A 131,697-nucleotide genomic window follows, 5' to 3' on the forward strand; every position below is an offset into this window, starting at 1 on the left:
TTTAACATTGTAGCAAAAATTTAATTGGGATTATGGTCTTACGGGCGAAGTACAAGAAAAATTTGAGGAGATATGTGGGGTACGTTTATTGGATTATGTTTATGGATGGAAAAAGAAATGGCTTAACGGGAAAGAAAAGCCAAAATGGATGCGAGAAAACGTTTGGCAAGGGCTTATTGCATATTGGTTACAAGAGCAAAATAAGTCCCGTAGTGAAACTAATTATCAAAATCGCAAGAGTGAACGCGGAGGCTATGGCATGGCTAAACATACTTGTGGATCAATGCCAAATGTCCGGAAAAAGGAAAAAATGGTAAATAAAAATTTAAATTTTTTACATTTCAATTTGCATTATAATAAATTTATTGTAAATTTTTAACTAATAAATATTTTAAATGCAAGCGTAATCCCGAAACCGGTGAGTATCCCGATATGGTGACATTCATGGAGGAGACTCACAAACGGAAATCGGACGGGACATTTGTTGATAAAAAAGCTGAGGCAATAGCTCGTCGATGTCGGGAGATGGAGAAAGAGAAACTCACACAATTGAGTCAACAATCAGACACGCCCGATGATTATCAACTCACCCAAGCAGAAAAAAACGATATTTTCCGATCGGTAAGTAATAGTAATTAAAATATTATAATTTAGATAATATGTTTTATTTCCTAACAACATTTTCATTATAATAGCAAGTTGAAGTTAAAAAAGGACATAGATTTGGATACGGTTCCATTCCGTATGACGAAGACATGGGCGGAAGTTCGTCGTATTCACATGCACACGTGAATTGTCAAGCAAACGCAGCCGAAATCATCGAGTTGAAGACTCAATTAAAAGATTGTAAGTTTTGGATGGATACGATGGCCCGTCTTCATCCCGACATCGTTCCGCCTTCTCGCCAAGATCAACCCGGAAATCAAAATGAAACAAATAACGTTGACACTCTATTTGATAATATATAATATTTGCGTTTGTAATAATTTTTAGTTGTTTAAGAACTTATTAATGTTTAATTATGTTTTTTATATTATGTGGTGAATTTTATTTTTTTTAATTATGTTTTTATATAATATTTGTGTTTGTTTTATTGAATTATTACAATTAAATTAAATTAATATTATTTAATTTAATTAATTATATTAATTAACAATAAAATATAAATATATTTTTTTTTAATAAAATATAATATTTCGTCGGAAATTCATCGGAAAATAATAAAAAAATACGATTTGTCGGAAATTCGTCGGAAACTATTAAATATATTATTATATTATATTTTGTCGGAAATTCGTCGGAAACATCCATTCGTCGGAAATTCGTCGGAAACTATTAAATATATTATTATATTATATTTTGTCGGAAATTCGTCGGAAACATCCATTCGTCGGAAATTCGTCGGAACGTTCCGACGAACTTCCGACGATTTGTGGTCGGAAAATCGTCGGAATCGTACTCGATCTTGCGGCGTCGTTTGTCGGAATCTCCTCGGAATGGCGTCGGAATATGCCGTCGGGATATCGTCGGCAATTTTCCGTCGCTATTCCGACGGACATTTCCGACACCTTTCCGACACCTTTCCGACGGGCTTTCGACGAATATTTCCGACGATTTTCCGATAAATTTTCCGACAAATCATCTCGACAGAAATTTCCGACGAATTTCCGACGAATATTGTTTTCCGACCAGAGAATTCCGACAAACTTGGTGTAGTCGGAAATTCGTCGGAAACATCCATTTCCGACGAATTTCCGACTATTTGGTTTGTCGGAATTTGCTATGTTTTCTTGTAGTGTTAGACGCCAAACCAATGTAACAAAAAAGAAAAGAAAAAAGAGGTGAGAGCCTGAGAGGTGTAGTATATATTGTATCATTTACGTCCCAGTTCAGATTAACAGGAAGTGATAGAAAAATATCACTTTAAAGTGTACCACCAATGTGTGATAAATAATGCGATTATGAGATTTGAAGATAGGTATAAAGAAAAAGTATAAACGACAATATGATACGTCGTTTCTTGCGGCCCTTTAATCATACAAAACAAAACAATGGCATAAGCGACGCATGAGTCACAAGCAATGAACAATAGTGGCCATCATCTAAATAAATAAAAAAGTTGACAAGAACATATTGTTGTTGTGATTTGCACCGCAAGTTTCAACTATTTTTGGTACCACCCTCACTTTTTTTTTAGTGCTTTTAAGTCAAAAACAACTTTTATAATTATACAATTTCGATCTAGACGTATCATATGATTTCAAATCCATTCTACCTTTTATTTGGTAGATGAAAATATTGTCTTGACTCGGTGTAAAGTTCTTTCTCATGAAACTTTTATCCTTCTAGAATTTGATACATCAATATATATATAAATGCAAAGAGTCATTTTCATTTTATTTATATTTTGTAATTATATAAGTAGTCAAAGTCTATAAATGTTTCTACAACTAAGGGAAACAATTGTAGACCATTAATACGCGTTTGACAAAAATAAAATCAAACTCCTAATTTCTAGCTACAATTCAATTAGAAGGATCTTTTCTGCATAACTTTCTGTCTCTGCTCTTTTACTAAAATTCGGAAATGATGCTTGATTTTTGCTCCCACACATAGATAAAAACAAATTTTAACGCTCGTAATTAACAGCAAAACACCAAAAGCAATGATAAAATTTCGATAAGAATCATGATAAAATGTATGCATGTTGAAGATGATGGTGATGGTGCTGGGTAAAGTGTAACTATCGCGTGCCAGAAATAGTGGCCTAGGCCCACTCCTCCACAGACCCAACCTTCTAAGCCATTCTTATTATTATTATTTGATTTCTCTTGGTTTCTTGTTTTATATATTTTTCACTTATCGGTAAAAAGTAAGGTAGAAATAAATAAAAGAAAAGGCTGCCATATCTTACAGCCTTTCAGCTTTATCATGTGAGTTCTTTTTCTTCCTTACCATAGCAATATAAACATTAAACGGGCTAGGAAACTAGTAAATATCTAATACGCTTTGTTATAATAAATTGTGAATAAAATTAATTAAGGTTTTAAAATTTAAATCACATATGGACGGTTTTGAGACAGACTCTTGTGTCATATGCAAGTTGACCATTTAAAAAAAAATAATCAGTTTAAACATTAGTATTATTTTCAGGATTGAAAATTAGGCAAGAAAACAAAACAAGCATTAAATTTTTATTCAAATAAATAACTATTTTGACCATGCTGTCACTTACTGTACACAATGGTCACGATACTGATAGAAAAAAAAGTAAAAAGACAAAAAAACCGTGTCTAGTAAACTAGGACTCATACTTCTCATGATTTTCTATTTTTGGTTAAAATTTGTACAACATAAATAAAAATGGAAACTAACTTTCGGTGTGTTGTGTAATTTACTTTTGTTTTCGATGGCTTATGTCTTGCTCCAAGTATATAAAAGGTGTATAAATACAAGCAATCATGTATCAAGGACTATAGGTTAAGTGAAAAAAATAATACAAATAATAAAATCGTTTTTGACTTTTCCAAAAGAAACTTCTCTTCTTGTCTTCTTTAAATATTCAAATTCGTCGTCCTCTCTTTCGTTATGTGTTTATATTAAATTTTGTACCTCTCTGTCTCTTCGTTGGAAACTCGGAAGCTTCGAAAATGGCAAGGACTTGTACGGAAGATGATGAAGAAACCCTTTTGATCTCTCATCGCAATCAAGACGACGAAGAAGACGATGACATAGAAGAAGAAGCTTTGTCTCTGTGTGATTTACCGAACGAGAACGGCGAATTACGATCGATTGTCAAAGAAGAAGATGAAGAATTCGATTCCGGGTTCGAATTTGGAATCGGGTCATCGTTTCGAGCCGGGTCGGATTCATGTGAACCAGCTCCGGAGATGAGTACAGCCGACGAATTATTCTTCAAAGGCCGAATTCTGCCGTTACGTCACTCCGTCAGTTTAGACGCCGGACTTAACGAGCCGACCCGGTTAATTACAAGATCCGAATCGGTTGAATACAGAAGAACCGGAGTTAGATCGGACCGGAAAATCAAAAACAATTTCATCGATTATAGTCAACCAAGTCCACAACCACAGATTCGAAGATCATCGAGCATGACGGCTCGTGTTAATTCAATCAGAAACCCTAAATCATCTTCGATTTGGGATTTTCTCAGGTTAGGACTCGTCCGTACGCCGGAGATAGAGCTCCGAACCACCGCCGGAAACGCGAGATTGTCAGTGAGTCGAAACAGTAGCTGTAGTAGTACAAGCACGAGTTCGAATTCGAAGAAAACAGGATCTGGAGAATCGAGATCGAGGAATCGGAGGAGAAGCTTTTTGTTTTCGGATTGTAAATGTTCGGTGTCGACGGAGACGATGATGGTACCTGTGAAGATCAAAGTTGAGACGGAGGAGAAACAGAGGGTGATGGAGAAGAAGACGGCGAAGAAAGAGGAGAAAACGGCGATGGCGAGGAAGAGGACGTTTGAGTGGTTAAAAGAGTTGTCACAGGTAGGTTTTGTTGTCGATCATGGAAGACGAAGCTTGGTCTGATTTTTGTTTTTTTCAAGAAATATTTTAAAATGTATTTTTTTGGGTGTGTTTAATTAATCATTTCGTACGTTATTTTCTTTTTGTATGTTAGTGGTAATTGTCAATTATATACTTAGTTTTTTTTCCAAATGATAAATGTTTTTGGTTTTCATTACATTCTATAAGACTATGATTAACCATTTCGAGCTAATGTATAATTTGCTAATCTTTGACTTGAGTTTGATTTTAGAATGTAATTTTGGATTTCGAATTTTTGGGTTGTTCCTTTTTTTCTTCTTTTCTGTTTTAAATGAATAATCAACGAATATTAATCTTAAGATGATTAGATTTTAGTACGATTTGTAACGGTACATATTCATGTAGACATGAGCGAGGCATACACGTATGATGTTATGAAAGCGAAACATCATCATAATAAAAAACGAGAATGATGTGAAAGTGAAATATCATATAGTTATACTCACTTTTTTTTTTTTCATCGTTGTTTTGTTATCCATGATAGATTCTTCTTATGAAGGGAGTGGTGCTTGGCATGATTAAAGCAATGATGTTTTTTTTTCTCTTTTTTCTTTCTAGGACGTGAATTTCTCACCATCATTTCGTATAATATAATGTTTTGTTCTTCTCACTTTATATATCATAGGTTGAATATTAAATCCGCAACCCAAAGTCCATTTAATCACTTATGAGCGAACTTAGGCGGGCTAAGCAATCACCCAAAAAAATGTTTACGTAATCTTATGTTAAAACAATATGTTATACATCACATAGACAATTCATACTTTATTGAACGTTTTACATAAAGTTAAAGATTACAGACCAACTAAAGATATGATGCGTACGCGCGTTTAGTTTTCGACATTTTTAAAAATTACTAATTTTTAAAAAATAAGAGTAAAATTAACATGATTTTATTTGAAAATTATTAATAAATCTTTAAAGTTTAAGTGTTAAATATGTTTTAAATTTTAGTGAAAATCATTATTATTTTTTAAAAATGAGTTTAAGCGTTAAATCTATATTACGTGAAAACATGCCGAACTTCGAATACCAAACCTTACGGACTAACTAAGTACATGATGCTTAGGCGCGATTAGTTTTCGACATTTTAAAATTTAACACTTAAACTAATTTTTAAAAAGTAATAGTGAAATTTACGTTATTTTAGTTAAAAATTATTAATTATTTTCTTAAAGTTTAAGTGTTACATTTGTTTTAAATTATAGTGAAAATCATTATTTTTTTAAAAAATGAGTTTAAGTGTTAAATCTATATTACGTGAAAACATGCCAAACTTTGAATACCAAAGCTTACGGACCAACTAAGGACATAATGTCAAGGCGCGGTTAGTTTTCGACATTTTTAAAATTTAACACTTAAACTAATTTTTAAAAGGGAAATTGTTAAAAATGCCCCTTTTGGTGTGCCCCTTTTCAAAAATGCCCCTTTTAGATGTCCATTTTCAAAAATGCTCCTTTTTAAATCTGAAATTTTTATAAAGTTTTATTAGGTTTATAAGGTACTTATGGATTGTAACTACTACTTGAAGACTCGATCCAAGTATTTATAAGGTTTTATAAGGTGTTTTTAAAGGTTTTACAAGTTATTTTAAAGATTTTTAAGATTTTTCAAAGGTTTTACAAGATATTTTAAAGGTTTTTAAAGGTATTTAAAATGCATTTATAAGGTATTTATAAAGTATTTATAAGATTTTAGATACATAAAAATGTAGTTTGTATATGTTTTAATAATGTTACATACATATTTGGGTAAATCTTATATTTTTAAGAGCATTTTTTATAAAGTTATAAAGAAGGGGCATTTTTGAAAAGGGGCATTGAAAAAGGGGCATTTTTGCAAAAGCCCCTTTTTAAAAAGTAATAGTGAAATTTACGTGGTTTTAGTTAAAAATTATTAATTATTTTCTTAAAGTTTAAAAGTTACATTTGTTTTAAATTTTAGTGAAAATCATTATTTTTTTTAAATGATTTTAAGTGTTAAACCTATAGTACGTGAAAACATGCCGAACTTCAAACACCAAAGCTTACAGACAAACAATTGACAAGATGCCTGGGCGCGGTTAGTTTTCGACGTTTTTAAAATTGAACACTTACACTAATTTTTAAAAATTAATAGTGAAATTAACATAGTTTTAGTTAAAATTTATTAATTATTTTCTTAAAGTTTAAGTGTTAAATTTGTTTTAAATTTTAATGAAAATCATGAAAATCTTTATTATTTTTTAAAAATGAGTTTAAGTGTTAAATCAATATTACGTGAAAACATGCCGAATTTCGAACACAAAAGCTTACGGACCAACTAAGGACAGGATGCCTAGGCGCGGTTAGTTTTTGACGTTTTTAAAATTTACCACTTAAACTAATTTTTAAAATGTAATAGTGAAATTAACAATGTTTTAGTTAAAAATTATTAGTTATTTTCTTAAAGTTTAAGTGTTAAATTTGTTATTAACTATTTTCTTAAAGTTTAAGTGTTAAATTTGTTTTAAATTTTAGTGAAAATCATTATTATTTTTTAAAAATGAGTTTAAGTGTTAAATCTATATTACGTGAAAACATTGCCGAACTTCGAACACCAAAGCTTACGAACCAACTAAGGACAGGATTCGTAGGCGCGGTTACTTTCCGACGTTTTTAAAATTTAACACTTAATCTAATTTCTAAAATTAACATTGTTTTAGTTAAAAATTATTAATTATTTTCTAAAAGTTTAAGTGTTAAATTTGTTATTAATTATTTTCTTAAAGTTTAATTGTTAAGTTTGTTTTAAATTTTTGTGAGTTAAAAATTATTAATTATTTTCTAAAAGTTTAAGTGTTAAATTTGTTATTAATGTTTTTCATAAAGTTTAATTATTAAGTTTGTTTTAAATTTTAGTAAAAATCATTATTATTTTTGAAAAATGAGTTTAAGTGTTAAATATATATTACGTGAAAATATTGCCGAACTTCGAACACCAAAGCTTATGGACCAACTAAAAGTTTTAGTTAAAAATTATTAAATATTTTCTTAATGTTTATGTGTTAAATTTGTTATTAATTATTTTCTTAAAGTTTAAGTGTGAAATTTGTTTTAAATTTTAGTGAAAATAATAATTATTTTTTAGATAAATTGTTAAAAATGCCTTTTTTCAATACCCCTTTTCAAAAATGCCCCTTTTGAGAGTCCATTTTTAAGTTTGCCCTCTTTTAATTTTTAATGACCATTTTACCCTTATTTGAAACAAAATTAGGTCCACAAAATACAAAATATTTTTTGGCGGGAAAAGTGATCCTGCAATTTTCCCGCCAAAACACTTGTAAAAACCTTTAAAATACCTTGTAAAATTTTCCCGTAAAAATTTTTCCCGCCAAAAAATTTTTTTGCGGGAAAAGTGATTCCGCAATTTTTTTGCCGAAATTTTTTTGGCGGGAAAAATTTACAAGGTATTTTAAAGGTTTTACGGAGTATTTACAAGTGTTTTGTAAGGTTTTACAATGTATTTTAAAAGGGTTTTACAAGGTACTTATAAGGTTTTATAAGGTATTTATAACTTGTAAAACCTTATAAAAAACTGTGTAAAACCCTTATAACATGTAAAATAGCCCGCAAAATATTGTAAAATCTAATAATATCTTATAAATACTTTATAAATACGTTGTAAAACCTTTTAAAATACATTGTAAAACCTTATAAATACCCTGTAAAAATCCTTTAAAATACCTTGTAAATTTTTACCGCCAAAAATTTAACACCAAAAAATTTGCGGAATCACTTTTCCCGCAAAAAATTTTTTTGGCGGGAAAATTTTTTGTTGGGAAAAAATTTTACGGGAAAATTTTACAAGGTATTTTAAAGGTTTTACAAATTTTTACAAGTGTTTTGGCGGGAAAAATTGGGGGATCACTTTTCCCGCCAAAAAATATTTTGTATTTCGTGGACCTAATTTTGTTATATTTCCTTATATATTTATGATATCTTTTATTAAAAGAAGGGTAATTTAGTCATTTTGTACATAAAAGGAGTATTTTTAAAATGGACATCCAAAGGGGGCATTTTTGAAAAGGGGTATTGAAAAAGGGGCATTTTTGTGAGTCTTATTAGTTATTTTCTTAAAGTTTAATTGTTAAGTTTGTTTTAAATTTTAGTGAAAATCATTATTGTTTTTTAGAAATGAGTTTAAGTGTTAAATATATATAACGTGAAAACATTGGAGAACTTCGAACACCAAAGCTTTACGGACAAACTAAAAGTTTTAGTTAAAAATTATTAATTATTTTCTTAAAAGTTTAAGTGTTAAATTTGATATTAATTATTTTCTTAAAGTTTAGGTTTTAAATTTGTTTTAATTTTTAGTGAAAATCATTATTATTTTTTAAAAATGAGTTAAATGTTAATTATATATTATGTGAAAGCAATGGCGAACTTCGAACACCAAAGCTTACGGACAAACTAAAAGTTTTAGTTAAAAATTATTAATTATTTTCTTTAAAGTTTAGGTATTAAATATGTTATTAATTATTTTCTTTAAGTATAGGTGTTAAATTTGTTTTAAATTTTAGTGAAAATCATTATTATTTTTTAAAATGAGTTTAAGTGTTAAATCTATATTACGTGAAAACATTGACGAATTTCGAACACCAAAGCTTACGGACCAACTAAAAGTTTTAGTTAAAAATTATTAATTATTTTCTTAAAGTTTAAGTTTTAAATTTGTTATTAATTAGTTTCTTAAAGTTTAAGAGTTAAATTTGTTTTAAATTTTGGTGAAAATCATTATTAATTTTTTAAAATGAGTTTAAGTATTAGATCTATATTGCGTGAAAATATTCCTAAACTTCGAACACCAAAGCTTACGGACCAACTAAGGATAGGATGCCTAGGCACGGTTAGTTTTCGACGTTTTAAAATTTTATTTCTTAAACTAATTTTTAAAATTAACATTGTTTTAGTTAAAAATTATTAATTATTTTTTAAAATTTTAAGTGTTAATTTGTTATTAATTATTTTCTTAAAGTTTAATTGTTAAGTTTGTTTTAAATTTTAATGAAAATCATTATTATATTTCAGAAATGAGTTTAAGTGTTAAATATATATTACGTGAAAACATTGGCGAACTTCGAACACCAAAACTTACGGACAAACTAAAAGTTTTAGTTAAAAATTATTAATTATTTTCTTAAAGTTTAAGTGTTAAATTTGTTATTAATTATTTTCTTAAAGTTTAGGTGTTTTGTTTTAAATTATAGTGAAAATTATTATTATTTTTTAAAAATGAGTTTAAGTGTTAAATATATATTACTTGAAAACATTGGCGAAATTCGAACACCAAAGCTTACGGACAAACTAAAAGTTTTAGTTAAAAATTATTAATTATTTTCTTAAAGTTTAAATGTTAAATTTGCTATTAATTATTTTCTTAAAGTTTAGGTGTTAAATTTGTTTTAAATTTTAGTGAAAATCATTATTATTTTTTAAAAATGAGTTTAAGTGTTAAATATATATTACGTGAAAACATTGGCGAACTTCGAACACCAAAGCTTACAAACAAACTAAAAGTTTTAGTTAAAAATTATTAATTATTTTCTTAAAGTTTAACTGTTAAATTGGTTATTAATTATTTTCTTAAAGTTTAAGTGTTAAATTTGTTATAAATTTTAGTGAAAATCATTATTATTTTTTAAAAATGAGTTTAAGTGTTAAATATATATTACGTGAAAACATTGGCGAACTTCGAACACCAAAGCTTACAGACAAACTAAAAGTTTTAGTAAAAAATTATTAATTATTTTCTTAAAGTTTAAGTGTTAAATTTGTTATTAACTATTTTCTTAAAGTTTAAGTGTTAAATTTGTTTTAAATTTTAGTGAAAATCGTTATTATTTTTTAAAAATGAGTTTAAGTGTTAAATATATATATATTATATGAAAACATTGGCGAACTTTGAACACCAAAGCTTACGGACAAACTAAAAGTTTTAGTTAAAAATTATTAATTATTTTCTTAAAGTTTAACTGTTAAATTGGTTATTAATTATTTTCTTAAAGTTTAAGTGTTAAATTTGTTATAAATTTTAGTGAAAATCATTATTAATTTTTTAAAATGAGTTTAAGTATTAGATCTATATTGCGTGAAAATATTCCTAAACTTCGAACACCAAAGCTTACGGACCAACTAAGGATAGGATGCCTAGGCACGGTTAGTTTTCGACGTTTTAAAATTTTATTTCTTAAACTAATTTTTAAAATTAACATTGTTTTAGTTAAAAATTATTAATTATTTTTTAAAATTTTAAGTGTTAATTTGTTATTAATTATTTTCTTAAAGTTTAATTGTTAAGTTTGTTTTAAATTTTAATGAAAATCATTATTATATTTCAGAAATGAGTTTAAGTGTTAAATATATATTACGTGAAAACATTGGCGAACTTCGAACACCAAAACTTACGGACAAACTAAAAGTTTTAGTTAAAAATTATTAATTATTTTCTTAAAGTTTAAGTGTTAAATTTGTTATTAATTATTTTCTTAAAGTTTAGGTGTTTTGTTTTAAATTATAGTGAAAATTATTATTATTTTTTAAAAATGAGTTTAAGTGTTAAATATATATTACTTGAAAACATTGGCGAAATTCGAACACCAAAGCTTACGGACAAACTAAAAGTTTTAGTTAAAAATTATTAATTATTTTCTTAAAGTTTAAATGTTAAATTTGCTATTAATTATTTTCTTAAAGTTTAGGTGTTAAATTTGTTTTAAATTTTAGTGAAAATCATTATTATTTTTTAAAAATGAGTTTAAGTGTTAAATATATATTACGTGAAAACATTGGCGAACTTCGAACACCAAAGCTTACAAACAAACTAAAAGTTTTAGTTAAAAATTATTAATTATTTTCTTAAAGTTTAACTGTTAAATTGGTTATTAATTATTTTCTTAAAGTTTAAGTGTTAAATTTGTTATAAATTTTAGTGAAAATCATTATTATTTTTTAAAAATGAGTTTAAGTGTTAAATATATATCACGTGAAAACATTGGCGAACTTCGCACACCAAAGCTTACGGACAAAAATTATTTATTATTTTCTTAAAGTTTAAGTGTTAAATTTGTTATTAATTATTTTCTTAAAGTTTAGGTGTTAAATTTGTTTTAAATTTTAGTGAAAATTATTATTATTTTTTAAAAATGAGTTTAAGTGTTAAATATATATTACGTGTAAACATTGGCGAACTTCGAACACCAAAGCTTACGGACAAACTAAAAGTTTTAGTTAAAAATTATTTATTATTTTCTTAAAGTTTAAGTGTTAAATTTTTTATTAATTATTTTCTTAAAGTTTAGGTGTTAAATTTGTTTTAAATTTTAGTGAAAATCATTATTATTTTTTAAAAATGAGTTTAAGTTTTAAATCTATATTACGTGAAAACATTGCCGAACTTCGAACACCAAAGCTTACGGACCAACTATGGACAGGATGCCTAGGCGCGGTTAGTTTTCGACGTTTTTAAAATTTAACACTTAAACTATTTTTTAAAAAATTAACATTTTTTAGTTAAAATTTATTAATTATTTTCTTAAAATTGTTATATTTGTTTTAAATTTTAGTGAAAATTATTATTATTTTATATTTGATATTTAGTATTTAATCAGAAGTGAAAATTAGAAAATCTTATTTTAAAAAAATCAAAATTATTATGATATATGATTTTTTTTTTTTAAAAAAGAAAGAAAAAATACCTGGAAGTTGTGTAATCATGAGGAGTCGTGGTTGTTCTGAAACTGGCTGACCTATCATCAATTCCCAAGATAAACGACGACGACTATTACGAACCTCTTCTTCGCCATCCTCTTTTATTCCTCGTAGTCTCATGTGAAAGCAAATGTCACTGAAAATTTTAACAATTCCTCCAAATTTTAGTATCACCTTCCTAAGAACATAAGCAATTAGGGAAAAAAAACTCACGTCATTGATTCGACCGTAACAGCAGCTTGTCTCTGAAAAGAAACACGTTTCTTCTGCTTCCTCCGCCAATTCATCAACTCCAGAACCAATAGCACCATCTCCAACCCCCAAAATCGAAGTCGTCTAATTAAGGAACCCTAACCTGAACCTTAGAAGAAACACAAGGATCCTTGAGAAACTCCTCCACTCGATTAACCTCTTTCAAAAACTCCTCTTGAGATCCCGAGAAAACCCTAAGGAGCAACTAAAGGACGCCATTAACAGAGAAATAATGAAGCGTTTAAGGCAGAGATAATTGGATCATCGGAATTCAAAGAGTTTATGTATAAAGACATTCGAAGAAGCGAGAAAGAGAGAGAGTTTTGATATTTCTCTCTCTCAAGGAAGAAATAGAAGAAGCAAAGTGTTAATTAAGTGTCATTGATCAATGTTTTTATATATACACAAGATATTACAATAGAGCCGTTGGAGGATTTATGTTTCCTTATTTCAATTTCCTTTTCTTTCCATCGCTTTATTTCCTTTTTTTTTTTTTTTTTTTGTCCTTTTTTTCTTTCAAAAGGTAAAATAGATCAATGAGAAAAGAAGAAGAAAATAGCAAACCAACTATATATTGAACACTAGAAAAATACACAAATCTTTTAACAAAAGAATATTTAAAACTCGTTGTCTATTTTAATACAAGAACTAACATGGACAAAGAGATTCACAGTTTCATATTTATATAAGTATCATATATGCATGTGTCTCATGTATGTATTCATGTATGTATATAAGTTACAACTTAGAACAACCTTCAAGGTAAAGCAAGATCAGCCTCTCCTCTGATTGTTTTGTCTGTGTACTTTAAAGTACTTAAGAAGATTCTGTGCCTGAAACAAAGCATATAACAGTTATTACGAGAAGAATCATGAGACATTACCAAACAAGAAGAGGAAACATAAAAAGATTCACAAGTAACCTTCTCTTTGCCTCTAGCTGTTCCTGATTTAGTAAGTGCCACAAGAGGTGGAATCACTCCTTCTCTTATGACACTGTTGCAGAATTTTGGGCTATGCGTACAAAGCTGCAATAGTGCTGCAGTTGCATTCTCTTTGCCTCTTGCTGATCCTAACTCCACAACTTCCACCAATACCGGTATTCCTCCTTCTTCGCCAATCGCTATCTTTCCTTCTCTAACCGTTGCAAGATTCGCCAGCACTACCACAGCTTTCTCCACCATTCCAAAAGCAGGATCCATCAATTCTACTAAGTATCTCACTGCTCCAGCTTCGATTACTTTTGTTTTGTTCTCATGGTGTATTGAGAGGTTGAATAAAGCCGTGGCTGCATCTTTCTTCCCACTGAGACTTCCACTTCCCAAGAGATCAACAAGTGGCTCTATAGCTCCTGCTTCTCCTATCTCTGTCTTGTACTCTTCGATTACCGATAAGCTGAATAGAGTTGCTGCTGAGTTTGCTTTAGCTTCTTCTAAGTATCCTGTTTTGAGAACGTGAATGAGCGGTTCGATAGCTCCACTTTCCGCGATGAGGGACTTGTTGTTGTCGTTGATGGATAAGTTTAGTAAGCAAGTCACTGCGTCTGCTTGGATTCTCTCATCCGTGGAGTAAAGCAGACTGACTAACGAAGGGATTGCTCCGCACCTCGCAATCACAATGCGATTGTCAGTACTGTTTCTTGATAGTATCCTGATTCGAGCCGTAGCCTCTCTCTGTGTATCCAATGAAGAACTCTTGAGATCCTCAATGAGTTTCTTCACCTCGGTTTCGATACTTGAACTGCTTCCTGTTTCTCTTATGGTCGCTGGGATGATCCCGGGGTGACGCCAATGCCTCTCTTCTGGAAATTTCCAAGGAGTATTACTCCGTGCCTGTGACACTGATCTATCTGCAGCAGCAGTAGCATTAGTGCTTCTTTTGGTTTTGCAAACCACTTCAGAGACAATGCCTGGTGCAGAAGCAGACCTACTAAAGACCTGACGCAGTTCCTCTGCATCTGCCTGGCCATTCTTTATTGGCGATGAATTCTCTGATGATGAAGCTCTCACTGATTCAAGAAGAAGAGGGAATGGCTGACTTGAGTGAATCAACTCCAATGGATCAGGAGGATAGACATTGTTAGTTTCACACCAACTGGCAAGAAAAGCCCTGACAATGAAATTAGGAGTCAAAGTGGTATGAGATAAAGACTGCCTTGTCTTTGGACAAACCATGAGTCCCATATCGATCCATTTCTGGATAAAAACCCGTTCGTATGTTTGACCAGATGCCACAATGACTGGATCAGTCATAAGCTCAAGAGATAGAGAGCAGCGGAAGTCAGAAGGTACGCGTACTGGACAACGTAACTGAGCCTGCTTTATGTCGCTAAGGTACTCATGCATTCGGGTTGTTAGAGAGATCAAACCGTCTATATACTCAGCTTCGGTGTCATTATCGGTAAGCTCAGCATCCTCCTTCATATTTGTAAGTACCACACCTTCAATAAGAATCTCCTGGTTGGATCTTAAACCAGTACTCTCAGCAATTTTCACCAGAACCTCTGAAGTAGGACCAACACCATTCTTTTGATCTTTTAGAGCTTGATCAATAGTATACGAAATTTCGTCTCTTGCCACTAACTTCACCAATTCTATGCACTCCTGCAATATGAAACAATGTCACAACATAGAGGAGCCTGATCAACCACTAGATCCTAAGGAAAACTACATACAGATCCTTGAACAGTATTTTGAGTTTACCTCAAAAGATGGTGAAATAGTGTCAGCAGGTAAATGTTGTTCGCAGTGTTTGAGGAGCTGAAAGACTTCCAAACTGGATTCTCGCAACTTTGATGCTAATGATTCAATTCGAAGAACCTGATAGATAACACACAAATAAGAGTAAAAGAGTTAGCTCGGAAACAGTTTATAAATGGAGATTTAAAATCTGTTTGCTTTTGTACTTACATAAAAGATTCTAGTTGAAAGAGGTTGCCAACTCTCAAACTGTTCTCTTAGTTCATCACAGTATTGAGCTAATTCTTCGAAACCGTTGTTGAGCAATTCGCTAGGAGCAGCGTCAGAGTCAATGAGGTTCTCAAGAACAGGCTTGAGAAGGTTTGATATCTCTTCACCTCTGGTGTAGTACTTAAGAGCAGGGTTTGAAGATAAGTCGTCCATAGATGATAAAGTTAGATAGGAGGAGATGTTATCTAGAAGAACTCGTAACCAAGACACCTCCATTTGTACCTTCAATTACCAAAAAGCAACAACACGAGTTTATAAATTAGTAAGAAAAAACAAAATCAGAGGTAGTTTATATCTTAGATATTCAGCAACTTACCATCGTGTAAATGAAAAACTCGTGAATCAGGAAAAAATGATTTCAGAAATTGACCCTTTTATTGTCTCTAACACAGCTCTGAGAAAATACAAAACCCCTGAAACAAGAACTGCAAGTAAGACCAAGTTTAGGATATTTAAGCTAAGCTGAAAATTGGAACCAAAATCATAAAGCTGAGGAAGGATTCTGCATTAAACTCAGAATTGTATGCTTAGTCAACCCTCGAGTCAACATATTAAAATCCCCATTAAAACTCTGAATCGAAAAGAAAATAAATTCATTACTGATTCAAATTCAAAAACTTTGAAGTTACCGAGGAAATTAAACGAACTATACACCATTACGAATCTGCAGAAAAACTTTCTAAAAGGAGAGAAGAAAATAAGAAAAGAGACGAATCAGCCCAAAAACAGAGATATATCGAACGTGAACGAAGCTCAAGACTGCAGAAGAAAGACGCGTAGAAAAAGAATAATAATCAGATGATGATGATGATGAAAATGGTACCTCGCGAAAATGGTGGTTTCAGCTCTCTCTCTCTCTCTCTCTCTCTGTCTCTTTATCGGAGAGGACGACGAAGATTAGAACCGTGGAAGCGCGGTAAGACGAAATACTTCATTGTCAAAGATTTTTGCTATTTGCTATCAGCTCTTTAATCACAGTTTATTGGTCTACTTAGTCAATTAATAACAATATTTTTGGTCTTAATAAATGCGATAGACTCGTGGCGGGTTTTACGTCAAACCTTGTTAGGTAGGTTTTGTATTTAAATATTTTTATTTCTGACTTTTCGGATTTTGGATTAGGAGAAGCTGCTCCAGTTTTTTCTTTTACTTGGGGGAAATTAACGAAACTTACGTAGTTACGTGATGTATTTAGATACCTCGACTCTCTCTCGTTTACCAGGAAAATTTCATTATCATATACTATGATAATATAGTTGTTCACTAGCTTCCAGAAATTTTTTACCTTAAAAGGAAGAAATAATGGCTTTGTAATCAAAACTAATCGTGGCATCAAAGAAATTTGTGCATGAATTTCCCCTAAACGACTAAACATTGTTTGACCTTTAAACATCAAATTTAATGCGACCGCGTTTCCAATTAATCTTTGACCATTTATTTTCTTTTCTTTTTTTCTCTAAGAAATTCAAAACCAGAGTTCACGTTATGCCAAAATTCAAAGAAACGCCGGAAGTTTTACACAAATGAAGCAGCTCAGATTCTTACACAAACGAAACCGTTCAGATTCTTCCAAAACTATATTCTAAAACCATAAAACACTATTATACAAAATACATCATGACATTGTTACCATACTGAAACCCAACTTTCTATTGTTTGTTTCAGGAAAAAAGAGCCATCTCTCTCTTATTCTTATTCTTCAATGAAAAGGTCTCTTTGCTTTTCCTTTACTTACTCATCATTCCTCTGTGGTTCTTTATGTGAAGCCACTAGTTGCCAAGGAGTGTACGTGAGGCCTCGTGATATAAGGTACAGCACAAACAAAACATACGCAATTGCAAATATGATCACTGGCACGAGCAAAACCACGCTCGTCGCTGCTCCTGAGAAGAAATCCACCATTAGATACCCATTAATGGCTATCACAAGGGCAGCTACAATCCATGAGATTGTCTGGACTAATGGTTGGATTTTGAAACTGCCCATGATTTGCTCATTGGAGACCAAGCAGAGCAGAGGGATGACGGCGAAAGGGATCTGAACAGATTGAAGAACGTTTAGCCATTCGTTGAGCTCATCGAGCATAGAATCCGATGAATCAAAGACAAGCGCAACAATCATTGTTGGGATGATTGCGCAGCTTCTTGTGATTAAGGCTCTAACCCATTTCTTCATCTTGAGATTCAAGAACCCTCCCATTATAAACTGTCCGGCGTAAGTACCTGTGATGGTACTACTCTGACCAGCAGCTAAGACTCCAATCGCCCATATATAGAGTATCGGGAAAAACCCGCCACCGTATTTGTCCTGTAAGTACTGTCCAGCATTTGCAAGACCGATGGTATCCGCTATGTCTGTCCCGTAAAACGACTTGGCAAACACCGTGGTCACAAAGACGTTGATAATGAAGGAAACCGCAAGAGCACCAGTGGATTCAATGGAGTAGTACTTAAGAGCTTCTTTGACCCGGAATCTCTTTTTCGGATCGACTTCTCTCGATTGCACTAGTGCTGAATGCAAGAACACATTGTGAGGCATGATAATACATCCCACAATACCAACAGCTTGTTTGATAGTCCTGGAACTGAGCTTAGGGACCAATGCTCCTGTTACAAAAAATCATGAACAGTTACCATTTTTGCTCTCCCCTCTCCACTCCAGACAAAAGGAAAAGAATAAAAAATCTAACCAACGAGGAGTTCGGTTCCACTGGGTTTAGTCTGACCAAACATCCAAGCAAATGCAAGAGCCATTGTTGCAATCAAAATAGCAAACACAGCTTCTAGTTTCCTTATTCCATAATTCTCCAAAAATAGAAAGATGAAACTGCCATTAAACCCATCACACATATAATGTTAAAGCAAACAAGAATCCAGTCTAATATCTCCAAAATAATGGATCAAACTAAAAGATAACAAACAAACAAAATGAAGAACCCTAAATTCCAAAAAATTAGGGCTTAATTAATTACCAAAATGAGAAAAAAACTTACCAATCAAGAGCAGTGATAACAACACCAGCCCAAAGAGGAACCAATCCATTAGACAAGATCTTGATAGCTATAGCACTACCAATAACTTCCTGAATATCAGCTCCGATCAAAGCAATCTCCGCCATAATCCAAAGCACCATCCTTGCCCAAGTCGGATACTCTTCCCTACACAACTCCGCCAGATGTCGACCAGTCGCGACACCGAGACGAGCAGAGAGAAGCTGAATCAGAAGCCCAATCGCAGTAGCCCACATCAAGAGCCAAATCAAAGAGTAACCAGCGATGGCTCCAGCTTGAAGATCGCTCTCGAGATTACCTGGATCGAGGAAAGCGATGCTCATCAGAAACCCAGGTCCGGTGAATAGCCAAAGCTTCTTCCATGAGAATTTTGGAGAGTTTCCGGGGTCGTCGTCGTAATCAGCGTCTTCTTCTTCGTCGATTCCGACTATGAGAACTTTCTCGGTTTCCTCATAAGCTCTATCCTCCGATTCTAATAACGGACGCTCTCTATCGGTCTCCGACATGTTTCCCGGTAACCGCCCGTCGGAATTCAGAAAATCGAAATCGGTGCTGCTACTAAAGTGACTATCTTGTTATTTTGCAACTGCTTGGTAATATATACTCCAAATCCAATATTGGTAGATTATATAGTTTCTTCCAATAAAGTTGCGCCACGTCAATTTCAGTATTTGTGAATGAAATAAGCGCAGGGATAGTTTTGTCAACAACTCGCGTGAATGTGTGAAACTTGGGGATTATCGAATCTTCTTGGGAGTACAACACTATCCTCAGAGAATTAAATTTGGTGCTAAATACTAGTAGTTTGGTCGACCATATAAATACTCTTTCCGACTCGTTAAACACAAACTAATGCTTGATCTGTATTATTAAAAAAAAAAGAGAGAGGGAGATAAGTTTATCAATTAAAGTCAGTGATGATTACAGAAAAAAAAAATGCGACGTAGTGAACAGAAACAAAATAAAATAAAGGGAATGGGTTAAGTAGAAGTAGAAACGTGTTTGGCTTGGGGGTTGCACGAATCCTTCAGCTCTCGCCACGCGCCATCCCACTTTCACTGTTTCACCCAACGGTTTTACTAAGTAAAGACAGATTCTCTTCTTCTTTTTTCTTTCGTCACTTTCAATTCAAATCCAGCTTTGTGGTCTATCTTCAAAGATATGCATGTATGTAATAGACCTTGTCATCTTATGACTTATGCAGTTTGTTTTCTTTCAATTCATTGTTACTCGTCAGTCAACCCAAACGTTGTAATGATAGATACAATAACGAAAATAATCTTCATCTTTCGAATTTTGTTGTTATAACATGTACAATAACCAACAAGGGACTTGGTCAGAGAGAGTGTTATTATGAACTACAATTAAGCTACACTCTGAAATCAAGAACGCAGATTGTGTTATCACCGAAGCAAGCTGCGATTTTGTTACCTTCTTTATTCCAAAGAGCACAATAGGCACAATAAATCAAATTTACGTGATGCTTCTTTAGCATCATAGGCTTTACTAGCTAACAGATTGTGTAAGATTGTTTTTCTTTTCTTCATATAAGCGAATCCCAACTAAATTTTTCAGGATAGTCTCACAAGAGGATAATTTTTTTAATCATCATCTTCAAAAACAACAAAATAGAGAGTACAGCTTTGCCTTCTTTTTCCGAATTTAGTGGTTATAAAATATGTGCAACAACAAAAAAGAAAAACCTTGGACTGAGAGTGTTATTAAGAACTACAGTTAAGAAAACTACATTCTGAAATCAAGAACGCAGACTGAGTTATCAGCAAAGCAAGCTGCGATTTTGTTACCTTCTTTATTCCAACACACTTCGAATATCCCTCCATTTCCTGTGTATGTCTTTACGATTTTACCTTCTTTTATCGACCATATGTGTATCGATCTGTCCAAAGACCCACTCGCTATGTACTCCCCGTTTGGACTAAACGCCAGTGAGTATACCGGTTCCCTTCAAAACAAAACCAGTAAACTTAGAACCAACGGTTAATGGTTAAACCGCAAAAAAAAATCACATAGAGGTTTAAGTTTACCTGTGTCCGTTGAAACTACATAGCATCTTTCCGAGTTCTGCATCCCATAGCTTTACTGATGAGTCAAATGATGCACTGTTCCATCCAAACAACCACACAGATGATGATGAATGATATGTTACAATGACACTTTTTTTTTTAAGTACTTAAAAGCGTTTTATAACCTCGCAAGAGTTAGCTGTTTGTTAGGATTGTTAGTTCCTGGTCCTGTCGGGCTCCATCTGATTGTATAAATTTCCTGAAGAGAAGAAGAATATCCATCTTTAGAAACTATTCAAAAACCAAAAACATTATTGAAATTTTCTTTAGACTTATGAGAATTTATGGATTTACCTTAGTATGCTCTCGGAGGTCATGAACAAAGGTGTTTTGCTTTATGTTCCATATCTGAAGAAAAAAAATGCATTTAATAAAAGAGACAGGGAAAAACTAAAAACAAATGTAAATTTAAGCTTAGGTTAATTTTCGGAAACCTTAGCAGTACTGTCATCTGAGCATGAGGCCAATAATGAGCCAGTAGGATCCCATTTCACGCAATTAACCTCACCCTGCAATTATGAAAGCCTCAGTATGGTTAGTATGAGACCTTTGTGACATAGACAGAGAAAACTAAACATAATGTTAATAAGATATAGGAGAAACTTGTGGATGAGAGACAACCTGATGCCCAGCAAAGATTTTGGCCGGCCTAGTTTCTCCAATCTTACATAAGTAGATCATGCTGTCCGTGGAACTCGTTGCAAAAGATACATTGTTGCGCCAATCAACATCAAGTGTTGGACCTGTTTTTTCAATTTTACCCAATGTCATATGCATATAAAAAGTGAATCAAATTGATGTTTCATCGAAAAAATAAAAGAAATTGTACCTGAATGAAACTCAAATTGCTGCTTCCACTCCTCTGCCTTTACGTCCCAAACAACAGCAGTTCTATCAACACTGCCAGTTAAAAGATAATCACCCTTCTTGTTCCACTTAAGGGAAAAAATAGGTCCCTTATGTTTGCTCAGAGTACTTATCAGGTCACCTGGAAATATGAAAAAGAAAAAGAAAGAAATAATTTGAAATTTAGAAGCTGACTCTCCAAAACAAAACAGAAAGGGGAGTAAATGTTTTTGGCCAAGAATATGGTACCCAATGCAGAATTTAAAAGTTTTTTACTAGCTGATAGCTTTTAATATGTGTTGCTATCAAAAGCCCACACAACTCCAACATCACAATTTGTAGCTCACGCTAGAAGGAAACATAGAGATATTAATTTAGACATAAATGACTGATATTCATTGATTCATAGTAAGAATAAAATTAATTTCAGGAGAATAGAGATCCTAGTGATACAAGGGGATGACTCATACAAGAAGTGAAACCAAAAAATCAACGTGGACATACCATTTAAATTCCAGATTCTTGCTTGGCCATCACATGAACCAGTTGCAAGTAAAGTCCCTTCACCCTGAAATTCAGAAATCAGAATAACTTATTAGCAGAATCTAAGGCACATAACGAATCCAGAAATGCTTCATATATTCTAGTAATTAGCAGTATCCAGGAATATCTATTTTTAAATGTGATATTCAGCAGCCCTCACATTCCAGTCAAGAGTGGTCACATCCTTGCTCTTCTCGTTTGACTTGCCTTTTGCATGCTTCAGGATTAAAGCGTTGATATTACGACCAGTATGCACAGATCTGAATGATCCCTCCGGAATACTCCAGATACGTGCTGTTGCATCACCAGACCTGATTATTTTGCAAAAGATGTAAAAATGGAATAAGAAAATAAATTATCCACAAGTGCATTCATCTTTCTCAACAAACTACTTACCCTGATGCAAGAAGCGAAGCCGAGGGACTCCATGCGCAAGCACAAACCTAAATCAGTGATGTATACAAAATTGTAACGAAATAAATACCAGTGAAGATGGAAAACAACTATAGAACATGTTCAATTAAAGGATAAAGTCACCTAATAAAGTACCTCGGAAGTATGCCCTTCCAAAATCCTCACATCAGAACTAGGAATGTGACTTGTCTGAGATGTAGGAGTCATCACGATATCCATAGGTTCTGCGCCTGTACAAATAAAAACACAGATTCATATAGGAAAATAGATGCTGCATGTCACGAAATATCAGCTAAGTCTGAAAGGTAGCAAAGAAGCGTATGAAGAGTGACCTGTAGAACGCCCATGCTCAAGATCCCCAGCATTTTCTTTGTCAGTTTGGTCAATAACCATTTCCCTATCAGCATCTCCAAGCTGTTTTTCATGGCACTTTTCCCTCTCTATCTTCTCTCTTTCCCTCTCGCGTTCCATTTCTCTTTCTTTCTCTAATTTCAATCTATCCTTCTCCCTCTCGAATATTTCCCGTTCCATCTTCTCCCTTTCGCGTTCCTTTTCTCGTTCTATCTTCTCTCTTTCCCTCTCCTTTTCACGTTCCAATTTTTCCCTTTCCCTCTCTCGTTCCTTCTGTTTCTCGTGCCTATCCTTTTCCTTTGCTCGGTTGCGATCTCCTTCATGTTCTCGTTCAACCTCTTTATCGTTTTCTTTAGATCTGTCTCTTTCCTTCTCCCTATCCCTCTCTTTCCTCTTCTTTTCCCTCAGCATATCCTGCAGTTCCTTAACATCCTTTGAAATCAGATCCAAGGGTTGAAAGAATGAGAAATCCTCATCAATGTCCACTTCACTCTGCGAATAAAAAGAACATAACTCAGTCAAACCACACCCAAACACCATCACAAGATATAAAAAGTCGAAAAATATGCTAACATTGCTCAAATTAGCTTCCATCTCCATGTACTGAAGTCCTTTCTGAACAAATTTGATAAGAGCACCAGGTGGAACCATATTCCCATCAATGTTGGATTTATTTATCCCTGCCTCATAACCTAGAGTGAATGCAGAGTGTGTAAACCCTGCAAAACAAAGATAGAATTAATATAAATAAATAAAAACAGAGCATAAACTAATACAATCATCTAACATAAAAACTCTTCAGATACAGAAAACTCAAGCTCCCAGACCTCGACATTGAAAAATCAAAACCTAGATTCGCGAGTTAGCAGTACGAACTAGAAGATCTAAGGGATCCTGAGCCGTTGAGACATTATGAAGATCCTAAAAACTACAAATTTCCAAACCCTAAACCAAATCCAGGGAAACAACTAAAACTGCTCTAAATTCGTAGAACAAGATAACACCATTGACAATTCGAAACCAAATCCAAAACATCAGCCAGTAGCTACCGGAACAAATACAAATTCAAAAACAAAAACAACAAAATCCGCGAGAACATAGAAGAAAGGCTATTATCTATCGTACCTGATTCCTGAAGATATCGGAAAACCAGAAAATTCAATTCGACGGAGGTAAGTGAAGACATCTCCACAGCCAATTCCTACCTTCTAATCGCCGAAAATGGATACAAATCGGAGAAAGATCTCCGAGCAAACAAGGTCGCCCAAAGAGAGCTTAAAAAGATTTCTCGAGATTATAAGCTCTTCTCACATGATATTTGCAATCTCTAACAAAAAGTAAACCTTTTACTGGGTAAACAAATCACAAGATGATCTTAATGGGCCTAATATTGTCCAATAATTTCATACTTTCGGCCCAACCCATTTAACATGTAATTATTCATTATCAGACATCAATAAAGTATTAACAGTCAGAGTTAGACCACTCGTATATATTTTTGACTAGTCTCAAGAATTATGTGTACACAAATGGGTGAGTGATTGATTTGTCTCTCCTCGCTCTCATCGCCGGATTTATCACGGTGGCTTATCTTTTCCGATCAAAGCAGAAGAAGAAGAAGAATTTACTGCCAAGTCCAGTAGGTTTTCCGGTAATAGGACACCAGTCCCGGCTCAATATATTTGAGAGCCTTAGGACAAAAAAAAATTTTTTGGCCTATTATTATATACAAAGAGAAATATTTACATAATTTTAAAAAATTTTGCGGAGTTTTTATAGTAAAAATTGTTATTTTAAAAATTTTGGGTCTTTTTATACATTTTCTTATAAATAATTAGGCCTCTTAAAATATAATTTTCATATTAATAATATTTTTAAAAAATATTTGGGCCTTTTTTATATATAAAATTTTTTTATAAAAAAAAAAGCCTCGGGCCGTCGTACCTCCGCCCTATCCATCTGAGCCGGGGCTGTAGGACACCTACACCTTCTCAAAGAACCTGTTCACCGTTCCCTTCGTGACCTCTCTCGAAACCTCCGCAGCGACGTGTTTTTTCTACGCCTAGGTTCACGTCGAGCGGTTGTTGTGACGTCAGCTTCCGCTGCGGAGGAGTTCTTATCTCAGGAAAACGATGTCATTTTCGCCAACAGGCCTCTCGCTAGTTTAACTGAATACATGGGTTACAACTGCACGATCGTTAGCGCAGCTCTGTACGGCGAACATTGGCGCAGACTCCGCCGTTTCTGCGCCGTAGAGATCTTCTCCGCCGCTTGTCTCAGAGACTCTTCGGATATACGGAGAGACGAAGTGAGAGCTCTGCTTCGGAAGATCTACGTGGAACTGGTAACATCAGGAGGAAATGACTTTATCAGATTGAAACTCCAGCCGTTGCTTTATGGACTTACGTTTAACATCCTTATGAGCATAGTCGCCGGAAAACGAGAGGAAGACGATGAAACTAAGGAAGTTCGGGAGCTGATTAGGAAAGCGTTCTAGTTCGCTGGTGTTAGTAATGTTGGAGATTTTCTTCCGATTCTGAAGCTCTTTGATCTCGATGGATACTTCAAGAGAGCGAAGAAACTAACTTCGAAATTGGACAAGTTAATGCAGAGATTAGTTGACGAGCATCGGAGAAACAGAGGGAAAACAGAGCTTGAGAAAACGATGATCACTCATTTGCTGTCTCTTCAAGAATCGGAACCTGAGCATTACACAGACGACATCATCAAAGGGCTTGTACAGGTACGTGCACGAATTTTTAATTCCTATGATATTGAATCGTTAATAGGAAGGATCAAGATTGATATCATCAAAGGATTTATTCAGGTGATGTTGCTAGCCGGAACGGACACAACGGCGGTGACGTTGGAGTGGGCTATGGCTAACCTTCTAAATCATCCAGAGGTTTAATGAAACTGAAAACGGAAGTAAACAACGTTTCCGTAGAAGGGCGTCTGTTGGAGGAATCAGATACCGGCAAGTGTCCGTATCTAACAAATGTGATCTCTGAAACTCTCCGTTTGTATCCGGCAGCGCCGTTACTTGTCCCACACGCTTCATCCGCTGACTGTGAAGTCGCTGGATTTGACATTCCACGTCGCACCTGGCTATTTGTCAATGCGTGGGCTATTCAAAGAGACCCGAAGGTATGGGATGATGACCCGGAAGCTTTCAAACCAGAGAGGTTTGAATCCGAGGCCCATCGTGGTAAGTTTCTACCTTTTGGAATCGGCAGAAGAGCATGTCCTGGTATGGGCCTGGCCCAACTTGTACTGAGCTTAGCTTTAGGCTCATTGATCCAGTGTTTTGATTGGGAGAGAAACAATGACGTGGCAGTTGACATGTCGGAAGGAAGGGGTATTACCATGCCCAAAGCTGTGCCTTTAGTTGCCAAATGCAAGTCTTTACCAATCCTGGACAAAGTTGTTCTTTAAACTGAATCATTATCTCCACTTAAATCCACTTTGTATAAGTTTGATCAATTATAATTAAGCATAGTTAAAAATAAAATACTATTTAATTTTCCTGAATAGCTTAAGAGAGATTTCGATCTTCGTCTTCGTCTCTAGGTCCCCATTTTTTCGAGCTTTTGTTCACTCGAGTTCCTCTATACATTTCCTTAAAACCCAAAATTCTTATGCCTAATCCAAAGGAGAAAAAAACAGAGCATTTTTCTTCTTCTTCTCCATGTCCATCCATGACCCGATTTAAACAGTTTCCTAAAAATCTCACTCTCTCTACTCGATTCTCCCAACTCCAATTTGACTCATCGGAATCATGCCATTATCCTTGAATCCTCCGACGAATCCACCACCATTGTTTCTCTGCATCTCCGTCATGTAACTCCTCACTTCCGCCTTAATCATCTCTTGCACCACCGCCATAAACTCGCCGCCGTTACCGGGAAAAGACTTCCCCATATCCTCAATCGCACCTCTAAACCCACCACTAAAAGGCAAAAACGACACCGTGTTGTTGTGGTTGTGGCGGCTCGAAGTGGTGTTGTTGATATTCGTTGACTCATGGCTACGGTTTGACTCCTCGCTTACGTCAGCACCAGGAAGTGACAAACTTAACGAAGTCGGTGGATCAGCAGAAGACGACGACGTTTCAATGGGAAGCGGTAACACAACAGCACCAGGTCTAGGCACCGGCTTGAAAAGCTCAACCGAGGGTAATATCGGAATTGTACTTGAATCACTGACGTCAGATCCAGTTGGGCTTCCTGGGCTCATATAAAGCCCAGTAACAACAGGAGGAGATCCAGCACTCACCGATCTCTTAACCGGTCGATGATCCTCCGAACCATCGAAACCCCGATGATCGTAACCACCGCATTTCCTCTTGAGAGTCGAGTTCCAGTGATTCTTCACGGCGTTGTCCGTACGACCGTTGAGAAGACGAGCAATCGTCGCCCATTTATTACCGAACTGAGCGTGAGCACGCGCGATCGTCTCGTCTTCCTCCGCCGAAAACGGCCGGTGCTCAACTTGCGGCGAAAGCTGGTTGCACCAACGTAAACGACACGATTTTCCCGATCTACCGGGAATAGATTTGCTAATCACCGTCCAGTTTCTCGGACCGTATTTAACAACAAGCCTACGAAGCTGCTCGTCTTCCTCAGGACTCCATGGACCTTTAATCCTATCAGCCATTGATTTTTGAGATTTTGATAATTTTCGTAAAACTACTTTAGTGATTTTGGTTTGAGAGATGAACCAAAAACAAGTTCGAGAAACTAAAGAGAGGACAAAAATATTTATACAGGGATTTAAGAGAGGTGTATAACCGGAAACCGGTTAAGACGGTGGAGAAGTCATGGGCAACGCTTCTTCCACGCAAGCGGTTTTTCAAAGTTTGCGATACAGCTGTTAGTGGACACGCGTCAAAGCCTGCCTACGTCGATGTGTCTTTTTTGTCGTTTTCGTAATTATTTTATTCAGATCAGCAAATTCGTACAGTTGAGCGTGGATATCAATCGAGCGTCACTGCCTAAGGTTACGAGAACACGCGCTTATGCAGCGCGTAGGGAAAGTGGGAAGTTAAAGAGACAAAATCACGAAACCCAACTAGCAAAGCCATGATAATATTCGCACAATTTGAGGTGAATTTAAATTTTTTGAGATGCAATGTAAATTAAAAAGAAATATCTGAAAGAAAAAGAAAAAAAAGATGATAACGGTTAGGTTTGGGTAAGGACAGTTTTTTTTTTTTTTTTTTAATGTTAGTCTGACTTTAGAATAGCAAAGCCAGGCTGTATAGCACTTCACATAAAAACTTTATGATAATATCTACTTTACATATAACCGATTTTCCGGGTTGAAAACTAATCAAAATTATTGACCACAAATTGAATAAAAAATATCAAATTGTCATTTTAAATATGTTATTTAATTACCAGACAAAACACAATCACCTAATAATTCATACGTAGAACTGTGCATGAGAATATTAAATCAAATATAGCTGCTATATTATCAAAAACGATCTTAAACCTCAATAATTTGAAGCGAAACTGGATTAAAATGGGATTTTGATGATTTGAAACAGAAGCGTGTGTGCAAATTTAGGTGAATGTATAAAAATGGTTAGATATTAATGTTCGGTTTAAGAAACGTGATGTAAAATGTGCGGCTAACAAAAGATAGGAGGTTGTGACGTGGCGGAAAACGACAATATAGGTTGCCGAATTGGAACGCAAAATCATCACTGCCTTTATTTCCTGAAATAATTTTTTATTAATCGGAAAAATGAATTAAACAGCCAGGCTGTATAAACTTGTTGATCAAACAAAAAAACAATTAATAAAACTCTAACTGTCATCCATTTAAAACTGCCACGTGTCGGTCATAAAATGCGGGGTTTTTAAAGGCTCTTTGGATCTGGTACGAACGGTACGAGTCAGGTCGGTAAACGTTAGGTAATGTTCATGCACGCCTCCCTAACCTCCCCTCCAACGGGTTCATAATTCTCTTTTTAATTAAAATTATAATACTACTGTTAGTTCTTAATCATTTATAAGATGTCTAGAAAATAAATTAACATGACAAAAAGCCCCAAAACATTTGAATTTATACTTTTTTAAGTTATATACTCCCTCCGTTTCAAAATATAAGGCGTTTTGGAGAAACTTTTTTGTTTCAAAATATAAGTCGTTTTCAAGTTTTTATGCAAATTATATATTACTTTAATATTTTATGATTATTTTTATTATGCAGTCTCTTTTATGATTGGCTGAACTTTTAAAAAGTAGATCTTCTTAATCGGCGTGCTTTTAACTAAAACGCGTTATATTTTGAAACGGAGGGAGTATCATTTTTGCCGATTGGTTGAAAAATATTACCAATCACGAGTTAAATACTTTGAGTGGATTTGTAAATAATTAACAATGTTAAGAGATCATTTGTGATGGGAACGATAGGCTCTAGATGTACCTTGCGTAATTATTATATTGGGTTTAAGTGTTCTTTTGTGAGACTTAACGGTATATTACTAAATCCTTGCTCGTTGTTTCTATGATCGATGGTCCGACTGTCGGTTTTGGTCTGCTAGTTTTACAAATATTTTTTTGGAGTTGTTTTACAATTACAAGTTTTCTTAAACCAAAAATAGATCAATAAGTGATGGTTTTGATTGATGTTGTTGATGGTTGATTGACGATGTCTTACTCACTCTAGATAGGAAATACCAAGAAGATTTAATCTTCGTCTATTTAAAAAACATATTAACTGCGATCATTTTTCGTATCTATTAAATCACTACATAAAAAAGTTTTATAAACGATAATATGCTATTTGTAACTGAATAAACATGACAACATATAGTAAAACGAATACGTTTAAAAAAAAAAAAAAAACCGAATACGTTTAAAGAAAAAAAATTATACAACATACACAAATCTACGAAACTTAAATACACAACGTACATCGTCAATTATTGAAATGAAAAGAAAAAAATTCGGGTATGATACATTTTGTGATTGAAATGACCACCGAGAAATTCATACGAACAATGAAAACATTAAAGAAAACACCGTCCATATATTATTTTATTTAAGACACACCGTCCAATATTACAACTGTATATTTTTGGACCAAAAATCATTGCTCCTCTTGTGGAAAATAGATAGTGGTGCAGAGAAAAAGGCACGTGGAACATGACCTAATTCGGCTAAATACAGTTTTTAAATTCTAAAACTTACGATAACCGGACAAATATTTAACAGCTGTTTCGCAGTATATCCACGTGTACATGTCTCGTCTTTCCACGTGTAAGTTTTAGTGACGTGTCATGCTCATTATTCTTAACAAAGGCAAAACTACTCTTGTCTTGTTCCTCCTGTCGTGTAAGCTTGCAACTGTAATTGCTATTGGTCTACTAACGTATTTAGATATTCTTCCACTTGCATTAATTTTTTTATTCGCCATTAGATATTAAACGTTTTATTATTGGTATCCTAATAATTGTTAACGATTTTATATGGATGTTAAGTCGAACTGTACCAAATTTATTAAAAGTGACAGATATTACAAGCACAAAAGTTATAAGAGTAGTACTAGTTATTAAGAAAAATTAAGTTTGTCTAATTTAACTAATGATTTATTGTAACTACTAACTAGTATGTGATTCTTGTTGTACTATGCCGATTAAATCTAAATGATGTTTATTCCACAACAGTTTTCATGTTTTTTTCTACCAATTCTGATACCGAAAGTGTATAAATGGAAGAATGATCAATTTCTTGCTAAAACGATGCAATATATGCAAAAATCGTCATCCACATCCAATCAATATTAATTTGTTAATTTAGAGTAACTTTATCATTAAAACAATAATGCTGTCAACAAAAGATTCATGAAAGCAATAAAATAAAGAAAACAGGTGCATGTGGTTCGTTTACTTAGTTGCATAGAATAGAAAGATGCTGCTACAAAATATCCTTCCATGCTCGCTTATCCTTAAGCCGTATGCATATTTTGTACCTTCACCTTCTACACGTGTGCATGTATATATCCACACGCACACATCTGCATTAATGGCGTAGTCGTCGTTAAAACGACGGCGTTAAGTGACCTTCGTGCTTAAGCCACACACCTAACACCTTTACTCTAGCTTGATTCAAAAGCGATTCTTTGTTGGACGACAAATAAAGAGTTACTTACTATTTCATTTGATATATAAACTTATCGATTTGTTCTACTTTTTATGTAGAATTCCGAATTAAATCATATGATATGTTGCAAAACTTATTTTTTTGTACCAAGAGTTGCTCATTTCTATTAGGACATAATGTCTCACATCGGAAGTTAAAAGGGATCCTAAGTAATATATAAGGAATATGGGCCACTTCACTCATTGTCAATTGATTTTGAGTTAGAAGCCCATATTCTAATAATTTCTTCTTCAAGTCTGAAATTTATTATCAACTTTTTAACTCAAATGTGAATAATTTTAAAATGTAGGATTGGGATATTAATGATCATTTGATAATATATTATCATATACTATTAAGATAATGCATGGAATCACGTTTCACGAACCACAGCATCATACGAGCCATGAACAAGCAAAAGTGAGGGCAATATACATAAAGCTATAAACAAAAGGGCAGATTACATCAAAGTGTGTGAAGCTTTTTCCCCACATTGGCGCCGGCTTTTTTTGACTTAATTAATATTAATAATTTAAACAACCCAAAACATTATTGGAGTATATCTCTACACTGTTTTTTGGTCAATAATATATGATAAATATTGTTCTGTGTTGGGTACATTACTTTCAGAAACAATACTTCTCCTGTGGAGAAGAAAATGTCGACCACATCAGCTAAATAAGAAAGGCGTAAGAAGATAAAGAAGCATCAGTTTAAGTAGGGGAGTATAATTATCATAAACAGAATGAAATATATAATATTATAAGAAAAAGTTTCGGCGGGTCTATCTAACTGAAAGTTGACAACATCACAGTGCCTATTATTTGTTCAAAAATATAAAAATATTGAATAATCATTAGGACTTAGGAGTGTATGTGTGGTTGATTAAAGGCCGAAGAAGAGCCGCCCTATAAATGGGCTTTTGTCGTCAAAGTGGTGGAGCCCAAATTTGGAATGGCCTGTGTGATTGTTAGTAGTTGGTCACTTGTCCTTTTCCCCATTATTTATTTCAACAAGTCCTTTTCAACTTCTTAAAACATCTAAAATCAATCACATTTTAATTCATTTCCTACAAGTATATACCTAAACAAACAGAGAATAGCAGAGTTTTTATCTATGAGTTTCAAAACTCTCAACTCAATTTTATGACAAAATACTTATATTATGGACTTATATTACACACGATGACTTATAGTTAATTTTAAATCAACATACTTTATTTATTATATGATGCTTAACAATTTTCAATAAGAACAATATAACAAACATTATTTTAAATATCTGCACATATATAAGGTTTCTATGTTTAAAATTTCGGACCCAATAAATTAAATATCTTAGGAAACACATATAACAAGAGAGTAGTGATGATCGAATAAATGGGCCTAAAAAGATCAGCCCAAAAAGAAACTAAGCCCAATAAATAGTTTTCTAACAAACGTGTGGACTCGGTGAGTCATCTACCTCATCTCGGTAATGGCGGTGACCTCATCGTTATTATTCCCTCCGACGTTATCCCGACGAACAATCACGATCTGCTCGAAATCAATGGCGGCGAAAAACCAAATCGATGGAGAAACCTCAAAGCGGGTCGTTGTATGCGGCGGCGGCGTAATCGGCGTCTGCACTGCTTATTTTCTCGCCAAGAAAGGAATCGCCGTCACTCTCGTCGAGAAATCAGCCGTCGCGTGCGCTGCTTCCGGTAAAGCTGGTGGATTTCTCGCTTTCGATTGGTGCGATGGAAGTCCTGTTGCGCCTTTAGCACGCGCGAGCTTTAACCTCCATCGATCACTCTCCGAGGAGCTAAACGGCGTCGAATCGTACGGGTACAGACCACTCACGACTCTTAGCCTCACTGTGACGGAAGCAACGCCAGGTTCCGGCGGTTTGGGTTTACCGAATTGGGTCAACGGCCCAGCTAAAAGCCCATCAACGATTGGTACGACTCAAACAACAGCACAAGTGCATCCACAGCTTTTCACTCGGAAGCTGTTATCGACGGCGACGGAGAAGTACGGTGTTGAGGTTGTTATCGGAAAATTGGAAGAGGTGAGAGTGGAATCAGGACGAGTTGACTCTGTAGTGCTTGAAGGTGGGAGAGTTATAGACACTGATGCGGTGGTTCTGGCGATGGGTCCATGGTCGAGTAAATTTGAGTTGTTGTCTTCGATTTTTAGGGTTTATGGTATTAAAGCTCATAGTATTGTCTTGAAACCCAAGGAACCAAATGCTATAACACCTCATGCCCTATTCCTAACTTATCGTCCTGCTCATGGTGGTGAAGCTTTGGACCCTGAAGTATACCCTCGTCCCACAGGTAAATCTCTCTGTCGCTTCTTTAGTGTGATTTTCTATCTGTTTGAGCCTCAAATTTGAACATTTTCTCTCAGCATCAAAGGATTTACTGCAAAAAAGTCTGTTCTTTCGTGTGATCTTCTATCTGAACTAGCAAAATTTTAAGCCTTTAACCATTTTTTGGTGTTATCTTCTATTTGGGTTAATGAGAATTTTATTAAATGCTGCTTCTAATCTGTAATCTCCAAGGATTACTATAAAAGTCTGGTTATTTGGATGGTGAAGTTTGCTTTTGTTGTCTCTCTGATCTGTTAGGCTTTGGCTGGAGAAGCATAGAGTGAGATGATTGTTGACTCTGTGAATTTGAAGTTGAATGAAACCATTTTACTCTAGCTTAATTAATCTGGTTTTCTGATACAAGTAATGGAAAATGAGAAGTGGTTGCTTTGGTTTGCTGTTTTTTTATTTGGACAGGTGAAGTGTACATATGTGGAATGTCATCACAAGAAGAAGTACCTGATGATCCAGATCAGGTCACAAGCAATCCTGAATCGATCCAGGTTCTCAAGAGAGTTGCGAAAACAGTCTCGAGCTATCTAAACGAAGAAAACGCTCTAGTGAAAGCAGAGCAAGCATGTTTCTTGCCCAGCACAGAAGATGGAGTTCCTGTGATCGGAGAGATTCCAGGAATCAAGGGCTGTTATGTAGGCACAGGACATAGTTGTTGGGGGATTCTTAATGGTCCAGCCACCGGTGCTGCATTGGCTGAGCTTATTGTAGACGGCGTAGCCACCAGTGTTGATCTTAGCCGGTTTAGTCCTTCCCGGTTTATCAAGCGAAGATGAAGAGTATAGTATATACTATATAGTGTGTTCATAAAGATATCGCGAAAAAAAGCTAATCTGTTCCATGCTGTGTTCTTTGAAGTTTTAGCATACAGAATTGTGATTACGAGGAATCTTTTAATGTGATTGTATTTTGTAATCGTTGAGCATTTTAGTCGAACCGGTTAGATCTAAAGCCAAACTGCAAGTTAAACCAGAATTTGTTATTGGTAGATTCGTTTTCAAGTAATCTTCTCAAAATGCTAGAAAAGAATTCTCAAAAAGGTTAATTAGTACTGTATATAATTCACTGCTTGCTTGTCGTGATATTAAAATTGATTTCTCACCAATTATTTAAAGAATTCTATATCTATTTGTGTACTTGATAGATAACTAGATAACCATCCTAATTTCATACTATATTACAAAGTTTGGAAAAGGAGAACACAGAATCTTGTGCCCAACCAATGGACTGACTGACCCATTAAGCTTTTTGATTTGCGATGCCAATGGCGATGGGTTTCCCATTACTTTTTGCTTACCCGTTAAGGGACGCACAAAACCAATCCAATGAGAATAATATCTTAAAATTTTTTTAGTATTAACATCATCATAAAAGTATCTTATCTTATTTTTAGTAACCCTCGAATCCTCTTACACGTGATTTGCTAATTTTTATTCACTCGCTTTTTCATATTTGAAGCTTTTCGAGCTTTTAATTTTGTGCCCAATTCCTTTTATATCTTTCTAAAAGGTTCCAAAAAAAGGAAAAAAGGGATTTTAAAATATATCTTCAAGACCATTACCTCTTTGAAAAGCTAAATAATAAATGTTACAAAATTTATTACTCGCCAGAATGTAATAACTATTATGATGATTGATGAATATCAATTTTTACTTCTTTTTTTTTTTAATCATTTTTACTTCTTTTTTTATAATTTATACTGTACTCCCTCTGTTTCAAAATATAGGATGTTTAAGTTAAAAGCACACACTTTAAAAAATTCATTGTTATTTTAAAAACCATTATTTAATATATAATTTTTAAAAATCCAATCAATGATATAAAAGACTGCAGAATACAAATGGTCATAACACATCAAATGTATTTAAAGGTTGCATAGAAATGTGTAAAATATCCTAAAACATTTTATATTTTGAAACAAAAAAAAATCTCTAAAACATCATATATTTTGAAACAGAGGGAGTATCATTTAACTAGTATCATTTTTACTTCTTTTTTTATAATTTATACTGTAGTACTCCCTCTGTTTCACAAAGAGTGTCATTTTAGAGTTTTGCACACAGATTAAGAAAACATTAAATTTTTTGTTTTTTCTAAACAAAACATTATTAACTATATACCTAAACATAATATGCCCAATAGTAAAACAATCTGCAGAATACTAATAGTCATAAAACATAAAAAATCATTAAATTTTGCATTGAAAACCTAAAACGACACTCTTTGTAAAACAAAAATAAAACCTTAAAACGACACTCTTTATGAAACGGAGGGAGTATAAACCAAGAATAAATATGATTACTTTATATAAAAAAGGAATAAATATGATTAGTAAAAGAAGAAGAAGAAGAATAAATATCTCTTTATTTCTGTCACATCATTAACAAAGCAAAGGTCGTTTTAAGCTTTTGCCTTTTGAAAATCTCACTATATAATTAAATAATCACGACCCATTTCACTTAATCATTCTAATCATATGTCGTTGTTAAAAGCCACTAGATAGTAGCTTACTACCAGAAATGGCTTCGACGTGTTCACTTCAAAGAATCAAACAATCTAAATATTTTTGGCATAATCAATACTCTAGGAAATTATAACAAATTTCTTGACCGTCGTTCTTTTGGAAAAAAATCATCATTTTTGTGGAGGAAAAGAAAGAATGTATAAAGTCATAACAGATATCATATAATATATCCAAAAACACCCGACCGATCAAGTGACAATGCGCAGTGTTGTATTATTATATTATCACTGTTTGAAAAATTGTCGAACTCAGGATTGGTTTATAACTTTTGCAAAACGATAATAAGTTTGGAGTTTTGCATAATGGTAAGTAGAAAACGCCATTTTTTATGCATCTCCCGTCTTTGTCCACCGCCAAACTAGTAGCCATCTTCTAATTAATAATGTATTGTTACAGTTTGTATATATTCGTACTGAAGTTTACAGGCTAAATTACCTAAATGGTTACGTTTAGAAAGATAAAACAAACAAAAATGGTAAATAATTTATATAAAAAAAAAAAGGTAAATAATTTGTGACCTGAATCTCGAAACCTACCTTTGTCTAGTTTGTAACATGAATTTCGACTATAAGTAAATGTGCTCTGACAATTTACAGTCAAACTCAACTACGAGTCAATTTAATGGGTATTGTTCATACACAACATCAATACTGTTATTCATTTAATCATAGCAAAATAAATTTAAAAAATATAAAATATTTTGAAGGATAGCAAAATATTGAACAGTGGTCAATATGAAATCGTTGTTATATACTGTAGTACTACTACTATATGGTAATTAATAAGCTCAACGTCTGAAACTTGGACTACACGACACTCAAATGTTTTATTGTTTCACACATCGCAGAAGAAAGACTTGGATTTTTTTATTTTAGTGAACTTTTTAATAGCAACCGTTATAAATGGTTTCAATCTTCTGATATTAATTAACCATACTTTTATAATGTATACACAAGACAACCATCTTATATATAAAAGACAGTAGAAAACCTTACAGTATTTATTTTCATTTCACGATTGTATTCGAAATATTGTTGAAAAATAGAGTTTCGTCGTTTTTCTTTTTTAGTTTTAGGTTTAGTCGTAATATACACTTTCAAAGTTTAAATTTGTCAATTACCTACGGCTCGGTTCATTGTTTTGGTCCAGTGATTGCATTGGTTTGCAGAAAATTCTTTAACGAAAACCATGTCCATCTCATGATTGCTTAATCGTTTGAGAAACCGTGACCGCCCGCATATATGGTGGTAATTGGTAAAAAACAAAAAAATTCCAAACCGGTGAAATATACAGTATTATACACATAGATAATTTGTGATTTGGCAATCAAATAATATGAAACAAGGACCACAAAATTTAATTAAAACGGGGACCGATTTTAATCAATTTGACCCGGTGTACATTAATCTTGACATGCATTTATTTTACGTGTGATGTTGATCTCTAGGTAGATGCAGTACTACATTTATATCTTTTTGATGGAACACATAACTGTTTAGTGTTTTTGATATTTCCTCTTTGAATCAATCTAACTCTCGTGATCCATTGGGATTATTACCATATACATGTTAATAAACTACATATAAAAAGATTCTAAGAATATTAATCAAATCGAATTCTTCTTTTAACTAAGACATTAAAATGTCTACTTGCAGTTCATTAAAAAGAATCTTCTGATATTTTTTTTGGTATATGTTGTAAAACAGAGATTAGATCATGAAACGAATATTATTTCTGAAGAAAGTAGGTATATCTAGTAATGCTATGTATTTATTTATTTTGTTAAGGATATCTAGTAATGTTATTCATGAAACACTTGTTTTTATTTATGTGTTTCGCGCATAAAGTCAATATTATAACGAATCACTAGATTAGTTTAATTAATATATAAGCCTATATCTATAAGATGTACTATGATCAGGGAAACATTAGGTGTGATGAGAAAACACTAACAAAACGGTCATATATAATAAGTAAATCCAAGTCAGTGTGAGACCTGCAAAAATTTCGAACTTTTTGTGAATGTCTTATAGCAAAGATACTATTCTCCCATCTGATCATGTTTCCATAGACATTAGTTAATTGGCTAATGATACAATTCTTCGCACACATCACATGATCGATATGAGTAATCTCACGTCACAATTTTCTTCACAATCAAAAAGGAATAATATAAATAATATCTTATATAGTTTCTGTGATCTAGCAAGATTTATGTAAAACATCCAAATTTATATATGGTTCTGTTACGTTTCTTTGAAGATCAATGTAAACAATGATGAACCATATTAGGGTCCACGTTGAATATAAACGTGAAAAGCGACAAAGCGACGTCAGCATAATTTACGAATAGGAAAATAGTGTTAACTTTTGTTATCACATTCCGTGCAATTTACATAGGATATGGAATTTTTTAATTACAAAATTATTTTTTACGAAAATGAAGAATTCCATAAAAAGATAAAACACTTTGATATATCGCTCACAATCACATGGCCTTTTCAAAAAACCAATCCTTTAGTTCTCTATCGATGCGTAAGCCTGAAGAACGATGACGACAGTCGCCGCCGATCTCCGCCGTTATCTTTCTGTAATTACCGTTTTGTCCTTCCTCTTTTGCGACCAATCAGCTCTTGCTCTTAACACAGACGGTGTTCTTCTTCTCTCTTTCCGTTACTCAATCGTCGACGATCCTCTTTCCGTTTTACGGAGCTGGAGATTAGAAGACGAGACTCCTTGCTCTTGGCGTGGCGTCACGTGCGATGAATCTTCCCGGCACGTGACTGCTCTGTCACTTCCGAGCTCGAACCTTACCGGTACACTTCCTTCAAATTTGGGTTCACTCAATTCACTTCAAAGACTTGATCTTTCCAACAATTCGATCAATGGGTCTTTCCCGGTTTCGCTTCTCAACGCGACGGAGCTTCGATTTCTTGATCTTTCGGATAATCACATTTCCGGCGAACTACCGGCGAGTTTTGGCGCGCTTTGGAACCTCAAAGTGTTGAATCTCTCCGATAATTCCTTCGTCGGCGAGTTACCGAAGACATTAGGTTGGAATCGGAACTTAACGGTGATTTCACTGAAGAACAATTATTTCTCCGGCCAGATTCCGGGAGGTTTTAAGTCGACGGAGTATCTTGACCTGTCGTCAAATTTGATCAAAGGCTCGTTGCCGTCACATTTCAGAGGGAATCGTTTACGCTATTTCAACGTTTCGTACAACAGAATCTCCGGCAAGATTCCATCAGGTTTCGCCGATGAAATCCCAGCAAACGCCACCGTCGATCTCTCATTCAACCAGCTCACGGGTCAAATCCCTGGTTTTCGGGTTCTCGATAACCAAGAATCTAACGCTTTCTCCGGTAACCCGGGTCTCTGCGGATCCGACCCAGCAAAACACCCTTGCCGTGACGGTGAAGCAACCTCTCCACTTCCATCGCCGACTCCAAATTCTCCTCCTGCATTAGCTGCTATACCAAATACCATTGGCTTGACCAATCATCCAATTAGCTCCAAAACCGGTCAAAAATCAAAATGGGATCATAAACCGGGGCTTATCATTGGCATCGTTGTCGGTGACTTAGCCGGTTTAGCTATCCTCGGGATTGTGTTTTTCTACATTTACCAGTCGAGAAAAAGGAAGACCGTAACGGCTACGTCAAAATGGTCCACGTCATCAACAGATTCCAAGGTCTCAAAATGGTACTGTCTACGCAAATCCGTTTACGTTGACGGTGACTGTGAAGACGAAGAAGAAGAATCCGAGACATCGGAATCCGAATCCGACGAAGAGAACCCGGTCGGACCAAATCGACGGTCAGGATTAGACGATCAAGACAAGAAAGGAACGTTAGTAAATCTCGATTCAGAGAAAGAACTTGAAATCGAAACGCTTCTCAAAGCTTCAGCTTATATTTTGGGAGCCACCGGTTCGAGCATAATGTATAAAGCGGTTCTTCAAGACGGAACGGCTGTGGCGGTTCGACGTATAGCTGAATGCGGTTTAGACCGGTTTAGAGATTTCGAAGCTCAGGTTCGAGCCGTGGCTAAGTTAATACATCCAAACCTGGTACGAATTCGAGGTTTCTATTGGGGAGCCGACGAGAAGCTTGTCATTTACGATTTTGTCCCTAACGGCAGCCTCGCTAACGCCCGTTACCGTAAGTCCTTTTTTTCCCGTTACCTCTGCTTTTAATTACACGCTTACGTTAGTAGGGTTATGTACTAGTTGGCTAACATAAGCAGAAGAGTGAAAAGTGTCGGTTTCGGAGTCAGAGAGTTGGTTCCAACTAAAAAAAGTATGTCAGTTAATGATCGGAGGAGGGTCAACGGCAAGTCTCAAAAACTGTTTTTATTTTTTTCTCTTATCGTAAGCTCATCTCAGGCGCAAGATAGTGACAGTTCTGTTTCAGTGAAATCTCTCTGTTGAGCCCCATATATAGAGGTTTTGTATTTTTGTTATTGATAGATGCAAGTCCTTTGCTTTACATTTGTCTTTTTGTATTGATAAGTAACAGTAAGGGATTTGCTAACGTGTACATGTTCGATTTCACCTAATATACGGGCCTGTGTTTTGTTTTCTTTAAATTGCAGGGAAAGTGGGCTCCTCTCCTTGTCATTTACCTTGGGAAGCTCGGCTCAAGATAGCAAAAGGTATAGCTCGTGGGCTAACATACGTACACGACAAGAAGTACGTGCATGGTAACCTCAAGCCTAGTAATATCCTTTTGGGCTTAGATATGGAGCCTAAAGTTGCGGATTTCGGACTTGAGAAGCTTTTGATTGGCGACATGAGTTATAGAGCTGGTGGATCGGCTCCCATATTCGGAAGCAAGAGATCCACAACATCTCTTGAGTTTGGGCCGAGTCCAAGCCCAAGTCCAAGTTCAGTCGGGTTACCTTACAATGCTCCGGAATCTCTTCGTAGCATAAAACCGAATCAGAAATGGGATGTGTACTCGTTCGGAGTTATTCTCCTTGAGTTACTTACGGGAAAGATCGTGGTGGTTGATGAGCTTGGACAGGTTAATGGGCTTGTGATTGATGACGGTGAGCGAGCGATTCGGATGGCGGACTCTGCTATACGGGCTGAGTTAGAAGGCAAAGAAGAAGCTGTGTTGGCATGTTTGAAAATGGGCCTAGCTTGTGCATCTCCAATACCACAGAGAAGGCCCAATATCAAAGAGGCTTTACAAGTTCTCGAGAGATTCCCTGTTCATTTAAGTCAACAGTGATGATAATAATTAAGACCAAGAAAAGACTTAAATAACTTGACTGTGTGTACTTAGAGTTTAGATTGATAGGCGAGTTTTTTATGTTCTTTTGTGGCTTCTGATTTTGAATTTATATTTGGTTTTAAGTGACAATAATATCTCTGGGCTAAGTTACATATTCATTTTCTGCTGTGTGACAATCTTTGTTTCCTATAATAATATTTTGGGCAGGGTTGGTTAATTGAAAAGATATTAAAAGAAAGAAGATGGGCTTGTGGGCTTTCGTAAGTAGCGTAATTACATAGATCCATTAAGACTTACCCGGATCCGAAATAAGCAGAGCGGGTAAAGATTCGGATATTTGCATTTTGAAATTGAAAACTCCGCTCTCGTCTCTTCCTTCATTTTCTATCTTTGTTCTCTTCTCCTAATTTCAAAAGAGCCGTTAGAGAGAGAGAGAGAGAGAGAGACTGAGAGAGATCGTGAAAGAGCCAGAGAGAGAAACAGTTGAATCTGAGAAAATCGAAGATGGCTACGAACATTGGGATGATGGATTCTGCATATTTCGTCGGGAGATCGGAGATTCTGGCCTGGATTAACTCCACTCTCCAACTCAATCTCTCCAAAGTTGAAGAGGTAATTCTATTGAGTAATTTCGTTTCGGATTTTGGAATTGGATCTTACGATCTCATACGGAATCGGTGGATTCTTTATCTGTTTTGATTTGTTGTTCTGGAAATTGAATTCGGATTCGATGAATTTCTTATCTGTTTGTTATGGATCTGAATACGGATCTATGGAATTATAGGCTTGTTCAGGCGCTGTTCATTGTCAGCTCATGGATTCGGTACACCCTGGGACTGTTCCGATGCATAAGGTTAACTTTGATGCCAAGAGTGAGTATGAGATGATTCAGAACTATAAGGTTCTTCAGGATGTGTTCAATAAGCTCAAGATCACTAAGGTTCTCTTTCTTCTTCATTCATTTTCCTTTTTTTCTCGATTTTTGGGTGTTTTTGATTCTTGGAGGCATAAATAGAACTGACTTTAGCTGGTTAATTTGGTTGTGTAGCACATCGAAGTGAGCAAACTCATTTTTGATTGTTTTTGATTCTTGGAGGCATAAATAGAACTGACTTTGGCTGGTTAATTTGGTTGTGTAGCACATCGAAGTGAGCAAACTCGTTAAGGGAAGGCCATTGGATAACTTGGAGTTTATGCAGTGGATGAAGAAGTACTGTGATTCTGTTAATGGAGGCCAGCATAAGTAAGTTTTGCTTCTATCAGAGCCTTTAACTTTGTTTATATAAAACATTTCCAGTAGTTGTTTATACTTGGCTTCTTGATTCTGATTGTTGTGTGATACTATTTCCACGTTACAAAGAAAACCAAAATTGACTATGAATCATGGTTCCTAGTGTACTGGCTCTGCTGAGTAGATAAATCCAATAGTCTAGTTCATATAGTGTTTTTATGAAGTTTTGTATGATATATGATACATATTCATTTACTCGTTTCTGAAACTGCTCTCTTGTATTTGGTTTTCATTGGTAGTTACCATGCACTTGAGAGAAGAGAAGCCAGCAAAGGAGGTAAAGAAGCAACCAAGAGAGCTGCAGCAGCTACACAACAATCAGGCAAGAGTTCTTCTTCTTCAGCTGCACCTAGACCTTCATCTTCAAATGGAACCCGTAAACATGAACCACAGTCCTCCAACACCGGGAATCACCACCACTCTTCAAAACCATCAGCTAAACAATCTAAGCCAGTGCCTGCTTATGATGAAAAGGTTTCTTCTCAACACACTCATTTCTTAAATATCACCAAAGTCTTAAAAGCTCACTAACTCACTTCTTTTATCACAGATCACAGAACTCAAACTCTACATAGACAGCTTGGAGAAAGAGAGAGATTTCTATTTCTCTAAACTCAGAGATGTAGAGATTCTCTGCCAAAACCCAGACACAGAGCACTTACCTGTATGCAAAATCTCTTCTCTGTCTCAATTCATAAACTCCACAAATGTTTATAAACATCATCACTCTTTTTTTGTTCTGCAGCTTGTTGGTTCCATAAAAAGAATCCTGTACGCAGCAGATGGAGAAGACGTTGGAGCAGCAGCAGAACCAATACAGACTTTGAGTCCCATTGCTGAAGGATCAGAAGAGAGAAGGAACAGTGTAATAGAATCGCAGAAGAGGAAGCTCATAGTGAATCTCGACGTCGATGCTGCAGCGATTACAACACTCTCTCCGAGACAACGCCTTTCTGATGCTTCTGATGTCAAATGCAGTGGTTCATCTCCTCTCTTGACCTGCTGAAATGAGAGTTAACTACTTACTATAATACTCTCTTATAAAAAGATTCTCTCTCAGAGAATTTGCTCTATGTTTGAAAAAGATTCCCTGACCCTTCTTATAAACATAGTACTAATACTCTGTTGAAAATATCATTGTTGTGATGTTTTGTGATCCTTATTGGTATAATATATGTTTTGGCTCCCTACAGTTTCACATCTTACTTGATTAGTAACAGTGCATTATAATTGAACATAAGTAGTTTAGTTGTGGGTAATGGCGGATTAATATTTTGGATTACTTGTGTGAAAATTGTAAAAATAAAAAGTTTAGATGCATAATGGTTTTTTCCTAACACTCAGGCTGGCCAATTAATATTTTGGAGAAAATAGAAAGACAAACGTAAGAACCGGACGTTCATATACTCAAATTAACGATTTTGTGCTTTTCTTTTATAAATTTAATTTGTTACTTTTTTCCTTAACTCCAATTAGAAAAAGAGATACTGTTACGATTTAGTTTTATAAGATATGAACCTAAAAGCCATGAAGGTATGATGAATTCATGTTCTTTACTTCTTGGTATTTTTCGTTTAGTTATATATAAATAATTAAATTGTAATATAATTTTGAAAATGATTAAATTGTAATATCTTTTTATTTGATTTTACTTATAAGGAAATGGAGACTGAAAAAATACAAGAGGATGGATCATCAAAAGTTGTGGTGGAAACGACGGAACATCGTTCTTCGGCGGGGAAAGGCTCAGAGCAAAGAAATGTAGAGGTGGTTCATCAATCTCATCCCAAAACTAGCGGCGGAGTTCTTGTCGGAGCTGCTGCTGCCGTTGAATCCACCCTTAAATCTGCCAAAGAAGTCATCTCTCAAAATAAAAAATAAATAATCATATTTACAACTGTAAAAATCCTCTTTGTATTCCCATAATGAAACCCCTAAATGTTATTAGTTTTCACCGGTTTTTAATTTTTCTAATCTATACCAAATATTATTATTGGTTACAAATATCAAGAAATAAAAATGTCTATAAGATAAAATGTGAGCTTATAACACTGTTAAGAATAAAGTTGGATAAAGCCTTTTTTTTTTTTTTGTATGCAAAATGCCTTGTATTTTTGTTCATCACCACCAATATATAACCATCGCAATTCGCAAGTTTTTTTTTTTTGCTAGTTTATTTTATTCTGTGTCTTGTTATTTTCCTAACTATTTGTGTGCTGAATTGTTTTATAGTAATCAGTATATATAACGTATAAAGACGGTGGAGTACAAAAACGTGAGCTTTACCGTGTGGTATGTTGGTGGGCAAGACCAACGTACGTATAACTTTTAAAAAACAAATTCAAAGCTTTTTAAAAAAGAAAATTGACAGGCTTTTTCTTTTTGTTCTGCTAAAAAGAAGAAAAAAAGATCCGACCGTTGAAGACGCTATTTTCAGCAATTAAAATTTCGATATACTAAAACCAGTTTAACAAAAAAAAACAATTATCATTGGAATAAGAACGAACTAAATCATCAAAGACTATAGGAAGGTCTTGATTGGATTATTATTTTTTTTTTTTTTGAATAACCGCGGATTTCCCAAAGGTTTTCTAGACCCAAAGACTAATCACACGAGGCTGATAATTTCCCTATGTAAACCTGCCAATAGCCGTGCTTCGAATCCTGGTGGCGGAAGTCACAGCTGTGACCTTTTTACCATTAGGCCACAAGGCCCGGTTTGATTGGATTATTCAGTAGTAGTAATACTTAAGAACCCAAGAAAGCTTCTTAAAATCTCATATTCCAATAAAACCATCACAATAATTCATATACATGTCAGAATCCATAGATATTTATGTGTCTGAAATTCTGATGAATGCCCAATGGGTTATTCACAGATGGTGCTTAAAAGCTAATAACATATTTATTGTCTTTGTCTTTGACAAGACATGAGACAGTAAATTCAAGTCATAGGAGGAGTGTGTTACATACTTGCATACATATATGTCCACGAGATTTTTTTCATCTTCAAGGATAAAAACAAGACAAGTACTTGAACCACCCTTTGTCTGGTCTCAAAATCCTTTCCTTTCAAATCAAAATTGAAAATTACCCCAAAAATTAAAGAGATTATTTATTTACAAAAAGAAATTAAATTATGGAAAAAACCAACCACTCTTCTTGTTTCTGCTTGGGTCTGCTCAAAAGGTACAACTGAGGTTTTCTTTCACATGTTTTACTAACCCAACAGAAGAAATCAGATGTTTCAGGTTTATCATTTATATCAACCACTCTTCTTTTTCCAATCTTATCTCACCAAAATTTAAACAGGTCCAAGAGATCTCCATATCAAACAATTGACATATCAGGAGAGATAGAGAGAGTGATACTTTTTTTTTACGTATTTACTGTTACTGATGTTTATATATCAGTCAATTCTTAGTTTAAATCCCTATATTGCTAGTGTTTGTTGAGATTTCAAGGACGATGTAGTACTCCTTACTTTTTGACTTTTGAATTCTCTCTTCAACATTCTACTTGGACATAATCAGCTAACAAATTTGCAATATAATCACTAACTCTTAATGTTGATCTACTGTGAAGATGATAATGACTGATGAATGAATAATATGATTTAAGAGGCAGAATTAGCTTAGAGTTATCACAAAATGTTCTGCCTTAAAATTGTAGCCACAGCCGATAAATGAAGCGAAAAAGAGAGACTGAATTTATGTTTTGACACATTTGATCAAAGAAAGGTACTAGCGAGGACTACTAAGCACATCGAGAAACATACGATTTATTGAAGGCAATCTCATTTGCTGCTCCTGCACTCTCCTTCTCTTGAGCAGAGGCTCTGGAAATGAAGATGATGAGGACATTGAAGCAGTAGAGACATTCCAGGAGCTATTTGAGCTGTCGTCAAAGTCTAACACACCACTTGGGCTGTCCTGATCGAGCAAATTCATCATCCTCTTCTTGCTTGGATTGTGCTCCAGTAATAGTTCATAGCATTCATTTACTTTCTCCTGTGAAGTCAATACTTAATCAAATTCTGATCTTTAACAATTCTGACTAATAACAAAGTCTTTTTAAGCAACAGACCTGATTAACTTTGAGTAAAGTCATTATTTGAGATTGGTATTCAACTTCATCACATGGTTTCAATTCCTCGATGACAAAGAACATTATTGCAGTAGCTAAGACAGAAGGGAAGTAACTCATAAACCTCATATCTGCAACCAAGATTCAGAATTTAGCAACAAAAATCCAAACAAAAACATCAAAAAGGGTTTTAAAAAGGAAACCTCACCAGCAATAACAGAGATCAGAAGACGCTCACACTTCCTAAAGAAGTCCAATTGCTGGTGCCATTTAGAACCAAATCGCCGGATAATGTGATCAAAGAAAGAGATTGGAGTCACAGGGTGCATTCTCCATTGAAGAGTAGAAAGAATCAAAAGCTCCATTCTTTGTATAGTCTTAGCTTCAAAGACATATCTTGCTTCTTCCACCTTAAACCACAAACACACCAAAGAAACTCCATCAAAACTCGGCAAACACTAAAGCAGCCACATTATAAGAGACGAAAGAAACTAACTTGGAGGTCTAGGAGTAATGGAACTTGAATCTCTTCAACTTTAGCAGCTAAAGACAAAGAAGCCACAGCTACAAGCTGAGACATCCATGGCTTATCAGTCTGAAGCTTTATACTTGTCATAAACCTATCGAAGTAGTTCACAGCAAGAATAGCCGTCAAAGAAGAGAACCCGTAATGAGATTTAACCCTAAAAACCCAATCTAAAGCCTCTTTTCTACAAGAAACCAAAAACCCATCTAAGATTTCTTCCCCAAAACATGGATTCGTTTCGTTTTCCTTTGAAATCAGACTCATAAGCTCATCGTCATCCCATAAAAACATATCCAAAAGAGGTAAAAACTGAAACTTTACGACACTCTCATCAGATTTCTCGAGAAAATCTAAATCTCCGTCATCAAGATCTTCTTCTTCCACAAACCCGGTTTCTTCCTCACAATAGAGCCCATCAAGGACACAAAACGGTGCGTTTTGTGACGCATCTTCTTCTTTCTCCAAAGCCATCTTCTTCTTCTTCCGTGAAGAAGAAATTGCAGATTTCAATGCTCATTATGCCATTGAAGCTAGTTTTTGTCGACGGATTCTACAGTGAAGAAAGAAGAAAAAGGAACAAGAGACCGGACTATTGCTAAGACTAAGAGAAAGCCAAGGGTTTGTTTTATTATCTCACGCTTGTCTTTTTTTTTTTTCTTTTCATTTCGTTTTATTTCTCTATTTTTTTTTAATATTCGGATGTTTTCGCGGGAGAAAATTATTATAATTAACGAATTAATTAGTAACAGCCTCTAGAGTATTTATGTATCTTAACCCACGCGAATTATCGCGCGTGTATAAACGCTCTTAAACCCTGTCCGTACGATGGAGGCTAACATATGTCTTGATCGGATCGTGATATTGCGCTCCTTTGTGTTGCGGATTGATTAACTCATTCTTGATTTTTTTTTTTTGGATTTTTATCATTTTTTTTTTTTTTGTCATCTTGGATTTTTATCATTGATTACAACAAAACAGATCTAACCATTAATTTTTCTTTTACTTAAAAGATCATATTTTACTTTGAATCATTTTGTTAAAAGAATTTGTTATTCTTAAACATTTAGCAAACAAAAAAGGATTTCTAAAGACGGGATGAATTTTTTATGTGCAATACACGTATTTAAGACTAGTTTTTTTTGGGGGAATACTTAAAAGGATTCGTAATATGAATCTAGTTATTTATTGTTCGTGGTATTTATTATAGTCACGTCTTTCTTGATACATAGCTTTGCAGATTCTCTGTGGTCCAATGTACATAAATTGAAAGCAAAAAGAAATAAAAATTGTCTATTTATTTTTCCTATAAATAGTTTGATTTTTTTTATGTATTCTATAAAGATCTCTTTAAAAGAGTGATTATTTAATTCGAACCTGCTTCTTTATATGTTAAAATTCTGATTCGAGGCAAAAAAAAAAAAAGGCGATTAGCAGATTAATTAAACATATATATTTTTCTTGACTTTACAATAAAAACTAAATTATCCAAAAAGGATGTTTTAAACTTAACAACAACAGTAGTGGTCAAAATACCTTCTTTTGAGCCTGGTTACAATACAAAAATGAAGGATAGAACAAAACAACAAATGAAATGAAGGAAGTGGAACAAAAGAAAGAACAGATCGTTAACGTGTTATACTTACAAACAATATATAACTTCTATTTTACAATTGTACCATAATGTGATATACAGAAAATAGTTACAAACAATATATCACTTCTAGTTTTACGATTATTGTACCATGATCTTTGATATGATTCAGACAAAAATGTGCGTATTACTAACGATTGTTTATCAAGAAATGTGATTAGTGGTCTAATTTGGTATAGTCATGTTCATGTTTGAATCTGAGTATTACCACTATACGCGTACATGTTATTGGAAAAGAAAGAGAAATACACAAGTTTTTTTGGATGTTATTTGTATTTAATGCATGATCCAGACACATATATAAAGATAAGATATAATCATATAAGTAAATCACGAGAGGGAAAGATGTGAAACAAGCCATTGGTAACAAGCGAAATGAAGTCTGAATCTGAGAGGGATTACTACAAAGTTTAATAGCGACTTCTCATTTCCACCTTTCACATCTTATTTTCATTTCCTTCTTGTAATTTGTCCCCACCTCTCTGCATTTCGTTCTTTATCTTTATCCGAATTCAAACGATGGTCGCCGTTGTAAACCAGTAACTTTTGTAAGTAAAATTGATAGTGGCATGTAAAAAAAGCACTATGGGAGATATGATGGTTACAGAAAATATGGTTAGAAACAAAATAAAATAAAAAGTCCAGAGGGAGAGTTCAAGAAATTTGTAACCTCGAGAACCAGATAGTTTGACATAATATCAAAACATGGATTAGGAATTGATCATAAGATCTGGAGTCAAACATGAAAAGAGTTGTACTGTTTGGTTTAAGCATTATCATTGTGTTTTTGGTTGGAGAAAAAGAGACAAACCCCCATTTAAATGAGGCACATTCTTTTTTAAGTTTTTGTAATAATACTGTCGTAATGTTAATGCAATGTGCCGATATATTAAAGTAACACCAACTTTTGACGTTCACCAATCATTGTTCAGAGTTTTCAGGATATTAATTATCCTTATACTTTAACAAACTTCCCTGAATTAATAATTATCACATAAATCCACATATTATTAAAATTTTTTCTATTTAAATCAAAAACCTAATCCAGTTTTTTTTCTTTTTTTTTCTTTTTTTTGATTTATACGTTTTGGCCCATCAAACTTAAATATGGGCTTTATCAATAACTGGATCCAAACATATCTTGCTAATATGGGCTTCTAAGATATTGCGTTAATAATTTTAATTTGATAGACAAGGCGGTCCAATGAAAATGTCTATTACGAAGATGCTATTTTCCCCCCTACATTATCATATTGGTAGGCAAGCTTGCATTAATGTTTCATCAATATATATCATCCGAATCTTCAAATAATTAACTGAAAATTAAATTATGTCATCAACCATTCGAGAACCAAAAAACAGATTAAAAACCAAGCATATGCGTAATGCGTAGATTCTCTCAACTGGTGGGGTATTAATTTATATCTGTCTCAACGTAATTGACATTTTTTTTCAAAAATTTCAATCTAAGAAAAACAATTAATAGTATAAAATAATTGAATAGTCATTAGCATACAAAAACAAAAGTTCAGTAGTAGTGTCTTGAGAACATGAAGTTTGACCGTTGAACACGAGAAGTAATGATGGTCGCAGAAGAAGAGCGTGACGAGAGGTTATAAAAAAGAAAGCAAAAACAAAAAGTTTAAAAAGGTGGAAGTAATCAACGATCAGGATTAGCTCAACACTTATTTTTTTTATCTGACGGTTGAGGATGAATTAAATAAAGCGCGTGGAGTGTGAGTTGGGTCGAGCGTGTCGACTACGATTAAGACACGTGTCCCCTTATTGACCGGATGAGCCGTTACTGTGTGTACTTTATAATTCCTCAAACAAAAAAATCTCACAACAAAAATAAATAAAAGGGAAATTAAAAAAAAAATTGCTGAGGAAGAGAAAGGAGGAAAACGAAACCATTCGGTGGTGATGGGCCAAGCGCCGTCGTCTACGGCGGAATCGAACGGACGAGAGATTGATTTGAGGTTATGGTCTCCGGTGATTGTTTCTGGAGGAGAATCGATGGCTTTGGGAAATGTTGTGGCGGTTAGAGATCGGGATTTCACCGGAGATCTGCCGGATGAGTGTTTAGCTCATGTGTTTCAGTTTCTTGGAGCTGGAGATCGGAAGCGATGCTCTCTTGTTTGTAAACGGTGGTTGTACGTCGACGGTCAGAATCGTCATCGGTTATCTCTAGATGCTAAGGATGAGATCTTCCCTTTCCTAACTTCTATGTTCAATCGATTCGATTCGGTGACGAAGCTTGCTCTCCGATGTGATCGGAAGTCTGTTAGCTTGAGCGATGAAGCTTTGGCTATGATCTCTGTTCGTTGTTTGAATCTGACTCGTGTTAAGCTTCGTGGTTGTCGCGAGATTACGGATCTGGGAATGGAAGAGTTTGCTCGGAATTGTAAAAATCTAAAGAAGCTATCTGTTGGATCTTGCAATTTTGGAGCTAAAGGCGTGAACGCGATGCTCGAACATTGTAAGCTTCTGGAGGAATTGTCGGTGAAGCGACTTCGAGGAATTCATGAAGCAGCCGAGTTGATTCACCTGCCTGCTGGTTCATCTTCTTCGCTCAGGTCGATTTGCTTGAAGGAGCTCGTTAATGGCCAGGTATTTGAACCATTGGTTGCTACTACAAGAACTCTGAAAACACTTAAAATTATTCGTTGTTTGGGTGATTGGGATAGAGTTCTTCAGATGATTGGAGATGGTAAGAGTTCTTTAAGTGAAATTCACCTAGAGAGACTCCAAGTGAGTGACATTGGGCTATCTGCGATATCTAAATGCTCAAATGTAGAGACATTGCATATAGTAAAAACTCCAGAATGCTCAAACTATGGTCTGATTAATGTAGCTGAGAGATGTAAGCTGCTGAGGAAACTTCATATTGATGGTTGGAGGACTAATAGGATTGGTGATGAAGGTCTAATCTCTGTTGCTAAACACTGCTTAAACTTACAAGAACTTGTTCTGATTGGTGTTAATGCAACTCATATGAGTTTAGCAGCCATTGCTTCAAACTGTGAGAAGCTTGAACGATTAGCACTTTGTGGAAGTGGAACAATAGGCGATACAGAGATCGCTTGCATCGCTAGGAAATGTGGAGCATTGAGGAAATTTTGTATCAAAGGATGTCCTGTTTCGGATCGAGGGATTGAGGCGCTCGCTGTGGGTTGTCCTAATCTGGTGAAATTGAAGGTGAAGAAATGTAAAGTGGTAACTGGAGAGATTGGAGATTGGCTGCGTGAACAAAGGAGGACACTTGTGGTGAGCATGGATAGTGATGAAACCGAAGCGGTGGTGGTGGTGGATGGTGAGGTTGAAACCGTTGTCGAGGAGCCGAGGGTGGTTCAAGCAGGTGGAATTGTGGCAGAGATTGGTTCAGGTAATAGTGGTGGCAACAATGGAGGAAGTAGATTAGCAACGATTAGGTCAAAGTTAGGGTTTCTTGCTGGAAGAAACTTGGTAACTTGCACATTCAGAAGATGGTCTCATAATGATAATGCTAGTAGTTCTGCTGAGCTATAACTATAAAAACGGTAATTGTCAAAAAGAATCTTTGTTTATGTGAAATTTCTGTCTTTATTTGTAATCCTCTTTCATTTTCATGTGTGCAAGACTTGTCGATTAGAAAAGTCAGTCCAAGGACGAACATTTATTGTATTGAGTATTGACTATTGATTTGGGATTCGGATTTATTTGTTTTCTCTCTTTGGAATCTCAATGTTAGTCCATTGATGTGAATGAGTCGTCAGATTTGACTGAAGTAACCTGGATAAGTTATGTTGGTGATGGTGAAGTTTTGAAGGCAAGTTAAAACGGTCCATGACGAATTGTAAATAAAGGAATTCGATCTTTTACATTGACATGACGAATATTTTATCCTTTCAAACAAGCAACTAGGTCATACACTCTTGGTTTCAACTCTTGGTTTCAAACGAGTTTTTTTTCGATACTGATATGGTAAGCACACAATTTTTCTCAACATTATATTATATATATTTTTAATTTTACTATCACATATGCGAAACACAATTTTTCTTATTTTCATTTTCCTTAAACCACTTACCAAACACACATAATTTTTTTTTATAAAATCTATAGTTACCAAATTTTGATATATTTATTTCCTTTATTATTACAAATTTGATATTTTTAATTTTGTCTATATATGCTTTGTTTCTTTTTAAAAGTATATATATATATCTGTTTATATATATATAACTTATAAATAATTCTGTTTTTTTTTAACATCCTAAAGCTCAAAAGAGTCATTCCTAAATAATAAATAAATAATTATAAATAATTCTGTTTATAAAACATTTGTTGTACATCTATCCACTGTATATTAAAAGAGATTTTTAGTGCTTATGTGTCAAACTCACAATTATTCTTATCTTTTTTTATTTATTTATTTAATTCTACTATCAATGTTGACAAGAAAAAAATATACTATCAAATCTTACCAAACACTACTTATTTTTGTTAACTAAACTTACCAAAATTAAGTATCTCAAATTTTTGAATAAGAAAACTTCTATATAGATATTTTTTAATATTAAATGCGTTGTATTTCAATTAAACTAAACAATATAAACATATAGTATATGCATTTCAACATTGTTATGTTCATTTAGTATTTGTAAAAAAAAAACATTAAAAATGCAAAGAAAAAAATCAAAACAAAAAAATTTGAGAAAAAAAGAAAGAGTTATAAATGTTAAATTTACATAAGATGTGAAAACAAGTTGGATTTTTGGAATCACTAATGATCACGGTTAAATGACGGGATCCAAAATTCGGTTAGTTTTTACAACGTAATATTAATTTAGTATTTGTAAAAACTTAAAAAAATAAAGAGTTGAAAAGTTTTGATGAAAAAAAAAAGTAAAAAATAAATGCTAAATTTACATTAAGATGTGAAAACATGTTGGATTTGTGAAATCGCTAACGACCACGGTTAAATGGCGGGATCCAAAATCCGGTTATTTTTCACAATGTCATGTTAATTTAGTATTTATAAAAACTTAAAAAATGAAGGAAAAAAACTTTTTTAAAAAAAGAAGAAAAGAGTTGAAAACTTTTAAAGAAAACAAAAGTAAATAATAAATACTAAATTTAAAAGATGTGAAAACATGTTGGATTTGTGGAATCGCTAACGACCACGATTAAATGGCGGGATCCAAAATCCGGTTAGTTTTCACACCGTAATGTTAATTTAGTATTTTTAAAAAGTTAAAAAAAAATGAAGAAAACAAACTTTAGAAAAAAAAAAGAAAGGAGTTGAAAATATTTAAAGAAAAAAAAGTAAAAAAAAATGCTAAATTTACATTAAAATGAGAAAACATGTTGGATTTGTGGAATCGCTAACGATCACGGTTAAATGACGGGATCCAAAATCCGGTTAGTTTTCACACCGTAATGTTAATTTAGTATTTTTAAAAAGTTAAAAAAAAATGAAGAAAACAAACTTTAGAAAAAAAAGAAAGGAGTTGAAAATATTTAAAGAAAAAAAAAGTAAAAAAAAAATGCTAAATTTACATTAAAATGAGAAAACATGTTGGATTTGTGGAATCGCTAACGATCACGGTTAAATGACGGGATCCAAAATCCGGTTAGTTTTCACACCGTAATGTTAATTTAGTATTTTTAAAAAGTTAAAAAAAATGAAGAAAACAAACTTTAGAAAAAAAAAGAAAGGAGTTGAAAATATTTAAAGAAAAAAAAAGTAAAAATAAATGCTAAATTTACATTAAAATGAGAAAACATGTTGGATTTGTGGAATCGCTAACGATCACGGTTAAATGACGGGATCCAAAATCCAGTTAGTTTTCGCAACGTAATGTTAATTTAGTATTCGAAAAAACTAAAAAAAAAATCGAAACAAAATTAAAAAAAAAAAAAAAAAAAAAACAGAAAAGAAAAGAGTTGAAAACCGTTGAAAAAAAAGAAAAGAATAGACTGTACCGAATATTTTCGGTTTTAATGGACTCTGGCCTGAAACTAATCAAAGGCCCAATGAACCGTAAGTTAATATTGTTCGCTGGGGTACTCATTATTTATAGAAGAATATACTAACAACTGATTCTTCCCATAGTCGATATGGGACTCTTTGGTTTTCAACATTTAGAGAAAGGAAACGTGAGTTATGTCGGTGTTGATCTTTTTCTTACGTTAGCCCAATAATAAAGCCCATTATTTGAAAATTTCTTTTAAAGCTTGTAGGATAATTTCCTTAGTTTTTTAATGACAAATTTACAGAAATAATGCTAAGATACTAAATTAACAACATTAACCAATGTTCAAGAAAGCGCTAGGCGCTAAGCGGGCGGTGACCCAGCGCCTAGCGCCTAAAACGCCTAATCGGGGTCTAGGAGATTTTTAGGCGATTTAGACGTGTATAACATAAAACATTATAAGTATGATATTATATATAAAAATATTTTTTAAAAAAAACTAAAAATATGAAATCATAAACAAAAATTAGATAAATTATTTATTTATATTAAACAATATATGAATATTTATAATTATATATATATATAAATAAAATTTAATTAAAAATTAAAAAAATAAATTAAACAAATTCTATGTAATTTTAAGCGGTTAAGGCGGTTATCTAAGCGTCGTATGAGAGCTTAGCGCCTAGTCGGGGCCTAGGCGACCGCGTAGACCGCTTTTTAGAACACTGACATTAACAGTAAATAATTTGAGCTGTTCCAGGGACAAACAAAAATCTAAACCGGTTGATGATGATGATTCATTACAGACTTCTCACAGGGGCCTAGTTCACAATAAAATTGCTATAAACTCAAATAATTTATTTCATTAGATAAAATAAAAATTAAAACCTGAACTAAAACAAGTAATTTCAAACAAAGTAACATCGAATTGGACAAAACAGTAATTAAAACATAAGCAAGAAAAATAAAAAAAATAAACAAACAGAATAAAACCCTAAATTTAGATTCTCCGTCTTCCCCAACTCTCCTTTCTCCATCTCGCCGCCTCTTTCAAACACACAGAGCCACCGTCCGTTAAAACTCTTGGTAATGGAGCATAAACTAGCTACTGCTGAGAAAAAAGTAAGTCTCTCCCGTTATCATACCACACTAGATATTTTCTCAGCTAAAAATCTCATTCTCTGACTTTAGGTGCTAGTAGACTTGGTGAAGCTAGTTCAGAAACGTGGTTTAGAAGGCGAAAACGGAGGTTGGAAGGAGTTTCTAAATGTTTACGACAAAAAATTCGGATCGAGTTTGAGTGATCCTTCGAGACGTTCCAATGATGTTTTGGTTGCTTTTCTTTTGACCTTCAAAAAGAAAGAAGATTTGCAGGTAACACTCACACATTGCTGGTAGATATTTGTATCTTATTTGGATTACTTAATTATTAGTTCTTACCATTTGATTATTGGTCTCAGCTAATAGCTAGGGTTATGCAATGCGGTGCTAATCGTGAACTAATTGAGAAATTCAAGCAAGAAACTCCGGATAAAGAGACTCCTGAGCAGGTGGAGAACATTTTTGAGGATATCTAATTATAAGGTTTTGGTTGTTTTAAGCAATTGGTTCATAACTATGCTGTTGGCAGTGCAGAGGCTAGTTCGATTGACTATTACGCATTTCCAGTACCCTACAAACTATTTGTTTCCTTCCTACGCTGAGGTTTGTGTTTCTATCAAATTGGTATTAGCTTCTCCTGCATATGATATTATCATTTACTTATTCTGTATTGCTAAACAGGATTGGTTTGTAACTGAACTTGGAAAGAAGAAGTCCAAAGTGATGAAATCAACTAGAATGCTTGCTATTGATTGTGAGATGGTTACCTGTGATGATGGGACCGAGGCTGTAGTTAGAGTTGGCGCTGTGGACCGCGACTTAAAGGTCTGTAGCTTTAGAGCATTCAATCTCAATACTCTGTTATCGGGCTTTGTAACCGTGTTGTTTTTTTTTATCTGATGTTCATCAATTAGGTGGTTCTTGACAAGTTTGTGAAACCGGACAAAACGGTTTTTAACTATAAGACTGACATTACTGGAGTTACTGCTGAGGATCTTGAGAGAGCTACTCTATCTGTAACAGATATTCAGAAAAAATTGCGGAGGTTTCTTTCTCAGGGAACTATTTTGGTAGGTCACGGTTTGCATAATGATCTTAAAGGTAAGCATAAAGCTCCAAAGTTTCTTTATATTTTGTTAAGATATTATTAATTTCGATTGTGCTTACGAGTTACTTTGATCACAGTGTTGAGGATAGATCATGCGAGAGTAATAGATACTTCATTTGTATTTGAGTTTGAGAATGCACCAAAGACTCATAGACCTTCTTTGAATAATCTATGCAAGGCAAGCATGCTAATATTTTATTATTCTCTGCTCATTGAGATTTCGAATCCTGAATATGTGTATTTTTGTTTCTACAGGCTGTTTTGGGTCAAGAACTGAGAATGCCCGATGCTGCTCACAATTGTGTTCATGACGCAGCAGCTTCCATGAAACTTGTACTTGCTGTTGTAGAAAAAGGAGTAGACACTACAATCCAAAAATCTGAAGAAGTAACGGGGATTTTTACAATTCATTCTAAGTTCCAAAATAAATGTATTTATATATTTTTAGTTTTCTGAAACACATACAAAATTTCATGCAAATCCATATTAGATGTTGGTGGCTGAGAAGAAAAGACAGGAGGAAAGACAGGAAGCTGGTAAGACACAGCTCTTCCTTCATAAAATCCCTCACTATGTTCCGTCTGAAGAGTTACAAGGAGTTCTTAACGGGGACTTCACACTCGTAGTTAAGGTAGTATTATAAAATTCGAACATTCTAATCTTTTATACTCTCTTTTCTCTCTCTCACGAGGCTCGTGTGTTTGTGATTTGTTTTTGGGCAGCCACCACAAAAAGAAGGAGGTTATTCTACTGCAGTCCTTGATTTTAATAGTCCGGAAGAAGCAAATGAAGCATTTGAAAATGTTGAAGGAGACGTAGCTAAGGTATTTAGGATCATCTCTCTGGTTATTTCAGGATCTGAATCTATCGTAAACAAATTGATATAACAAGTTTCTATTGTCTTTTTCTTTCAGGATAAATCAGGTTTGCCACAAAAAATGGTTACACTGAAGCTGAGTTCTGGATTAGTAGCTAGTTTATATGTTCGTAAAATGGTTAAAGATGAGTCTCTGAGTGAAATCTCTACAACCAAGAGAGCTCGAACAGAGGAGAACAATGTGAGTTCTAAGAGACAGAAGACAGAAGATGATTCTGAGGAACCCAAAGAAGCAAATGTAAACCAAAAAGAGGCTGATAAGACAAAGCTCTTCCTTCATAAGATCCCTCACGATGTTCCATCTCAAGAGTTACATGGAGTTCTTAACGGGGATTTCACACTCGAAGTTAAGGTAATATTATAAACTCAAACATTCTAATCTTTATACTCATTTTTTCTTTCTCTCACCGAGGATCATGCTTTTGTGATTTGTTTTTGGGCAGCCACCAAAAAGAAAAGGAGGTTATTACAATGCAGTAGTTGGTTTTAATAGTCCAGAAGAAGCAAATAAAGCATTTGAAAATGTTGTAGGAGACGTAGTTAAGGTATTTAGGACATCTATTTGGTTATTTCAGGATTTGAAACTATTGTAAAAAAAATCGATGTAACAAGGTTCTATTGTCTTTATCTTTCAGGATAAAGCGGGTTTACCACAAAAAATGGTTGCGTTGAAGCTGAGTTCTGGCTCAGGAGCTAGTTTATACGTTCGTAAAATGGTTCAAGATGAATCTCCGGGTGAAATCTCTACAACAGAGGAGAACAATGTGAGTTCTAAGAGACAGAAGACAGAAGATGAATCTGAGGAGACCAAAGAAGCAAATGTAAACCAAAGAGAGGCTGATAAGAGAAAGCTCTTCCTTCATAAAATCCCTCTCAATGTCCCATCTCAAGAGTTAAAAGGAGTTATTACCGGCAAGTTCACACTGGAAGTTATGGTAATATAATAAATCCGAACATCCTAATCTTTATACTCATTTTTTTTTCTTTCTCTCACGAGGATCATGTTTTTGGGCAGCGACCAAAAAGAAAAGGAGGTTATTACAATGCATTTGTTGTTTTTAATAGTCCAGAAGAAGCAAATAAAGCATTTGACAAAGTTAAAGGTGAAGCAGCTAAGGTATTTAGAATTATCTGTCTGGTCATTTCAGGCCTGAAACTATCACAAGAAAAATCGATATAATGAGTTTCTGTTGTCTTTCTCTTTCAGGAGAAAGGGGGTTTGGCACAAAAAATGGTTGCGTTTAAGCTGAGTTCAGGATCAGGAGCCAGTTTATACGTCCGTAAAATGGTTCAAGATGAATCCGAGGAGGCTGAAGAGGCAAATGCAAACCATTGTGAGGATCATTTAAAGGAAATTGAAGAACTGAAGGAAAAACTCAAAGCTAAGGACTTTGCAAACAGCTGCGAAGGTCATTCAAAAGAAATTGAAGAACTGAATCACAAACTCAAAGCTAAGGAACATCAGATCCAGGCGCAGGATAAGATTATAGACAACCTCAAAATGAAACTGGAGAAGAAACAGTCAAAGTCTCGGTAATGATTTTAACAGAAATCGACCATGGCTCAAGTTAGGGAGTTCACTGCACCTGTTTTTGTTGTCTGAAATTTTTGCTGTTTTAAGGTTAAGAGAAGTCAGGAGAATATTTTGTCTTCCAAGTTTTGTTTTAGAGCTAAGTATCGATTTGAAGAACTCAAAACATCCCATATGATTTTTGTATTGTATACAATGAAGCTAATGCACACCAAACAATTTTCCGATATATACTGTGAAAAAGAATATGAAATGAAACTCGGTCTATTTATAGAAGCTTCAAGCTTCCGTCAATATTTAGTATCTTTCACGTCTTCTTCAACTAGTTGTTGATACTTTGACACCATTGAAAGCTTTCGGTTCTTGTTTCCCTTTCGAGCTCTTGCTATTTGATCCTCTTGGCTTAGTGTCGCTTTTTGCTTCTTTGATCGCCGCTGGGAGCTCTGAGGAAGAGTCTGGCCAAGGTGTCCGCTTTGATGGTACTGTGATTTCCAAAGGCGACTTTATGATCCAGCTGCGTTCATTCAAGTCAACATGTGATAATGTGATGAGAAATTTGCATCGCCTCAGAGAGAATGAGTAAAGAACAAAACTTACCCAGGTGGGAATTTGCTATCAGCTCGAGCTTCAACACGAAGCCACCAAAGCAAGACACGACGGCCACAGCTTCCAAGTGGCTCCAGCATGGAAGGATCCTTGACCAGAGATAATGGACTGTCAATTTCGTCGTTATCATCCAACAAGCTGAGATCTTTAATCCATGCTGGTTTCTCATCTACAGATTCCTTCCAAAGCAGCCTAGAATTCAACACAAACCCTGACCATTCCATCTTAATAGGCATCACAGCCGCTTTCTCATCGATATAAACCGCAGTCTTCTTAGCATAAGGTTGAGTGTTGAAAATGTGCCAGCCCACTAATTTCTCAGAGGAATTACAACTAGGACCTTGGATTGGCATTGAAGGTTTCTCTTTACGCTTCCCTTCTTCTTTCTTCAAGACCGACGATAATTCATCTGCATTACCAGAATGAGCAAGTATTCCAATCGATAGAGCACCAAACCATTTCACAGTTTGATCTCATCAAAAAGCTCCATACTATGCATATTGCTATCATCAGCAAACATAACAATCCCATCTAACTTCTTCTCTCTCACGATTCTGCTCTTCCAATCAATGAACAATTCAAGTCAATTAGAGTCTATCAATCAATCAAAACAGAAAGCAAAACATGTGAATCTGAGATTAAATACCTCAAGGCGTGAAGTCTCATTTTGGTCTTCAATTTGTGACGATCTTCCCAAGTATTAGGCATTTTCTGATCGAATCCTAAGTGAATCGTCTTCAATCCTGATTTTGCGATAAACGAAGCAGTCTCGTTGGTGATTCCACCAGCTTCCACAACGATCCAAACCAAATCGTAAGGAACAAGCATAAGCGAGTGCATAACTCCGGTCAAATGAAGCGCCTGAAAAGTCCGTACATAAGTCGGCGTCACCACAATCACAGTCTTAGGGCTCCTCACACCGTACATCGATTTCTGCTCTTTCTGTACTCTCACAAGCAACTGATGAGCTCTCAAGACCTCAATCGGATTCGGGTGAGGCCATGGACGGATCCGGATCCCGTGTCTTCCAACCACCACTCGAGAGTTCTTCTTCACCGTGCTGTTAGTTGCTGTTTCTAGAGGTTTTAGCCGGAGAAGCTGGCTTACACCGCCGTTTCCGGCGGAGAGAAAAGGCGTTGTGTATAGATTGGTGACGGAAGTCGAGAAGAGGAAGAAGAGTACTAAATGGCTGAATCGGAACCCTAAAATCAAGCTGATCAAGCAGCAGAGACCATGAATGACGAACCAAAACACAGACGACGGAGATTTGCCGTCGAATGTGGGATCCAACGAAGGCGATGATCGGAAACTGTTTCCTCGACGGTTCCAATAGCTCAATCGAAACACAGAGAGCTTCATCTTCTTCTTCTTCTTCTTCCTTCTGCTCAACAGTGAGAGCGAACGAAACCATAAAAGAGGGAAAAAAATGTCTGTTAAGATTAATTAATTTACTTTTGCAATTAAGGTTTAATTATCTCTTTAATTAATAATTTAATATGGTTACCACCCTTCTGCTGGTACAACGGACATATTTAAAGAAACGGAAATCGGAAAGAAAAAGCGATGTTGGAGTTACACGTGGCGAGATATTATGAGAGGTTGAGGCGTTTATTATGTCGTGAATTTGGACTGGAGTGATGATTAAGGAGGAGATTTTGGTAAAGCACGTGTATAAATTAGAGAGACGTTACGTTAATTAATGATTTGGTTTTGATGCTTGATTACGTCAGCAGTCAACGCAAGAATAATAGTCGTACGATTTAGGTTACCATCTTCTCTTTATTTCCCAAGTGGGCCAAATTCCTTTAACTTGAATACATGAAGCCCACTAAAGCCCAAAACCTGTCAAGGGAAACATTTTTTAATAGAGAAACCCAAAACTTTGAAGCGACTCTCACTTCGACCCCTAATTTATGGCGGCGGCGATGAGTTCGTCTACCGTCGTCAGCTCATGAAACTAAATCTCTCGAATCTCAGATTTCTACTGACCCGAAAATCTTTCATCTCCCAGACGCGAGCAATGACCCAAAATCCGGATCCAAAACCTGATCCGTCGAAAGTAATAGACGATCTCCTCTGTTCGGAGCAGCGTGATGGGCAGATTGAGGAAACGGTCGACGCAGTGGCGGCAAGCTTGGGCTCTCCAAGTCGGGTCTTAAGCATTGATACTAGGGTAGAGCGAGCTTGGGCACACTGGAAAAAACTGGGTAGACCTAAGTACATCGTTGCTCCAATGGTGGATAACTCTGAGCTTCCCTTTCGATTGCTCTGCCAGAAGTATGGAGCTCAGGCTGCTTATACTCCGATGTTGCATTCTAGGATTTTCACCGAGACTGAGAAGTATCGAAATCAGGAATTCACCACTTGTAAGGTAAGTTACCTGACGATTTCATTTGATTTTGGCTTTTCTGAGAGATTTATCAGTTTTGAATTTAGGGTTTTGATTGCATTATGAAATTGTAGGAGGACAGGCCATTGTTTGTGCAGTTCTGTGCTAATGATCCTGATACACTATTGGAAGCTGCAAAGAGAGTCGAACCTTACTGCGATTATGTTGATATCAATTTAGGGTAAGTGCAATTCTCTCTTTCACATCTTGTATGTTAGGGCTCTTCGATAAAGATCAAACCTTTATGACTTCACTGTTTTAAGTTTGTTAATTCTGATAACTAAGATAGAATGCAATGATTTGGGTTCCAAGATTATGGGAACGAATGAGCTTTAGTAGTTTGACTCATGGTAGATCATAGTTTGGATTTAGTGATTTGGGTACCGAGCACAGTGACCCATTGTAATTTGGATATTGAGTAAGAATGTTTGGGGGATTTTCGTTTCAGGTGTCCTCAGCGTATAGCAAGACGAGGAAATTATGGTGCATTCTTGATGGATAATCTTCCTTTGGTGAAATCACTTGTTGAAAAGTTAGCTCAGAACCTCAATGTTCCTGTCTCCTGTAAAATTCGAATCTTCCCGAACCTCCAAGATACACTTAAGTACGCCAAGATGCTAGAAGATGCTGGTTGCTCGCTGCTAGCTGTTCACGGCCGAACAAGAGATGAGAAAGACGGGAAAAAGTTAAGAGCTGATTGGAGTGCTATCAAGGAAGTGAAAAACGCTTTGAGAATCCCTGTTCTTGGGAATGGGAATGTAAGATGCATCGAAGATGTTGATAACTGCATCAAAGAGACGGGTGTCGAAGGTGTTCTTTCTGCTGAGACGCTTCTTGAAAACCCAGCGGCCTTTGCTGGGTTTAGAACAGCTGAGTGGGTATCAGAAAACGAAGAAGAGGGATTCGTCGATGGAGGATTAGATCAGGGAGATTTAGTTGTTGAGTATTTAAAGTTGTGTGAGAAGCATCCGGTTCCGTGGAGGATGATTCGATCTCACGTTCATAAGATGTTGGGAGAATGGTTTAGAATTCATCCACAAGTTAGAGAACAGCTTAATGCTCAAAACATATTGACGTTTGAGTTTCTATACGGTCTTGTGGATCAGCTAAGAGAGCTTGGAGGAAGAGTTCCACTCTACAAGAAAAAGGAGATAGATACTCTGACTCCACAAGAGTCTCCACAAAGGATTTAGAGAGTTGAAAATATACGTTCTTGATTCATTATGTTGTATCACTCAATCATCAGTGGCTATTCCATACGAATTATTGTACTTCCAAGAGATTTTTTGAAATTTTAATTGATCTGATTGAATTTTCACATAGTTTAAAATGCAGGAAAAAATATTTAAAGGTAGAAAAAAAAAGTATTTATTTTACACAAACTCCTCCGCGATTAACGGTGTCAATGACCACCGTTGTGTCGGTTGATTTGACTCTCCACAGTCCCACAAGATTTTAGCGCAAATTTTACTCAAGCCGATGGAGAAGAAACAGAGCGTTTCTTACGACCACGACAGAACTGCGTGCTGTTTTTATCCATCCTATCCAACACGTAGTGAGCAAGCATATCGTTAGACTCCACAAGATTCTCCCGGCAAAGAAACTCATCGCCGCAAAGTCTCTCAACATCTCTGTAATAATCATGAACAAACACATGCGTCTTCGGATTCCCGCCTTTTTTACTCCGAGCAAGAACCGCCGCCGTGAAAATCGACGACATCCTTCCCGGTACATCTCCACCGTCGCCACGTGGTCCATCAACTAAGATCACATCCCAATCAACATCGTAAACATGATTCGGCAAATCATTGAGTCCTAATTTACAATCGGAGAAGAGAAGATTCTGCACCGGACGACACTCGTTCCTCGCCGCTTCTTTAACCGCCGACACTAGCTCACGCGCCTCACGTGCTTTAGTCGTGTACTGAACATCGAAGACTTCGATCTCCGGGTGGATTTCTTCGAAGTAAGCTGCGTAGTAACGATTCTCTTCGATGAAAACCGTACGTCCGTTGTGGTTTAGCGATTTCCAGAGAAGGGTTTCGTGTGTTAGGCCGAAAACTAGGAGATTACACGGCGGAGAGCAGCGGCGGAGGACGTCGGAGATTGATTTCATCTCTCCGTATGACATGTGGAAGCTGTCGTTTGATCTCGACGCGTAGTGAAGCATTGCATTGATGGCTGCAGTTGGCAACTGAGTGATCGGAGCGGTGGAGACGGCGGAATTGACGGTGGGGGAGACGGTGGTGGAGTTGTTTTTAGAAGGGATGAGAGAGTCGGTGGTGTAGAGGAGAGTTAAGAGAAAAGCGATTGTGAAGAAAGAGACGAAAGCGAGAAGCCATAGACGATTTGTGCTTGTTTGTTTTTGAATGTATGGATGAACAAGTATGAGCTTGGTGTTTGTGTTCCCTCCACTTTTCATTTTTGCTTCCTCTGTTTTGGTCAGAGAAAGCAGACGAAGAGGATGACTCTGTTTTTAAAAACAAAGTGATTTGGTTTTGAGAAGTATTAAAAACTAAATATATGAACTAAAACCTATCAGAGAGACTGACGACGACGTCACAATGTGGAAGAATATTATAATGTATACTAGTATTTATTATATTCTAGAAGATTAATTTGCTGGAATCTTATTAATAATTATTTCCACCTTTCCTTCAAAATTTAGCTTCGTTTGGGAGATTTCTGAAGGCGACATCTCTCTAATACAATTAAGAAAGCAACATTTATCTAACACGGACATTGTTACCTAATTAACAAATCCCCGTAAATCAAATAAGCGCCTGGTAAATTTTTAAAATAGTGAAAGTGCGACTAGTTCAAACGGATCTTGATCATGTAGTTGTTAAACTTTGTGAGGGTAAAAAGTGTACGGGTTAAAATTCCGTTTACTGTTTTTTACGGTTAGTGAACCGATTAAAAACTGTGAAATTTTCATAAAGACGAGCTAGACTAAACATAAAATTAAGAGATGAAATATGAAATGAGTACTATCAATTAAGTCCTAAATAATTTAATCATTGGGAGTTTGTTGGGAAGAATACAAAATTGGAGTTACGATAAAACAAAACACCAAATGTGTTTGTATTGGTTATAAGTTTGAATAGATTAATAATAAGAAATGAGGGAGGGAGGGTGTGATTAGAATAGAGGTGGTTGTACCGTACATGCATGGAGCTGGTGAAATGAAGAAGAGGGGAAGAGAGGTGTCGGCGTTTTGGTTACTGCAAAGTGACACCATAACTAATTACAGGCCACAAGTCTTTGTCCCTTCTTCCTCTTCGTTGACTTCTTTCCTAAGGGATTATATTTATTACTATGCATTAAAAATATATATTATTATCATATTATAGTAGTAATAGATTGTGCTCTTGTCCATCGAATTGTTCGAAATTTTGTAAGATCAAACTCAATCAGTGTTGGAACTAGTAGAAATTAAAAGCTAAGCTAAATTATAAGTGGTGATGATATTAACCGAAACAGTTATGCTGGTTTAAATTATAAACATATTCACTTAACGTACTTTTTACTTATTACAACATTTGTATAGTGGATGCATATCGAGAAAATTAGTGTGAACTTTGAAGTTGGTTTCATCACCAAATTTGAAAGTAGCTTCACATGGAGCTCAATGTATCTCAGGATGATGGACTTTGCTTTTGCAACAAAAGGACTCCCTTACTGAAATCCACCTGATTTGGGCCCGTAGAAAAGGTCTATTTTGTTTTTGGGCTTTAGTGTGGTATAGCAGATTGCAGCAGATTCGATGCTAAAAGTCTCCATAGACTCTAATCTATGTACATTTTTATATCCGAGGAATGGATTAGCTAATTATGTATACTGAAATAATACCTTTTTAAGTGACACATATTAGCCTCTAAAGAAATGGTGGGTGCTTCTTTTTATACTTAGTTACAAATGATGAAGTCAAAATCACTTTAGCTTAGTTTTCTCCGTATAGCCACCACACTTTAAACCTTTTTTATATAAAGAAACAGTGAATATTTATTGTAATCTTTAAAGTTTAAACTCAATGTTTAAGGAAATGACGCAAATGGAGAGTGGAGATGCTGTTTTCGTGTCACAAAAAGCAGCACGCTTTGCTTATATTGAATCTTTTAAAAAGAAAGTGCAATAAGCAAAGTGATTATTAAAGAAAACTAAAAAAACATAGAAGAGTGGGAACAATGAGTTTTTATTGTGATTGGACCCAAAGTCGTACAAATCTGTATAAACTCTCCATACTTTTGTCTCAATGTCAATAACTCTCACCATTTCTTCCACATAATTTATTTACTATGTATTTTTTTTCTCTCAACTATTGATTTTGTTTTGAGAAATTAAACGTCGCTATTTTGTTTTTTGTTTTGTTTTTAAAAGAAATTATAAGGAAAAAAAGGACATTGTGACAAATAGGGTTGACAAAAAAAATAAAAAGGACCACACATGCTTGGCTACGAGTCTAGTCATTTCCTACGGACCAATCACTAACGGCTATAGCCACTCACGGACTTGCTCAAGCCGTCGCCAAACGCTCCAGACGCTGATTCTCAATCGCTTCACTCCGCGCGTGACTCTTACCCCCAATGCGATTCTTCTCGAAAACATATAATTTTGACCGCATCGGGTAAACAAAACTCTTCTGTAGAAATGCATGGTTCTGTTATTTTTTAACAGCCTGGTAACTTTTTGGCTTTCATAATTCCCAAAAAATTTCTTAACTTTTTAATGGTTACAATTTTACATAGATACAAAATAATAAAGGAAATGCATTTTAAGTTTTTGGATTGTATGGTGTCATTTTCTTCTACCTTACACAATACATATAACGTTAGGTATAATCAGTCCCGGCTCAATATATTTGAGAGCCTTAGGGCAAAAAATTTTTTTTTTGCCCTAAGGCTCTCAAAAATTTTTTTTTTGCTTATTATTATATACAAAGAGAAAATTTACTTAATTTTTAAAAATTTTGCGGAGTTTTTATAGTAAAATTTGTTATTTTAAAAATTTTGGGCCTTTTTATACATTTTTTTATAAATAATTAGGTCTCTTAAAATATAATTTTTATATTAATAATATTTTTAAAAAATATTTGGGCCTTTTTATATGTAAAATTTTTTTATAAAAAAAAAGCCCCGGGCCGTCGCACTTCTGCCCTACCCATCTGAGCCGGGGCTGGGTATAATTTGCAACAAAAGTTACATGTTCAACATACGTATAACTGTATAAGATATGCTTATAAATAAATAACTCTATCATTGTAATTAATTTATTATCCGCAGAAAAAATACGTCACGAGCACGTGATCCGCTTCACAGTCCAAAAATCTCTCCCAGCTGCTTCCCATATTTTTATTTTCTCTTTTTGTTTTAATTAGAAGAAAAAGTATAGAGAAGCAATTAATATGGATTTGAAATTCTAGTGACTTTGCAAAGAAAAAAGTAAGTAAAAAAAAAATGACACTGAACTTTTTTCTTCTCTTCTTCATCCTCCTCCGTGTCTCCGCCGGAGCAGAGCCAAATTACTTCAACTCCTTACTTCCTTCCGACGCTGTTGCTTTACTCTCTTTCAAATCCACCGCCGATCTCGACAACAAGCTCTTGTATTCACTCACCGAGCGTTACGACTACTGTCAATGGCGCGGCGTCAAATGTGCTCAAGGTCGTATCGTTCGTCTTGTTCTCTCCGGCGTTGGTCTCCGTGGCTACTTCTCTTCGGCGACTCTTAGCCGTCTTGACCAGCTCCGAGTTCTGAGTCTCGAGAATAACTCGCTCTTTGGTCCGATTCCTGATCTTTCACATCTCGTGAACCTCAAATCTCTCTTCCTTAGCCGGAATCAATTTTCCGGTACTTTCCCTCCGTCGATTCTCTCTCTTCACCGGTTAATGATTCTCTCCCTCTCTCGTAACAACTTCTCCGGTTCGATTCCGTCTGAGATCAACGCTCTTGACCGGTTAACTTCATTGAATCTCGAGTTTAACCGGTTTAACGGAACTCTCCCGCCGTTAAATCAGTCGTTTCTGACGTCTTTTAACGTTTCCGGTAACAATCTCACCGGGGTTATCCCCGTTACACCGACTCTATCACGATTCGATGCGTCGTCGTTTAAGTCTAACCCTGGACTCTGCGGCGAGATCATAAACCGAGCTTGCGCTTCACGCTCGCCGTTCTTTGGTTCCACTAACAAAACGACGTCGTCAGAACCTCCGTTAGGACAAAGCGCTCAGGCGCAGAACGGTGGTGCGGTGATTATTTCTCCGGTGGTTACAAAGAAGAAAGGTAAAGAGAGTGGATTAGTTCTTGGTTTCACCGCTGGTCTCGCTTCGCTTATTGTTCTTGGTCTTTGCCTCGTTGTGTTCTCTCTGGTCATAAAGAAACGAAACGACGATGGAATCTTTGAACCAAATCCAAAAGGAGAAGCTTCATTATCACAACAACAACAACAATCACAAAACCAAACTCCAAGAACAAGAACTGTTCCAGTTTTGAATTCAGATTCCGAATCTCATAAACGAGAAAAAGATGTTCAGTTTCAAGAAACAGAGCAGCAGCTACAAAGCCGAATACCAAATAGTGGGAATTTAGTATTCTGCGGAGAATCAAGAAGTCAAGGAATGTATACAATGGAGCAGCTAATGAGAGCTTCTGCGGAGTTATTGGGAAGAGGATCAGTGGGGATTACGTATAAGGCGGTTCTTGATAATCAGCTTATTGTGACAGTGAAGAGACTAGACGCGGCTAAAACGGCGGTGACGAGTGAAGAAGCGTTTGAGAATCATATGGAGATTGTTGGTGGACTTAGACACACCAATCTTGTCCCGATTAGAGCTTACTTTCAATCAAACGGAGAGAGACTTATCATCTACGATTATCATCCTAATGGTAGCTTATTCAATCTCATTCACGGTAATCTCTCATCTTCTTCAATCTCAAAAGTTGAATTTTTTTTAAGGGTTTTAGATTAAACGATTCTCTTAAATTAAAAATGTGGTTTTATTGTGCTGGTCTTAATCATGACGTGACTAACCGTTTTGGGGTCGTTGAGAGAGACTATAATGACCCACTCCTTGTTTATTTTAAGCTTTAAACCCTAAAATTATGAAAACATTTGATGAGTCTTTGTGTCTAGAGGGTTTTGTACACAGCTTAATTTATCACTTAAGTAGTGTAACTTGTTGACATTGAAGATGACCACACAGCGACAATCGCGGGTTTTATTTTATCATTATATAAAAAAAGTTTTTGTTCTTTTGCTCTTTTTTGAAATTTCCGTTTGATTACTTACTACTAGTAGTGGAAGAAGACAGACTTTGGTGGAACTCTGTGCTGTTTTCTCCACGTGAAATCTCGTCTTTTGCAATGGCTTTGTCTCTAGACCTTATGTTACTGCTTAAATGCCGGAAAAATAAATACTCTTATTACTAGAATTGTGAACATTTTCCAAGAATGAGAGGATTACATCTTAAGAATGTTTGTTTTCTGTTGGTGCTTGATTTGCTTCTTGGTCCCATATTGAGACCCTACTAATTAATTTACAAAATTTCAGGTTCAAGATCTTCAAGAGCAAAGCCATTACATTGGACATCATGTTTAAAGATTGCAGAGGATGTAGCTCAAGGCTTATATTACATCCACCAAACATCATCAGCATTAGTCCATGGAAACCTAAAATCCACAAACATCCTCTTAGGACAAGACTTTGAAGCCTGTTTAACAGATTACTGCCTCAGTGTCTTAACAGACTCTTCATCTGCTTCACCTGATGATCCTGACTCATCTTCCTACAAAGCTCCTGAGATCAGAAAATCATCACGTAGACCAACTTCCAAATGTGATGTTTATTCGTTTGGTGTCTTGATCTTTGAGCTTTTGACTGGTAAGAATGCATCGAGGCATCCGTTTATGGCGCCTCATGATATGCTTGATTGGGTTAGAGCAATGAGAGAAGAAGAAGAAGGAACAGAGGATAATAGGCTTGGGATGATGACTGAAACAGCTTGTCTTTGCCGTGTAACATCACCAGAGCAAAGACCAACAATGAGACAAGTGATTAAGATGATTCAAGAGATTAAGGAGAGTGTTATGGCGGAAGAAAACGATCCGTTCCGGTGAAAACGAAACTTCGTAGGTATCCTCCGAACAATTTTCTCAAGGGAGGGGGTTATTTTAGAAAATGAGAATATAGGTGCGTAAAATGTAATATTCTTAGGATGTGGGGTCGGAATTGTAATACCATTGGAATTTAGAGGACTAAAGTCAAAGAAGTTTGCTTCTTTCTTTAATTTCTTTTCCGTGGATGATATCAACCGTTGAAAATTGGTTTTTTACCACAAATAATTGTGGATTTGGGGCTCCACCTCTGTCAGAGTATTTATGATCCAAAATGAGAGAGGCCAGAATTAGCAATTTTTACATTTTTGGTAAAAAAGAATTAAACTAGAGAGAATATATGTAAAAGGTACTAGTTAAGAAATTTCTATAAAGAATATGGGATCAAAGTTTTTTTCAATGCAATGGCTTCTCTTTGATTTGTGCTATTTTTGGCACTGTATCTTATAGAAGTGTTAAACCAATACCAGCATTGATCAATATTTACACAAAGTTAGAATTCATTTGTATTTTTTGACATTAATCTGAATTTTTTGTTTTTTACTGGTTCCACAGTTCCACTCCTCGTACAAAAAATGGTCTCTTAGTATTGAAATATAAACCTCTTATCATAATAATAATGCAACATATTTTATAATTGAAATTATTTTATATAATGGAGCCCATAACTAGTGTATGAACAAAAGCCCATATATAAACATTATATATTTGAGCCTATAACTAGTTCAAGAACAAAAGCCCATATATAAACTACAGCTATCTTACAAGGCCCATTTTGATACCAGCAGCCCATAAACACTTCAATTGTACGACTATTAGATACGAAGATCGTGTGTATGCATGTGGTCCTTTAAAGAATAGTATACAAAAAGATCTAATATCTTAATTTTGAATTCGAGTGTAGGATTGATTCAATAATTAATAAATACACTGTTGACTTGATTTCTTATCCCACTAGAAATTTAGAACTTCCAGATAATAAGCCGCCTCGTTGCATTGTTAATTTCGAAAATATTTAGGAAGATTTGTTTTTTTCGACACCTACCGATTTAGGGAGAACAATAAATTTTCTCCGGTTCGTTACCAAAGCTGCTAAGCATAAATGTTTTTATGGATTTTATAACATAATTGTTCGTGTGAATTTGAATCTTTTTTTTCTAATAAGATCTGCCACAATCTATTGTATCGGTTGGTGTGTTATATTGATTCAACTAAAAGATCATCTATGATACTTTTTGAAAGGGTATATAAACTGTATTGGACTAATTCTGTTGTATTCATTTATGTTATGAACACATATAATAACAATGGTATAAAACAAAAACGATATTTAAACAAATGACAACCCCATATTTTGAATAAGAAACATGTAACAAAGTGGTCCAATTTCTATAAAATGTAATGATATTTTGCTTTTCCGCGGTAATTGGCACCATGTTCACGTGCCAACTGGGTCACAGCTAAAAGTTTCATTATTAAAATCTCATATTTCTCTACTGAAATTATTTATTTTGTAATTCTTCTTGTAATATTAAGATTTTAAATTTAAACCAAAGTCGTGGGAACAATCCAATATCACTCAACTCATACCCCACAGTTTTTTTCTATAATAATTTCGAATTATAAAAAATTCTTTAGCGTGTAACGATTCCCAAATGATCTTAAAATTATTATGAAAGGAACATAAAATTGCTACTTAACATCGTTAAATATTGTAATTATTCCTTGTTGGCTCCGATACAGTTTATAATAACGTTAAAATATAATCGGAATAGCTGACGATAACTTAACAATTTTTTTAAGACAAAAGATGTTGGCTTTAGAAAAAAAGTCCATTAAGAAAGATATGACTTATGGAGGTATATCGTAGATGGGTTCACATCAGAAGCATATTATTGATATCGTGAAGAAAACAAGTCAAGAGAGCAGCAACATCATAAAATATGGTCCAACTTACTACTACTAGTATAATAAAAGAATTGTGTAGTTAGATCATCATATATATGCCGTAGCTAATCCATTTTATAAGAATAAAGATCATTATCCAAATCAATTCTTAATGAAGAAAATACAACTCAACACTCCTGAAAATAACATAAAACAACTATTGAAAGATCGGTTCTTTCGCTGATTGACATATTTATAATCATAATCAATCTCCCACCTGCTGTATATAATAAGATTCAAATTTTTAGTAATACCAATTAATTTATGTCTATTATCTACGCTTATTGTTATTATTGTGTTGATCATATAATTGGTTTGTTGTTGAAGTTAATATTGGTTGGGAAACAATTTTATTGTTTTATAATTTGTGTTCCCAAATACTTGATTGGTTCATAAACAAATAAAATATGATGATGGAGCGTATGTGGGTTCAAATAGATAGATAATAGATACCGAAATTCTCCCTGGGAATAAAAATCAGAGGACAGCAGAAAAAAGGACAAAAAAGTGAATTGAACAAAACGGGAGGGGAATGGAATCAAAGGGACAAAAAGGACAAAACACAATACGTGTCGTAATTTGAGTACACATAAAGTCAATTCCTAACGGTATATATCCAGCCACAGCCACAGCCACCGACCACCGACCTACCTTCCTTCCTCCACTAATCCTATTCCGTTTTACTGTACTGTACCCGTATAGACCGTATAAATACCGTATGCCGTTTAACAATCTTAACTTTTATTCTATTATAGTAGTACTTTTTTTCCTCTGTTCTATAAATCTTTTTGATTTCGCCAAGACACCAACTAAATCAAAAGGAACGAAATAATTTTCAGTTTTCTTTGTTGAAAATTACAAAAAAAAATGGTAATAGATCCAAAAAAACTCATGGCATGAGATTACTAATTACATAGGAATATAATTTATTTTGATTAATAAATTACAAAAAAATAATAATATAATTATCTATTATGGGTTCATAAAATCCTTTATGGTGTTTTTATTTGATGTAAAAATCGAATTTATTCACTATTAGTACTATGAAAAAAATATAAGTTTAAAAGGTCCAATTCTATATATAAATGTTGAAGTAAGAGATGAAAAATATATATACATATCATAGCTAGAATTCATTTTTCTTGTCCTGTTTTAATAAAAGTCTTCTAGCTACTCTAAAATTTGTACTAGCCAAAATGTTGTTCATGTATGACTCTCCGTCTATAGAGTTCTTTTTTTTTTTGTTTATTTGATAAAGACCGTTTGTAAAGTTTTCACCATGCAATATGAATGCTATTATTTACATAGGATGTATGATTTTAGTTATTAATCTACAAGAGTTTGGCTATGATTATAACTGATATCTCTATCTTTAGCTTACTTTGTCTATCTGGACAGAGTTCAGTTATCTTTTGTATAAATTTATTATAATTTGGTATGTACAAATAGAAAATATATATATCGAGGGGGTATATATATATATATATATATATATATATATTCGTAGGGAAACTATTTAAAAATAGAAACACAGAGAGGTTTGGGTACTATAATACATATGGATAGTAGAATATATTTTTGACTATTTTAAAAAAATAATAATAATAATAGTATTTTATGTATGCGCATGTCATCTCCACCACCTCTTCTTCCGCCTATCCTCTTAAAAGGTTTCTGTTCCATTAAAAATACGAAATCATCACAGAAGATACAGCTTTCATCATCGGCCCAATATTTATTTCTTTATATTTTATTTATATATTTTTAAACTGATAATTTCGAACGAAACAGATTTTTATTTTTAAAAAGGAAAAGGTAAAAAAAAAACTTGTTATAACTCGAAAACAAATCCACACCACCATGACAAGTTTATCTTCTAAATCCAACTAACCTAAATTCTCTCCCTCTCTTACTTTTTCTCTTGTCGGTGATTTTGGATTTTTCTCCTCCTCCATCATCATAATACCACCTGCAAGCTCCCTCCTCTCTCTCTCTCTCCTGCTCCGACATATTTATTCTCTGTCTCTCTCTCTCTCGATCGAAATTTCTCTCAAAACCCATCTCGAAAGTCTTTTTCTTTGGAGGGTTTAGATCCTCCATGGACGGCGGCGGAGTAGCTGACGTGGCAGTCGCCGGTACGAGGAAGAGAGAGAGACCTTACAAAGGAATAAGGATGAGGAAGTGGGGAAAGTGGGTGGCGGAGATTCGAGAGCCAAACAAACGGTCTAGGTTATGGCTTGGCTCTTACTCTACTCCGGAGGCGGCGGCGCGAGCTTACGACACGGCGGTTTTCTATCTTAGAGGACCTACGGCGAGGCTTAACTTCCCTGAGCTTCTTCCTGGAGAGAAATTCTCCGACGAGGATATGTCGGCTGCGACGATCAGGAAAAAAGCGACGGAGGTCGGTGCTCAGGTTGATGCTTTAGGCACGGCGGTGCAAAATAACCGCCACCGTGTTTTTGGACATAATCGAGATAGTGATGATGATAATAAGAATTTTCATCGGAATTATCAAAACGGTGAGCGAGAAGAAGAAGAAGAAGATGAGGATGACGATGACAAGAGATTGAAGAGTGGCGGCCGGTTATTGGATCGTGTTGACTTGAATAAATTACCCGACCCAGAAAGCTCCGATGAAGAATGGGAAAGCAAACATTAAAAATATATTTTGGAGCGGTGGCTGTTGCTAACGCACGCCAACGGCTTGCTTCTACGAATCATTAGCGCCGTTTATAAATTTTTTTCTTTTTTTTTCTTTATCTGAAATTTTAGGGCTTTTTAGTTTTTAATTTTTGTTTTCTTTTCTTTTTATTTCCTTTATTGCGGATTTTGCGGTTTATGGAATTTTAGGCTATTGCTTAAAAAAATGCAAAATGTATATTACTCTACTCATTAATACTCATTAATGGAAAATCCGTCCTATTTCTTATCGTTAACTTCTCTTTTTTTACTTTTAGTTCTATTTAGATCTTAGAACTAAAAGAAAGAAAAAAAAAAAATTGTTGTATAGTATGTTGCATATCAGATTAAAAGCGGATGATTCCGTATATTATTTATCATTTATTATTTCAAATTAATATATACTATTGCAGACTATAAATTTCTATACTAGTATGCGCTTGAGCATACTTCTCCATATTATTATAAATTTATTGTTGGTCTGTATTTTTTCATTCCACTCCTCAGTCCGACATTTTACATACTAAAATATTGGTATGCATTGTCTAGTCCGCATTATATAGACTAACCATTCAAAGCCTTAGTGTTTAAAGATTAATATCCTAAATACCATACAAATTACTTGTTTTCAAAATTAACACAATATTTTTTTTGGATGTAAATCGATAAAAATTCCTTTATTAAAAGGAATTCTTTATATAACTTAGTGAGTAAGGTTTTTTTTTTAAAAAAAAGAAAAGGTTTTATTATGTTTATTAAAATGCCATATTCTTATTTTGAAATTTCAGGGGATTGTTAGGAAGAATAAATCGAAGGGATGGGATATCAAGTTGAATAATAATAATGGGACAAAGGATGACCTACATGCATATCATATAAAAGCAACTTGAGATTGTATATCTCTATTAATTACGTACATATTTTTTTGTTTTTCATATAATTCATAAAGTTGTTAATTATATAGTAATGTATAATACGGATAAGATTTTGAGTCGTCGGGGACTTGGGGGTGTTTTGTTTTTGTCTTCTGCTCCATTTCCATTTGTTCTGTGGGTACCATTTAGATTTTATATGCTCCATCTTTTTCAGTTCTATTATTACAAATTAATTATTGTTGCTTTTATTTTGAGATATGTTTTTAATAATCTTTTGTTACGTACATTTATATATCAGAGCTTTTACATTTATATATCGGAGCTTGAAAGTTTCCTTCACCATGTGTTTTATAATATCTTTTATTATTTATATGTGTTAGGGGCCAAATTATCTACTGTATTTCTCCATTCTTTATTTTGTTGTCGGCGCATTTCTCAATTTTCTTGTGATAAGTATGCAAAGGCTTTTCGTGGGGGTAAACAATGATTTTAACTTTGTTATTATTAAAAAAAAAAGGAAAAAAATGCGAAGATACCAAAATAAGAAAGAGTACAGGTGGATAAGTCCAAGACGAGATTGGCAAAGGAGAGCTTTGATTTGATATTTGATCGGCATTTACTTTTTTTTTTTTTTTTCTGTTAGTAAACTTTATTTTATAACCAATGCTATAGTTTAATTTATTTATTTTATGTTCTTTTGGGGTCTCATGCGCACTTTTTTAATTACTTTTTAGAATATTAATAAAAATAAATTTAACACAAATTGAAATCCAAATATATATAGCACGTATCTGACCAAGGCCAATTCATTATACTACAACGGTTCGATTGATCAGATCTAAAATCATTGACCCAAGTCCCCATCATCCCCAAACCTCCTGTCTGATCCTTGTTTCCCGTAGTCATTATCTCGATGGAGTTATCTAAATAATTGTTAAGACATTAGAAACCACAATCAAATCAGAAGAGTTCAAAATTTGCATGGTAATGGCCTAATTATGGGGCATGCGAAAGTCTGATCCAGTCTGGTTCATAAATTGGTTCCAAGTTTATGATCAGGGAACTATATATTTAAATTAATCAACATCTTGTTGTTTTTATCGATAAACAAATAAGTTTATTTAAATTAATCAAAATCAGGATTAATGACGAGCTGTACATAACAGCAGGCACAATAAATGGGCTTTTACAATAAGGCTGAAACTACTGATTGAACTTGAAGATAACACCATAACTAGTTAAAGCCTCATTTCATTTGGTAAAGCCCAGTAGTTCGGCCCATGAGACTTTTGTATAGTTGGGGGACAAAACGAAGGTGCGATCATCATCGTGCAAGAACTGAAAAGTAAAGCTGATTTTTTAATAAACGATTTCAAAATATCAAGATATAGATATACACATATATTCATATGCTCCTATTGATATTGTACAAGTTTGATTTTTCTGTTTTCTTATATGTCGTCGATTTCTAGCGCGATGCCTTATACCATTGTGGTATGTACTACTTGGAAACTGAGTTGGATGCATTGGTCAAATAAATAAAAGAAACAAATTATTTATAGAAAGTTTCTCGAATAGGAATATAAATATCTCGGCTTTAGTGCCCCATCAGTTTCTTGAATTCCAATTCGAGACAAAAGTGTTCACCACCACTAGCTCCTATCCCTAGCTTCTAGATGACGATGCCCGGAGTCGTATTTAATTTATTTAAGCGATTAAGGAGATTATCAAAAGATTGTACTATATATATATATATAAAAATCCTCTAATCCTGCTCCGAGAATTTATGCAATTATACATATTATATAGTATATACACAACACAACAACCGACTACAGTGATACTGATATATAAAAGTGATGATTCAAACAGTTGATAATATGTTAGTACAATAGTACTTAGAGCATGATTATAGGTGGGTTCTTAGAAATTGCTCTTAGCAATATTTAAGTAATTTATTTGTAAAAGTGATTATTAAGAGATAGTATTTTTGAGTTAAAATTTTTGTGTGATTAATGGTAGGCTCTTAACATGTGGTTCTTAGAAAAAAAAATATTAATATAAAAATACAATTTATAATTATAGAAAATTTATTAATTGTTGCAAATTAAAAAAAAAATAAAACATACATGAGATACAATTTATAACATAAATCACAAATGTTTTAAACTTGATTTCTAGAATATTTTTGTCCATATATGCTCGACCAAATCCTTCTTCAATTGTTGATGCATAACTCGATCACGAAGTCGAATTCTTAGTGGCCATCATATCGACGAGTATTGAAGGCATTTCTATAGAATTTTTGGATTAAGTAGCAAAAACAAAATTTGAGATTTAAGTAGAAAATATGAAACTTTTTGGATGAAGTAGAAAAAATTTGAATGTTTGGATTAAGTAGAAAGATCAATTTTTGGATGAGTATAAACGTGTGTGGTATGAGTTTGTGAGAACAAGTGAATAAGTGACAAGAGTCAAAATCTATTAAAAGAGTTTTTGGAATCCCAAACAACATCCAAAAGTTGGGATAAAAGCTCACAATTAACAGACTTCAACAAAATCGAAATCCCCAATGATTTTGATTTTAAACCAATCTAAACTCTTGATCACATATAAACATAAAAGTCATCTTCAAGGTCCAAAAACCTCGATTTTACATATGCTAGATCGTCTTTGTGCTTCCCGCTCTTGTCGCTTATTCTCTTTCTTCTTTGATGCTCAGGATTGGGATCCACCAGCTTCATCTTCATCTTCATCTTCACTTCCACTGATGTTTTCTGCTTCACATATACCCGAAGAATTATTCGAAGGCCAATAGTTCACTTAACTCCAAGACCTCTCTAATCTTAAACTACATTCATAGCAAGATACATGACAAATGAAACAAAAAAAGTTATGGACTATTCTTGAATAAATGGTTTCGAGTTTAGACCTGCAGCAGAAGCTAGTAAGAGCAATGAAATCTTCAAAACAAAACATTAAAATAGAATGGCTGAAAAATTAGCCAGAAAACAATGTAGGAGAAAATACAACATATTATTGAAGACTCACTAATCTGACCAACAAAACTCATCTGCCGAGTAAGTCTATGATTAAAAGTAATTCTAATCATTCATTATAGCAACCAAAACACATTCAGGTCAAGTGAAGAGAGGTCAAAGCAGCTATACATTCATACTAGTAATTGACATAGCCTTGGATTAGTGTGACCGTTCAATTATAACTATAAATCTGCAAACTTTCTTATTCAATTTAGCAATAGAAGATGATCAATTATGAACTAACCCTAATCCAGAACAAAATCAGAAAATAGAGTAATCAAATCCAATAACTCAATCCACCACGATCCAGTGAAAGTCAAAACAAATCCAAATCCCAGAGAGAGAGACAATACATATCCGTAGAGAAACCTAGAAGCGAAAGGAGCAGTGGATGCATCAGAAAGTGCGGCGGTGGAGATGATGAACTAACGCCGGAACGACGGCGATACCTCCGATTTGAGTCTCTGGTTTTCATTCTCTCGATGAAATCGCGCGAGAGAGAGAGAGACAGAACGCGAAAAAGACTTTAAAAAAAAAGCCTTTTTTTCCTTTCTCTTCATTTACCACGCTCCAGTCTTTTCTCGACACCTGTCCGCCTCTTAGATGGAAAAATGTTCCTTAGCTAAGGAATGTATGTTAGTGTTAAAGGAGTATATGCATTAAATTTAATCAGTTTTATCCTACGATTTCTCTAAGATTTACCTAACATCCTGCCTATAATCATGCTCTTAGTACTTATAAATTTGAAACAGGTAGATACGTAACATGTTTTTTTTTTTATTCACGTGAGTCACGTGAGTAGCGGAGAGATCAAGCTTCCGTGATCTTAATGAAAAGTGGAGCCCACAAATTTCAACTGTCTAGATTCACCGACAGTACGAGGATGATTTTATCGACACCGTCCGATGTTTCCAAGCTGTCATCGTATACAAATAAGAGAAAACATATATTAATAAACAATAGATTTCTAGTTTGAGATGATTGTGTTGTGCCGACACACACTTTTGGTGTTGTGTGTCTCTCAATATTTTAATTAAATTTTATACGAATTCTAATTATAGTCAAATTTTCATACAAGCCACGTTTATCATGTACATAGCTTTTATAAAGAAATCTTGAAATCCAGATTAGTTTAATTCATATTAATATAATTACGTTGTTTAGTCAAAAAATGGCCATATAGATCATGATAATGCTGAATAAGATGTGGACAAGCACAAATCTAACTAAAAACGTTACTCAAATTGATACGCGTGTTACTCGTTTAATCTGAGTCTTTTGGCCCACAGTTTTTTGAAGTTTGAAATTGAATTTTGATAATATAGGTGAAGAAGCAAACCATATTTCCAAACCAACTCAAATTTAGAAAAAAAAATTCAACCCCCTACAAGAATATTTTTTGCCAAATTAAACTAGCGCGACGCGCTTTTTTTATTTTTAACTAAAACATTTTGAATTGAAAATCTAATTGCTCATTTTTGGAGTATAGTTAACTTGCAGTAAAATGATTTCAATCATGGTTTTCCAACTCTGTGATGAATTTTAAAACCAATAATCCACCATAAATATTGAATATACACATGTATCCTAGATTTGTTATTGAATGTAAATACATTGTACATGCTAGTCAATGATTAATATTTGGTAACAATATCTCTTCTCGTGGCATCTTCAAATTGGTTGGATTCCATGAGAGGGAAAAAAAGCTATCTACAATAAAAAGAAAAACGATATCCGATATGATTTATTAGCGAGACAAATGTGGGGCTAAGATTGCCATTATGGAATCGATATATGCGTAGAGAGAAAGAGGGAGAGAGAGTTTTTATAATTACTACTTAGGGAAAGAAACAGAGAGCATCAAAGCATCGTCATAGTTCCATTAGGGGAAGGTTTGGCTTTTTCTCCCCCACTTGTAATATTCTTCTTTCACGCTTTGGATCTCCTTTTACCCACACCTATTCTTTGCTTTAGTAACTACTAAACACGTATTTAGAAATATGCGTTTTAAAAAAATAAAGAATACATAAAAATCTGTGTCAATAATTCAATATATAGAATTTTTTTATTTTATTTTGGGTCGGCATACACTATTTTTTAAACTTGAACTTGTCTTCAAGAAAAACATGGAAGTATATCGAAGCAAGTACGATTCTAAAAAGAAAATGATCCATTACAATAGATTTATAAAAATAAGCATAACTATATCAATATCAAGATCCTGTTGTTAACATCATTAAAAAGGTAACAAATAGTCATGTAATTAAAACAATGGTTGCATGATGAATGATTAGCAAGAGGTATGATTATCCCTTTGGAAACGATAACCAACGGTTGCGATAATTTCATTGTTAGTTTCAAACAATTGAATTTGGGGAAATCAAATAGTACTCAAATAAAACATTACTCAACGATATGGGGGGGGTTTTTGATATATGAAAACAGAAACAGTAGAGACGTTAAAAATAAATCCTATATGCGAGAAATACCAAAAATTTATATGTCGAATACATTTTAAAATTCATCAGAGTTGATGTAATATTATTAGTTTTTGAGATAAAATATCATAAGTAGTTAAATGTGAAAACAAGGATAAAATATCAAAATGTGAAAGGGAGCGTGAGACACGCGCGGAAACTAAGAGAGTGAAGGTGTAAGCAAAGCAATGGAGAAATGCAGGGAAAGAGAGAAAAAGCTGTTTCCCGTACTCTTCTTGGATGGGGGCATTTTCGGTAATATCTCCTTTGTTTTTATTTTTCCCATCACATTATTTCCGTTTCCTTTTTCTCCTACCAAACTCTTTTTTCACGGATTTGTTCATCCTATTTTTTTTCGTTTTTTAATATATGTAATTTTCTGTCTCTCCTATTATTCAACAAATATATAGGAAATTACATTAACAAATTTTCACTCCACTAAACATTTCTATATAATATTGTTTTTAGATAACAACAATGATTTTGGTGTTGTTTTAAATAATCATATATGCTGCTGAATTGATGTGTCAATTTGTTTTCGGAGAAAGATAGATATAAATTATAGTCCTAAAATGATAAATTTTGAGTAGTTGGAGTAGGAGAAATTAAATAAGATACTCCCATCTACATCCTACATTTTAGTCCATAATAATTTCAGCAAACTTTTGAATTTCTGAATTTACTTACCCTTTTTATATAAAAGAAAAATGTGATGTCAATACTAAGGAGACCAAAAAAAAACTAGGAGACAGTCTAATACACTTGTATTGGGAAAGAATCAAATTTCAAAATTGATTTCTTCATAAACTTTTTTTCTTCTTCTTTCTTTTACTCCTTTCATTGATAAAAGTCCTGCACCTCTCTAGGCCTCTCTAAAATAATGATGAATAGAGTCAGATATTTTTTCTACTAAATAATTTTTATTCATATGGTTCCTCATAATTTATTTATTTATTTAGAACCTACCTTATTTCTTTGATGGTTATTCTCATCTGAGACTCTTATTCTCTCTTATTTCTCTCCCAAGTTTCTTAGTTTTTCATCTTTAGTCTTTACTATAACAAATAATGTGGAACCTTAACGACTCACCCGATCATCACGAAGAATCCGACAGTAGAGGGAATCCGGTCGGACACGTGTCATACGGGACGAGTCAATCTGTCACGTGGCTACCGTCTGTGCTTCCGGTGACCCGGAATTTCTTTCCGGCTCGAAGCATGGAACCGGGATTTCGTTGCTCCGGTTTCAATAGTGTCGGTAAGTCGGATCCGAGCGGGTCGGGTCGACCAGAAGAGGCAGAGCCGGAGATATCACCGCCGATAAAGAAGAGCCGACGTGGACCTCGCTCACGTAGCTCTCAGTATCGAGGAGTTACGTTTTACCGACGAACCGGAAGATGGGAGTCACATATTTGGTAAATCATATGATATTTTTAAAACCATATAGTATAATCAATCCATCAACTATATGTTATCATTTGAATTATTTTTCATAAAATGTTTTGGAATATATTATGCAGGGACTGTGGGAAGCAAGTGTACTTAGGTATGGTTCATGTAGAAACTAACTACGAATTTACTTTTGTGCCTTCGATATCTTTGACAAAACAAAGGGTTTTTGTTTCTTTCTAATTGTTGTTACATATGCAGGTGGATTTGACACAGCACATGCTGCTGCTCGGTATATTTTCCTCAATCCAATTATCTATCAATTATCAAGAACCTAATACTACATTAGTATATCTTTCTTTTTTTTTGTTCATAAATTTTTTTGGTTATAGAATTAATTTGGGTCAATAACTATTTGAGACAGAGCCTATGATCGAGCGGCGATTAAATTCAGAGGTGTAGATGCAGATATTAATTTCGACATTGAAGACTACGTGGACGACTTGAAACAGGTACTATATTATTTTATAGATATATCTACTTTAGGTTATAGTAATTTAATTGCTACTCAGAAGAAAACACAGCTAAATATTGTTTCCTTTTTTTGCAGATGGGCAATTTGACCAAGGAAGAGTTTATGCATGTTCTTAGAAGGCAAAGCACTGGGTTTCCAAGAGGCAGTTCTAAATACAGAGGTGTTACTTTGCACAAATGTGGAAGATGGGAGTCTCGTTTGGGTCAATTTCTCAACAAAAAGTATAATTACATAGAAGTTTTGGTGCAAATATTACATTTCATTCTGTTTCTTATTAATTTGAAGTGTCCTGTTTGCTTTTTTTTTTCTTTTCAGGTACGTTTATTTGGGTCTCTTTGATACCGAGATTGAAGCTGCTAGGTACTGTGTTTTATTGTTCACTGTCTCATCATCACATAAATATTTACTTTTTCTTGGTACGAAATATTAAAAACTTTATTCGTGAAATTTGAATATAGAGCTTATGATAAAGCGGCAATAAAGTGTAATGGAAAAGACGCTGTTACCAATTTTGACCCTAAAGTATACGAGGAAGAGCTTAGCCCAGGTAAATTTATTTTTACCTTTGTTTTAGCCTTACGAAAACACAAATTTACTACTCCAGTCACCAAATCTATGGTAAAAATCAGCAGAGACGACGAGGAATGGTCATAATCTTGATCTAAGTCTAGGAGAATCAAATTCCGAAGAGTTTGGACTCAAGTCTGATGTAAGTGTTCATATTTGTATATATATATATATATAGTTTTGTCGGGAAATAATTAAAATGTTGATAATGAATTCAATGATATTTTAAAGATTGCGAGCATAAGAAATAGGATTAGAGATGAGGAGAGATTATTAGGGAGAGATCTATCGCTAGCAATGATGACGACGACTGTCAGATCGGAAAAACAAACAGACGGTGGAGGAAATCGAGTGGGAATGGCAGCATCATCAGGATTCTCTCCTCAACCTTCCCCTTACCGTATTCCTCACACCTTCCACTTCTCTCGTCCCTGATTCTTTATCATCATCATCACCATCATCATCTGAGCTAGTGTTAATCAAGCTATGCTTTAAAGAATTTGAGTTATTTCTCGAGCTACTTTTGGGCTCTGTAATACATATATGTTCTCGAGTAGTATATAAGAGGTTTTTCTTTCTGTTAATCTAATCAGACAACAAAAAGGTATATCCCCGAGTGATCCTAACTCGGAATTCATACTAATCACATACCTGAGCAATCTGTTATGTGAAAAATTTGCAGTGAATCCTTAAAAAGATCACCTGAAATAGAGAGAAACCAAACGGATTTAGCAACCAATGTTTTGGCTTAACAGACAAAAGAGTTTGGTTTGAATGAGTTACGTGAAAAAGTGATCACCTTAAGTGAGTGACATTTAATTATTATATACAAAGAGCACCAACATCTGGTACATTTGCTTCAACTTCATTCAATGTTCCTCTCCTCAAATTCTTTCTCCCCTTCTTCGACTCCGTTGTTTGGCTCCTGCAAATTAATCAAGAAACACTCATCTTTAGCTAAGTCCTGTTTTAAGTGTTTTGTAGAACCGTTTTAAGAAACTTACACTAACAGTTTTACAGAGGATCTCCCAGCTGCTGTTCCACAACAGGACTTGTATTTCTTCTTCGAACCACATGGACATGTTTTATTCCTTGGGATCTTCTGCAGTTTTCACAATAATCCTATCATATTCAGATCACATTTTTACGCAATCAGAAGGACAGATGATATCTTATGGTTTAAGCGAGCCAATAAACCTTATCATCGGTCTGTGATCTGCACTTGGCATGGACTGTTTTATTATTAGTGCAGCTAGCTGATTCCTTCTCATTCAATTCTTCTTTGGATTGCTCGGTGCTTTCCACTGAACTATCACTTGCTTCCATTGGATTTGTGCTATCTGCTGCAGAAGCGATTTCTGAATCATTTTCATTCAAAGACTCCATTCCTTGCTCTGCTATCAGGAATTCTATCGCAGCATCTACATCACCGTTTACTTGTACTAAAACCTAAAAGGGAGATTTCAGATAAGAGAGGACTAATGATCATATTTTCTCAAACATTAACTAAGCATCGCATTATCACCTGTTCAGCTTTCTCAGCATTGTCACAACAACTACCAGACATGACTACTTTGATAGCCCCAGCATCCACATTACACTTATCAGCTTTGTTTTTGGACTTGCTCTCCGTGGCTTTGGCTTGTTTAGATGCTGCTGAAACTTTAGCATCAGCCTTCCACAAAACTGGAATTTATTAGGGTAGAGAAACAGACCATTTATGTAGTACAGATAAACACCGAGCTAAAGTTTGAAGTAAAACCTCTATTACAACAGGCCTGGCTGGTCCTCCAAAAGCATCTTCCTTCGAACGCACACTGTTGTAGTGTTCCCCATCGTGGTAAGACCTAAAAGAGGATTTCTTCAGTAAAAGCAAATTCAAACCGATAAAAGAATCATCAACCGAACCAAGTATGCTTACAGATGGATCATGCGGGTTCGTGTATCTTCAAAATTGCGTATATACCAACGCGGTGACATGTTCTGCAACATATAGACTAATGCTTAAACAAACGTATATCTCAAAAGGAAGCAGATGATGCGAAGAGGCATTAGTATTACCCTGTGAATACATATATTACTGCGTGTGACAAGAGAAGCTGCCTGTAATTCCATATTCCCAGCCCAAGTTCCATCATCATCCATGGTTTTACAGTAATCCTCAAACGGAACATCATCTTCGATAAAAGGCTCGAACATTTCACGATTTTTCTGTAATAGCCATCTTGAGTATATAAGGAGGATTTCCAAAAAAATATAGACTTGATAATATTTATGAAATGACACTTACCACTATATATTGTACAACCATGTTACGGTACTTGTTGTGTTCATCCTCATTGCCTTCCAATTGATCAGCAATTGCTCTGTGAAAGAGAATCCACAAGTCAAATCTAACACATTTGCTTTGTCTTCAAACACAAATCGAATTCGATGATCAAAGCAAAGACAGACCTGAAGAAACAATTACCGTCTGCAGTCACTTGGATAATCTTAAGCCCTAAAGCGTCAAGCTGAGCACGAAACTGAGAGAGATCACAATCCTTTCCTTGCTTCTTCTTCACCTATGAATCAATCAAACAACCGAAACACACAAAAAAGTTACAATGATTCGACAGAGAAAAACAGATCAATAGTAATTGAATCAGAAAACGCAAAGCAGCAGCAACAGAGGAATTTGAAGTTGAAGAATCATGAAGAAACCTGATGCGGTTGTTTCTTAGGCTTAGATTTCTGTTGCTTAGTTTTCGCCATTATCAAAACCAGATACAGGGAAGGAATAGGAAAGCTAGTTAGTCGGGTAGTTGCGGCGGCGCAATGAGTACCGTTTCGTCGCCGCAGAATCTCCGGTACATGAAGAACAACCATGTACGAGATCATTGGGCCTGAGTTACGTGTTTAACCGATAATACTGAATGTTAATATGGGTCTTTTGGCCCATAAAGCTAAGAAACGAGGCCCTTCTTAAAATATACACATTGGAGAATTAATTGTTCTGATCAAACCATTGGATTAAAACTTTATTAATGAATACGTATTTATTATGATTATTATTATCCACATGCCAAATTTTAGTATTTACCATTAGCCCTGTTTGAAATTCTTAACGCATTATTTACAGTATTTGTTAGGATAGCTTGTGTTTACGCCATGTGCGTTCAACACTATTTCACCGTATTGTTTAAGAAAACGAGGCTCACGTATCATTTTTATACAATAAACAAGCATGTGAATAGAGATTTGGCAAGTGACACTAACAAATAAAAAAATGAAGAAGATCAAGAACCAAAGAGCCAAATAAATCAAAATCTACATCTAAAGAAAATAAGGAAGGTAAAAAAAAAAAGAAAGAAAAGTAAGCAATGGAAGAAGACTTAGTGGTGGTGAAATCAACAAGCATTGTTCATCCCAAAACTCTTAACCAATCAGATCGTGTGAAGAAGATCCATCTGACCCCATGGGATCTCACGCGTCTTCGTTTTTGTTATCCTCAAAGAGGTCTTTTCTTTCCCAAACCAGATTCTAATATTGATACAATTATCTCCATGTTGAAAACCTCACTTTCTGTTGCTCTCGACCACTTCTACCCTTTAGCTGGTCGTCTTGTCAAGATATTCAACGAAAACGATAACACTGTCTCGATTTTCATTTGCTGCGATAGTGGTTTTGGTGTGAAATTTGATCACGCGGTAGCTAAAACCATCACGGTTGGTGATCTGGTTAAGTCTGGTTTTGTCGATGGTTTATTCGGTTCCTTATTCTTCCCTGCGACCGGAATCAAGAACTACCAAGGTGTGTCAAACCCTTTACTTATGGTTCAAGTAACTGAGCTAGAAGATGGGATTCTTCTAAGTTATGGTTATAATCATACCGTTGCTGACGGGAAATCGATATGGATGTTTATCAACAAATGGTCAGAGATTTGTTCGATTGATACTGGATCCAAATCCATGGAAATTTCCTTGTCTCTTCGAGGTTGGTTTCTTGATGCGATCGAGTATCCAATCCATACTCCAGATCCTGAAATGAAACCACCTAGTTACGGTGCTTCAACAACAACAACAAACATTTTTCAAGAGATTGTGTTTCATCTTACAAAGGAGAATGTTTTGAAACTGAAAGCGAAAGCCAACAACGAGGCTGGATTCGAAGATGGAAAGATCTCTTCCCTTCAAGCGGTTTTAGGACATATATGGCGTTCAAGGGTCAAAAACAGTGACATGAGCAGAGAAGAAGAGACACATTGTAGAGTACCAATTGATATGAGAGAAAGGCTAAACCCAAAGCTAAAGGAAGAGTGTTTTGGGAATGTAATTCAGACAGGGATAGCTATAGTTAACGTTGGGGAGCTGCTGGACCATGGGCTGGGTTGGTTGGCTATGCAAATAAACAAAATGGTGAGATCACAAACCGATGAAAACGCCAAAACATTTGCAGAGAATTGGGTTAAGAATGTTGAGATTCCAGCTGCGGTTAGCGGCAATCTACTTGTTACTAGCTGTCCCCGTTTCAATGTGTATGGAAACGATTTCGGGTGGGGTAAACCGATCGGTTCACGTTCTGGACCGCCATTTAGCGATGGGAAACTTGTGGTTTTCCAAGGGGTTGAAGAAGGAGGATTTGAATTTCAAGCTTGTTTTCCTCGTGATGTTGTAGTAAAACTTATCAAGGATGCTGAATTTTTGGAGTATGTGGATATTGCTTCATGATTTGGTCAACAATTTACACGAATGATGTGTTTTGTCTTGTGACTTTTTACTGTCTCTGTGTGTAACATTATCAAAACTATGTTTTAACTATTGAGATCTTTGGTAAACGGTAACACCAGTTTAAACTTCGATAATGGTTTTTATCAAAAAAAAAAAAAAAAAAAAAAAACTTTGATAATGATCCATTTATCGCTCTTTCGTATTCTACACTAAATAAAGACTGCTTTATAATTGTTAAATTATTGACATACATAAGATAATGATAGTCATACTTTAACAAAATAAAAGATAAAGTCATGCTAAATACGACGAATCATAGAGATTCCATATTCACTCACCTAACCTATTCTTAAAGTTTGTTGTTATACACGTGGAAATTTCACAAAATGACAAAACATATTATGAACTCAGGGCCACACAAAGTCACAAACACCATAAAGTAGGATGTAACTTGTTTCTTGGATCTTGGTCTTTTTTTATTAGTGCTTTCAATATGGACGCACTTGAGAAACTCACGAGCCTCACGTAAGCGAAGACAAAACCTCACTGATTAAGAAAAGGTAAAACGATGGAAGAAGAACTGGTGGTGATCTCGAAGAGTATCGTAACTCCCAGAAACGTTAAGAAACCGACTTCTGTGAAGAAGATTCATCTGACTCCATGGGATCTCTCTCGCCTTCGCTTTGGTTATCTTCAAAGAGGTCTTCTCTTTCCCAAACCTGATCCCAAAACTGACATAATAATCTCACAATTACAAGCTTCACTCTCTGTTGCACTTGATCGTTTCTATCCTTTAGCTGGTCGTCTAGTGAAGCTAGCGAACGACGACGACACTGTCTCGTTTTTCATCAGCTGCGATGGTTCAGGTGTGGAGTTTGTTCACGCCATGGCTAAAAACATCGAGCTCAGTGATGTCCTTCAGTTATCCGGTTCTGTCCCCGGGGTCTTCGCTTCCTTTTTCCCAGCGACCGGAATCAAGAACTACCACGGTGTCTCAAGATCTCTACTAATGGTTCAAGTGACCGAGATGAAGGACGGGGTTTTCATCGGTTTCGGTTATAACTCTACCGTGGCTGACGCCACTTCAATCTGGAAGTTCATCAATGCATGGTCAGAGATTTGCTCGAAAGATTCGGGATCCGAAACTTTCCAACGTCGTCTTCACCTTAAAGGTTGGTTCTTTGATAGGATAGATTATCCAATCCATATTCCAGACCCTGTAACAAAAGCAACTAGCTATGTAACATCAACCAATTTACAAGAGAAGATGTTTCATATCACAAAGGAAAATGTTTTGAAACTGGAAGCTAAAGCCAACGACGAGGCTGATCAAAAGATCTCTTCTATTCAAGCGGTGTTGGCATATATATGGCGTTCAATGATTAAACACAGTGGCATGAGCCAAGAAGAAGAGACTCATTGCAGGTTACCTATAAACATGAGGCAAAGACTCAATCCACCACTAGAAGAAGTGTGTTTTGGGAATGTGAGCCAAACCGGGATAGCCACGGTCACAGTTGGGGAGCTGCTGGAACATGGACTAGGCTGGGCTGCTATGCAAATCAAAAACATGGAGCTGTCACAAACTGATGAAAAAGCCAAAGAATTTGCAGAGAATTGGGTGAAAAATATCAAGATTCCGGTTTCTGTTGGTAGCAAAGATTTAGTTGTCACAAACTCTCACCGGTTCGATGTGTATTGCAATGATTTCGGTTGGGGTAAACCGATAGCCGCAAGAGCTGGGCCACCGTATCTCAATGGAAGGCTCGTCGTTTTCAAAGGAATCGAGCAAGAAAGTCTTGATTTTCAGGCTTGTTTACTGCCTCAAGTAGTGGAAAAATTATTGAAGGATGTTGAATTTAACGAGTATGTATGCATTGTATGATAATGATTTGGTTCAGCAACATTGAATTTAGCTAAGCATCACACTAATTCTCTCTTGTGGTCAAATGAATCGATTCACCAAATCAATAAGCCTAATGCAATTCTTTCGTGTATGATTCACAACATCTCCATCAACCATTCGGCTAATATCAACGAATTTAGAGATTCTTAAAATGGATACGTACCTGACCGGAATCGGAATAACTCGCCGCCGGAGTAGCAGCAATCCGCCGAGCTCTGTAGAAAAATTTCATCGAAAGATACTTACTTGGACTATAGGTTGATAATGGGCCTACGGATAGATAGTTAATGGGCTTAACTATTTAACCCAATAAATATCAAAACCAGCCTATCTTAGGTAACGGCTACGTGGCATCACGTGAAACACGTTGTAGTTCACTAGTTTGGTACTCCCTCGTTCCTAAAATATTGATGTTCTACTTCTAGCTACACGAACTATACGTCAACACATCACCACGAACTATACGCCAACACATCACCACACATGCAGACTATTTTAATGTCTCGCTAACTACACGAACTATTGGTATTACATATGGACATCCCCGAACTATCATCGGTTATGTGTGCAACGCCATAACCATCGTTTTCAGATAATATAAATGTCTTGTTAACTACACGAAGTATTTCTTTTTTTTGTCAACTATACGAAGTATTTTCCATCAATTTTTTTTTAAAAAGTAATTAAAAAATAAAAAAATAACTAAAAGTAAATATTACACTATTATAAATTATATATATATATATATTATAACTTTTAATGCATTATACTTTTAAGTTAAATTAATTTAACTAATTTAATATTTATTATATTAAAGAGAAATTGTTAAAAATTTAAAATAGTCACTTAGTTCAAATTATACATCACTATAAGTTAAATAAAACTAAATAATATATCAATGTAAATTATATATCATAACCATCATTTCCAGATAATATAAATGTATTGTTAACTACACGAAATATTTCCATCATTTTTTAAAAACTAAATTCCAAAATGAAAAAATAACTAAAAGTAAATAATACACTATTGTTAATTATATATATGCATTATAACTTTTAAAGTTTAAATTCTACATATGCAGTATCCCTTATAATTTTAAGTTAAATTAATTAACTATTTTTAATGCACACATATATTTTATATGAAATTAATTTAACTAAATTTTTAAAAGTGTCACTTAATTAAATTATAATTTACATTGATATATGTGTGCATTATAATTTACATTGATATATTATATAGTTTTATTTAGCTTATTAGTTTTTTTAAAAAATTGATGAAAATACTTCGTGTAGTTGACAAAAAAAGGAAATACTTCGTGTAGTTAACAAGACATTTATATTATTTGGAAATGATGGTTATGGTGTTGCACACATAACTGATGATAGTTCAGGGATGTCCGTATGTAATACCAATAGTTCGTGTAGTTAGCGAAACATTAAAATAGTCTGCATGTGTGGTGATGTGTTGGCGTATAGTTCGTGTAGCCGGCAATGATTTTTTCTTTTGTTATTGTTCCATAAAGATTGATTTTTTAGCTTTTATTTTTATTTTTATTGATTTATAATAATAAATCGTAAACTTAAAGGCGTAATGATTAAAAATAGTTAACTTACTTAGATTACTATTGGTTGATAATTATTTTAAAATATGTAATATTAAAATTAATATTCAAATGATTAACAATGATTGAATTCTTAATATACTTGAAAACTCTAAAACATAAACTATTAGAACAGGGGGAGTATGTATTTTTTTTTATTTTACATGACACTAGTTTGGTATGTCATGTCCGAATTTGAATTAAAAAGTCTGAAGATAAATACCAATTATACACACTCCACTAGTGTAGTAGTCAGTAGAGGACTCGTATTTTATCAATTATCATCATCTCCTCGAGAAAAGAAAATGGGAGCTGAAGTTATAGTGATCTCTAATAGCATTGTTCGACCAGAGAGCTACAGCGAGGAATCGGATCGGGTTAAGATCCATCTCTCTCCATGGGATCTCTTCTTTCTACGATCCGAATACCCACAAAGAGGTCTTCTCTTTCCTCAACCCGACTCGGAAACCCGTATAATCTCTCAGTTGAAATCCTCTCTCTCCGTCGCGTTGAAGATCTTCTACCCATTCGCTGGCCGTCTAGTCAAGATCGAGAACGAGGACGATGGAACGGCGTCGTTTTACGTCGATTGTGATGGCTCAGGTGTCAAATTCGTCCACGCTTCAGCTAAAACTGTTTCGGTGAGTGATGTTTTAGAACCTGTCGATGGTAATGTGCCTGAGTTCTTGAATCGTTTTTATCCGGCGAATAGTGTTACAAGCTTTGAAGGGATATCGGATTCGTTAATAGCGTTTCAAGTAACTGAATTGAAAGATGGAGTTTTTATAGGGTTTGGTTATAATCATATGGTTGCAGATGGATCTTCGTTTTGGAGTTTCTTCAATACTTGGTCGGAGATTTGCTTTAACGGGTTTGATTCCGATCATCGGAGAAAGTTTCCTCCTTTGCTTCTCCGTGGGTGGTTTCTCGACGGGATTGAGTATCCGATTCGAATTCCGATCTCGGAGACGGAGACACCGAACCGGGTTGTTGTTACTTCATCGTTAATACAAGAGAAGATTTTTCGAGTCACGAGTAGAAACATCTCTGAGCTTAAAGCGAAAGCTAACGGCGAGGTTAGTTCCAATGATCGGAAAATCTCGTCGCTTCAAGCGGTTTCAGCGTTTATGTGGCGATCGATAATCAGAAATAGTGGTCTGAATCCGGAAGAAGTGATTCATTGCAAGTTACTGGTGGATATGAGACGAAGACTAAACCCTCCGCTTGAGAAAGAGTGTTTCGGGAACATGGTTGGATTCGCGACGGTGACGACCACGGTCGCGGAGATGCTTAACAATGGGCTTGGTTGGGCTGCATTGCAAATAAACAAAACTGTTGGGTCACAAACGAATGAAGAGTTTAGAGAGTTTGCTGAGAATTGGGTGAAGAAACCGAGTATACTGAATGCTAAGGCTTTTAGTAATTGTATAACAATTGCTAGCTCTCCGCGGTTCAATGTGTATGGAAACGATTTTGGTTGGGGTAAACCGATTGCGGTTCGAGCTGGACCGGGAAATACTACCAATGGTAAACTCATTGCGTATCCGGGGATTGAAGAAGGAAACATCGAGTTTCAAACGTGTTTATCGTCTAGTGTTTTGGAGAAATTATCGACTGATGCAGAGTTTTTGAAGTATGTATGTGTTGTATAAGTAAAATCATCCAAATCAAACGTACTTTTTTCTGTCTTGAATAAAGAAAGAAAAAAGTTGAAGATGTGAAACGAATCTTTGTCAGCAAATTTGACAAATCTTTACTTTTTGTAAATTAATGAATAAATTAACCTATTAATAATTGACAAATCTTGTTCTTCTTGCAAAAACACATTGAACACGAAATGTACAAATGTAAGAAGAGAAAACAAATTACAGATACGTAACGTCAAATTAACCACTAAAGTAATACTTTTTGAAGCAACACAAAAAATAATGTATTTTGAGTGAAAAGAAAGATTTTATTACGATCCGTAGGACGTGGCACGTGCCACGTGGCGTACAAAAGAAAAAGACCGAGTCTAGAGTGTATTTTGCCCACGCAAAATGTTGGACCGTCTAATAAAAACATTAATTGAATCAATATAAAAAAATTGTTGATCAAAAAAAAAGAATCAATATAAAAATTAATTTTTAAAAAATTTATAACGATGAAAAAGTATGACGGAACGATGACCACATCTTCTGCAGTTCTATGAAAATGATGACAACATCTTCTTCCTCTGCAATTATGAAGAACTAATGATATATACAAACTTCTTGATACATAAAGTTTTCAAGAAGCTCTAAATTCATACAAGTCATGGATGAAGAAGCAGCGATTGATCGATTACCGTTAGACCTTCTGGCTTATATATTTTCATTGGTCACTTCTTTCACCGTTTTGGGGCAGTAAGTGTTTTCTTTGATGATCGTTGCAAAGTTTAATCCTTTTCTTTGAATTAATCAAATTTTTTTGAGGGGAATTGAAGTTTTTTGGTGGAATTTTGGGGGTTTTAGGGCAAGTGGTGTTTGCAAGAAATGGAGAAAAGCTGTAAATCAATCGATGGCGAGAAGAGAATCTCTGAGCTTTGCTGGTTGGAAAATGGACGATGATTCCACTTCTCGTCTTGTTCATCTTGCTTACAACCTCAAAGAACTCGACATGTAATCTCTCTTTCTCTCTGCTTTCCTCTGTGTTTGCTTCTTGTTCTCTATGATCACGATTTCTAAACTTAACCTTCAATGGAGGATCTTGATCACTATCGAGAGTCGAAACATTGGTGGATTTGTCTGAAATTTCTGGTCAAGTTTCCAACTTTACCTTTGGGGTGTTTGAGAGAGGATATTGACTTGGTCAAAAACAGAACAGAACTAAAAACTCTGTTTTTCTTTCATATCTGCAGATCTCGGAGCAGATGGGGTTGTCATATAACTGATAATGGTCTTTACCAAATAGCTTCTGCAAGATGTGTTTCCAATTTAAACTCTGTCTCTTTATGGGGGATGACCGCCATTACTGATTCTGGTGTTGTTCAACTGGTAATCTAATACCGTTTTATGTGACTTGGAATCTTGAAGATTTGTTTTTTTTTAAATTATCATTTCAGAGAATCTTGATTTGGATTTTACAGATTTCAAGAACTTCTTCACTGCAACACCTAAACATAGGAGGAACCTTTATAACCGATGAGTCTCTTTTCGCTATTGCAGAACGCTGCCATCATCTTAAGGTAACAACAATTACTATATATCCATCTACTTTTCTATTTGGAACCAAGAGAATCACTCGGAATCCCTTATGCAGACAATCGGGATGTGGTGTTGCCGTCATGTGACAGAGAGAGGCCTTCTCGTTCTTGTAAACAAATGCGGAAAACTCGAATCGATCAACTTATGGGGAACTAGAGTTCCTGTGGATTGCTTCATTGCTTTACTTACAATCAGTCCTGCACTTCAGATCAAACCCATGGAATTGCTTCTCAATGCTCAGAATCCACCACCATTGTTGCATGCTGTCTAGTGTTGCTCAACATTTGTCCTGTTTGTTGTGTACATAGTAATTCATAAAATTGAATCTGCATATATCTTATGCGTTCTCGGTTCTTCCATCAATAACATATATAAATTATACAGTAAAGTTTCTATTAAAGTAGAATTGTGTCTAAATATATATAAGTTGCATAACATTCAACAGAAGCTGAAGACACACATACACAATATTTCTGCCTATGCGTCTACCATTCAAGAATCATAACAGAAACTCTTTCTAAGGGAATTCATGTTTCCTGAACTTAGGATCTCTCCTTCGTTTTAAAGAAGTGATCAAGATTCTCTAACCCAATAATCTCTCCAAGCGGTTTAATAGGTTGTGTCATAGTAGAAACATCAGGAATGGCAGCCATGAGAAGCAGAAGGCAACAATAGTGTTTGGTGGATAGACAACAGAAGCTACGGATCTTGAGAACTGAACTGAACCTGAGTAGCTTCCACCTGAGTTGCTTCCAGCCGTTGAATCCATGTTTGGAGTTCTTGTCTGTAGAGTAACATTTTTGCATGAACCATAGGCTGCTCCTGGCTGCAACACCAAGAACCAAAATTCGGGTGCTAGTTTTAGATGGTTTAGGTTTGTAAGATCTCATTCCATATCCCTACTTACGTAAGCGCGGGTATTACCTGGCAGGCAGCAAGAGTTTCACAACCGCAAAGTACTGGTCCATTCATTCTATCCAGAATTTCGAAAACGCCACCTCCATCACTTCTCTGCAAATATTATGCTTTGTTAGCAAGATCTCGCAAAAGCTGTCATATTTTAGCTATATGATTGATTCAGTACCATGTAGAAGTTAACAGCAAGAAAGTTTGGCATTCTATTCCCTCCTGACTTTAGACAAGTCCCAACCATCTCAGCAAGTGGAGCTGAGTGCTCTTTGCAAGCGTCTTTCTCAACCGGATATGTTGGGAAGTAATTCATCAAGAAAAGCGATGAACTTTTTGAGTTTAAGGGTTGTGATTCTTTTCTGTTAGGACAAGAACCTCGCTTCACCCCGGGATCTCCAGCTATACACATCATAGGAAAGTGGCAAGAGAAGGTTAATCTCCAAGACCATTCCGATAACAAAGATTTAAAACTTTTTGTAATACTCACATTCATTTTCAACCATGTATCTCCATTGATAAGCAACGCCTTCTTCATCTTCTTTGGCGGCGACAGAAGTGAAAACGAGGAGCCTGTGATTCTCTTGCACCATATCAGTCACAGTAGGCCAATCTTCTCCTTTTCTAGGCATTTTAGAAACAGGAAACCAGTACTTATCCAAACCAGCGTTGGCAAATAGAGTTGATAAGCCTTTAGGTCTGTGCACATAATCCTCAATTATGATGGTAACAATCTCTGTTGGGTTCTGACTCAGAAATGCCTCAACTTCCCTCAGTGTGTTAATTGCAGGTTGCTGATTCAAAAAGAAAACAAAGTGCACATTTACCAATCCAAACAGGTTTCAAGCTTTCTATCCAACAAGATTAAGCTGAAGATAAATCTTACAAAAGCGGTGAAGTTGAAACATTGCCCTCGAAGAGAATGGCAAAGCCAGATATCGTTGTTGAAGTCATACATATCCAGCATTAGCCCTCTAACTCCATTCTAGAGAAAATAAAATTAAAAACACATTCAAGAGTTTTTACCAAAGAAACAGGAATCCAAAATAAGAGAGTTGGTAACAAGGAAATTACTTGTAGCTGATTAGTAATCGTATCTTCTTGATTGTAAAAAGTAATCCTCTCAACACCTGGCAAAGGTGGTGCATTTGCATTGCTAAAGGCATTATGAGTCATCAACCATGTATACTTGTTGAAAGGCAATCCATTGATCTACAAAAAAAAACACACAAATTTCATCACTAACCAAATCTTCAGCAAAACACATCTTCAAAGTTCAAAACTCTTGATACAACCAAATGATCTAGACTATCTTTTAATACAAACCAAATGAAAATTTCAGCAAAACCCATCTTCAAAGTTCAAAACTTTGGATACAACCAAATGATCTGACTATCTTCAAAATGGAAACTCTAGAGAAGATCCAATTAATTATAGGAACTAAAACTTACAATGGAAGTTGGAATTGTGGCTTGGCCTCTTGTGCAGACGGGTTTACTTCTTCCAACGGCAGGACAGTCTCCACAGTATAAACCTTGGACACAATCAGTGGCCGAGGAGCATGAATCCAGCAGCTGAAAAAGACACAAAAAATGCAAAACCCCTAAAGATTTAGACCCCAATTTGATAAAACCAGAGAATATATAATAGGCAAAGAGAATCAAGAACCTGACAATTTCCATTAGAGCAAGCTGAGGAAAAAGAGAAGAAGATAGAAAGAAGAAGAAGAGAGACTGTCACGGCTCTGCATAAGCCATTAATGCACGCCGACATCGCTCCTAAGCTTATGCAGAGAGAAAGAGAGAGAGAAATCTGAATGATGTTCGATCTACTGTTGTTGCCTGTGGGTTTTTCTAAGACAAGACAAAAGACATGATTAGGTACTAAAACCCGGGCTTCATCGATTTGTTAATTAATCCTGGAAGAGAGAGGAGCAAAAGAAAAAGATTAGCTTTGCTTTCCTTTACTTAGACAAGGTTGAATCTTTTTCCCACCTCCTGAGAGAAAACGAAGAAAGGATTAGTAAAGAAGATGACCCACTTTCACAAGTAGTTCAATTTAGAGCAAAATACAGTTGTAACATTATAATAAAATAACTACAGTTTCTAGTCTTGTACACCAACCATACGACGGTGACATTTTTTTTGTCAAGCTTTTTTGATGGAAATAGACAACAGTGATCTTGGAAAGTTTATAAAAATAAGCAATGATGGTTTTATATTATTTCTTCTAGTTGTTAGGTGGTCTATCATAAATTTTTAATAATATTATTTCACAAATCAATATTTTCATTCTTCAAATTTTTGCTAATTTACTAAGATGTTTTAACCTACTGTATATTATTATTAGATGATACTGTATTTTTTTCTATTATGGTTAACGGTGCTCACATGCGTAGGGACACTCTTGTCTTGTTGCTTGTCTCTTTGCTTCTTCCAAGGAAAAATGTTACATTTCAATCATCTCTCTATGTGTGGATCAATACTATATAATGTCTAGGTGAAAATTTCTTTTAACGAGATTTATCTCCATGCCTATTTCATCTACAGATTCATCAACTGATCAACAAGAGACATATCGAATTAGTGACACTCTTGACGATCGAATGATTGATTTCCATAACCGATTTATTCACATTAGTCAACAATCTAGATTTGAGAGAGGAAATATTACTGCCAAATTAAACCTATGACATCACGGTTGTCGTTACCGTATGAATACATTTATAACATCTCTAACGGTCAAATGACATATCATATTCGTTTTTTCTTAATAACTTGGTGATTTAACACTCTCAAGTTTCTATAATTATACTCTTGATGTGTTTTTAACTTTGGACGATACACTATGACGTCGTGTAAATTCATTCTCTCAGTATCTCGCTCTAACGCCAGGCCCATTTACGTATTTTACTGAGCTTCTGTTAATTGGACCCAAACTCTCTCTTTTAAAGCCCAAGACCCAAATAATGTAATCATCATGTGAACTTACTTGTTTGTGTATCAAAATAACGAAAATAACATGCGTATCTCCGGTTTAAAAAGCGTTCTGATGACGTTGAAAGCAGATATATAAAGCCAAAACATAAAATTTACTTCCTTTTTTGTTGACAGCGACATTTATTATTTCTAGTACTTATTCACTATAAAATGATATTTTTCCATTGAAGGATATGCAATGCAATAAAGAAAGAGATATTTTTCTATAAAATACCATTTCAATTGTATTATTAGAGTGATAATTTAAGCAGGCTCCTTATTTTCAAATAAATCTTCCGAATCCATCTAAAGTTCCAGTTTTATTAGCTGTCATAATTTTTTTAATTGAATTTTTTTACATTTTTGGACTCCAAACAATTGTAAATCGTGGTCTTTTTTACCCTTAAACCTTTTTGGTATAAACCTTTTTTCCTTAAAGTAGCTAAATCCTTTGTATCCATGGATGCACTGAAAAGTGGTTATATGCATTATTTATCGTTTAAACCTTAATTTGGTATATATGTTTTTCCTTTAACTGAGCTACAAAGGATTTGGTATTTTGTGGTTTTTATTTGTTGATAACGTCTTTTTCTTCTAATATTTTATCAATATTAAGACTATCCTGGCCACTCAAGTATTTGCATTTGAATGGAAGAGTTAATTGGTGAAACTTGAAAGTGTTAATTATCTTTATAAATACAGCTTAATCTAGCACCTTACAAGAAACTTGTCTCAGGTAATATTTTTTCTCCAAAAGCATGGATCAAAACGGAGACATACCGGATAGTCCTTTTAGCTTCATCTGGCTACTATTTGGAGACGACTGGCATCTATGGGACACTTACCCAACAGTTGACGCTGATGCCATCTCTCCAGATCCAACTGTTGATGTGAACCGTGATAGTCCGACGATAGAGTCCGGTTCACTTATAAGGACAGTTAGTTGGGTAATTATCTATTTTCTAATGTTTTTCTTTGAGAGGATACTAAAGCTTTTGGATATAATATAAACATTGAAATTGTTTAGGAAGAAGATTCGTTCGAGCAGCACTTCTTACAGTCATCGATCAATGAACAATCTGAAACAGCATCACAAGAAGAGTATGCAAGTGTGTATTTTCATGAAGACACCTTCACATACCAGGTGTAGTTACTATACTATAGTATATATCTTACACTAGATTAAGTTTCGATATGCAAATATCTTACCATTAAAATATATTTAGAGTTTATGAAACAATATTTGTGGAAATAAGATGAAAAATTATTGACATTTGAATGAAAAAGAAATGGTTTTTGATTTGTTATTATATTTAGATATTCCGTGAGATTTACGTAATTATTTCCCGCGTCTTTTTGTTTGGTCTTAAATTTCCGGTGTTTGCGTGGGAAATTAAAACATTGAATATCGCTACTACAACTAATTCAACTCTCTTATTGAAACTATATAAAAATTTTGTGAGATAAAAGAAGTGAATTACCAGCTAGGTAATAAATATAAAAGTTTTCCCCACTTTGTTTAGTTGTGAACTTGGTATCTTCTAATGTCTGTCTTTTAGAGGTATGAACTTTTGGATATTAATATAAACACTGAAATTGTTTAGGAAGATTCGTTCGAGCACTACTTCTTACAGTCATCGATCAATGAACCATCTGAAACAGCATCACAAGAAGAGTATGCAAGTGTATATTCTCATGAAGACACCTTCACATACCAGGTGTAGTTACTATACTATAGTATATATCTTACACTAGATTAAGTTTCGATATGCAAATATCTTACCATTAAAATATATTTAGAGTTTATGAAACAATATTTGTGGAAATAAGATGAAAAATTATTGACATTTGAAAGAAAAAGAAATGGTTTTTGATTTGTTATTATATTTAGATATTCCGTGAGATTTACGTAATCTTTTCCCGCGTCTTTTTTGTTTGTTCTTAAATTTCCAGTGTTTGCGTGGGAAATTAAAACATTGAATATCGCTACTACAACTAATTCAACCTTTTTGTTGAAACTATAGAAATTTTTTGTGAGATAAAAGTAGTGAATTACTAGCTAGGTAATAAATATAAAAGTTTTCCCCACTTTGTTTAGATGTGAACTTGATATCTTCTAATGTTTTTCTTTTAGAGGTATGAATTTATGGATATAATATATAGACATTGAAATTGTATAGGAAGAAACGGTCGAGCAGTCCTGGGCCTCTTGGTTACAGTCATCGACCAATGAACAATCTGAAACAGCATCACAAGAAGAGTATACAAATGTATCTTCTCATGAAGACACCTTCACATATGAGGTATATTATAAATGATAAATCTAGACTAGATTAAGTTTTAATATGCAAATATCTTGGAAAACTAGTAAAGTGTTTACATCACATTTGAAAGAAGAAATAATGATTTTTTTATATTTAAAAAAAGAAAAAGATATTCCGTGAAATTTACGCAATCATTTCCCGCGTCTTTTTGTTTGGTTTAAATTTCTCGTGTTTGCTTGGGAAAACATGAATATCGCTATTATAACTAATTTAACTTTCTATTGAAACTATAGAAATCTTTTGTTAGATAAAAGTAGTAAATTACTAGCTAAGTAATAAATATAAAAGTTTTCCCCACTTTGTTTAGTTGTGAACTTGGTATCTTCTGATGTTTTTCGTTTAGAGGTATGAACTTTTGGATATAATATAGACATTGAAATTATATAGGAAGAAACGCTCGAGCAGCACTGGACCAACTGGTTACAGACATTGACCAATGAACAATCTGAAAGAGCACCACAAGAAGAGTATACAAATGTATATTCTCATGAAAACACCTTCACATACGAGGTATATTATAAATGATATATCTAGACTAGATTAAGTTTCAATATGCAAATATCTTGGAAAACTAGTAAAGTGTTTACATCACATTTGAAAGAAGAAAAAATGATTTGTTTTGATATTTAGATATTCCGTGAGATTTACGTAATCTTCCCCGCGTCTTTTTTGTTTGGTTTTAAACTTCCGGTGTTTGCATAGGAAAATATTGAATGTCGCTACTACAACTAATTTAACTCTCTTATTGAAACTATAGAAATTTTTTGTGAGATAAAAATAGTGAATTAGTATAGCTAAGTAATAAATATAAAAGTATTCCCCACTTTGTTTAGTTGTAAACTTAGTATCTTCTAATGTTTTTCTTTTAGAGGTATCTTAGAACCTTACATTTTTTTGCAAGATAACATTAGACATTTAGTGCTTCCAGTATTGATAAACCAGTCGGTTGCATTTCCTACATGTAGAAGATATTAGGAAGGACTCTCTCTAATAAAAATTATATGTACCATTTTAGTTCTTGATTAAAGAGTTGTAGAGTTTAGATATCGATCGCTTTATTAATGATTTTTTTTTTCTCTAGGAACTATTGAACCTCACTGAACAAGCAGGAAATGTAGGCACTGGTTTAACCGTGGAAGTCATTGATGAGAATCTAAGAAGAAGGAAGTATGAAAAGCGTAGTGACGATGAAACGGAGATATGTGTGATCTGTCAGGAGAAATTGGAGGACAATGAAGAAGCTTCGAAACTGGGATGTGGGCATGACTTTCACTTCGAGTGCATCAAGCAGTGGCTGATGGTCAAGAACATGTGTCCTCTTTGCAATCAAGAAGTCGTTTAAATGTTTTATCAAGTTGGAAAGATTCCATTTATTTAGATGTCAAGTTGGATTTTTGACTTGATTTCTTATTACCATTAGAACTATTTTGCTATGAACCATTATTATTTTAATTACCATTATTTCCCTTTTTATCAAGTTTGAAAGATTCCATTTATTTAGATGTCAAGTTGGATTTTGACTTGATTTCTGATTACCATTATTATTTTTTTGGCTATGAACCATTATTATTTTTAAATACCATTATTACCCTTTGGATGCATAAAAGAAAAAGGCTGATGATCACGAACATGTTATCGCCTTTGTATTGAGTATTATAATATCGAAATTTTATTTTGTGTTAAATAATCTTTCGAAATGCATGCTGTTTATTCACAGTACTTTACCTGTGGACAACAAAACAAAAAAAAAGGAAAAAATGATTTTTGTAATATGTCAAAAATGGTGAAACTGTTGCAAGACCTTACTTTTCAAGTAATTGTCCTTTTTCATGTTTAGTCATAATAATTATTAAATAGTCTATCAATGCTCTATCTTATCAATACCATTATTTTTCAACCGTTTCATTTACTGATTTTATATTAAACTTTTCTTCATACTGATAAAATAAAATAAAATCCTTTTTGACTTGGTGGTCGAAAAATGTTTTTTTTTTCTTCATTCTTTAATTGGGTAAAAAATCTATTAAGTTTTTATAGATATAAAACTATAAAGTTGGGAAGTAAATACAAATGGGAGACTAATGGAACTGGTCACACACAGAGTGATGTGAGACACCAGATTCTGTCTATAGGGATTCGACACGCCAGTCACATCTTTAGAAGCTCCACGCGCTTCTCCTAAGTGCGTGATCTCACGCGTCCTACCTATAAGCTTTACTACTACGAAAAAGCCACAGCGAGAATTTTTACACACAGAGTAGAGAGAGAGAGAGAGAGAGAGAGATAGATGGGTGATTCTGACGTCGGTGATCGGCTTCCTCCTCCATCTTCTTCCGACGAACTGTCGAGCTTTCTCCGGCAAATTCTTTCTCGTACTCCGACAGCTCAACCTTCGTCACCACCGAAGAGAAATGTTTCCTCCGCTGAGACCTTCTTCCCTTCCGTTTCCGGTGGAGCGGTTTCTATCGCCGGTTATGGAGTCGCCCAAGAAAAATATGCTTTCGAAAATAAGGTATAGTTGCCGTTGAACTTCACTCGCTTCGGTTAACAAAAAAAAAAAAAAGCTAATCTTTTTTGGTAACACTAAAGAGAAATGGAGCTAAACAGAGGAATTCGTTGAAGAGAACCATTGATGCTCAATTCCACAACTTGTCTGAAAAGGTTTTCTCTTTTAATCTTCCTTTTAAACTTCTTAATTTAGAAAGAAGAACCCTTCTGATTTTAATAATTAGAATCTGAGTTTTTGCAGAGGAGGAGGAGCAAGATCAACGAGAAAATGAAAGCTTTGCAGAAACTCATACCCAATTCCAACAAGGTTAACCAAAATGTTTGAATTTTTGTTCTTCACGGGAACATTGTTTGTTTTGATTAATTCATTATTTTTGTTTTGTTTGTAGACTGATAAAGCTTCAATGCTTGATGAGGCTATTGAATATCTGAAGCAGCTTCAACTTCAAGTTCAGGTTTTTTGCTACTTACTACGATTATATACGTTCAAAGTCTGATTTGTAAATTGCATCACCCAATCATTCACTTAATATACTGCATGATGCAGACTTTAGCCGTTATGAATGGTTTAGGCCTAAACCCTATGCGATTACCACCGGTTCTACCTCCAACTCATACAAGGATCAATGAGACCTTAGAGCAAGACATGAACCTAGAGACTCTTCTTGCTGCTCCTCGCTCGCTGGAACCACCTCAAGCAACTCAAGAAATGTGCTTTTCCACAGCTACTCTGCTTTGAAGATAACATTCAGACAATGATGATGATCCAGCGTCAAACTGGTCAGAATTCCTCTAGTACCTGCCAGACACAGGAGTCAAAAATGTTTCTGAGTTTTAGTATTGGCCAGATTTTAATGTTCAGTTATAGTTATGCTATTCAGCTTTAGGAGTGAACAAAAATGAGTAGTTTGATTAAAATGATGTCTGAAGAAGATTATATAAAAGACTAATTTAGTTACATGAGATGATTATTACAACTATCAAATGGCTATGTCTGTGAGTTGCAGCCATCCATAAGCACACCGGTCTCTATTACTTCGAGTGATGGCTGCTGCTGACTCAACCGCAGGTCTTATCTTCGTCATTGCTTTCTCTACTTGAATTTTCATGCCAACATCCATCTGTTATTTCAAATGGTAGCGATAACTTTAGGGATATAGACAAGACAAATTGATATTCATAATACCGATATAAGAAGGTTCTAAAGTAGAAACCTTTTCCAGAGAGTGTTGTGTGTCTAAGATGTGGCAGAAGTATGACAGTTGCTTGTACAAGTCTGCTTCAGTGTACTGTAATAAGACAAGGCTCAAAGTTGAGAGTTAGTATGTGAAGCCATAGAAGTTAGGAGTTATAAGGTTGATGAGGGCATATACCTTTCGTAAGAGGGTTCCGTTACAGTTAGGATAGTTTGGGCAAACTGTCCCCCGTTCACGTTCACCGAGCAGGCGAAAGTTTGGGGAGCGGGTCGTGTGCTTGCAAGACTCATCGTCACACTGTTGAAGGCAAAATGTACAAGAAAACGACATAAGCATAAGTTAATAAGGACAAATGTTCAGAATTATGAGAATAAAACGAAGCGAGAAGGTTTTACGTACCACCATTATGCCTTTGTAATACATTGACACAAATCCATCAACCTGTCTTTTCACCTGAAAGGCATGAGAATGAGTTAATAACTAAAACATCTGTCCTGCAGGCCAAATCACAAGGATACAGATTTTTTATTCTGAGAAACTTAACAAATTAGGATCCTTTTCAACAAAGTTTGCCTTACCTGGTTAGCTATCATTGCAGGGGATATTCTTCCCGTACTATCTTCCTGCTGACATTTCGGGCAATGCAGTTTTAGCCAGAATGTGGAATCAGATTCCTCTGTTTCAGGTGTTGCAGGTCTCTTATTGATCGACGCACAAACAGAACTAGTAATAGATGGACAGTTGAAAGCAGTAGAGCAGCTGGGGCATGTTAATGCTAACGGCTCACAGCTTTTATATCTGCATTTTTTACATGTAAAATACGTTGTTGCGGATCTTGAATTCCAGGAATATTGCAAACTCTTGGAAAAAATAATGATATCAAATTACAAATGAGAAAGATATCACTACCTTTCTTCATCACTTGCAGCAAATAAGAGGGAGGTAGAAGGATCACTGCTCGCAGCATCATTTGATTTGCTTCGGTACTAAGAATAAAACATTATTTCCAATCAGTTATCATGAATTCATGATCACTGAATATGAATCGGAAATTGGCTTGAATGAAAGCTGTTTTACCTTTGATGGGTCAAGTCCTAAACACTCAGCTAGACGTTCAGGACTTGTTCCTTGAATTTCTGCGCATAGACGAGACACCACCGGATGAATCTGTTGTGCCAAGTAGTAATCTATATCAACCAACCATCTGCTGCCGTCTGATTTCACCTCATCAGGATGCCTAGCACGTTCGGCAATTCCTGCTGAACTAGCAGAGCTAGCATTACCCTGCACAGAGGAAGCATAGAAGATTTAGTAGAAAAACTATAGGATATCTGATAATATCCAGCTGGTTTTCTGTGTTGGGAACCTGTTCATAGCAGATTATATACGGTACAGTATCCTTAGCGTTGAAACCTTCTTTATAACCACGTTGCCTCATTCTGAGTGCAACCTGAGAGGAATAGTTTAGCCACACAATCAGAGACTTAAGTTAGTGAATATTTTAAGGGAGAAATAACGTGAATAATAGCTCTCATTCTCACTTGAACGTGTGGTTGGCTTTTGGAATCTGGATAAGCTGCAGGCGGTTTAGTCAATGTCTTGGTGATGACATACTTCTCAAGTGCAACTTGCCCATTTCTCATTTCCTCTTTTATCTGTTGCATGGACAAAGCAACACGTGTTGGATGATAAAGAAGATCAAACTAATTAACGAAGACTAATAAATGATAACAAAGATTACCTTCATTAGTTCGTTATGAACTGCTTCAACAACATCCTCACACGACCTGCACAGAAAAAGAGGATTGTTGTGCTTGCATGAGAGAGTAAAAACAATGCTCTTTAGTGGATGTTTCAAAACATACCCTCCATACAAGATTTTACTCAGGCATAAATCTCCTATTTCCTTAGAGAGTAAGCTCCAATCTCGACGAACCATATCCACACCTTTTCTTTCAATGTCCTGCAATGAGAATGCATCTAGTACCCAGAATTTTCTAGAAGAATAAGAATGCAAAAATGTTTATAAAAAATATTACCTCGCAAGGCTTCCCATCCTTAAACTCCAACTTGACAGCAGCATACTTCTTTTTTCGAAGAAGAAGCATTCTCTTGTATATGCCATCACAGTCAATTTTTAGACATCTATACTTCTTATTAACCTAAAAATTGAAAGGAGAAGACCCAAAATCAAATGTCTGGGTTTTTACTGGGTAAATTATCTATAATTTTCTCAAAGCACTCTCCCCAAGGACAGCAATATAAGAGACAAATCTATTATCCAACCTACCTCTTGGATGACTTTTGATTTAATGGCATTCACCTCTTCGATATCATCTAGTCCGCTGTGAATCATGATTGAATCTGTGTCACCATATATTACCTATGTAAAAGCAAGATGTTTAATTCTAGACTTGATAGAGCAGAGATGTTGACACATTTCACTAATTTCTCTCCTGAAATGCATTTCCTGAGACGCAAAGTATAAGAGGTACCTCTAGGTTTAAATGGTTCTGGACAAGATCCACAGTTCGTTGCAGGATCTCCCTTCCCTGCAATGTTAAGGGAATTGTCCTGATCACACGAAGAATAGAGAAAAAAAAGAAAAGCATGTCACTAGAAAACACAGAAAGAATCACTTACCTGTAGTGTTATGAGCTCTGCTAAAGGCTTAGCATAGAATCTTGAATTAGGAAACCCCAGACATCCATACATACTGTGTTTACAATGGATAAAAACACATAAACATCAAAATGCGGTGATTGGCGATTATTGCCGACACAAGTTAAAGTGTAAAACCGTAAATGCAAACCTATTAGCTGTGAGCTTTAATGCGTGCTGCCGAATGTCAAGCTCCCAGTACTTGAGACCTGTTTCCTTCTTCATCTTTAATTTGACGCTTTTCCTTATACTGACCAAATGTTCCATCAACTAAAACAAAAAACAGATAGTGGGATTCATGATCTAATCTCTATTAGACTGGGAATACCAGCCAAGAAAGAAGAGAAACTTAAATTGGTGGCAAAGAAAAATGCATATAGCATTAATTTAGACGATGATGTCAAGATTGGTTTTTCTTGAACTTCAGAAAGCAGTGATCACTAATACAATACTGACCAGCTAGGTCGCATTGTTCTGAGGGATTGGGAAAAGAAAATGAGGCAAATATTACTTTTGGTTGTTGGATTTTCGTTCTTTCTGATTGGTTGGGGTAATTTATAAATCTGATGTTGGAAGACCTATAACAGGAGAATTTATACGAAATCGAACATAGTCACAGTAAAATGCAACTCGGGTAATGATGACTATACCTTTGGAAGAACTCCAGGTGTTTGACTCGAAGGTAAACGAGGAACTCCATCTTCTGATCGTGGCATAGTCGTAAAACAGATATTGTATTCCTGAAAATATCATGACTTTTATCTACCAAGCAGACGGAAACAGCCACCAAAGGATTGAGAAATAGAAAACAATCTGCTAACCTGTATAATAGAAGGGTAAAGACTATTGAAATCCAGAAGCAACACATATTTGTCATATAAGCCTCTCTTTGGCTCCAAGACCAGTCCACCAGCGTAGGCTGGACCTTTTTTTGTTTTGCTGCCCTTAGACGGATCATTCTCCAAAGCCAGGTCAGCATCCAATTCCTCTACATTGCGGTCCTCTGGACCATAATTCATTCTTCTTTTTGATGACTTTATTTCCTTCATACGTTGTGAAATTTTGTCTGGGAGAATGTACTTTTTCGAGTGGAATGTATGTAGTAAGTAGTATTCGATTCTCTGCGACCTCGCTCCCTGGTCATGAACAAAAAAATGCATGAGTCAGCAGCACATAGCTTCCCGGGGAGAGGGAGAGGGAAAGAGAGAGAGAGAGAGAGGAGTCATTACTTGAAGTGTTTTCCCCCAAAGATTGCCACTTATGTTAGTAAGCTGGAGAGTGAGAGGAAGAACACTTAGATGAAACATGAGCTCCATGGATAGCCATGCATCCGTTTCACCACATTCAATCTGAACCAAAGAAAATCAAAAGGTTATAACATGCTAGCAATTAAGATGCAGTCATCACTCACCAACATTCTTCGCCAGTATGCACTACATTGTTTCGCTTGCAAGGATTCATAACCTATGGTCCCTAATGTGGTAGTACCAACTCATGCGTAAAACAGACATGAGCGAGTTCATTGAAGAACTTACAAGTTCCACAAGTGTTTTGGATGACTGAAACATTTTGGGAATATCATTAGGCGCTATCTCTTTCCTGTCCCGGTTCAGCTGTGTCTTTGAAAGGTCCGTTAACGAATAACTGACCTGCAAGAAACAGATGCTTATACATGAGGGACTGAGCTTCAACTTACTGCTTACAAGAGTTGGGCATCATACCTGCTTCAACAATTCACGAGAACACAGATCTATATCACACAAGAGCCTTCCAGCAATACAAGACATGAGTCCTGGTGTAGCTCCTGACCCAAAATTAGTGTTTCCTTTAAGCTTAGGCATGAAAGAGCGTTTGAGTCGGCCAATTTTGGACCACATGCTACTCTGAACTTTGCAAGCCTGCACAGTAGTAATCATTCAGTTTAAAGAACCAAGACAGACAGTATTCATATCTCTATTACATCATCATCACAACAGGAGAGACTGGGAAAAGGGACTAAAGGATGTACAATGCATAAAATGATAGCTTGCTGGCTTATTAACGGTAAATATCATCTAATAGGCCTAGAAGACAAGGCCTTAAAATACTCATATGAGTCAAATAGCAGCACTTTGTCAAGGCCGTGTTTTAGTTCCTCAAACACGTAAATGAAAAAGCACATCATAGAAAGAAAACAAAAAACAAACTCAACCATCTTTCTTAATGGTCAAAGTAAATTATGTTTTACCTGGGCTCTTTGAAGAAGAACATCCAGATCAAAACCTGATATATTATGTCCCACAAGAACATCACTGTCCAATTTGTTCAACTCCAAAAACAATCGGTTCAGCAATGCTCTTTCACTGCAGTAAGAAAGGGAACAAAATGTTGGACGAAGCAACATGAATTGTCAAAGATATATATGGATCATAAGCTATGATGCACGGGGACGTTAATTTTCAGCCGTCTCACGTCCCAGTTTCGTTTCGGGGACAGGTACTTGATGGGGACGCCTAAAAACGTTTCCCCCACGTTTCAGAGTAGTTAGGGACGTCAAGCAAATAATGGAAACGTGAGGGAACATATACGGGGACGTTTCCAATGAGTTTTTGGAAATAAATTAAGTGTCCTCCTTTTAGAATAGGCAACTTAACTATTTTTCCTACAAAAAACTCAAACGTAAAAGGAATTAAAAGGCATGTTCTAGGGGTTTAACATAAGATTCCATGGAAGATATGAGGTTCTTTGAGTTTTCCAACCTTTAGATGATCCAGATCTTTGAAAATCAATTCCTCAATATTAAGCTTTTTTATGTTATTTAGAATATTAAATCAAAAAAAAAATTATGTTGAGACTTATATTTATATTTAAGGGTATTATATATATATATGTATATCTTTTATTGAAGTACCCATGCCGTACCCGTATCTATGAATTTTTATTTTGCCGTTTTCCGTCCCCGTTTCCGTACCCGTTTCGGTGCTACTTAGATCATAAGCACAACCTATTCAGTAACAGAGCTGCAACACACCTGTTTTCAATACTTAAAGCAATGCAGCCATTCTTTGAATTTCTGTCAGCCACTTCTTTTTTCCAACCAATTGGGTAACTGGTTCCTTCAGGATTTCTAACAACTGTGAAATGACTCAGAATACCAGATCTCTTCCTTTCTGGAGCTGGCATTGGAACCTCAATCTGAAAGATCAAGGAGCACGCACACCATATGTCAAGCTACTAATGTAGACATAAGAGTGCCTTTTGAGAAAGAAACAATCGTCCAAAATGAGCGTTAATATAAAACCACATGGTACGAAAATCTACTGGTGATTGGTAATGTCATGATCATACATCCATACTCTTCACAAAGAGAAAAAAAAAATGGCTAAGAAGCATTGTTAAATGTTGCAGAACAAACCTTGGCGTTGTGAAAGCAGAGAACAGATGCAGAAACGATTTCGCTTATGTTCTGTTTGTCATTGACTATGGTCTTTAAATTTATGGCTGTAACGACAGCAGGAGGGTGAACCATCTTTTCCTCCGAAACTAAAACAGTGATATCCTTGGGAGATTCAACAGTAACCTCAAACTTGCACCAGCTCACCTGCACAAGTGTCAAGTCCTCTCATTATTGGAGATAAATAGAACTAGGAAATCATTGATAATATGGCACAATTTCAAGGCCTTACTCCTACAGAAGGTGAGCAAGTAGAGAAGTTAAAAATTTTGAGCCAAGAAGGTCCCATGATCTTCCTCTTAAGGATAAAATGCTCCAAAGCACTGCATATAAATTAACTTTGATAAGGAGGGAAAAATTGCACCGTGCTAAATTGACATAGCCAGCATACATAGTTAACTAAGAAGCTTACAGAAGACCAGAAAATACAAATTTAACTGAACAACTACCAAACGCAGGCAGGGAAAGGTAATGAAACTCAGCAGTAAGAAGCTGGAACCTGGTATGAGACCCGAGCAAAGCGCAGAAAGACTCGCCTTTAAGATCTTCTGGAAGTGGACGATCCTATTATAACAGGGGAAAATTGTCACAGTGTTGAGATATAAAAAAACCGACGATTTTTAGTTTGATTTTTGAACAGCTAAAGTGTACCTTAAATGGATAATTTATCTTCATAACATATTGTTCGCCAGTAGGCACATCAGGCCTCTCAAAAGCATAGTTTCTCTGATATTCGTACATAAAGAGCAGAATAGAGAGTCAACAGAAAAGTATTGCTGCTAGAATACATGACTGAGAAGTAAATATCCAAACCTTGACAGGCGCCATGCTAAAATTTGAAACATTGAGTTGTAGCAATTCCTGAGCAATTTCGTTTTTCAGTTTTGATGCCATTTCCTGAGAAGACACAGCCAAAAACAATAAACAACAGAGGAAAAGATATTGCTTCCTCTTAGAATGTAACTCAAGTAGTCAAACTCACATGCAACTTTCCACGAAAGGATTCAGGAGAAAGTTGAGAGTCTTTCACCTCTTGCTCGAGCATGATTAGTTCATGAGAAGGAAATATGGAATCATTTGGAATAGCATAAACACACCTCTGGATATTCTTAACTACCACACAACAACTCTTGTAAGTATCTCCCATTTTAACCTGAATTGTAAAAAAAGGAAGTCCGAATTCATTCATAGATTAAGGCCAAAATAACAACTTTAAAGACGAAGAAATTGAGTGAAACATCCCAAGAGATTTACCTTCCCAAACAGATATATTGTGCCCATGCTCGCACCAAAAGCCTCCTCATAAGCGTCAAGAATGTAGAAACGAAGTGATCCATCAGCATCCAAATCAAATTCCGTTTTCCCTTCACAACTAGGACCAAGTAAAGCCCCATTCTCAGTTCCACCTTTTCCCATCGCTTCCTTCCAACCAGCAGTGGCGCTTAAAGCCGAATCCTTCTCTTTCATATCAATAGTTGCATTCAATGTAAATACCTCCTTAACACCTAACTCCGTCTTCACCTCAGCTTTTCTTATCTTGTTTTCATCCTCTATAACACTATCACTTCCAGGTACTTCCATACTCTCAACATTATGCGAAGGAGTGACTTCAGATTCTTTCATATCTTCCTCTTTCATCAACTCATTCTCCATGAAAACACAATCATCCTCATAAATTAAGGGTGTTGGTTCTGACTCCTTCATTTCCATACTCGAAGTAACAGAAACCAGTTTTTTGTTCCTGGAGATGGTAACTGGAACAGTACCTGGTTGCTTTCTTCTCGTATGCTTTTTTCTATCCGACTCGTCCGGAGTAACCTGAGCTATTACCTCGTCAAGAATACCCTCATATTGTGCCTTATCAGTCTCTTTGACCTTCTTGAAACTCGAAGATGTGAACATAGACGAAAGTCTACCTTCACCAGTGATAGTAGCCGCAGCCTTTAGCGCCGGATTCACCTTCTTAACTTGAGGTTGCTGCATTTGTTCTTTCCCTTTCTTCTTCTTCTTAAGTCTCCCGCTAAACCTACCACCGTCGTCCGATTCATCAGTCGATTCAGGTCCACTGGGTTTCGACCAGTCCTCCTCTTCACCTTCGTCGAGATATCCCAAATCGCCACCTTCTCCATCTTCAACTACAAACCCGCGAGCCTCCTCACGCCGTCGGGAAACAAGTGCATCGTACTCGTCATCATCAACCGTATCGAAGATTGGCTTCTGTAGTCTAATATCGTACCCACCACCTGACGCAGACCGAATTCCTCCTTGTCGAATCGCCTTCAGCCGCTCGAGTGTGTCTTTCCGACTCGTCGCCTCCGCGCCTCGGCTACGTCTTCGCCCAATATCCGTTGAATTATCGCCGGTCATTTTACAAATCCGGTCAATTTGGTGATTTGGCGAAGCTGAGCATCTGATTTAGGTTTAAGAACCCAAATTGATCGATGGAGATGGCGGGAATATCGATTAGATTTTGGCGCTATGCATCCGACATAGAAACGGGTAATCTCTTTTCAAATCCAATTGGCCTAATAATAGTGGGCCTTACTCCTCTTTAATAAAGCCCAAACAGAAAAGGAAACGGAAGATTCGATCCAAACACTCAGGAAGCAAATTGAAAAGCTTGTGAAGAATGAAGCGTTGAGGGAGAAAGAGAACTCACCAGTGAGTTGTGCAATGTCGTGAAAGGAATTTGCACAGTGAGGAGGCGAATCACCAGAGAAGAACAAAGAGTAAGGGAATCAAATCCCTAAATCAAAATTTTGGGGATTAAGCAAATGAATCAAGAGGGAGTGTTGGAAGTTGATTCACTACTTAATCCTACATAAGAGAAAAGACAAAGAGAAGTGTGAGAAGATGATGAAGAAAGGAGAAGAAGAAGGTGTTTTGTCGTAGAAGAAGAAAGTAGAAAGAAGAAAGAGGCCATTGGGCCATATAAGTAATTAGGGCCCATATGTGTTTTGAAGGGTTCTAAAACACATATGGGCCCTAATTCGAGAACCCATGTTCCACTTATTGAGAATCTGCTAAATCTTTATATCACTTGTAGTCGATTGGTAAATTAGGGGTTTCTTTATGTGCTATTGATTGGAATTACTCTATGTGGTCTTTTGGTCCATCGGAAGATGTTTTATGTTAGGTCTCTCAGCCTTGTAGACAATTACATCAGTCATGTGTTTAAGTTTACTCTGTATTTGAAGCTAAGTTGCGTTAAGGGCTTTTAAATAACATCTATTTGGTGATTCATGAGTGTTTGGTGTTGTATGTGATTACATTTGTCGCTAAGAGATGAGATGTATGTGTGTGTGTTTGGGATAGGTCCAAGCGTTAGCTGCTGAAACCGAACAAGTCGGGTGATAGATTGGTTAACAACCATAGGAGCTGTGAGTATCGCAAAATAAGTCGGCGTGGATCCCCTAAATTCATGGAAAAAGCTTTGGCATTCACTGGAATTTTGAGCAACACTCTTGCTCTCCCAGCTTCAAACGCTCCCAATGTAATGATTTCTCTAGGAATCTCTCGCTCTCTCTCTCTTGCATATGATGTTGTAATCGAATTTATCGAGTTTGATTTCATGGTGTTAGATTTCTTGTTCGTCAATTTTTGAGTTAGGGGTAGAAGAAATCATGTGTGGGTGTCACAGTTTACAGACTCCATCAATTTTGGGGTTTTTAAATTTGGTTTTTGTATTGAAATGCAGAAGCAGAGTCAAAGCATCAAATGTGCTCGTGTTGGTGGTGTGGAGATTCCGGTTAATAAGAGAATTGAGTACTCTCTTCAGTACATTCATGGGATTTGTTAGGTTATTTGTTCTTTCTCGTTGAGTGGTTGTGAATCTAAATTCTTTGTACATAGCTTATAAAGATCAAACCGAACCACCATTGTAACTGTGATAGTTATGTTGATGAGGATGGTAATCTGTGTCATCTATAATTCGTATAAACATAATCATGGATTCGTCTTCTTCTTTTTAGGTGTATATATTAAGAGTCATTGTTTTTAGGTGTAAACTTTAACAAAATACACTTCACTTAAACTAAAATAATTTTCAAAAAGTTAATTCTTAAGAATCCCTAATGAGATTCTACCATTGGAGGAGGAAAAAATAAAAATCTCCTTATGAGATTCTTAACTATGAATTATGCAAAAATTATGATAAAAATATTGGAAAGAGCCCCTCAAGGGGCTCTACCATTGGAGATGCTCTTAATGGGTTTTGTTTATTAAGAAGAGTATTAGGTTAAGGTTGAAACAAGTAAGAGTAGTATAAATAGTTTATGTGGTTGTAAGAGACAATCATCCAAAAGATTAACATTTAACAATGTAGTCTTTGGAGAAAAACGGTTCTTGTTATCTCTCTAGAACAAAGAAACCAAATATGTGTGAAAGATAGAGACCAAGTGATCTAACCAAAGAGGTTGGATATGTGAGAATCCAACAGAGGATACAAAAACGATGTACCAATTGGAAGCTAGCTCAGGAGATTAGTACTGGCCATTATCGAAAACGTCCATTACTTGTCACTCAAGCGAGCTGGCGAAGGGTATGAGACCTGTTTACTTGGACCAAGTTCTTTACTGGTTAAGAAACGACGGAAGCATCGTAGTGTACAATACCGTGATTGAGAAAGCACATCTGCTTCAAACCGAATTTCCAAACACTAAAGCATTGTTCTGCGCCGCTCCCGGGCTAACTCTGTTAACGGCTACAGAGGAAGTTATTTGCGACTATGCCCTTGAGACCACCACCAAGTGGGTACTCGTTAGACGGATTCCGAATAAGGTAGTGTTGGACCAAAAAATGAGGATGATGTCGTTGTCATGGAAAGTGGTTACTTAAGACGGAAAGTATCTAGTTTTGACCGAGGCTACCAAGGACTCAATGGTGGTTCATGAGTACGACTTGAGAGCTAACAAGTGGACAATCATACAAGGGTTGAGCAATAGTGATAATGTAGAGCTTTTTCGGTTAAGGCCGTCTTCGTCCTCGGTGATAGGATTGAACAACTTGATAGGAATGCAAAACTTGTTGCTACAAGGGCAGCCTCAAACTTCTACACTCATCAACCGTCTATCTTTATTTTTGAAGAATATGTTTCCTTCTCCAAAAAAGAGGCCATTCTATGAAAGTAATGAGTTCCATGTAAAAATAGGCAAGTCTCGTATTGATTTCTAAACACAAACTCACACCTCTAGATAACTTTAATTTTGAGCTTTTTTCATCATATTTTTCCTCTTTCTCCTGCAACAACATCAAGCAACTTTGTCAAGCTTTTGCAAAAGATACATACCCTCATCAAATGTGTGTCAAACCTAGCAACATGTGAGATTAAACTCTCTAACTCTGTTTTTCATTATCAGTTTATTATAAAATACAATTTGATATCCAAAATTATTGTCCTCTATAATAAAGCCCAATTAAAAGAGAAAGTAAAAGAAACAATGATGAGAGATGTATTACCCACCACCTAAAACCACTTTAACAAAAGCAAAAGCTAAGTAAAGGTTACAATCTCTGCAACTTTTTTTGTCATAATAAAAATTAAACATCTCTTAACAAAACTTTAATTTTTTCTTACTAACTCCAAATTTCATTTCAGTTTGAAAAGACCAGAGGAAAAACTTACTCAGACATGCTGATGACCGTCGTGATTCTTCTGATGATCTCCTTTTACGTAGCGATTGCAAAGGCGGAGACCTCTACTTACATCATCCACATGGACTTATCAGCCAAACCGTTGCCATTTTCCAATCATCGGAACTGGTTTTCCACAACTCTTACTTCGGTTATAACCGATAGAAAACCAAAGATTATCTACGCTTATACTGATTCGGTTCACGGGTTTAGCGCAGTTCTCACAACCCTCGAGCTCCAACGTCTTAAACACAAACCCGGGTATGTCTCTTTCACCAAAGATTTACCGGTTAAGCTTCATACCACTTTCTCTCCGCAGTTTATTGGTCTAAATTCGACATCCGGTACATGGCCGGTCTCGAATTATGGAGATGGTACAGTAATCGGTATTATAGATACCGGAATTTGGCCCGATAGTCCCAGCTTTCACGACGATGGGGTTGGTTCGGTTCCGTCTAAATGGAAAGGAGCATGTGAATTCAATTCTTCTTCCTTGTGCAACAAGAAACTAATTGGTGCTAGGGTATTCAACAAGGGTTTGTTTGCCAACAACCCTGATTTGAGAGAAACCAAGATTGGTCAATACTCTTCACCGTACGATACAATCGGACACGGCACTCATGTTGCGGCCATTGCAGCTGGTAATCACGTTAAGAACGCGTCGTACTTCTCTTACGCCCAAGGAACCGCCTCAGGAATCGCACCGCACGCGCATCTAGCGATCTACAAAGCCGCTTGGGAAGAAGGGATCTACTCATCAGATGTAATCGCAGCGATTGATCAAGCCATTCGAGATGGAGTTGATGTGATATCTCTGTCACTAGGATTGAGCTTTGAGGATGGTGACGACAGCGATGGTTTCGGTCTAGAAAATGATCCAATCGCAGTGGCAGCGTTTGCAGCGATTCAAAAAGGCGTTTTTGTAGTTGCTTCAGGTGGTAATGACGGGCCGTATTATTGGAGTTTAATTAACGGAGCGCCATGGATTATGACGGTTGGAGCGGGAACAATTGGTAGGCAATTTCAAGGAACCCTAACGTTTGGAAACAGAGTTAGTTTCAATTTTCCATCTCTGTTTCCCGGAGATTTCCCTTCGGTTCAGTTTCCAGTAACTTACATCGAATCTGGCAGCGTCGAAAACAAGACTTTCGCGAACAGAATTGTTGTCTGTAATGAAAACGTAAACATCGGAAGTAAACTTCATCAAATCAAATCCACCGGAGCTGCAGCAGTTGTTTTAATAACAGATAAGTTACTTGAGGAACAAGACACTATAAAATTCCAGTTTCCGGTAGCATTCATCAGCTCAAGACACCGAGAAACTATTGAAAGCTACGCATCAAGCAACGAAAACAACGTGACCGCAAAGCTGGAGTTTCGGAAAACAGTAATCGGGACAAAACCAGCACCAGAAGTAGGCACATACAGCTCGAGAGGTCCATTCACAAGCTTCCCTCAAATCCTCAAACCGGACATTCTAGCTCCTGGCACACTGATACTCTCCGCTTGGCCACCGGTTAAACCAGTCTCAGGAACTCAAGAACAACCGTTATTCAGCGGATTCAATCTCTTAACCGGGACATCAATGGCTGCACCTCACGTGGCTGGAGTCGCCGCGCTTATAAAGCAAGTCCATCCAAATTGGAGCCCATCGGCTATAAAATCTGCAATTATGACAACGGCTTTGACTTTAGACAACCCTTTAGCCGTTGGAGCAGGACATGTGAGTACGAACAGAGTCTTGAACCCTGGCCTAATCTATGATACAGCTCCACAAGATTTCATAAACTTCCTTTGTCACGAGGCAAAACAATCAAGAAAATTGATCAATATCATCACAAGATCGAATATTTCCGACGCTTGTAAAAACCCATCTCCATACCTCAATTACCCTTCAATCATTGCCTACTTCACGTCCGATCAAAACGGTCCCAAGATCTTTCAGAGGACATTGACAAACGTGGGAGAAGCAAACAGAAGCTACAGCGTGAGAGAGAGAGGCTTGAAGGGTCTAAACGTCGTCGTAGAACCAAAGAGACTAGTGTTCAGCGAGAAAAACGAGAAGCTAAGTTACACTGTAAGATTGGAGAGTCCGAGAGCGTTACAAGAGAACGTGGTTTATGGATTGGTGAGTTGGATTGATGAAGATGAAGCTAACTTTGAGATTAGTTGTTCAGTGGTGGCCACGAGCCTTGTCCAAGAGTCTTAATCTTTACTTTACAAAAGATTTTTTTTTTTTGTTCTTTGGTTAAGATTATTCTCTATTTTGTGTGATTATGTCTAAATATACAATCTTTATTCACATTCATGGAGAAAGAGAATGGAGATATGTGCTCATGAATACAAATTAGTGTTTCCATATACTAAAGAGAATCAAGATTTGGGATCATGAATACAAAACTGGTATTTACATATAAATAAATAATCGATTTCTAATAAGTAATAACAAATATTTATACAACTAATTAAATTAGAATTGTTGGATCTGACTAGGAATTAAAAAAAAAGCTCTAGCCTTTCTCTGCAACTCTGTTTTTGTCCCCTGTTTTTTAATCACTATCGTCACCGTACGGTGACCCAGCTATTGGTGACAGACCAATCAGGGATCAAATCAGTCACCAAACTCGTAACTCTCTCCTCTGGTGAATCGATCATTTGTGAACCGGAAGAAACCGAAACCCAATCGGGAAATTCGAATGGACATCTCGGCGATGTCGAGACTTCCTCTGTTTTCAGCTTAACAACGAAGTCTTCTTCTTCTACTAAACCGTCGTAATCAAGATCGACGGCTACAAATGGATGGTGTAGAAGCATCTCAGCCGTCCATCTCTTTTTGGGATCTTTAACGAAACACTTTGACAAAAAATCTTTTCCTTGTTCCGACAACTCCTCGGGAATCATCGGAAGCTCATCACCAACACCGATGCGTATCAACAACGACATGAAGTTCGATCCTTCTTTTAAACTCCATGCCGTTTTGCCACTAAACATCTCAACTACAGCACATCCTAAAGCCCACACGTCACCTTCTGATCCGTACTCGTTATCGTTAACAGACTCCGGCGCCATATACAACGGCGTACCTCTAATCTGAACTCCTTCATTTATCGCCGTTACTTCCCCAATCCTCTTCGCCAATCCGAAATCGGCAATCTTAACGGCGCCGTCACCGAACCAAAGAATATTCCCGAGTTTTAAATCGCAGTGAGCGAAACCGTTAGCGTGGATGTGTCGTAGTCCTCGGAGCACCGATCCTGTGTGACGGCGTACGGTGGATTCCGGTAGACCTTCACCGGCTAATTTCTTGAGATAACTCTCTAAGCTTCCTCTAGAAGCGTACTCCAAGAACAAATTATGCATCTCTTCTCCGTTTTCGACCGTCCGATCCTCGCCGAAACACCGTACGATCTCGTTGCAATCGTCTCCTAGTTTATCCAGAACTGATTTCTCGTTCTCCAGCGAAGCAGCGCCGTATGAGTCTGCAGATTTTACGGCCATTAACGGAGGAAGTTCGCCGGAATCGTTATTAGACGGTGTCGCTAGACTTACTGTAGAAAAAGTTCCGTATCCGATTGTTTCTCCTCGAATCCACTCCATTGAAACAAATCTCCGACGAAATTTTAGAAAGAATTCAAATTTTCTTGTTTGTTGAATCGAATTTGATCTAAAGATTGAATATTTAAACGAGTGGAGAGAAAAAAAAAAAAAAAACAGAGCACGAAAGCTCGTGACGGTTAATGGTACTTCTTGGTGCGAGTTCCTCGATTTATACTGATTTTTTTTTCTTCTTATTTTTGTTATTAAAAAAAATTGAGGTTACGATTTTTATTTTCTTAATAATATAATTAAATGTAGAAAGTCTGAATTTTGGGGAGTAATTAATGCACGTGACGAGAGGAGATTTTTCTTTGTTGGGGCTGTTACACTATAAATGAAATTTTAAGCTACGTGATATTTTCGTTATTATATTGGATAAATAAATATTATAGCACGACTATTGTTTTGTATACTAATAACTTAAATATCACTCACGAGGTTGATATTATTTTTTGACCGGTAGTAAATTAGTAACATGCTTGATATTCAATGAGATCATGATTGTTATTGTTACTAAGAGTTATCAGTTTTTATTGAATTTGCGTTGAATAGAGTTTAATTATGTAACCAATTTATGTTTCAGAAATAGCGTGATATGTTATTCAAATTTTTGGAAAACGCACTATAGATTTTTTAAAAAAAATTGCAATAAAACAATCAAATAAAATAAGAAATAAACACTCTTACATGCATGTGTATACATGAAGAGAAAATGTATTTTAATTTTTAAGTATTCACATTTTCCCGATTATTGTAGCTGTAATTAACAACAATAAATAAATAAAAACTAAAAATAAATTAGATTGTATAGAGATAATATTCTTTTCTTGGCCTCTGCTCTGGACTCTCTTCTTTGCATATGTTGTGTGAATTGGCATAGAATAGAATCATCCTCGCATTTGCCACTCCTTCGTAGCTGTCCCTGACCCTTATAATAAATCACACTATTAGTAATTCTCTAATTAAGTCCTGAGCTCATCATATACACACATAACATGATTTTACAATATTTTATGGAAATTACTTAGTAGTGTTTCTGTTTTTTTTCTTTCTTACAAGACTTCATGATCAAAAAAGGTTTCAAAAACTATTTTTATTAGAAAGAAACTACTATTGCAATTTGTGACTCTGTAAATCATGACCATTCTACAACGAATATATATATTTTACTAAATAAAGTAGATATGTGATTCTTTGGACCATTGATAATAATATAAAACTATACCAAGCAAGTTGGCGTTGCATATTTTTTTGTTTCTCTTGACCAACCCCAAGAATCAAATCCTTTTCCGCTGCAAACGCTAACATTTTTTTTTTCTTTTCTGATATTTTCCGCCGTTATCCTTCCCAATTACAGTATCGTTTGCTAATTATAATAGTTAGCTCTAAAATAAATTAATAACTTACTAGGGCACCAACTGCGATAAACAGCGAAGTGGGATTTTAATTTTAATTTGTTTAATTAGTTCTATTAATTAAAAAAGTTAATTTAGACAGTAGTTGAAAAATACAGTTATTAGACAATACTAGTTGAAAAATACAGTTATACCCTGTTAAGATGTTTGCTTACGACTACTGATTATAACATTTTTAATACAATAGTAGTAATTTAGTATCCAAACCTTGGCATGTGAGCTCTATAGTTTTACTTTAATGTTTTAAAGTTACCATTTCCAATAGTAACGCAACTGATTTCGATGCTTCGACAAAAGAAAAGGAGAAAATAAAAGAGAACTTTATCCGACAACTCTTCCAATCATATTTTTTATTTGATTAATCAAATTATCTACTATTATTATATTGTTTTTATGTAGTTTACTTCATGGCCAACTTGCCTGCCCAAGCCTGGATTCCTATGGGCATGACTTCATTGAATCATTAAAATAAAAAAACATTAAATCGATTTTATACTTTAATTTTAAATTTATAATTTTTTTTTTCATTTCCATGTGTGGTGAGTCTGGTGACAATTAAATTAACATTTTAAGAATGGCCAAGAAAAGCGCGGGAGTGGAAGGGGGTGCTTCGCACTGAAGTCATTCGACCCCAACAGACTTTCGCAAGTTGCGGCCGCTCTGATTTTTATTCTATTTTCAATACATAAACAATAATACTATATGAGATTTAAATATACTTATTCTCTGCGATATTTTTGTTATAAGAACAAAAAAAAAAAAGATCATTGGTGGCGATGTAACGGAGCCTAACGAAGATCGAGACGAAGACAAGTTGAAGGAAAAAAAGGAAGATTGTTTTGTGAAATAAATTGAAGTAGTAACAGCGTTAATTACCATCACATGCTTCATTTATTTAGAATCTGTAGAAGTGGAACTTTCAAAATTAAGTGGGAAAATTAAGTGGAACTTCATTAAGCGTCCATATGAACCAATCATATACTCCGACTATTTATATATTGTAAAAAAGCGTCACATGGACGTGATCCATAGCCATTAGATTGGGTGGAGTTGCGATCTCTACGAGCATGTCTACTACAACTTGCTTTGGCTATTAAATAAAAGAATCTTTATCAATGTAAAGGATTCCCTTTTTTGTATATATACTATTGGAAACACAGAGAAATGTGAATGTAAAATGGATATGATGAACCAACACCGCCCAGGCGACTTGGAGTATTCACTGAATCCGAGGAAAAGGAGCAGGCGACTTGCTAATGCTATCCTATTTTTTGGGTAGCTTTTTATACTATTATTATAAATAAATTTGGGAATGATGTCATTTAGTAGAAAAATATGGCGGCCCACAGTTCATTTCTTAGAGATTTCCATCAATAATTTTGATTTCTTATGGTTTAATCAGCCCTCTTAACAACTACTTAATTTTATGTAAATTTTATAAAGTTATAGTTGTAGGTTTTCAATAGTTTCCGAGGCATCTTCCTATACATGAAGATCACGTCAAATTTCGAGATCTTTTTAATATGGTGTGGTACCACGAAAATAACTTTATCTTCTACTATAGTGGAAGTATGTATAGTAGTATAGTAGAAGATACAAAATAAAACAGTATATATAGGTTGGGGTCATACACGACTCTATTTTAAAGTTGAATCAAAATAGTTGGTTTGTTCCACGTTCGAATTCAACTTCAACGTCCAAGTGGATTTAACCCTTGTAGGTAAGTCAATAGGGGTCCTTTGAAGATATCCACAATCCAAAATTTTGGAATATTCCTTGTAATATGGAATTTAGATTGACCCCTCTGAATTAGGGAGAGGGCAACGTCATATCACACCCTTTATCATTGCATAATCTTTAGTTTTTGTTTCTACGTATATACTAAAAGTCAAACTAAAATATATATCTTTTAGGACAAGGACGATTAGTCTCTTTATTAAATTAAAATTTTGGTCATCTTAAACCAAACGCATAATCAGCCGCCAAACGCAAGTTCATGCATTTCAATTTAAACATGTTTCTTATGATTTGAACTATCAAGGTGGGTCAAAGGTCATCCTAAAACATACCAAATACAAGTCGTTTAAAACTTTTCTTCCATGTTTGAAATTTTGTAAGAAAAGGCACAAGCCATCTCTTGACTATTCACGATAAGATGAGCTTTTTAGTACACGTGCATGTTTTATGATATACGGTATATTTATTAGGTTACAAAATTAAGTATCTGGAAGCTTGAAAACGATTTTTTTCTGCATATTAACACGTGGTAGAACTAAGTGTTAACATATGTTATATGAATATGACTTTTTTTCCTGCAATCACACCTCCACCGACGTGTTTGAGAACTTTCGATTGTGATTTCACATTGAAGCTTATATGCAACCTCCTATATATAATTACTACGATCGGACCCGCGGTCCACCGCGAAAGAATATTGATTCACATACGTTGATTTTAATATTGTGTATGTGTTCAGTAGAACGAATCGTGTAGTGTACTTATAAATATTCCTAATACAAAATTGTAAAGAAAATATTAAATTATTCATAATTAAACCAGTCATATTAATTATGATTTACAAAATGGAATTTTGTATTTTAGAATTCAAAAATTATTAATCATGGGAATTAAAGCAGTCAAAATAGGTCAAAAACAGCGGGTCAAGCCCAAATCATCTCACTATAGGGCAGATTTGGGAATATATATTAAACCCGCAAATAAGCGGGCTACATGGATTGATTCGCAGTGGATCATCGGTTTTGGTCTTCGGATTGGCGGATCAACCCGCATGAAAGTATTTATTGATAAAAATATAATTTATTCAACATGTGGTAGTTCAAAAAATTTTTAATAAATGAAATTATAATATTTATAAATATAATGATATATAAAATTATTTTCTCTAATTTTTTTTAATTTATTTATTTTAGTAGAATTTTAAATTTTTGTTACTCTAAAATTATTTAAACAAAATCCACGAATAACTCCGCAAATCAGCATACATTCGCGCGACGGGTTTGTGTTTCATATATGCTACCCGCAGGGCGTCCGGACAGACTAACTACATGCCAAAATATATTTTGCCTATTGCAAAACAGGATTAACGGGACGAATCAACTCGTTTTGACAGCTCTTATGGAAATATTATTTAGTCATACAACACAATGGAGTTTGGACATAGGAATAATAGAATATGTATCTTATTTGTTAGATGAGAGATTGAAAGGTGAAATATAGTGATTAAAAAATAATTAATATTTTTCATGATTCACAAAATTTAATAAATATTTATCATATTGTTGAATAATTCTAAAAATCATATTCAAGAAATCTTTATAATTTGAAAATTAAAATTCTTTGGTAAGCTATAAGTATGAAAATACCATAATTTCGATTTAATCTAATTAAATTAAAATTAGTTACATAGATTTCATATCTATTTAATTTACACGACCAAAATAAAAATATCTATTTAATTTATAAAATAGATGGGTTAGTTGTGATAAATTTTCTAGAAATCTCTAAAAGCAAGTAAGATATCTTTTAATTAATGATAACCAGCTAAAATAAGCAAAATTAATGAGAAAAAAGTTGATTGTTATGGAATTAGTTCTAAAAGTATATGAACTAATATATTATACGTAATTAATGTATAATATTGTTCGGAATATGATTTTATAATTGGTTACCATAAGTACAATCAAATTTTATTTGATTTCCATAAACATTTGATAGTAGTTCGATTTTTCATTATTAATTCGAATTTATATTCCAAAAAATTTTCAAAGATCCGATTTCAGAATTTCGGGTCAATTTTATGATTTTGATCCGACCCATTTACATTTGTACTTCTCTTTTAATAATATAGAGATATATATATATATATATATATATATATATATATATATATATATATTGTAGAGTTTTATATATGTGCATAAAACTTAACATTCTATTTAGCATGATTATAAAGACAGTAGCCTAACTCATGTATTGCTTTTGTTTTTTTGGTATAGACATTTTCTAACTGAATTGCGTTTGTTTTGTTTTGTTCTCATACAGATATAGGTACATGACCTAGACCCCAATTCCTAAATTGGGCCAAAGTAAGAGCCCAACAATAACGATACAATGACAACAAAGGCCCAATAACTAATCAAAAACAACGGTCGACCCATATTTAGATTGAATTTGGTCAGATGATATGGAAATTGGAACATGATGAAATTCAAATAAGTCCAAATACATGTGACCCCGGATTTAAATTCATAAACAGTACAAACAAATAATTAAAAAGCCACCGACAAAAAACCCACAAGGATCCGTAGCAAATTACCAATCCACCCCTCACGACTCTTAAGTAGTTACCAATTCTATAGCAAGAACTCGAAATAATAATCACCGGGTTTAAGTTTAACGAACGTAACTAATCACGGTTTACAAATAACATGGAACATTAACAAACACAAACATCTCAACACTAATCCATTGGTTGGCGAAATTACGAAAATGCCCATGAAGTTTCAAGCTTTCTTCTTCTTCTTCTTCTTCTATCTCCGGCATCGAGTGATCGACGAGCAGCCTCGGCTGTACGGATGAACGGGACCTCTAGCTCTGAAGCAGTTATGAGTGTAGTACGATCTTCCAGATCTGGGAGGACACGGCACTCGATTCGCCGACAATGCACCGTACGATATGTAATACTTCGTCCTCCGCCAGTACAGTGACCGTCGATCTACGCCGTCGTCTTCCTCCGCAACTTCGAAGCTTTCTTCACCGTCGATGATGTCGAATTCGTCGGAGTGAGAGATCGGCCAGTCGAATCCGTCGGGTAGAAGAACGAGAGATGGATTATCGGAGAGAGATTCAGATCTCGGGAGTGAAATGAAGACGAGTAGAGAGAGAATGAGGATGAGATTGAGAGACGGAGCTGCCATGGAGATTGTTGGAGGAAACGAGAGCGCAGAAGCAAATAAGAAGAAGAGAGAAATAAGGAAGTCACATGTAAAGAGGTGATTGGGGTTTTACAGTTGTGAAGATTTTGAGGGTTCTAATTCAATGCGCCATTTATGGACCTCCTCGAGCTTTGTGCTTTTTTTTGGTGTGTGAGTGTGACGATGAGTGATCTGGTGGGACACGGTGCAGGATAAGAGAATTGAGAATGATTGGTTGTGAGCCCTTGGATCATTGGCCTGATTTAATGAGAGATTAATGGGCCGGGCTTTCATTGGGTCGGCTTCATCAAAATAGGCTTGGTTGTGTTTTAAAATTCTTTCGGATGGTTCCTGAATATAGCTTAATCGTGAAAACAATGAGAAAAAAAGACCAATCCTGAATGTCCACAAAAAGCCAAGGCCCAGTTGAAATTTGTAAATATTTGTTTTATCGCATCTTTTTTTTTTTTTTTTTTTTTTTTTTTTTTTTCGCATCTTAATTAATGTAAATTGTTGTTTAGACCAAAATTTGTTGTAAGATTTTGTTTTAAGTAAAAAATAAATTTAGTAATTATTTTTATATAATTTTTATTATTATTGATCATTTAATGATGGTGCTAATTTATTCTTCAAATCTATCAAATTAAATATTAGCAATTGAAAAGAAAAAAAAATCAAGGACTTTTAGTGTTTTTTTGTTAGTTATATTATCAAGTACAAGTATAAGAGTACATTCAATTTTTGAACTGAAAATTTCAATTTAAGAAACAAAAGTAGGGATATTAGCATGTTGAAAACGCGCGAGATTTAGTTTTAGACAAAGAAAAAGTGAACACAAGCCTGAAGCTTAATTATTTGATTAACAAGGATACGATGATAATAGTTCCTAATTTACAACGTCGCTCCAACAACCATGGAGAGTCTTTGGCTTTAAAAACCATCACATACATTATCTAAACAAGAAAATTAAAAAAAAAAAGTTAAAAGACTCTCATATAAATTAATTCTTCCCTCTCCAGAATCATTTTTTTCTTTTCTCAAACATTAATATAATAATAATAAAATTAAAAATCATCATCATCTAAGAATCTGTGCATTGCCCACCATCTGATGAGTCCCCACTGTTCCACACCCTTTCATAACCACTCCTCCGCCGCCACCACCACCACTCGCCGCCGTCATTCCACCTCCACCGATCAAAACCCTTCCTCCTCCGCCATTAACCACCGCCTGCTCCTCCAGTGACTGCACCTGTTTCTTCAAAAACTTCACATAATGAATAGCTTCGTCGAGCATCGAAGCTGTATCCATCTTCGTCCCACCAGGAACAAGCCGTTGCAAAATCCGAATCCTCTCGCTTATCCTCTCCCTTCTATGCCTAGCCGCCACGCTCTGTGGATCTTTAGAGATCCTGACGTTCCTCCTCTTCGGTGGCTTAACCGCCTCGGGATCTATATGTATCGGTTGCATCACGGCGATGCGAAAGATCATCTCTCGCATAGCTGCCATGTTCGTGCTATTATTGTTGTTGCTAGTGTTGTTTCTTTTGTCAAGCAAAACGGAAGAGTAGGCTGTGTTGGGGAAGATAGAAGAATGGTTAGTGAGTAAACCGGAACCGTACCGGAAACCTGGTTCGTTGGTCATTGCCTGATCGGAGTGGTAATGAGTTGAGTTAAAGAGAAAAGGGTGAGTGTTGTTGTTGTTGTTGTTGTGGTCGGGAGAGAAGAAAGAGGAATTAGGGTTACAGAATTCAGGAAGCTTCTCCATCTGATGCATCATCATGTTCATTATGTCAGAATCCATAGAGAAAGATATGGAGAAGCTGATGAAATGGGTATGGAGAGAAACTGGTAAAAAGCTTACAAGTGAAATTTTAGGGTTTTTCTTTTGGATGATTGATGATTGATGATGAGAGAAAGAGATGGTATGTGTGAGAGAAATGGCAATGGTACTACTGTGCCCAATCAGAACTCAAGCAATAGTATCAACAAGAAGTGGAAGGATTTATATAGCAACTTATGGCCCATCCATCTTCTTTAACTTATACTACATATATATAATAAAAAGGAATTTCTTCCCATTTTCAACTCTCACATTTATGGGCATATATGTATATGTATATATTCAATGCCAAAATTTTGTCTTCTTGTCTAAGTGCAAATTCCACATGCATTCGGACAAAGTTACTAATGTAATATCATATATCAAGTTATCAACTAGTATAGGACCTATAGGTTATATAACTAGCCAAGTAAAATATTGAGGTGGATTTTATTCCTCATCTTTTAACTTGTAAAATTCCTAAACATTTTATAAAACAAATCATTAATATATAGCAATAAAATATTTACATATAAAACGAGCTACAGATCGCAAAGATTTTGTTCGGATGCTAATAGAGGCCTATGAAAAAGTGTGTACATGTATAGGAGTTACTTTTCTTTTTTTTTTTTGGGCAAAGTATAGGAGTTACTATAAGTATAATTATTGCGTAAGATAACTTGGATCCAAAAATATAAACAAGTAAAAAAGGCTAAAAGAAGTAAGAAAAATGGTTCCATTTATGAGGATCGATAGTGACCGTCGATTCACGCAAGGATTGACCATATGGTTCTTTGATCGCATTATCGACCGTCCAGATCATGTCCGTTGTAAACACGTGGCTTACATCTATTGGTACCCACTGCTCGCAAAAGGCATAACTTTAAACCAAAAAAAAAAAGGGTAGGCATAACGCGTTACGCGACAAAGCAAGGTGCATGAACCGGTCTCACAAGCACAACAACGAGTTTGCCATTTTTTCCACCATTATTATTTTATTCATTCCATAATCAAAACTTTAGCCCTCATTAGCAAAAGTGTACGCGAAAACCGTCATGATTTAGGTTTCATATATTAGCTGGACTGCTGGAGTATAAGATTATCCACTGGTTTTGTAGTATTAATTAACAAAAGTGTTTCTTCATTTCAATCCAAGAAAACTGGTTACTTAACCAAAATATTATAATAGGAGAGAGAGAGAGAGGCCTATGATTTAGTATAAGATTACCCCACATCCACATGAGATATGTCAGAATCCAGGGAGCAGTATTTTATTCTGTAAAAAATTTCTGGTTAGATTTAAATTAACACATTAATTCCGACTCATAACGAGAACGGTTAGTATATTAATACTTGCGTGTGTGTGTATATAACAAATGGTGGATGAACAAACGTATATAGATAAGAAATAATTGAGGATGATTAATCGGAATTGACATCGAAACTTAGCGTATGGCACGCTTCTCAAAGCCGATCTGAGAACGACTTCATTCCTTCTTTTATTTTATTTTATTGTATTTTTTTCTCACTTTCTTAAAATTTCGAATTATGTTTTTTTTTTTTTCATATAGTAGATTTTATTAAATACTTTTGTTGCTTACCGCCACTGACTTTCCTTCTGGCGAAGATGCTTTTCAGTTCTTATGAAAATTGTCAACTTTTTTTTTTGTTTGTAAATTGTTTTTTTAACCAAAGCATTTTATGATGAAATCGAAAACTGAAGAATCATCATCTGCTGCATCTGACAACCCGATATCATTCCCAGCAAAGTGGAGATTTTTTTGCTTCTTACAACTAATTTGCAAATGGCTATAGAAACAAAAAATAGTGATCATTTCTTATTTTCAGAAGTTTTTATCATCTGGGAGATATAATTTTATGTTGAGAAACCACGTAAGTACGTATTAGTATATGATATAGTATCATTTAAGGTGGATATGATCCGTGATCAGATGATCGTTTGAATATTTAAATGGCACTCTGTAACTAATTAATAATGATATGGAAACAAACTAAACATGTACTGTAAACAAGAAGCAGCATCCTAATTAATTTAAGCAAATGACAATAAATGATTCTTACCTTAAAAATACACAAAATCCAAAAGACACCACAAGCTCGCACTGTTCTTTCAAGATCTGTCTCACTTTATTTGTACAAAATCACATTTAAGACTGGTTTTTGTTTTCTAGTTTATTTACATATAACTCTGATTTTCTTTTTATATAGATGGTTCTTCCCCATGATTAGATGAAAACAGGCAGACAAAGCAAGTGCTTCGATCTTTGTTTTACCCTCCTATGTTGACACCAAAACATGCAAAATCTCACGAAAAACGTTGACGTTTCACTGCCCTCACTCTCTCAATCAAGAAACCGGTTTTAGTCCACTTTTTCACTTTTGCCCTACTCACTACAATTAATACTCATCTTTTGTGAAACTGTCTTCACTTATCGTCACATTTAATAGTAATAATATGGGTACCAATATAGCTATTTTCATATTGTTGCTATGTGTTTGATTATAACTTGTATCATTTCGAATTAGAAACACTTTGTAATAATAATCGACTATTAATAAGTAAGTAAAAATCCAAGGTATATATATAGTCTATAAACTTTGGAATTCAAAAACGAGAAGATAAAATACGGGTCCATTTCGATTATTACTGATCGGAATTTTTTCACAACTTTGTTTCATAGAGTCTTGGGACTTTATTATGACCTTCGGTTTGTTGTTCCCTTTTTTTCTCTCTCGAAAGATCTGTGAAGAATCTATGTGACAGCACAGTGGGAACAAAGGATGAGTAAATAAATAAATAAATAAAAACTTCAGAAGGACCACAGACATATATACAAAGACATGTCTAAAAGATATGAATATGATTGGTTAACCTTTGCATGGTAGTGGCCAAGCTTTCTCTTAGTCCATTGTATGTTGATAAATTCTGATATTGATCGATTTATATTCGATGCAAATGGTTACGGAATCGGTAAATGATCGCGTTGTAACTAATCATATCCAATTGGAAATGAGTAGATAATTTTGAACATT

The 131,697-nt window shown here is 35.2% G+C and overlaps 32 protein-coding genes and 2 long non-coding RNA genes across 46 annotated transcripts; 20 read left to right on the forward strand and 14 right to left on the reverse strand.

The window, feature by feature from the left end:
* The first annotated feature begins 3,349 nt into the window (after positions 1-3,349).
* Positions 3,350-4,778, forward strand: LOC9301084. The gene has a single exon (XM_002864963.2). It carries the CDS (start codon positions 3,651-3,653, stop codon positions 4,548-4,550), a length of 900 nt encoding a protein of 299 aa, XP_002865009.1. The 5' UTR covers positions 3,350-3,650; the 3' UTR covers positions 4,551-4,778.
* Positions 4,779-13,106: 8,328 nt separating this feature from the next.
* Positions 13,107-16,487, reverse strand: LOC9301085 (U-box domain-containing protein 2). Of its 5 annotated transcripts, none has more exons than XM_021015873.1 (6): positions 16,342-16,487; positions 15,835-15,931; positions 15,459-15,740; positions 15,252-15,368; positions 13,473-15,152; positions 13,107-13,383 (listed from the first exon to the last, which is right to left on the reverse strand). In XM_021015873.1, the coding sequence occupies exons 2-6, from the start codon at positions 15,835-15,837 to the stop codon at positions 13,324-13,326; spliced, it is 2,142 nt and encodes a 713-aa protein (XP_020871532.1). In that variant the 5' UTR covers positions 15,838-15,931; positions 16,342-16,487; the 3' UTR covers positions 13,107-13,323. The 5 variants fall into 5 exon arrangements, with proteins under 5 accessions (XP_020871532.1, XP_020871533.1, XP_020871530.1 ...); XM_021015874.1 differs by having other exon boundaries at positions 15,889-15,943; XM_021015871.1 differs by having other exon boundaries at positions 15,835-15,943.
* A 508-nt stretch (positions 16,488-16,995) lies between these two features.
* Positions 16,996-19,341, reverse strand: LOC9302780 (metal transporter Nramp4). Its single transcript, XM_021014389.1, has 3 exons — positions 18,511-19,341; positions 18,208-18,344; positions 16,996-18,124 (listed from the first exon to the last, which is right to left on the reverse strand). The coding sequence occupies exons 1-3, from the start codon at positions 19,032-19,034 to the stop codon at positions 17,250-17,252; spliced, it is 1,536 nt and encodes a 511-aa protein (XP_020870048.1). The 5' UTR covers positions 19,035-19,341; the 3' UTR covers positions 16,996-17,249.
* A 767-nt stretch (positions 19,342-20,108) lies between these two features.
* LOC9302781 (WD40 repeat-containing protein HOS15) lies at positions 20,109-24,090 on the reverse strand. The gene is made up of 14 exons (XM_002866663.2): positions 23,892-24,090; positions 23,340-23,485; positions 22,748-23,258; positions 22,551-22,645; positions 22,398-22,444; positions 22,162-22,312; positions 21,963-22,026; positions 21,442-21,600; positions 21,234-21,355; positions 21,047-21,121; positions 20,907-20,960; positions 20,738-20,811; positions 20,574-20,648; positions 20,109-20,491 (listed from the first exon to the last, which is right to left on the reverse strand). Exons 1-14 carry the CDS (start codon positions 23,950-23,952, stop codon positions 20,272-20,274), a joined length of 1,854 nt encoding a protein of 617 aa, XP_002866709.1. The 5' UTR covers positions 23,953-24,090; the 3' UTR covers positions 20,109-20,271.
* Positions 23,988-26,224, forward strand: LOC9302782 (cytochrome P450 81D1). The gene is given in 6 exon segments (XM_021015831.1): positions 23,988-24,066; positions 24,273-24,302; positions 24,305-24,421; positions 24,740-25,509; positions 25,594-25,669; positions 25,672-26,224. Coding segments are annotated over 6 exon segments (1,602 nt in total). The 3' UTR covers positions 26,202-26,224.
* On the reverse strand, positions 26,211-27,504 carry LOC9301086 (transcription factor MYB44). The gene has a single exon (XM_002866664.2). The coding sequence runs from the start codon at positions 27,420-27,422 to the stop codon at positions 26,505-26,507; it is 918 nt and encodes a 305-aa protein (XP_002866710.1). The 5' UTR covers positions 27,423-27,504; the 3' UTR covers positions 26,211-26,504.
* A 4,747-nt stretch (positions 27,505-32,251) lies between these two features.
* On the forward strand, positions 32,252-34,270 carry LOC9302783 (putative oxidoreductase TDA3). The gene is made up of 2 exons (XM_021014021.1): positions 32,252-33,236; positions 33,689-34,270. Exons 1-2 carry the CDS (start codon positions 32,396-32,398, stop codon positions 34,057-34,059), a joined length of 1,212 nt encoding a protein of 403 aa, XP_020869680.1. The 5' UTR covers positions 32,252-32,395; the 3' UTR covers positions 34,060-34,270.
* A 3,931-nt stretch (positions 34,271-38,201) lies between these two features.
* Positions 38,202-41,209, forward strand: LOC9301087 (probable LRR receptor-like serine/threonine-protein kinase At4g37250). The gene is made up of 2 exons (XM_002864966.2): positions 38,202-39,970; positions 40,404-41,209. Exons 1-2 carry the CDS (start codon positions 38,359-38,361, stop codon positions 41,042-41,044), a joined length of 2,253 nt encoding a protein of 750 aa, XP_002865012.1. The 5' UTR covers positions 38,202-38,358; the 3' UTR covers positions 41,045-41,209.
* A 135-nt stretch (positions 41,210-41,344) lies between these two features.
* Positions 41,345-43,530, forward strand: LOC9301088 (microtubule-associated protein RP/EB family member 1C). The gene is made up of 6 exons (XM_021026604.1): positions 41,345-41,659; positions 41,832-41,987; positions 42,187-42,290; positions 42,578-42,812; positions 42,889-43,002; positions 43,084-43,530. Exons 1-6 carry the CDS (start codon positions 41,552-41,554, stop codon positions 43,342-43,344), a joined length of 978 nt encoding a protein of 325 aa, XP_020882263.1. The 5' UTR covers positions 41,345-41,551; the 3' UTR covers positions 43,345-43,530.
* Positions 43,531-43,616: 86 nt separating this feature from the next.
* On the forward strand, positions 43,617-44,424 carry LOC9301089. The gene is made up of 2 exons (XM_002864968.2): positions 43,617-43,871; positions 43,998-44,424. Exons 1-2 carry the CDS (start codon positions 43,851-43,853, stop codon positions 44,217-44,219), a joined length of 243 nt encoding a protein of 80 aa, XP_002865014.2. The 5' UTR covers positions 43,617-43,850; the 3' UTR covers positions 44,220-44,424.
* A 1,506-nt stretch (positions 44,425-45,930) lies between these two features.
* LOC9301090 (cyclin-D3-2) lies at positions 45,931-47,584 on the reverse strand. Its single transcript, XM_002866665.2, has 4 exons — positions 46,921-47,584; positions 46,633-46,834; positions 46,425-46,555; positions 45,931-46,348 (listed from the first exon to the last, which is right to left on the reverse strand). The coding sequence occupies exons 1-4, from the start codon at positions 47,419-47,421 to the stop codon at positions 46,082-46,084; spliced, it is 1,101 nt and encodes a 366-aa protein (XP_002866711.1). The 5' UTR covers positions 47,422-47,584; the 3' UTR covers positions 45,931-46,081.
* A 2,274-nt stretch (positions 47,585-49,858) lies between these two features.
* Positions 49,859-52,345, forward strand: LOC9302784 (F-box protein SKIP2). The gene has a single exon (XM_002864969.2). The coding sequence runs from the start codon at positions 50,525-50,527 to the stop codon at positions 52,127-52,129; it is 1,605 nt and encodes a 534-aa protein (XP_002865015.1). The 5' UTR covers positions 49,859-50,524; the 3' UTR covers positions 52,130-52,345.
* Positions 52,346-55,366: 3,021 nt separating this feature from the next.
* On the forward strand, positions 55,367-59,410 carry LOC9301091 (small RNA degrading nuclease 3). 2 transcript variants are annotated; one of them, XM_002864970.2, is made up of 15 exons: positions 55,367-55,686; positions 55,756-55,938; positions 56,025-56,114; positions 56,200-56,268; positions 56,347-56,490; positions 56,580-56,766; positions 56,851-56,951; positions 57,029-57,160; positions 57,264-57,404; positions 57,496-57,597; positions 57,688-58,002; positions 58,094-58,195; positions 58,286-58,585; positions 58,666-58,767; positions 58,858-59,410. In XM_002864970.2, exons 1-15 carry the CDS (start codon positions 55,654-55,656, stop codon positions 59,185-59,187), a joined length of 2,331 nt encoding a protein of 776 aa, XP_002865016.1. In that variant the 5' UTR covers positions 55,367-55,653; the 3' UTR covers positions 59,188-59,410. The 2 variants fall into 2 exon arrangements, with proteins under 2 accessions (XP_002865016.1, XP_020888065.1); XM_021032406.1 differs by lacking the exons at positions 55,367-55,686; positions 55,756-55,938 and having other exon boundaries at positions 56,026-56,114; positions 56,195-56,268.
* On the reverse strand, positions 59,332-61,211 carry LOC9301092 (probable beta-1,4-xylosyltransferase IRX14H). The gene is given in 4 exon segments (XM_021032416.1): positions 59,332-59,695; positions 59,779-60,259; positions 60,262-60,341; positions 60,434-61,211. Coding segments are annotated over 4 exon segments (1,470 nt in total). The 5' UTR covers positions 61,147-61,211; the 3' UTR covers positions 59,332-59,499.
* Positions 61,212-61,674: 463 nt separating this feature from the next.
* Positions 61,675-63,490, forward strand: LOC9302785 (tRNA-dihydrouridine(16/17) synthase [NAD(P)(+)]-like). The gene is made up of 3 exons (XM_002864971.2): positions 61,675-62,158; positions 62,251-62,357; positions 62,625-63,490. Exons 1-3 carry the CDS (start codon positions 61,739-61,741, stop codon positions 63,367-63,369), a joined length of 1,272 nt encoding a protein of 423 aa, XP_002865017.1. The 5' UTR covers positions 61,675-61,738; the 3' UTR covers positions 63,370-63,490.
* Positions 63,491-63,526: 36 nt separating this feature from the next.
* LOC9301093 (protein IRX15-LIKE) lies at positions 63,527-64,704 on the reverse strand. Its single transcript, XM_002866667.2, has one exon. It carries the CDS (start codon positions 64,596-64,598, stop codon positions 63,648-63,650), a length of 951 nt encoding a protein of 316 aa, XP_002866713.1. The 5' UTR covers positions 64,599-64,704; the 3' UTR covers positions 63,527-63,647.
* A 2,712-nt stretch (positions 64,705-67,416) lies between these two features.
* LOC9302786 (probable inactive receptor kinase At5g67200) lies at positions 67,417-70,458 on the forward strand. The gene is made up of 2 exons (XM_021015651.1): positions 67,417-69,082; positions 69,723-70,458. The coding sequence occupies exons 1-2, from the start codon at positions 67,633-67,635 to the stop codon at positions 70,286-70,288; spliced, it is 2,016 nt and encodes a 671-aa protein (XP_020871310.1). The 5' UTR covers positions 67,417-67,632; the 3' UTR covers positions 70,289-70,458.
* A 3,394-nt stretch (positions 70,459-73,852) lies between these two features.
* LOC9301094 (ethylene-responsive transcription factor ERF010) lies at positions 73,853-75,168 on the forward strand. Its single transcript, XM_002864973.2, has one exon. It carries the CDS (start codon positions 74,331-74,333, stop codon positions 74,889-74,891), a length of 561 nt encoding a protein of 186 aa, XP_002865019.1. The 5' UTR covers positions 73,853-74,330; the 3' UTR covers positions 74,892-75,168.
* Positions 75,169-78,179: 3,011 nt separating this feature from the next.
* On the reverse strand, positions 78,180-79,452 carry LOC110225666. Of its 2 annotated transcripts, none has more exons than XR_002329890.1 (2): positions 79,181-79,452; positions 78,180-78,563 (listed from the first exon to the last, which is right to left on the reverse strand). It is a non-coding gene; the product is annotated as an uncharacterized LOC110225666 (long non-coding RNA). The 2 variants fall into 2 exon arrangements; XR_002329889.1 differs by having other exon boundaries at positions 78,180-78,637.
* A 2,559-nt stretch (positions 79,453-82,011) lies between these two features.
* Positions 82,012-84,378, forward strand: LOC9302787 (AP2-like ethylene-responsive transcription factor TOE3). 2 transcript variants are annotated; one of them, XM_002864975.2, is made up of 9 exons: positions 82,012-82,718; positions 82,824-82,849; positions 82,954-82,984; positions 83,117-83,204; positions 83,303-83,448; positions 83,543-83,587; positions 83,686-83,774; positions 83,860-83,936; positions 84,026-84,378. In XM_002864975.2, the coding sequence occupies exons 1-9, from the start codon at positions 82,372-82,374 to the stop codon at positions 84,227-84,229; spliced, it is 1,053 nt and encodes a 350-aa protein (XP_002865021.1). In that variant the 5' UTR covers positions 82,012-82,371; the 3' UTR covers positions 84,230-84,378. The 2 variants fall into 2 exon arrangements, with proteins under 2 accessions (XP_002865021.1, XP_020890136.1); XM_021034477.1 differs by having other exon boundaries at positions 82,032-82,718; positions 83,857-83,936.
* LOC9301097 (OTU domain-containing protein 3) lies at positions 84,280-86,674 on the reverse strand. The gene is made up of 11 exons (XM_021034470.1): positions 86,498-86,674; positions 86,249-86,358; positions 86,085-86,160; positions 85,856-86,005; positions 85,716-85,777; positions 85,557-85,641; positions 85,320-85,469; positions 84,992-85,243; positions 84,799-84,896; positions 84,594-84,719; positions 84,280-84,496 (listed from the first exon to the last, which is right to left on the reverse strand). Exons 1-10 carry the CDS (start codon positions 86,672-86,674, stop codon positions 84,617-84,619), a joined length of 1,263 nt encoding a protein of 420 aa, XP_020890129.1. The 3' UTR covers positions 84,280-84,496; positions 84,594-84,616.
* A 219-nt stretch (positions 86,675-86,893) lies between these two features.
* LOC9302788 (uncharacterized acetyltransferase At3g50280) lies at positions 86,894-88,634 on the forward strand. Its single transcript, XM_002864976.2, has one exon. It carries the CDS (start codon positions 87,157-87,159, stop codon positions 88,501-88,503), a length of 1,347 nt encoding a protein of 448 aa, XP_002865022.1. The 5' UTR covers positions 86,894-87,156; the 3' UTR covers positions 88,504-88,634.
* Positions 88,635-88,788: 154 nt separating this feature from the next.
* On the forward strand, positions 88,789-90,435 carry LOC9301098 (uncharacterized acetyltransferase At3g50280). The gene has a single exon (XM_021014559.1). It carries the CDS (start codon positions 89,072-89,074, stop codon positions 90,386-90,388), a length of 1,317 nt encoding a protein of 438 aa, XP_020870218.1. The 5' UTR covers positions 88,789-89,071; the 3' UTR covers positions 90,389-90,435.
* A 1,789-nt stretch (positions 90,436-92,224) lies between these two features.
* On the forward strand, positions 92,225-93,767 carry LOC9301099 (uncharacterized acetyltransferase At3g50280). The gene has a single exon (XM_002864978.2). It carries the CDS (start codon positions 92,321-92,323, stop codon positions 93,665-93,667), a length of 1,347 nt encoding a protein of 448 aa, XP_002865024.1. The 5' UTR covers positions 92,225-92,320; the 3' UTR covers positions 93,668-93,767.
* Positions 93,768-94,160: 393 nt separating this feature from the next.
* On the forward strand, positions 94,161-95,639 carry LOC9301100 (F-box protein At5g67140). Its single transcript, XM_021034907.1, has 5 exons — positions 94,161-94,399; positions 94,508-94,654; positions 94,894-95,029; positions 95,122-95,220; positions 95,295-95,639. The coding sequence occupies exons 1-5, from the start codon at positions 94,311-94,313 to the stop codon at positions 95,508-95,510; spliced, it is 687 nt and encodes a 228-aa protein (XP_020890566.1). The 5' UTR covers positions 94,161-94,310; the 3' UTR covers positions 95,511-95,639.
* On the reverse strand, positions 95,573-98,196 carry LOC9301101 (PI-PLC X domain-containing protein At5g67130). Of its 2 annotated transcripts, none has more exons than XM_002866670.2 (8): positions 97,814-98,196; positions 97,597-97,719; positions 97,220-97,357; positions 97,032-97,130; positions 96,636-96,939; positions 96,324-96,547; positions 96,164-96,250; positions 95,573-96,065 (listed from the first exon to the last, which is right to left on the reverse strand). In XM_002866670.2, exons 1-8 carry the CDS (start codon positions 97,916-97,918, stop codon positions 95,862-95,864), a joined length of 1,284 nt encoding a protein of 427 aa, XP_002866716.1. In that variant the 5' UTR covers positions 97,919-98,196; the 3' UTR covers positions 95,573-95,861. The 2 variants fall into 2 exon arrangements, with proteins under 2 accessions (XP_002866716.1, XP_020890559.1); XM_021034900.1 differs by having other exon boundaries at positions 97,819-97,916.
* Positions 98,197-99,729: 1,533 nt separating this feature from the next.
* On the forward strand, positions 99,730-102,950 carry LOC9302789 (E3 ubiquitin ligase BIG BROTHER-related). 2 transcript variants are annotated; one of them, XM_021025315.1, is made up of 5 exons: positions 99,730-100,070; positions 100,728-100,841; positions 101,304-101,426; positions 101,835-101,957; positions 102,529-102,950. In XM_021025315.1, the coding sequence occupies exons 1-5, from the start codon at positions 99,882-99,884 to the stop codon at positions 102,787-102,789; spliced, it is 810 nt and encodes a 269-aa protein (XP_020880974.1). In that variant the 5' UTR covers positions 99,730-99,881; the 3' UTR covers positions 102,790-102,950. The 2 variants fall into 2 exon arrangements, 1 of the variants encoding a protein (XP_020880974.1); XR_002331851.1 differs by lacking the exons at positions 99,730-100,070; positions 101,304-101,426; positions 101,835-101,957; positions 102,529-102,950 and adding an exon at positions 100,153-100,267.
* Positions 102,951-103,517: 567 nt separating this feature from the next.
* On the forward strand, positions 103,518-104,935 carry LOC9301102 (transcription factor ALC). The gene is made up of 5 exons (XM_021025310.1): positions 103,518-103,959; positions 104,037-104,108; positions 104,197-104,262; positions 104,345-104,410; positions 104,503-104,935. The coding sequence occupies exons 1-5, from the start codon at positions 103,735-103,737 to the stop codon at positions 104,692-104,694; spliced, it is 621 nt and encodes a 206-aa protein (XP_020880969.1). The 5' UTR covers positions 103,518-103,734; the 3' UTR covers positions 104,695-104,935.
* LOC9301103 (DNA polymerase alpha catalytic subunit) lies at positions 104,657-114,061 on the reverse strand. Of its 3 annotated transcripts, none has more exons than XM_021025282.1 (31): positions 112,500-113,808; positions 112,228-112,398; positions 112,059-112,142; positions 111,897-111,971; positions 111,745-111,809; positions 111,478-111,568; positions 111,207-111,392; positions 110,823-110,986; positions 110,040-110,154; positions 109,534-109,710; positions 109,348-109,461; positions 109,042-109,161; positions 108,634-108,948; positions 108,463-108,552; positions 107,964-108,082; positions 107,795-107,867; positions 107,647-107,703; positions 107,442-107,534; positions 107,191-107,313; positions 107,017-107,114; positions 106,893-106,938; positions 106,693-106,806; positions 106,518-106,601; positions 106,229-106,435; positions 106,061-106,137; positions 105,730-105,949; positions 105,551-105,604; positions 105,329-105,448; positions 105,170-105,244; positions 104,931-105,076; positions 104,657-104,754 (listed from the first exon to the last, which is right to left on the reverse strand). In XM_021025282.1, exons 1-30 carry the CDS (start codon positions 113,610-113,612, stop codon positions 104,936-104,938), a joined length of 4,581 nt encoding a protein of 1,526 aa, XP_020880941.1. In that variant the 5' UTR covers positions 113,613-113,808; the 3' UTR covers positions 104,657-104,754; positions 104,931-104,935. The 3 variants fall into 3 exon arrangements, with proteins under 3 accessions (XP_020880941.1, XP_020880947.1, XP_020880937.1); XM_021025288.1 differs by having other exon boundaries at positions 104,659-104,754; positions 104,915-105,076; XM_021025278.1 differs by lacking the exon at positions 104,657-104,754 and adding an exon at positions 113,905-114,061 and having other exon boundaries at positions 104,846-105,076; positions 112,500-113,794.
* Positions 114,062-114,201: 140 nt separating this feature from the next.
* Positions 114,202-115,208, forward strand: LOC9302790. The gene is made up of 2 exons (XR_002331852.1): positions 114,202-114,738; positions 114,943-115,208. It is a non-coding gene; the product is annotated as an uncharacterized LOC9302790 (long non-coding RNA).
* Positions 115,209-116,657: 1,449 nt separating this feature from the next.
* On the forward strand, positions 116,658-119,269 carry LOC9301104 (subtilisin-like protease SBT1.9). Its single transcript, XM_002864983.2, has one exon. The coding sequence runs from the start codon at positions 116,875-116,877 to the stop codon at positions 119,083-119,085; it is 2,211 nt and encodes a 736-aa protein (XP_002865029.1). The 5' UTR covers positions 116,658-116,874; the 3' UTR covers positions 119,086-119,269.
* Position 119,270: 1 nt separating this feature from the next.
* LOC9301105 (mitogen-activated protein kinase kinase kinase NPK1) lies at positions 119,271-120,601 on the reverse strand. The gene has a single exon (XM_002866672.2). The coding sequence runs from the start codon at positions 120,471-120,473 to the stop codon at positions 119,439-119,441; it is 1,035 nt and encodes a 344-aa protein (XP_002866718.1). The 5' UTR covers positions 120,474-120,601; the 3' UTR covers positions 119,271-119,438.
* A 5,492-nt stretch (positions 120,602-126,093) lies between these two features.
* On the reverse strand, positions 126,094-126,979 carry LOC9302791 (protein RALF-like 34). The gene has a single exon (XM_002866673.2). It carries the CDS (start codon positions 126,823-126,825, stop codon positions 126,439-126,441), a length of 387 nt encoding a protein of 128 aa, XP_002866719.1. The 5' UTR covers positions 126,826-126,979; the 3' UTR covers positions 126,094-126,438.
* Positions 126,980-127,651: 672 nt separating this feature from the next.
* LOC9302792 (transcription factor HEC1) lies at positions 127,652-128,902 on the reverse strand. 2 transcript variants are annotated; one of them, XM_021012353.1, is made up of 2 exons: positions 128,686-128,902; positions 127,652-128,589 (listed from the first exon to the last, which is right to left on the reverse strand). In XM_021012353.1, the coding sequence occupies exon 2, from the start codon at positions 128,587-128,589 to the stop codon at positions 127,900-127,902; it is 690 nt and encodes a 229-aa protein (XP_020868012.1). In that variant the 5' UTR covers positions 128,686-128,902; the 3' UTR covers positions 127,652-127,899. The 2 variants fall into 2 exon arrangements, with proteins under 2 accessions (XP_020868012.1, XP_020868006.1); XM_021012347.1 differs by having other exon boundaries at positions 127,652-128,901.
* Positions 128,903-131,697: the final 2,795 nt, after the last annotated feature.

Source organism: Arabidopsis lyrata, assembly GCF_000004255.2.
Source record: "Arabidopsis lyrata subsp. lyrata unplaced genomic scaffold ARALYscaffold_8, whole genome shotgun sequence".
Lineage (NCBI taxonomy): Eukaryota > Viridiplantae > Streptophyta > Magnoliopsida > Brassicales > Brassicaceae > Arabidopsis > Arabidopsis lyrata.

What these genes read in the sequence shown, in the direction of transcription:
- LOC9301091 (XM_002864970.2), top strand. Translation starts at nt 55,654, where the DNA reads ATGGAGCATAAACTAGCTACTGCTGAGAAAAAA. An exon ending in AAAAGAAAGAAGATTTGCAG is followed by an intron (nt 55,939 to 56,024) that starts GTAACACTCACA and finishes TATTGGTCTCAG; the next exon opens with CTAATAGCTAGGGTTATGCA. An exon ending in ATAAAGAGACTCCTGAGCAG is followed by an intron (nt 56,115 to 56,199) that starts GTGGAGAACATT and finishes TTGGCAGTGCAG; the next exon opens with AGGCTAGTTCGATTGACTAT.
- LOC9302785 (XM_002864971.2), top strand. Translation starts at nt 61,739, where the DNA reads ATGAAACTAAATCTCTCGAATCTCAGATTTCTACTGACCCGAAAATCT. An exon ending in AGGAATTCACCACTTGTAAG is followed by an intron (nt 62,159 to 62,250) that starts GTAAGTTACCTG and finishes ATGAAATTGTAG; the next exon opens with GAGGACAGGCCATTGTTTGT. An exon ending in TATGTTGATATCAATTTAGG is followed by an intron (nt 62,358 to 62,624) that starts GTAAGTGCAATT and finishes TTTTCGTTTCAG; the next exon opens with GTGTCCTCAGCGTATAGCAA.
- LOC9301087 (XM_002864966.2), top strand. Translation starts at nt 38,359, where the DNA reads ATGACGACAGTCGCCGCCGATCTCCGCCGTTATCTTTCTGTAATTACC. An exon ending in CCTCGCTAACGCCCGTTACC is followed by an intron (nt 39,971 to 40,403) that starts GTAAGTCCTTTT and finishes TTTAAATTGCAG; the next exon opens with GGAAAGTGGGCTCCTCTCCT.
- LOC9301090 (XM_002866665.2), bottom strand. Translation starts at nt 47,421, where the DNA reads ATGGCTTTGGAGAAAGAAGAAGATGCGTCACAAAACGCACCGTTTTGT. An exon ending in TCTGATCTCTGTTATTGCTG is followed by an intron (nt 46,556 to 46,632) that starts GTGAGGTTTCCT and finishes TCTTGGTTGCAG; the next exon opens with ATATGAGGTTTATGAGTTAC. An exon ending in CTTTACTCAAAGTTAATCAG is followed by an intron (nt 46,349 to 46,424) that starts GTCTGTTGCTTA and finishes TTGACTTCACAG; the next exon opens with GAGAAAGTAAATGAATGCTA.
- LOC9301099 (XM_002864978.2), top strand. Translation starts at nt 92,321, where the DNA reads ATGGGAGCTGAAGTTATAGTGATCTCTAATAGCATTGTTCGACCAGAG.
- LOC9301098 (XM_021014559.1), top strand. Translation starts at nt 89,072, where the DNA reads ATGGAAGAAGAACTGGTGGTGATCTCGAAGAGTATCGTAACTCCCAGA.
- LOC9301093 (XM_002866667.2), bottom strand. Translation starts at nt 64,598, where the DNA reads ATGAAAAGTGGAGGGAACACAAACACCAAGCTCATACTTGTTCATCCA.
- LOC9301104 (XM_002864983.2), top strand. Translation starts at nt 116,875, where the DNA reads ATGCTGATGACCGTCGTGATTCTTCTGATGATCTCCTTTTACGTAGCG.
- LOC9301100 (XM_021034907.1), top strand. Translation starts at nt 94,311, where the DNA reads ATGGATGAAGAAGCAGCGATTGATCGATTACCGTTAGACCTTCTGGCT. An exon ending in TCTTTCACCGTTTTGGGGCA is followed by an intron (nt 94,400 to 94,507) that starts GTAAGTGTTTTC and finishes TGGGGGTTTTAG; the next exon opens with GGCAAGTGGTGTTTGCAAGA. An exon ending in AACGCTGCCATCATCTTAAG is followed by an intron (nt 95,221 to 95,294) that starts GTAACAACAATT and finishes TCCCTTATGCAG; the next exon opens with ACAATCGGGATGTGGTGTTG.
- LOC9301097 (XM_021034470.1), bottom strand. Translation starts at nt 86,674, where the DNA reads ATGATCTCGTACATGGTTGTTCTTCATGTACCGGAGATTCTGCGGCGA. An exon ending in CGAACCCGCATGATCCATCT is followed by an intron (nt 85,642 to 85,715) that starts GTAAGCATACTT and finishes ATCCTCTTTTAG; the next exon opens with GTCTTACCACGATGGGGAAC. An exon ending in TCCTCTGTAAAACTGTTAGT is followed by an intron (nt 84,720 to 84,798) that starts GTAAGTTTCTTA and finishes ATTAATTTGCAG; the next exon opens with GAGCCAAACAACGGAGTCGA.
- LOC9302783 (XM_021014021.1), top strand. Translation starts at nt 32,396, where the DNA reads ATGGCGGTGACCTCATCGTTATTATTCCCTCCGACGTTATCCCGACGA. An exon ending in AGTATACCCTCGTCCCACAG is followed by an intron (nt 33,237 to 33,688) that starts GTAAATCTCTCT and finishes TTATTTGGACAG; the next exon opens with GTGAAGTGTACATATGTGGA.
- LOC9301089 (XM_002864968.2), top strand. Translation starts at nt 43,851, where the DNA reads ATGAACCTAAAAGCCATGAAG. An exon ending in TGAACCTAAAAGCCATGAAG is followed by an intron (nt 43,872 to 43,997) that starts GTATGATGAATT and finishes TTTACTTATAAG; the next exon opens with GAAATGGAGACTGAAAAAAT.
- LOC9301084 (XM_002864963.2), top strand. Translation starts at nt 3,651, where the DNA reads ATGGCAAGGACTTGTACGGAAGATGATGAAGAAACCCTTTTGATCTCT.
- LOC9301101 (XM_002866670.2), bottom strand. Translation starts at nt 97,918, where the DNA reads ATGTCGGCGTGCATTAATGGCTTATGCAGAGCCGTGACAGTCTCTCTT. An exon ending in GCTCTAATGGAAATTGTCAG is followed by an intron (nt 97,720 to 97,813) that starts GTTCTTGATTCT and finishes TGTCTTTTTCAG; the next exon opens with CTGCTGGATTCATGCTCCTC. An exon ending in CCACAATTCCAACTTCCATT is followed by an intron (nt 97,358 to 97,596) that starts GTAAGTTTTAGT and finishes TTTTTTTTGTAG; the next exon opens with ATCAATGGATTGCCTTTCAA.
- LOC9301094 (XM_002864973.2), top strand. Translation starts at nt 74,331, where the DNA reads ATGGACGGCGGCGGAGTAGCTGACGTGGCAGTCGCCGGTACGAGGAAG.
- LOC9301088 (XM_021026604.1), top strand. Translation starts at nt 41,552, where the DNA reads ATGGCTACGAACATTGGGATGATGGATTCTGCATATTTCGTCGGGAGA. An exon ending in GTTAATGGAGGCCAGCATAA is followed by an intron (nt 42,291 to 42,577) that starts GTAAGTTTTGCT and finishes TTTCATTGGTAG; the next exon opens with TTACCATGCACTTGAGAGAA. An exon ending in CAGACACAGAGCACTTACCT is followed by an intron (nt 43,003 to 43,083) that starts GTATGCAAAATC and finishes TTTGTTCTGCAG; the next exon opens with CTTGTTGGTTCCATAAAAAG.
- LOC9301102 (XM_021025310.1), top strand. Translation starts at nt 103,735, where the DNA reads ATGGGTGATTCTGACGTCGGTGATCGGCTTCCTCCTCCATCTTCTTCC. An exon ending in AATATGCTTTCGAAAATAAG is followed by an intron (nt 103,960 to 104,036) that starts GTATAGTTGCCG and finishes GTAACACTAAAG; the next exon opens with AGAAATGGAGCTAAACAGAG. An exon ending in TCATACCCAATTCCAACAAG is followed by an intron (nt 104,263 to 104,344) that starts GTTAACCAAAAT and finishes TTTTGTTTGTAG; the next exon opens with ACTGATAAAGCTTCAATGCT.
- LOC9301086 (XM_002866664.2), bottom strand. Translation starts at nt 27,422, where the DNA reads ATGGCTGATAGGATTAAAGGTCCATGGAGTCCTGAGGAAGACGAGCAG.
- LOC9301105 (XM_002866672.2), bottom strand. Translation starts at nt 120,473, where the DNA reads ATGGAGTGGATTCGAGGAGAAACAATCGGATACGGAACTTTTTCTACA.
- LOC9302789 (XM_021025315.1), top strand. Translation starts at nt 99,882, where the DNA reads ATGGATCAAAACGGAGACATACCGGATAGTCCTTTTAGCTTCATCTGG. An exon ending in TTATAAGGACAGTTAGTTGG is followed by an intron (nt 100,071 to 100,727) that starts GTAATTATCTAT and finishes GAAATTGTTTAG; the next exon opens with GAAGATTCGTTCGAGCACTA. An exon ending in AAAACACCTTCACATACGAG is followed by an intron (nt 101,958 to 102,528) that starts GTATATTATAAA and finishes TTTTTTCTCTAG; the next exon opens with GAACTATTGAACCTCACTGA.
- LOC9302787 (XM_021034477.1), top strand. Translation starts at nt 82,372, where the DNA reads ATGTGGAACCTTAACGACTCACCCGATCATCACGAAGAATCCGACAGT. An exon ending in TGGGAAGCAAGTGTACTTAG is followed by an intron (nt 82,850 to 82,953) that starts GTATGGTTCATG and finishes TTACATATGCAG; the next exon opens with GTGGATTTGACACAGCACAT. An exon ending in ACAGCACATGCTGCTGCTCG is followed by an intron (nt 82,985 to 83,116) that starts GTATATTTTCCT and finishes TATTTGAGACAG; the next exon opens with AGCCTATGATCGAGCGGCGA.
- LOC9302791 (XM_002866673.2), bottom strand. Translation starts at nt 126,825, where the DNA reads ATGGCAGCTCCGTCTCTCAATCTCATCCTCATTCTCTCTCTACTCGTC.
- LOC9302780 (XM_021014389.1), bottom strand. Translation starts at nt 19,034, where the DNA reads ATGTCGGAGACCGATAGAGAGCGTCCGTTATTAGAATCGGAGGATAGA. An exon ending in GTTATCACTGCTCTTGATTG is followed by an intron (nt 18,345 to 18,510) that starts GTAAGTTTTTTT and finishes GTTTAATGGCAG; the next exon opens with TTTCATCTTTCTATTTTTGG. An exon ending in TGGAACCGAACTCCTCGTTG is followed by an intron (nt 18,125 to 18,207) that starts GTTAGATTTTTT and finishes TTTTTGTAACAG; the next exon opens with GAGCATTGGTCCCTAAGCTC.
- LOC9301103 (XM_021025282.1), bottom strand. Translation starts at nt 113,612, where the DNA reads ATGACCGGCGATAATTCAACGGATATTGGGCGAAGACGTAGCCGAGGC. An exon ending in CTCGTGAATTGTTGAAGCAG is followed by an intron (nt 109,462 to 109,533) that starts GTATGATGCCCA and finishes TGTTTCTTGCAG; the next exon opens with GTCAGTTATTCGTTAACGGA. An exon ending in AGGATGGGAAGCCTTGCGAG is followed by an intron (nt 107,115 to 107,190) that starts GTAATATTTTTT and finishes TTCTCATTGCAG; the next exon opens with GACATTGAAAGAAAAGGTGT.
- LOC9302786 (XM_021015651.1), top strand. Translation starts at nt 67,633, where the DNA reads ATGACACTGAACTTTTTTCTTCTCTTCTTCATCCTCCTCCGTGTCTCC. An exon ending in CTTATTCAATCTCATTCACG is followed by an intron (nt 69,083 to 69,722) that starts GTAATCTCTCAT and finishes ACAAAATTTCAG; the next exon opens with GTTCAAGATCTTCAAGAGCA.
- LOC9302792 (XM_021012347.1), bottom strand. Translation starts at nt 128,625, where the DNA reads ATGGATTCTGACATAATGAACATGATGATGCATCAGATGGAGAAGCTT.
- LOC9302781 (XM_002866663.2), bottom strand. Translation starts at nt 23,952, where the DNA reads ATGTCTTCACTTACCTCCGTCGAATTGAATTTTCTGGTTTTCCGATAT. An exon ending in TGGAAGCTAATTTGAGCAAT is followed by an intron (nt 23,259 to 23,339) that starts GTTAGCATATTT and finishes TTTTATTCGCAG; the next exon opens with AGTGAAGTGGACATTGATGA. An exon ending in TGAGCATGGGCGTTCTACAG is followed by an intron (nt 22,646 to 22,747) that starts GTCACTCTTCAT and finishes TTATTTGTACAG; the next exon opens with GCGCAGAACCTATGGATATC.
- LOC9302784 (XM_002864969.2), top strand. Translation starts at nt 50,525, where the DNA reads ATGGGCCAAGCGCCGTCGTCTACGGCGGAATCGAACGGACGAGAGATT.
- LOC9301085 (XM_021015873.1), bottom strand. An exon ending in CTATTTCACCATCTTTTGAG is followed by an intron (nt 15,153 to 15,251) that starts GTAAACTCAAAA and finishes TTCATATTGCAG; the next exon opens with GAGTGCATAGAATTGGTGAA. An exon ending in CAGCTAGAGGCAAAGAGAAG is followed by an intron (nt 13,384 to 13,472) that starts GTTACTTGTGAA and finishes GCTTTGTTTCAG; the next exon opens with GCACAGAATCTTCTTAAGTA.
- LOC9302788 (XM_002864976.2), top strand. Translation starts at nt 87,157, where the DNA reads ATGGAAGAAGACTTAGTGGTGGTGAAATCAACAAGCATTGTTCATCCC.